The 144,179-nt window shown below is 44.1% G+C and overlaps 3 protein-coding genes across 4 annotated transcripts; all 3 read left to right on the top strand.

The window, feature by feature from the left end:
• Positions 1-34,134: 34,134 nt before the first annotated feature.
• On the top strand, positions 34,135-117,099 carry LOC311149407 (helicase ARIP4-like). The gene is made up of 20 exons (XM_084186591.1): positions 34,135-34,262; positions 55,546-55,736; positions 81,980-82,223; positions 83,702-83,838; positions 90,573-90,710; positions 95,380-95,606; positions 97,488-97,670; positions 98,764-98,897; positions 102,240-102,436; positions 102,861-103,203; positions 103,780-103,957; positions 105,653-105,865; positions 106,106-106,224; positions 106,450-106,565; positions 106,841-106,940; positions 109,168-109,373; positions 110,109-110,284; positions 112,415-112,611; positions 113,061-113,440; positions 113,573-117,099. The coding sequence occupies exons 2-20, from the start codon at positions 55,604-55,606 to the stop codon at positions 114,517-114,519; spliced, it is 4,368 nt and encodes a 1,455-aa protein (XP_084042717.1). The 5' UTR covers positions 34,135-34,262; positions 55,546-55,603; the 3' UTR covers positions 114,520-117,099.
• Positions 117,100-119,133: 2,034 nt separating this feature from the next.
• LOC311149413 (transmembrane protein 115-like) lies at positions 119,134-124,008 on the top strand. Of its 2 annotated transcripts, none has more exons than XM_084186599.1 (2): positions 119,134-121,023; positions 121,342-124,008. In XM_084186599.1, exons 1-2 carry the CDS (start codon positions 120,167-120,169, stop codon positions 121,571-121,573), a joined length of 1,089 nt encoding a protein of 362 aa, XP_084042725.1. In that variant the 5' UTR covers positions 119,134-120,166; the 3' UTR covers positions 121,574-124,008. The 2 variants fall into 2 exon arrangements, with proteins under 2 accessions (XP_084042725.1, XP_084042726.1); XM_084186600.1 differs by lacking the exon at positions 121,342-124,008 and adding an exon at positions 121,163-121,330.
• Positions 124,009-127,478: 3,470 nt separating this feature from the next.
• LOC311149414 (rho-related GTP-binding protein RhoA-B) lies at positions 127,479-131,987 on the top strand. Its single transcript, XM_084186601.1, has 5 exons — positions 127,479-127,580; positions 129,487-129,644; positions 130,528-130,648; positions 130,887-131,017; positions 131,223-131,987. Exons 2-5 carry the CDS (start codon positions 129,489-129,491, stop codon positions 131,394-131,396), a joined length of 582 nt encoding a protein of 193 aa, XP_084042727.1. The 5' UTR covers positions 127,479-127,580; positions 129,487-129,488; the 3' UTR covers positions 131,397-131,987.
• The last annotated feature ends 12,192 nt before the right edge of the window (positions 131,988-144,179 follow it).

The raw sequence follows: 144,179 nt of genomic DNA, 5'->3' as shown, positions 1-144,179 counted from the left end.
TTCTAAAACGATAATTTGTTTTCGTTAAGTGGACCAGTGGATTGCAAGTAGCTTTAACTAGTATGCTGATGGGATAGCACCAACTTATTGTGGGTTCTAGATTTGTTAAACAACACATTTATATTTTAACTAAAATAATCCAATAGGCTACAATTATAGCGTTATCAGGAAAAGGCACAAGCTAATGGGAAACAGCTATTACCTATGTCGTTGATTCAGTAATAGGACCAGGATGATAGTAATAATAGAAATCTAGGTAGGAGAATTTAGGATAGGGACTAGCTGTCTAGATATAGACAAGTAAAAGAGAAAGACAAAAGAGGATGGGTTAGGGAATAAATGCCAAGACGAAGATTAGAACGAGAACCAGCCGCATTTATGTATAGGATAAGTGGAGATAGAATAGTGGATTACACAGTGACGGGAAACATACAAATAATAATGTATGATATAGATATACTGAAAGACAGGAAAATAAGGTATAGGAAGTTAGATACGAAAAACCTAGATTAAAGATAATAGAAACGTGAATATGATTAGGGGTGAATAGGGGGTGGTCTAGCGACCTAGAACCAATAGACTACTGGGAAAATACCTAGGGACAGGAAAGTGAGGGGGCTATTTTATAGGTTTGGGATAAGATAAGGGAACAAAGGAAAATAAGAGTATAGTACGAAAGCACAGGGGAGCGAGTGTCTTATCTTAATGGGGGATGAGATAAGGGAACAAAGGATAAGAAGAATATTAAAAGAAAGGCAAGGGATAAAATCTCATTTTTTGGAAAGAAGAAGAGAGAGAAAGAGAGAAATCTTGAAAATATTCTGGGAGGAAGGAAAGAGTTGGAGGGACAGCATAGCCAAGGCTAGAAGGATAGTAATGGAGAGGGAGAGTGAACTGAAAAAGGCTGGACAGTATGCTGACTGATCAAGAACAGAGTGAGACAGAGGGACGACTATCAGAGCAAGGAGCCACGGGAGGCAAAACTATAGTAACAGAATTAGGTAAGGCACTATACGCTCATCTGGAAAAATCAAATTTAAGAAACAGAAGGACAATAAAAAAGCCAGAAAAATATGGAGCTCAATATCCCATTTTGGTAAAGGGGACACAGGTTCACTATGTGCCATGGGGATCACAGGACCTGGAAGGCCTGGTGACTAGACTGCCTAACCTGCATGAAGGAGCAGGGAAATGGATTAGAACATTTGAAGAACAAACGATGGGGAAGCTACTGGCGGTGGGAGACTTGAAGGCAGTGCTGGCCAGGGTGGTGGGAGTGGCAAAAATGGAGGACCTGTTGCAGGCGGGTGGCCTCATACAGGCGGGCGGAGGACGTTACTGGACGGAGTGACCTTTGACAGTTATAGGACAGGACTATGGCACACTCTGAGAATGGAGTATCCAGCCAAAATATACCCTAAAGCACTGAGGGGGGAGCCATTGGGGGATAAAGAAAACCCGGCATGTGACCTGGAGGATCAGCTCAAGAGATGGCGACAAGAAATAGAAAAAGACCCAGAGGAGGATCCATTGATGACAACACTATTCAAGACATCACTGATGGAGGCAACGCCAACACCTATCAGAAGCAGACTGGAAGTTGTGGTGGGACTAACGTCAGAATCACGCAAGGAATTCTGCGACCATATTATCCACGCAATGGAGAAATACAGGAGGGATGAACGGAAATTGGCGAAGCAGTGGAGAGAGATTCTGAGAAAACTGGGACAGTTGCAGCTGGAAGAGCTGACAAGAAAGGACAAAAAGAAAACACAAGCTCCAGTGATTACTCTGACACCGCCAGAAAAGGGCGCCATGGCACCTGTTCTCCAAGGAGGTCAACAGATACCGCCCCAGCAGCAAGGCCAAAGAGTTCCTGCCTTACTAGTAGTTAACGTGTACACACAACAATCCCCTGAACAGTGGCAAAACAGAGGAAATGGAAACAGACCAAGGAATCAATGGTACCGACCACAGCAGCAGACAAGAAGACCAGGTGTCTGCTGGAGGTGCAATCAATCAGGACATACAAGAAGGAATTGTCCTACCAAGCCCTGGTGGCCTAGGCAACCACAACAGGGTAATTGGCAAGGAAATGGGCCCAGCTTAGCTGAATGGCAGCAGTCTCAGACACAGGCTTCACAGGGTCCAGTGAACCCGTGGGGAGGACCAAATCAGGGATACTAGGGATGCCCAGGGAATCCTAAAGGGGAGGGTCAGCTAGTGGCAGTAACTCTGCAGGCTGATGAAGAACCTATGCTGCAGGTTCAGGGGAATAATAGAGGCACACCCATGATGATAGATACTGGAGCAACTTACTCATGTGTAAGTCCATATTATGCCTCTCACCTCCCCATATCAGGCAAATATGCACAGACAGTATAATTTTCATGACAAATGCAGTTAATACATATGACAGTTCCAGTAAAATAAGAAGCAGGAAAAAGCTACATGTATACCTATATTAGTATCAAAACAAACTCCAGGTAATCTATCAGGAAAAGATGCATTGTGTAGAATGTGGGTCCAAATTAAATGCATATCAGAGGGACTAATAATAGTTCAGGAAGGGGTATGTCCACAGAAGATGATGGACCAGACCATCATCACATTAGTAAACTGGTTTGGTGGAGGGGGCAACAGGGCATGTCAGAATGTGCAACCACCGAGGCAAGAGAGAGCATATTTGGGGATTTGAGTTTACGAATTTCGAATTTAGATTGTTTGGACTGGGTAAGAGGTATCAAAATGGAAACTAAATAAATGTGTACTTTTTCTTCCAGGAAAAAGGGGGGAGTGATTTTCTATTTTCTTTGAAATATTTTCAGAGATTATAAATAAGGCCTGGCTATTTTTTGTTTGTTTGTTGTTTTACTATATGGTTTTCAAATAACCACAAACAACCCACTTAGTATGAAATGTTAGCTGTGTAGGATTTAGATTTTTGATTTTAGGGTTCTTTTCACAGGATAGAAGTGATATGTCTTAAAGGGGCAAACACATGTATTTTGGGCTTTTATTTACTGAGTGATAAGTAAATACGTGTGATTTCTTTTGAAAAGAGCTGTACTAAGGACTTACTGTACACTTGGGATACAACATTTATGAAATGCTTTGACGGTTATTAATGATTAGACCAATATAGAATGAAACATTTCTTTAAAGGGTTTGAACGACCTCTGACCTTTGTCCTGACTTTCTAGTGTGATTTGATCACCCACACTGGAAAACCGAGTGACATAGGATGATGAGTTTAAGGTAATTTATTATACAGAGTTAAGGGTCATTTATAATACTGATAATTATGAAGAAGTTTATAATTTGGCAATAATCCTATATATAATTCCAAACAGGACAAGGATGAAGTGAGAGTGTTAGTCCTGAATGAGGGGTATTCCTTGAATAATGTTATGGGATACAATTAAGTAAAGATATGCTCAAAGGTTGTCATTTTAATTTCATTTATTATTTTGGTTTAACAGGCAATGTTGTTTTGTTTTTGAACGCATGAATCACGATGTGAATCATGTGTCCAAAGGGGGGAATAGTACTGGTCAGAAGTACTGGTCGCAGGGTTTTTTTGTTGAAATATGCAAGTTGTATTAAGGATATGAGCAGTAGTAATAATGTGTTATGGGTTAGGTTAAATGTTTTTTGTTTTTTGTGATAGGAGGTAGGGTGTAGAGGATGTCTGTCTATGAAACAAATGGACTGCAACAAGCTGCAAGAAGGTGTGCTTCATAATCTCAAGGCTTCTCCTGACGGATGAGAGGACATAAGTAGCATACTGTGTCTCACCTAACCTAACAATGAACTACTTTCTTCCCATGGGTGAAGGTAACTCTGCCGAACTGAGCAGGAGAATCTGAGCATTTTCTGTGCCCTGGAGACTATGTGACGGTAAAAGACTACAGAAGAAAGAGCTGGAAAGACCCTATATGGAGGGGCCCGTACCAGATGTTGTTGGCTACCTCAATGATGGTAAAAGTGGCAGAGACAGATACTTAGATCCATGTTTCCCACTATAGGAGTGTTCCAACCCCAGGAGAGGAAGATGGCCCCGCCATTGGGTAGCATTGTTTTCTGTTGTGTCTGTCTGTGTTTGTGTGTCTTTGCAGCAGTAACTCAGAGCTTCCCTATGGGTAGGCTGGTAGAAGGACACTCTTCGCAGACCGATGTCGATGGATTGAGAGGGACTCTGGCTGATCCGGAGACCCTAGTGACGGAAGAAGGTTAACAGCTAAAGTGACCATACATCGTCATCCAGGTTACACCAACGGCTGTACGGATAGAGGGGAGCGCGACCTGGTATCATTTAAACCATTGTACCAGAGTATCATGAGGGAACCAATGACTTAGAGATGAGGGAGCTGAGGATGCTGGAGCTGGCGAGAATCAGGAGATGGGGGAGGATGGCAATTACTGATGAGCTACGTGTTCTTGCTGACTCCCTCGGCGGAGGGGCAGACCTTCGAGACCTTCGAGACCTTCGAAGATCTTCAAGATATTTCAGACATCCAAGATGCACCAGATATCCCCATCATTGATTTCTCTGCCCTTGACTAGTTCCCTAAGAATAAGGGGAAGTGTATACTGACAATAGTAAAGAGCAAAAATAACAAAACAGAGAAGAGAAACAGACAGGATTAAAATGAATATTCCTGCACAAGCAGGAACCATAACTAGAATACAGGAAAGGTTCACTATTAAAGTACGAGGGTTAAATGGTTATTGGTGTGGGAGGAACCAACACAAGGATTATGGGGAAATCACATGGGGTAACTGTGACCTTAAGATAATAAAATACAGATGGATCATAGATATAAGGATAACAGCCCAAGACTTAGATAAACTATTTGATGTAGTACTTAGTGCTACATTTCCAGGGGGAAGTGTTGTTGAAGTAGTTATTCCTTGGGAAAGTGCACTAAACCCTGTATATGTTAGAGCCATACCAAATGCAGGAGAAAGGGAATGGAATGAGCCGTTAAACAATGACTAGTGTAGATGAGTACAATATATTAAATTAAAATTAAATAAAGAAAATAGTCTAATATGCACCACATCTCTGTTAAAAGAATTAACAGTAGTTCCAAATCCCCACAGTTACCAGGTCTGTGCTATGATTCAACCACAACTTCTGTCATCTAAGGAATTCGGAAAGACCATATTGCCCAGCAGAATGTTTGTCATATTTAGGAAATCCTAAACATAAACAATTTTATAATCAACCAGGATGGGGAGGGAAGTGTATGCAATTAGATGTTAGAATAGGAACAAGTAAAAGGGAAAAGCCAGAGTAATATCAAATAGACTATGAGCAATTATAGGAGTGTTAAAATAAAACAATTGGGTTATATAATTTGGGAGAATTCAAGGGAGAATGTGAAACTAAATGGCATTAATACAGATAGCCTTTGGAATGCAGACATCCCTCAAAGAAAAATCTATCAGGCAGCAGGATCAAGTATTAGAAATTGGTATTAAGAATGATTGGTGAAACATAATAATTTGTCATATAGTCAATGCTTATAGGGATGTTTTGGATTGGAAATTAACTCAACTAAACTGTTATGATCTGTCCTTTCTCAAGGTTACTACGGATGGTGTCTTGATGCATAGCAGAGATAATTCGGTCAGGAACGGTGTGAACCTCAATAAAAATCCAAAACCCTCTACCCTGCTGAAGAGGAGCAACAAAGGCGTTGAAGACGTTCCTGTCCAGCACTACCTCTACCAGGACACCTGAATCAGAACCAGCATCCAATCGAAGCAATCAACTGCCTTTTCTCTTATGCCTTTTCATTCAAGAATGTGGCAGGAGTCCATGTGGAGTGGGCAGGAAGAGATATCTATTCAAATACAACATTTCTCATAGTTTGGGTATACTGGTTGGCAAAATGGACAAAACAGAATGGAGGTAGAGGTGGGGCGGCTCAGGTGTGACATTGGAATTGGGACATTGCCATGGGCAATCCAAGTTGAACTATGAAGCTATCTGAAGAACATAATGAAGACACGCCAGAAGATTGAGTGCCGGGGGAGGAAGGGATTGTTATTTGAGGTAGTAAGTTGATTAAAGAGGTATTATACACTGCTAAATTTATAGTAATTTAGACTAGGAATGCATTGAGATACTGATCTGTTGTAATTATCTTTATGAGGAAGCTAATGCTAGAATTATGGATAATATAAATGTACATTCTGCCAGTGTCAGTATGTGCTAAGGTGAGAGTTTAACTTTGAATGATGGAACAAGGGGGCTAACTAAGAATTGTCATTCTAAAATGTGTTTTGGGTAATTCATTTGATTATGATTATGAATTGTAAGCTGACTGATTGATCTGAATGAATTTGAGTGAGTTAAAGATGTTGACACTATTCTTAAATATGTCCTAGGTAGTATGGTTAAAACAACGCTATGTTAGTTTTAATGTGTTAGGATACTAACACTTATATGAGAATTGTTTTGAGTAGAAATATTGATATAGTTCATTGTGAGTATAACCTTGAATGCAAAGAGTGTGATTGATAGCATAAACATAATATACTTTTGTAAATGTATGGGATTAGTAATCCCATATGGGGTGATATGAAGGAGATTTTTTAGTGGACTATGAGATAAAACTGAGTTAATCACAAACATATAGTTAAAATTTTTTGTTGCTAGACAGGAACTTAATTGGGTCATTTCACTGTGTGTGGGTGTGTGTGTGTGTGTGAAGTGGGAATATGACCTAGGGTCGAATTGCTCGCTCTTACTTAAATTCATGGCTGTCCTACCTTATCAGAGACTGAAACCAGACTGTGGCCTTTTGCCCCTCTCCTCAAACAAAGTGGAGGGAGAGCCGGGGTTGAACAAAGTTTAAACTAAACATGAGTGTTTTTGCAAGATAAGGGATTGATTGATTGAATTACTATTGATTCTGAACTGAATGAAAGTCGAATTTAGCCTCCATCATAGACAAAGGAAGTGGGCGGAGCGATAAAGAGCAGGAAACTGAAGAAGGAGGGATTTTGAGCTAGAAGAGATGTGAATGGGACTATATAGCTGGGGGAGAGAGAGAGAGAAAAGGGGGCTACTCTGCAGACCAGCACGTGCTTTGTTGAATTGAAATAAAGTCAAATCTTGATTCTACAGAAACTCTGGAAGAACTTTGATTTTTAATAAAGTATAGTGATTAATTTCCACAACATAATCAACCCACAGTGTGTGGTGGGGAGGAGCACCTGTCCAATAGCATGAATAACATACCTTTATATTATTACTTGCATACCATACAGTTAATATGACATGATCAGATGGGGCTGCTCCATAGAGATATATAGAGGACTCATCTTTCTATCTGTGCCATTATAGCGCCTGTGACAGCATGGGCAGTGCCATAGAGGCAATCTCCATTTCAAAGTAGTCCATTTTCTTCTTCACGACTGCCTGATCCCTCCTGATGACCCGGTTGGACATTACTCCAACAGGGTCACCAGGAGGGATCAGCCAATGGAAGTCCCACCCAGTTGGCTACATTAAAATGGTGGATGCCCTCAATGGCGCTGCCCATGCCTCTATCATTCTCTATGGGCTGCTCTTAGCATAATTCCCATTCCTTTCCCTTAATGCAATTGGATTGGGGTGGCGAAGATAGATGACAAGGTGGAGACCTGGCTGACAGCTGTGGCACACTTTGGGAGCATGGTGTCACGACTTCGGCCGAGGCTGCCTCCCCTCCTTGTTCGGGCAGGCTTCGGCGTTCGTCGTCACTGGAGTACTAACCACTGCCGCCCCAATCATCATCACAATTGTCTTGTCATCACACACACCTGGTTCTAATCCCCTAATTAGTCTGTGTATAAGTGTTCCCTCTGCCCCCTTGTCCTTGTGGGTGATTGTTTATTGTGAAGGTTAATGAAGCTTGTGTATTTTGTTCGAAGGAAGTATTTTCCCGTGTGCCTTGTAATTTCCAGTGCACCTGTTTTGTGCCCTGGAGTGTGTTTGACGCAGTTCTGCGTAAACCTGTATTTTGCGGATTAAAGCAATTTTTTTCTGTGATTTACCCTCCTGCGCCTGACTCCTTCAACATTTACATTTACCTTTTAGTCATTTAGCAGACGCTCATATCCAGAGCGACTTACAGTTAGTGGGTGCCTACATTATTATTATTATTATATATTTTTTTTTCATACTGGCCCCATGTGGGAATCGAACCCACAACCCTGGCGTTGCAAACGCCATGCTCTACCAACTGAGCTACATCCCTGCCGGCCATTCCCTCCCCTACCCTGGACAACGCTGGGCCAATTGTGCGCCGCCCCATGGGTCTCCCGGTCACGGCCAGCTACGACATAGCCTGGATTCGAACCAGGATCTCTAGTGGCACAGCTAGCATAGCGATGCAGTGCCTTAGACCACTGCGCCACCACATCACACATGGAGAGGCCAGAGATAACCAGACTAGTAAATTGGGCTAAGGAACAGAAGGTGGATATTGGAAAAAGGCCATCAGTGCGTGTTCTGCAATCAGTACAGCGAATGAAGGCGCGGCATGAGCGTGGTGAACGGATAGACGTGGTTATGGCCAGTGAGGAAGAAGTAGAAGAGCCGATTGCAGTGGGAAGATGTGTGTTGAGGAAGAATGGCCACAAGTACAAACCTTATTCTGCTGTCACCATATTAGCTAAAGTAACGTCATAGTCATTATAGCTAATAGAACTAACGTGTTAGTAAACCCACTACAATCATGCAGTAACATTAGTGTAGAGTCAGTAAGCAGTTACACCGGCGGGCCTCGGTGGCAATAAATGAATAATGCCAAAAGCTTACCAGTGTTGTGTTGGAAAGTCATAGCCAGCTAGCTAACATAGCTTCCCTCTGTTTGAGCAGGGTGTTTCAGTAGGCTAAACTAGCTAGCTGCATTTGCAAGCTAAGTAAGTGAAACTGAAAGTGAAAAAAAAAGAGGAAATCTCTCTCTCTCTATCTCTCTCTTGCTTCTCCATTTTGGAAGAAATTAATTTGTTCAAAACTGTTCAACTATTGTCTTTCTCTCTCTTTGAGTCAACTACTCACCATATTTTATACACTGCAGTGCTAGCTAGCTGTAGCTTATGCTTTCAGTACTAGATTAATTCTCTGATCATTTGATTGGGTGGACAACATGTCAGTTCATGCTGCAAGATCTCTGATAGGCTGGAGGACGTCCTCCGGAAGTTGTCATAATTACTGTGTAAGTCTATGGAAGGGGGTGAGAACCATGAGCCTCCTAGGTTTTGTATTGAAGTCAATGTACCCAGAGGAGGACGGAAGCTAGCTGTCCTACGGCTACACCATGGTGCTACCCTACAGAGTGCTGTTGAAGCTACCGTAGACCTTCTTTGCATAATACTTTGTTTTAATCAGTTATTTGGTGACATGTGATTATATTTAGTATAGTTTTATCCAAAAAGGATAACTTTTTTTATGTTTTACCATTTTATATTTTATGAAATTCATGGAGGAGGATGGTCCTCCCCTTCCTCCTCTGAGGAGCCTCCACTGGTGGAGGGTTAGTTATGGTCAAAGTAGTGGGATGGGGTGGTATATAAGTGGAGGGTTAGTTAGGGTCAAAGTAGTGGGATGGGGTGGTATATAGGTGGAGGGTTAGTTAGGGTCAAAGTAGTGGGATGGGGTGGTATATAGGTGGAGGGTTAGTTAGGGTCAAAGTAGTGTGATGGGGTGGTATATAAGTGGAGGGTTAGTTTGGGTCAAAGTAGTGGGATGGGGTGGTATATAGGTGGAGGGTTAGTTAGGGTCAAAGTAGTGGGATGGGGTGGTACATAGGTGGAGGGTTAGTTAGGGTCAAAGTAGTGGGATGGGGTGGTATATAAATGGAGGGTTAGTTAGGGTCAAAGTAGTGGGATGGGGTGGTATATAGGTGAAGGGTTAGTTAGAGTCAAAGTAGTGGGATGGGGTGGTATATAGGTGGGGGTTAGTTAGGGTCAAAGTAGTGGGATGGGGTGGTATATAAGTGGAGGGTTAGTTAGGGTCAAAGTAGTGGGATGGGGTGGTATATAGGTGGAGGGATAGTTAGGGTCAAAGTAGTGGGATGGGGTGGTATATAGGTGGAGGGTTAGTTAGGGTCAAAGTAGTGGGATGGGGTGGTATATAAGTGGAGGGTTAGTTAGGGTCAAAGTAGTGGGATGGGGTGGTATATAGGTGGAGGGTTAGTTAGGGTCAAAGTAGTGGGATGGGGTGGTATATAGGTGGAGGGTTAGTTAGGGTCAAAGTAGTGGGATGGGGTGGTATATAGGTGGAGGGTTAGTTAGGGTCAAAGTAGTGGGATGGGGTGGTACATAGGTGGAGGGTTAGTTAGGGTCAAAGTAGTGGGATGGGGTGGTATATAAGTGGAGGGTTAGTTAGGGTCAAAGTAGTGGGATGGGGTGGTATATAGGTGGAGGGTTAGTTAGAGTCAAAGTAGTGGGATTGGGTGGTATATAGGTGGAGGGTTAGTTAGGGTCAAAGTAGTGGGATGGGGTGGTATATAGGTGGAGGGTTAGTTAGGGTCAAAGTAGTGGGATGGGGTGGTATATAGGTGGAGGGTTAGTTAGGGTCAAAGTAGTGGGATGGGGTGGTATATAGGTGGAGGGTTAGTTAGGGTCAAAGTAGTGGGATGGGGTGGTATATAGGTGGAGGGTTAGTTAGGGTCAAAGTAGTGGGATGGGGTGGTATATAAGTGGAGGGTTAGTTAGGGTCAAAGTAGTGGGATGGGGTGGTATATAGGTGGAGGGTTAGTTAGGGTCAAAGTAGTGGGTTGGGGTGGTATATAGGTGGAGGGTTAGTTAGGGTCAAAGTAGTGGGATGGGGTGGTATATAGGTGGAGGGTTAGTTAGGGTCAAAGTAGTGGGATGGGGTGGTATATAGGTGGAGGGTTAGTTAGGGTCAAAGTAGTGGGATGGGGTGGTATATAAGTGGAGGGTTAGTTAGGGTCAAAGTAGTGGGATGGGGTGGTATATAGGTGGAGGGTTAGTTAGGGTCAAAGTAGTGGGATGGGGTGGTATATAGGTGGAGGGTTAGTTAGGGTCAAAGTAGTGGGATGGGGTGGTATATAAGTGGAGGGTTAGTTAGGGTCAAAGTAGTGGGATGGGGTGGTATATAGGTGGAGGGTTAGTTAGGGTCAAAGTAGTGGGATGGGGTGGTATATAGGTGGAGGTTTAGTTAGGGTCAAAGTAGTGGGATGGGGTGGTATATAGGTGGAGGGTTAGTTAGGGTCAAAGTAGTGGGATGGGGTGGTATATAAGTGGAGGGTTAGTTAGGGTCAAAGTAGTGGGATGGGGTGGTATATAAGTGGAGGGTTAGTTAGGGTCAAAGTAGTGGGATGGGGTGGTATATAAGTGGAGGGTTAGTTAGGGTCAAAGTAGTGGGATGGGGTGGTATATAGGTGGAGGGTTAGTTAGGGTCAAAGTAGTGGGATGGGGTGGTATATAGGTGGAGGGTTAGTTAGGGTCAAAGTAGTGGGATGGGGTGGTATATAGGTGGAGGGTTAGTTAGGGTCAAAGTAGTGGGATGGGGTGGTATATAGGTGGAGGGTTAGTTAGGGTCAAAGTAGTGGGATGGGGTGGTATATAGGTGGAGGGTTAGTTATGGTCAAAGTAGTGGGATGGGGTGGTATATAGGTGGAGGGTTAGTTATGGTCAAAGTAGTGGGATGGGGTGGTATATAGGTGGAGGGTTAGTTAGGTCAAAGTAGTGGGATGGGGTGGTATATAAGTGGGGGGTTAGTTAGGGTCAAAGTAGTGGGATGGGGTGGTATATAAGTGGAGGGTTAGTTAGGGTCAAAGTAGTGGGATGGGGTGGTATATAGGTGGAGGGTTAGTTAGGGTCAAAGTAGTGGGATGGGGTGGTATATAGGTGGAGGGTTAGTTAGGGTCAAAGTAGTGGGATGGGGTGGTATATAAGTGGAGGGTTAGTTAGGGTCAAAGTAGTGGGATGGGGTGGTATATAGGTGGAGGGTTAGTTAGGGTCAAAGTAGTGGGATGGGGTGGTATATAAGTGGAGGGTTAGTTAGGGTCAAAGTAGTGGGATGGGGTGGTATATACAGTGGGGGAAAAAAGTATTTAGTCAGCCACCAATTGTGCAAGTTCTCCCACTTTAAAAGATGAGAGAGGCCTGTAATTTTCATCATAGGTACACGTCAACAATGACAGACAAAATGAGAAAAAAAATCCAGAAAATCACATTGTAGGATTTTTTATGAATTTATTTGCAAATTATGGTGGAAAATAAGTATTTGGTGGTCAATAACAAAAGTTTCTCAATACTTTGTTATATACCCTTTGTTGGCAATGACACAGGTCAAACGTTTTCTGTAAGTCTTCACAAGGTTTTCACACACTGTTGCTGTTATTTTGGCCCATTCCTCCATGCAGATCTCATTTTACATTTACATTTTAGTCATTTAGCAGACGCTCTTATCCAGAGCGACTTACAGTTAGTGAATACATATCTTTTTATACTGGCCCCCCGTGGGAAACGAACCCACAACCCTGGCGTTGCAAACGCCATGCTCTATCAACTGAGCTACATCCCTGCCGGCCATTCCCTCCCCTACCCTGGACGACGCTGGGCCAATTGTGCGCCGCCCATGAGTCTCCCGGTCGCGGCCGGCTGCGACAGAGCCTGGATTCGAACCAGGATCTCTAGTGGCACAGTTAGCACTGCGATGCAGTGCCTTAGACCACTGCGCCACTCAGGAGCTCCTCTAGAGCAGTGATGTTTTGGGGCTGTCGCTGGGGCTGTCGCTGGGCAACACGGACTTTCAACTCCCTCCAAAGATTTTCTATGGGGTTGAGATCTGGAGACTAGCTAGGCCACTCCAGGACCTTGAAATGCTTCTTACGAAGCCACTCCTTCGTTGCCCGGGCGGTGTGTTTGGGATCATTGTCATGCTGAAAGACCCAGCCACGTTTCATCTTCAATGCCCTTGCTGATGGAAGGAGGTTTTCACTCAAAATCTCACGATACATGGCCCCATTCATTCTTTCCTTTACACGGATCAGTCGTCCTGGTCCCTTTGCAGAAAAACAGCCCCAAAGCATGATGTTTCCACCCCCATGCTTCACAGTAGGTATGGTGTTCTTTGGATGCAACTCAGCATTCTTTGTCCTCCAAACACGACGAGTTGAGTTTTTACCAAAAAATTATATTTTGGTTTCATCTGACCATATGACATTCTCCCAATCCTCTTCTGGATCATCCAAATGCACTCTAGCAAACTTCAGACGGGCCTGGACACCTTAAGCAGGGGGACACGTCTGGCACTGCAGGATTTGAGTCACTGGCGGCGTAGTGTGTTACTGATGGTAGGCTTTGTTACTTTGGTCCCAGCTCTCTGCATGTCATTCACTAGGTCCCCCCGTGTGGTTCTGGGATTTTTGCTCACCGTTCTTGTGATCATTTTGACCCCACGGGGTGAGATCTTGCGTGGAGCCGCAGATCGAGGGAGATTATCAGTGGTCTTGTATGTCTTCCATTTCCTAATAATTGCTCCCACAGTTGATTTCTTCAAACCAAGCTGCTTACCTATTGCAGATTCAGTCTTCCCAGCCTGGTGCAGGTCTACAATTTTGTTTCTGGTGTCCTTTGACAGCTCTTTGGTCTTGGCCATAGTGGAGTTTGGAGTGTGACTGTTTGAGGTTGTGGACAGGTGTCTTTTATACTGATAACAAGTTCAAACAGGTGCCATTAATACAGGTAACGAGTGGAGGACAGAGGAGCCTCTTAAAAAATAAGTTACAGGTCTGTGAGAGCCAGAAATCTTGCTTGTTTGTAGGTGACCAAATACTTATTTTCCACCATAATTAGCAAATAAATTCATAAAAAATCCTACAATGTGATTTTCTGGATTTTTTTTTCTCATTTTGTCTGTCATAGTTGACGTGTACCTATGATGAAAATTACAGGCCTCTCTCATCTTTTTAAGTGGGAGAACTTGCACAATTGGTGGCTGACTAAATACTTTTTTCCCCCACTGTAGGTGGAGGGTTAGTTAGGGTCAAAGTAGTGGGATGGGGTGGTATATAGGTGGAGGGTTAGTTAGGGTCAAAGTAGTGGGATGGGGTGGTATATAGGTGGAGGGTTAGTTAGGGTCAAAGTAGTGGGATGGGGTGGTATATAAGTGGAGGGTTAGTTAGGGTCAAAGTAGTGGGATGGGGTGGTATATAAGTGGAGTGTTAGTTAGGGTCAAAGTAGTGGGATGGGGTGGTATATAGGTGGAGGGTTAGTTAGGGTCAAAGTAGTGGGATGGGGTGGTATATAGGTGGAGGGTTAGTTAGGGTCAAAGTAGTGGGATGGGGTGGTATATAAGTGGAGGGTTAGTTAGGGTCAAAGTAGTGGGATGGGGTGGTATATAGGTGGAGGGTTAATTAGGGTCAAAGTAGTGGGATGGGGTGGTATATAAGTGGAGGGTTAGTTAGGGTCAAAGTAGTGGGATGGGGTGGTATATAGGTGGAGGGTTAGTTAGGGTCAAAGTAGTGGGATGGGGTGGTATATAAGTGGAGGGTTAGTTAGGGTCAAAGTAGTGGGATGGGGTGGTATATAGGTGGAGGGTTAGTTAGGGTCAAAGTAGTGGGATGGGGTGGTATATAGGTGAAGGGTTAGTTAGGGTCAAAGTAGTGGGATGGGGTGGTATATAGGTGGAGGGTTTGTTAGGGTCAAAGTAGTGTGATGGGGTGGTATATAGGTGGAGGGTTAGTTAGTGGTGCAATTTTTTCCTTTTCCTTTTCCCTTCCTTTTTTATTTTTGTATCACAAAATACAACCATTATCTATTATTAACATATGAATAATATTTAATTCACATCATGTTTTACAGTCCCTAAAATCAATGATCATGAAACAGTATTAAAAAAAGCATATTGATCTTTATTGGATAGAATCTCTCAAATCTGTTTGACAAAAATGTATATGGATATGACACAAATTTGTCTCCATTTCCTGTATGATAGAAACTGTTCTTCACTAAATATCACATCGAGACAGGTGTCGGTCGGACTGCAATCACCACTCTACGCCTCTACATAATTAAATCAACCAGGAAATATTAACTTTGAGATGACGGCTACAAAACAACAGCGGAGCAAAGAAGACACATGTCCTTCTGGCTTAAAATAAAACCTAAATCCTCTCTCTTTGTCCCTCCGACAATAGGCAAGCCTCTCTTATTCTCCAAGGCTCAGAGAAACGCAGAGCAGGAGAGCAGTCCCAGACTTGAGACAAAAGCTTGCCAAAGGATTTGGCTGAGAGTCGGTTTTCCTTCCTTCTCCCATTTAGCCACCCTCTTTAGTTCACTACTTCCAGCCACCCTCTGTGGTGCACTATTACCATCCACCCTCTGTAGTGCACTGCTAACCAGCCACCCTCTGTAGTGCACTGCTAACCAGCCACCCTCTGTAGTGCACTGCTAACCAGCCACCCTCTGTAGTGCACTGCTAACCAGCCACCCTCTGTAGTGCACTGCTAACCAGCCACCCTCTGTAGTGCACTGCTAACCAGCCACCCTCTGTAGTGCACTGCTAACCAGCCACCCTCTGTAGTGCACTACTACCAGCCCAGTAGGAGGCAGCAGCAGCAGAAACAGCATCACACACACCCTACAATCAACCCCCTTGGCAAAAATGGGTTGAATCAATGTTGTTTCCACATCAATTCAACGACAAAATTCACTGTGATAAAGTCATCAACGTAAGGGAATTTCGTATTCTTGTCATCCAAAATGTTTCCTAAATCAAATGACCTGACATTTGTTGTTGATTTCATGTTGAAATCACGTTAGTTGACAATTCAACCAAATGTAAATCAAAACTAGACATTGAAATGACGTCTGTGCCCAGTGGGAAGGACCTGATTCATTCAAATCAGACCACTCATTCACTCCTTCTCTCTGCTCTCGTTGACTAGCCTCCTGAAGACACCAATCGAAATGTGTAGCTATTCTAATTATGCAGAAGATTCTCTCACTGATGTAATTAGTCTAACCAGAGGGATAGAGAAGGTGTTACCATACTGTTTACAACATCTATCTATCCTTTTCAGATCTGAGAGGAAAAAACATCAAGGGGGAGAAAAGGGAAGGAGTCAGAGAATTTGAATCCATCCTTCCCCTTCTACAACGACCCACAGTTCTGGAGTACACAGATGATTTATGGGAGTTGGGGTGAAGGAATCCAGCATGATTTGTGTGACGGAAGAGGGAGCGGTTTAAGCCAATCAAACCAACCAATCAGAAAGCAAACTAGGGCTGTGGCGGTCATGACATTTTGTCAGCCGGTTATTGTCAAGCAAATAACTGCCGGTCTCACAGTAGTTGACCGTTAATTAACATAAACCCGTTTAGCATCTCCTGGCTTCCACGCATAGCCTACAAGCCAGTGATGCAGACCTTGGAACATAAACATTTAAAAAAGTCTAATAAATCAATTTAATATAGCCTACACCATCACAATAAATCCATTATTGAATTTACACAGGTCTAAAGAAACATGATATGAAGAAAATGTAGTCTATTTCAGAAGAACAGAATAGCATACTCTGAGCTGTCCTTATGTTAGGCCCTGATACAGTGCCTTGCAAAAGTATTCAATACAACTGCATCCCTCTTATCGAATTCTGAGGCGCATATTGAAGATGTTAGAAGAACTGTCCACATTTAGCCTACTTTTCGTCAGCCAACAAAATGAGTAGGCGTAACCAACAACAAAAGCTATGTCAATTTACTATCCCCCATAGTACAAAAGTTGACCTATTCTATTCTGTGCGAGAAATAAATATTCCAAACATACAGTGGCTTGCGAAAGTATTCACCCCCCTTGGCATTTTTCCAATTTTTGTTGCCTTACAACCTGGAATTAAAATATATTTTTTGGGGGTTTGTATTATTTGATTTACCACTTTGAAGATGCAAAAGAAAAAAATTTGTGAAGCAAACAAGAAATAAGACAAAAAAACAGAAAACTTGAGCATGCATAACTATTCACCCCCCCAAAGTCAATACTTTGTAGAGCCACCTTTTGCAGCAATTACAGCTGCAAGTCTCTTGGGGTATGTCTCTATAAGCTTGGCACATTCAGCCACTGGGATTTTTGCCCATTCTTCAAGGCAAAACTGCTCTAGCTCCTTCAAGTTGGATGGGTTCCGCTGGTGTACAGCAATCTTTAAGTCATAGCACATATTCTCAATTGGATTGAGGTCTGGGCTTTGACTAGGCCATTCCAAGACATTTAAATGTTTCCCCTTAAACCACTTTTTTTTAACAAGTTATTTTTTTCATTTCACTTCACCAATTTGGACTATTTTGTGTATGTCCATTACCTGAAATCCAAATAAAAATCCAATTAAATTACAGGTTGTAATGCAACAAAATAGGAAAAACGCCAAGGGGGATGAATACTTTTGGAAGGCACTGTACTCTGGGACAGTTGTGGGACGCGATAGATCCCAAATTAATACAATCACTCGCATCAGAAAACATTTTAAAAGCAATGAGGCTGATGCAACAGATCAGAACATTTAGCTTAAAATTTTTATAAACAATTACGCTATTTCTACACACTATATGCGCAGCAATGTGCACACGGCAGTAGGCTATAAGCGCGAATGTTCCAAAATGCAATCAATTAGCGAGAAAAAACTTGTAAGTAATGCTTTATTATAAAGGTGCATTTTTATGGTGAAAATTATCTTCCCCAAACTTGAAACTCACGTGCTGTCTTTGTATGCCAGTTAGGCTCTACGCCGGTTGTAAAGCGGATTTATGTGCCTAATTTTAAGAAGTTTTTTGGACACTTTAGTTGTGATAAAAACCTTAGCAAAACATACAGTGCATTCAGAAAGTATTCAGACCCCTTCACTTTTTCCACATTTTGTTATGTTACAGCCTTATTATAAAACTGATAAATTGTTTTTTTCCCCATCATCAATATACACAAACACAATACCCCATAATGACAAAGCAAAAACAGGTTTTTAGAAATGTTTGCAAATGTATAAATAAAATAAAAAACTGAAATATGACATTTACATCAGTATTCAGACCGTTTACGCAGTACTTTGTTGAAGCACCTTTGGCAGCGAGTACAGCCTCAAGTCTTCTTGGGTATGACGCTACAAGCTTGGCACAACTGTATTTGGGGAGTTTCTCCCATTCTTCTATGCAGATCCTCTCAAGCTCTGTCAGGTTGGATGGGGAGCGTCGCTGCACAGCTATTTTCAGGTCTTTCCAGAGATGTTCGATCAGGTTCAAGATCGAGCTCTGGTTGGGCCACTCAAGGACATTGAGACTTGTCCCGAAGCCACTCTTGCGTTGTCTTGGCTTTGTGCTTAGGGTCGTTGTCCTGTTGGAAGGTGAACCTTCACCCAAGTCTGAGGTCCTGAGCGCTCTGGAGCAAGTTTTCATTAAGGATCTTTCTGTGCTTTGCTCCATTCATCTTTCCCTCGACCCTGACTAGTCTCCCAGTCCCTGTCGCTGAAAAACATCCCCACAGCATGATGCTGCCACCACCATGCTTCACTGTAGAGATGGTATTGGCCAGGTGATGAGGGCTGCCTGGATTGCTCCAAACGTGACACTTGGCATTCAGGCCAAATAGTTCAATCTTGGTTTCATCAGACCAGAGAATCTTGTTGTTTGTTTGTCATGGTCTGAGAGTCCTTTAGGTGCCTTTTGGCAAACTCCAAGCGGGCTGTCATGTGCCTTTTATTAGCTCTAGGAAGAGTCTTGGTGGTTCCAAACTTCTTCCATTTAAGAATGATGGAGGCCACTGTGTTCTTGGGGATCTTCAATGCTGCAGAAATTTGTTGGCACCCTTCCCCAGATCTGTGCCTCGTCACAATCCTGTCTCGGAGCTCTACAGACAATTCCTTCTACCTGGTTTTTGCTCTGACGTGCACTTTCAACTGTGGGACCTTATATAGACAGGTGTGTGCCTTTCCAAATCATGTCCAATCAATTGAATTTACCACAGGTGGACTCCAATCAAGTTGTAGAAACATCTCAAGGATGATCAATGGAAACAGGATGCACTTGAGCTCAATTTTGAGTCTCATAGCAAAGGGTCTGAATACTTTTGTAAATAAGGTATTTTTTAAATATATTTTTTATAAACATGCACAAATTTCTATAAACCTGCTTTCGATTTGTCATTATGGGGTATTGTGCGTAGACTGATGAGGAAATGTTTTTATTTAATCTATTTCAGAAAATAAGGCTGTAACGTGACAAAATTTGGAAAAAGTTAAGAGGTCTGAATACTTTCCGAATGCACTGTTTAGGCCTATGGGCTAGGCTACATCAGGTGTGCGACTATGATTTGAAAAAGTCGCAAAAATAAGACATGCGCTGTTACTTGCCTTACTGCACACGCTGGGCATCATTCACAAGTTATAATACATCATTCACAAGTAATAGGCTAATATTGTCAACTATCAGATTATTCTTAATTTAATGTTGTCTTTATATATACTAAATAATATATGTGTGAAATTAGTTTTGATTAAGAATGGACCATTATCATGCAGCTGTCTTGGAACAGGGGTATGGGATAAAAAAATAAGCTTTTCCCATGGTTCATTTTCATGCCAGCCAGGTAGGCTATACTCCTGTTGTAAAGCGAAGCAATGTGCTTAATATTAGGAAAGTTGATAAATAAATATAGTAGGCCTAGCCTATAAAAAGCTGATGGGATCCTCCTCTTTTTAATAGAGGCCATCAACACTGTTTTCTCACACAATTGCTTTAGGTTATAGCTTTCAGGTTATAGAAATGTTGTGCAACATGAGCTCATGGGCTCTCATGAAGTGATTGATTTGATTTTCGAAAAACTTTTGCATTGATGTACGCAAAAAATATGAAAATGTATAAGAGCGTCTACTAAATGACTAAAATGTACAAATCTAAATGTAATGTCAGAGTGATTAGAGGGAAAATATAGCTCTGAGTACCAGGCAGTTAGGAAGTTTGGTAAGCTACTAATGACCATCAGCAGCATCAGAGCCTGGAGAAGCCTAGTTACCGTGACTAAACGGTCAAGTGGAATTTGACTGCAGTCATGACTGGTGACCGCCGGTGTGGCGGTAATACGGTCACCGTAACAGCCCTAGACCAAACCTTTGGAATCATCAATCAACAGACCTAAATGAAAAATCCAGTTACTTAATTTCATGGTGATAAAACAGTACATTATTTGTGTTTTGCTCAGCAAAACTCTGCAGCTTCTAAATTGCCATGGGTGCAGTGCAGTGCTTAGAAAAAGTAAGCAGAGTGACATATGGGTTGTGAGATCACAGCTTTCACTCATTGTAGATAGAAAGGGTTTGAATAAAAGGCAGAGGCTGTTCTTGGGCAATAAACCACAGTGAAGGAAATAGGACACCACAGTGCCTATGTTTAATGTGCCATAACAAACCAACTGAAAAGGATGGGACTATTGACTGTGAATAATACCCATCTCTGAACAAATCATCACAGCAGGCTACTGTTAACTTAGGAGTCATGTTGAGGAAAATCTGTGGAATTTAAGTGCTGCTGCCCTGACTGGGTCAGAAATGGTAGAGGTTTGCCAGAAATGGTAGAGGTTGGCATGTTCTCTCATCTTCATGTTTGGCAGTCAGAGTATGAGACTGTGACGCATGTGGCCCCTGCAGATGGATACTGGTAGCCAGGTCAGAGCTGAGCAGACAGCCTACATTACAAAAAGTGCCTATAAATCCAATCAAGTCAAGAAGGTACAAATCCCTTTTTAGCTTTGTGGGAACAACCATCCAGGACAAAACTACAGCCATGAGTAGGGTGTCTCTGATCATAGACAATCTGTTAACAGAGACAACCAAGACCATTGAACACTCCATGCAGGTTGCTGTTTCAACGCAGGTAGTTGTCACAGCTGGGTAAGCATTTGAAGGCACTGACACACAGACATACACACGCACACACAAACACAACTATTTAAAAACCCTTTTCAATGACTAAGACAAGGACCAAGCTCAACCACTGTGAGCCACTAGGCCTTTAATAGAGCAGTGGAGGGGATGCTATAGCCTACTACAGTAGCTTAGTATGATGCTATTTTAAGGGAGTGATTTTTTATTGACACACATACACACATTTGATCTATGTGTCAATCATAATGAACATGGAAATTGGGGCCCATGCATGCAAATGTAAGAAACATCTTGTGATTAAAACCTCCAGGGAGTACACACAGGCCTACATCCTTACAAACGCAAATGCACAGTAGCATGATAAGCTGCACACCTCATCTCAACACAGACTGAGTAGGCCTAATTATTACCAAGAACAGCCAGTCACTGTGATTTGTAGTTTGTTTGTAGTCCATTTAATGTCATGATAAGACTAGATGAAGGTGACATAAGGGTGATTTTGAACGAAACTAGAACAAAACAGTACCATGATTTTGGGGATTTTCACGAAATGTAATCTATAGAAGGGTCGTTTGGAGGAAGGATTGTTGACATTCATATCTTAAAGTATAATTGAGAAATAATTAATAAGAGTTGGAACATTTGTGACATTTTGGCCTTACCCAGGCCTCCCTTAAGACTCCATAATGTTTCATCTGTATGGGCTATGAAGGAAAAATGGTTGTCATATGAAGATTTACCGCTAGCTCTGAAATATGAGTAGAATTTTGATTTCAATAACAATTTTCTTACATTAATATCTGAATATTGAAAAATCTAAATATTGCAAATATACCATTTTTGATTTGGCTAATCCAACAATAAAATCACCAAGAGTGATAACATCACCAATAGAGTGATAACATCACCAATAGAGTGATAACATCACCAATAGAGTGATCACATCACCAATAGAGTGATAACATCACCAATAGAGTGATAACATCACCAATAGAGTGATCACATCACCAATAGAGTGATAACATCACCAATAGAGTGATAACATCACCAATAGAGTGATAACATCACCAATAGAGTGATATTCATTCCAATAGTCCAACAATATCTACTGCCTAAAGTAGCAAGACCATTGCCTAGACACATGCATTTCAAATGCCACTCATTATTGGACAGATTAGTAGAGGGAGTTATGATTATAATGTGTATGGCCTATAGGACATGGCTTAGATAAGCCTTGCGTTTCAGAATATCATTTGAGAGAGCTTGAATTCTCAAATAGCTGTCTTTTGAGATCCAGATTGCAGTGAGACCTGCGAGGGGCACGCGCACAGATGCGAGAAACAGCCAGGGCACGAGCGCTGGTGCTGACGCTGAGGTTGCCATGCACGAAAACAAAACAAATGTAAACCCCCTACACCACCCTGGGCCAATCGGCTACATTCAGAGAGAAAGGGGTCCATGGACCACACTTTGAGAACCCCTGCTCTAGCCTGTTAGGCTATATAATGATGGATATGCTGTGTTAGGCTACACATTATCATCATGCCATGAATGTCTGTCTTTCTACAACACAATGTTAAAATCGAAATAATCAAAGGACTGATAATTCAATGTATTTTTATTATTACATGTTTGTTATGCATTGCTTATGAATGTCATTCTGCAAAGCATCCCGACACTGATGCGAGCTGGTACCCACAACATCTGACGATGGGGTCGTTTGCACATCATTATCGAAAGAGTGGCGACACTGACGTGAATGTCTACATGCTGACCACACCAAAATAAATGTACACATACATGTTATTCAATCACTGCATCCACACTGCTCGTGAGCGTCTGCGTAGCCAGGCGCTAAAATAGAACTTGGTTCTCTTGGTGACGCTTGACACGCTGCAAGTCCTGCCCCTCCCATCTCCTAATTGATTTTTAGGAGCTTATTCCCACGTGGGTGATTGAAAGATGAACTGAGGTCCACACTCCAGTCCAGTTGGTCGTGGTAGTGCACCTTAAAGTTGGTTGCCAACCACCATATAAAGTCCAAAGATGAAGAAGAAGCCTGAAGGAGGAGAGATTACTAGAAACGAACTCGGTTTACCCTTTTATCTGTGGCTTAATTGTCGGAGTAGAGGACCTTGTACATTTCAGGTAAAATAACAACCCAATGTTTATATTCCAGGTCAAATTAGCTAGCAACAGCAAGCTAGCTAGCTAAATTGCCATACATATTTAATGCATTTCGACCTGTCCCCAAATTAATATAGTTGGTTCAGAGTTCGTTTTGATATTTCAACCTGCGTGTTCCTGATCGCGTCTGGTGTGGGTGTACAAAATAAACATGCGCGCGATGGCGCACGCGGGTGTACGCGCGCGTGCCGCTCGTCAGACGATAGCCAAACTACTACTAGGCTACACACACATGCGGCAGCAATAGCTTCTCCTCTGCAAACACCAATGCGGAAACGAAGGAGCTCGAGCATCCTTTATGACAACCTCGAAATAAACCACAATTCAGTGGAGGGTCATGTCCTCTAACGCTATAATTGCATGTTTTTACTTTTTACCAATGACATTACACTTGAGGGAGGGGAAATGCTACCCATTTCGCATTATATTATATGAATGACACGTCCAAACAGCAAACCCATGATAGGCAAAAACCAAGTCAATTGTAAAAGCTTGTCAAATCCAACTGCCGAAGCCTGACAGCATTGTTTCACTACACAACGAGCAGATATAAAGCATCGTATGCAATGTCAAGTGTATAAGGATATCAAATCTATAAATATTCAAATACTTGGCATCAACTGCACGGTTGCTTATGACAGGTCTTACCTATTCATCCCCGGTCCGCCACCCATTCCTCCCCCGGCAACAGCACCATTGGCGGGCTTGATGTGCTGTCCAGAGCCCGGTGCTGAAATGGAACCGGGAGCTCCCACCATAGAGATGGAGCCCGGTTCCCCGGGTTGTCCGCTTCCCTCGATGCTTCCTTCGTTGCCCATCGTCTCTGGTTAGGAGACCGAGGAGACTAATTGTATTATTCGACTGTTTTTATAATTATATTAATATAAAACGCTTAACTCAGCGATGCTGCTTATCCACCGCCATCATCACCTACGATCCAGAGACATGCGAGGGGCACGCGCACAGATGCGAGAAACAGCCAGAGCACGAGCGCTGGTGCTGACGCTGAGGTTGCCGTGCGCGTAGATACATCAGACGATTCTCCTGTTTCTTGGAGGAGAGGGAGCGCGCAGAGGAGATCTTGGGATGATGATGATCTGTTTGTTATCTGTTGTAGGCTGCTGATGTTGGCATCATGTGAACGACACATCCACCACATTTTACATTTACATTTTAGTCATTTAGCAGACGCTCTTATCCAGAGCGACTTACAGTTAATGCATACATTATTTATTTTTTCATACCCCCTGTGGGAATTGAACCCACAACCCTGGCGTTGCAAACGCCATGCTCTATCAACTGAGCTACATCCCTGCCGGCCATTCCCTCCCCTACCCTGGACGACGCTGGGCCAATTGCGCGCCGCCCGATTGGTCTCCCGGTCGCGGCCGGCTATGACAGAGCCTGGATTCGAACCAGGATCTCTAGTGGCACAGCTAGCACTGCGATGCAGTGCCTTAGACCACTGCGCCACAAACACCCAAATCAAAAGATCATTTTTAGAAACGCACCCACATGAATTAGTTCATCAAATAATCATTTTAACGCAACTATCATAAAGGGGGGCACTAACAACACCAATGAAGCAAATGCATCCAGTACTATAACATTTTCACATGAAAATAGCACTTGATATTTATGATACTTCTGTAGCCTAGGCCTAGTGCTCAAGGAAGATCACATTCCATAAGAGCAACATTATATATTTTTAAAGCATTTATTTACAAAATATTATATAACAAAAAAAAAAAAAAAATGGGGTATAGACTAATAGGTTCTTAGTTTTCAGTCATGATAAGATAATTCCTCAACACATCTTCAGTATATACAGTATCTCTGATTTGAGTATAGAGGGATCTTTACTTTATTGAGTCTGTCTACAAAGACAGGCACTTTTCCTACGCAAAAAAACAGAGACCTACACTCTTAGAAATATGTGTACGGTTAGGGTACAGTATTGTTCCCAGGGGTACAAAATTATCAAAATACACATAATGTACCTTCAGAGGTACACATATAAGCTTACATGGTACTGTTCGGTACCATTTAGGGTACATGTGCGGATTCAATTTTACACTTTTGTACCGAATATTCTGAATATAAAAGGTACAATCAGTGGCGACCCGTCATTCAGGGCAGGAGGATTGAGCCCCAGGGTTGCCTGTTTTGCATGTAATTTTAGCATTAGTATGTGTCACATATTAGTTTGCAAACAATGTAAAAAAATATATATATATAATAATTGAGTTAATAAAGTCGCATACAAACATGGTCTCTTTTTTGCTTTTTTTTAGATAAGGAGTGTAGGGGTTGGTAATGTTGGCAATGTTCTCTAGTTGCGCCGTGATTGGCTCAGTGTTCTGTCACTCATGGGGGACATTACATCACAGCCAAATCAAATGGTAGAGCTAGAAAATTCAAGCCCATTGGGTGCTGCCATAGAGTTACATTAGAAGTGCCCATCCAAGAAGGCTCAAGGTCATTGGCCACAGATAAAATGACGTCAAATCACATTATATCTACAATAGCTTTAATTGGACTGATCATGTCAACATCATACTTTCAAAATCTTAGCTAGCAGTCATCATCATGAATCAAGTCGACAATCTACTGGTAAATCCTTTTTAATCCTTGTCATTTGAAGATAAATAATGAAGAGAAATTATAGCTAAAACGTATCGGTGCTCATCGGCCATCGGCAATTGGACATAAACATTACACAACAAGTTGGAAATCGCAAATTCAACAATGAGTGGTTTGGAAGGAATCAGTGGCTAACTGCAAGCATTGCAAAGCAATCACTAGCCTGCTATTCAGTGGAGTGGGTGTGTGGTCCCAAATCTGGGTTTAAGGGACTCTTTCGAAGCTTAAAATGATAAACATTCAACATTGGCCATGCTGTCAATCCAGCATGATTTCTGCCGCGCTCAAAACAACTGTTAACTCGGAACTGGGAAATCTAACTTCAGTGAGTTCAACTGTGAACTCGGGAAAAAATTAGCTCCGACTGGGAAAATACGTTTTGAATGGTCATCCAACTCAGAATTGTAAGTCGGGAACTCAGGCCTCTTTCTAGAGCTACGACCTGAAGATCACTGACGTCATTGGGGCGGCAGGTAGCTTAGTGGTTAAGAGCGTTGTGCCAGCAACCGAAAGGTCGCTGGTTCTAATCCCCGAGCCAACTAGGTGAAAAATCTGTCGATGTGCCCTTGAGCAAGGCACTTAACCCTAATTGCTCCTGTAAGTCGCTCTGGATAACAGCGTCTGCTAAATGACTAAAATGTAAATGTAAATCATGATTCAACCTTGTTTTTTTCAGAGTTCCCAGTTGTCTTGAAAGCGCCATAAATCCAGAGAATGCCAGACTTTGATGACAAAATTTGCCCACGAAGGACCACCGCGCCACCTTCCTGTTCAAGTGAGCAAAGCACAACTAGGTGAGTCCAAAAATGTACTGTATGCTACTGCATAAATGATGTAATATGCCAGGAAGTTATGTATACTGTAGCTAAGAAAGTGTATGTTGTGTAGTAAGCTGTTAGTAGCCCATGTGCCTCAACCTAATAATTTTGTATATTTTCCCCTCTTAATTTCGCCTACTGTTCTGACTTGGTGGTGCACATGTAGTCTATAGCCTGTTTTAGAGAAATGTAATCATCGAATATTGTAAGAGCTTTCGTTGTCTGCTTATATGCCCCCTTTATTTATCCTACGGCTCTGACTTGGTGTACAGGGAGAACACTGTAAGAACGGCCCATGTTCTGAATTCTGTCGCTGTACATTTCAAAAGTGCTGAACTAATAGTTATATTGACTACGTCCATCCTAGCTCGCTCATTAAAGTCTTCATCGAAATTACGGATTGCCCTCTTATACGCTTGTCGTCCCTTTATGCTATAGTATGTACATCTCAAATATCAGTAGAAACCACATTTGTTTAAGCAAGTCAGCTATATCGGCTATGTTTTTTAAAAAGGCAGTAAATGTTTCGCTGACAGACAAGGCTCCGCTGATAGCCAGGTGTAGCAGTGGTAAGGTGTTGGGACTGCTGTTGGGACAGCTTTATGTAGGCCCTATCAGTTTGTTGGCACCGTTTGTCACCGTTATAGTGCAATTCATGTATTGTTTAGTGTTGTGTTGTGTAGTGGCTTTGCTGGCATGCATCCCCAAATGTTTTTGTTTTGTTTGCCCAACCAAGATTTACATGCTAAAATCGCCACTGGGTACAATCATCACACATTCTCAACAACCACGCCCATCATTATCATATTTCCCAGAATGCTCTATTGCAGGTTGATTTGTACAATTGTTTCTTTCAATATGTGTGTTTTTGCACGCACATTGATTGATCTTATGTAACACAAAGATAAATATATATTTTTCTAAACTAATCCAATCGGTTGGTAGTTGGACTTATTGCACCCGTTACTGAGATGGTTGTTCCCGATTAGAGGGTTTAGGTAGTCTCATTTATACATTTTTCCCACCTTGCAGTCATTCCAAATGCAGGATGTGGGTGATTATTTTGGGCTATGCTAACTCTGGCTGGTTTCCAATAAGAATTACACATCACTTTGCAAACCAGCATAATGTGACTTGCCAGATGTGGCCTGCAAACCAAGAGTTTCAGACCACTGTGTTCGGGTAAAACTAAGCTGTCAAAGTATGGCCTTATGATATAGTATGTCATGTATTGTCATACAGTGTTTAATTTAAATTATAAAATATTCACTTAGGCACCCACTTGGTAAAGGCTACAGGACTGAAAGCCATTGAATGCAATAACCATGTCTCTGTCACTAGCAAACACAGCCATGGGTGGTACTGGTAACTCTAAAATTCACTTGAAATATGGCTCTGAGAAATATGCAAATAAGGCTTTACACCCTACAGTGTTAAAACAACACACCAAAACCTTTTTAGAGGTACACTTTTGCCACTTAAAGTAACAAATTGCTTTGTCACTGTGGTGGTAGCCTAAAAAAGGCACTTTGTACCTTTTCCAAAAGTACATTTTTGTACCTGTACTATCTTGTTCCCCAATGGTACACTATTGGCTCTTTTATTAAGGCACAAACTGCAAGGGTACAACTACGTACCTATAACTAAAGGTACAAAGGACGTACCTTACAGGGTATCATGACAGCGTTTGTACCCCTTTAAGAAAAAATCTAAACCTTTATTTCTGAGAGTGTCTCAACACTTATGGCAACTTCAATGTCCTCTTTGAGCAGGAAATGAACACAGCTCTCTCAAGCTACTGTAGGACTAGCTCTGGTCCAGGTCATTAGTGCACATTCCTTCAGTACTTCAGGGCCAGGTCTAGAGCAGTATTTCTGTTGTGTCGCTAACACCTTAAGAACCCCAACAATACAGATTAATAAATCACGTCAGGTTACAGCCCCACTTCAAGGTTGATCAAATCTCTTTGAAGCTAAATAAACAAAACTTTGTTCCTAAACTTCCTTCCATCCACCATCAGAGCTGCTATTCTGATGCAAAGCCATCAAATAATCTGCCAATGCCCAGCAATGTGTCTTGGATGGACAGCCTCAGGCGTTATCAGTCACTCCGACAGGCAGCCTTGCCAGTTGCATTGACGATATGGAGGTGGTGGCGTATACTTAAGGAGATAAAAATTAGGCATGTGCCAACACACCACTCCACCTCCGGCGGCACGAATGGGGAAATCCCATTGGCTTGGCTGGGATGATTGATTGGCAGTGGGCCAGCCTTGATCAGCACTTTGGCTGCCCACCTGTTCCCTGGACAACAGAGAAGAGTAGAGGCTGGGCAGTGCCAGTCTGCCAGTCGTTTATCTGATCCCCCTCTCCCCATTCCATCACAGTCAGACTAGAGTACAGCTATAGACAGCTTTGTCTCTCAATGAACAGATCCCTACTGTAATGCCGTAAATGAGCTAAACTCAAGATTTTGTCTCTGTTGGCATTTTCATTTGGACCGCAGTAGGCCTATCACTGGAATCTAAAACTTCATACCTGAAACTCCAAATGACTGGACCACCTTCACTACCGTACAATAAAGCACTTGTGTTGATCAATACACTGCCCCATATTCACGTCAACCACAGAGCAACCGGTCTATATCTGTCATATCAATTTCAACATGATTAGGAAAGCCTGGGCATTGCCAGAAGAGGAGAGTAAATGCGATGCCAGAGGAACACTTAGCACAGAGCCACATATAGAAATACAGTATACTGAATAGAGTTAAATATGGCTCTGAGAACAAGCCCTGTGACAATGCCTGCATATAGGCATTATAGCCATATAGGCTATGGCACATAGCCTAGCCTAATCCACCTGGAATTTACAGGACACAAACCCCTCCCCATCCCTGTCATGAATGGGTTAATTCACTACCTGCCCTACATTGAGGTCTCTCCATCCCTCCCTCCTGCTACCTTTCCCTCTCTTCCCCTGTCCTCCCCGTCTCACCCTCCACCTCTCCCACAGTAGAGTGGATATTTGACAGTCTCTCCCTGCTGTCTGAACAGAACATGTTGCTGGCGTGTCGATGCTGTATAAAGAAACCCATGGGAAATCTGAGAGACAGATGGCTGGGAGAGAGAGAGAGAGAGAGCTCCTGAGCAATGCAGTCAGCACCGCCAAAGGCAAAACATCAAAATGTTCCTTGCTGGGTAATTGAAGGCTTGTTTCTGACAAAAAATATATATACTCGTAACATTGCAGAGGCTTGGTGGGAGCTGTGTTGAAAGACATTTGACATTTGATGATGTTTGTGGCGTGTTGGAGTGTTTTCAGACTTCAGGACACGTAGAGCTGCTACAAGGGTAGTCTGAGGATAGGTTTGGGAGGGAGGAGGGTTTGTGAATATCTCTTAGGTGAGTTTAAGACTCCATATCACCAGGTCCTCATTTCTCAAATTAGTCCAAATGAAACAACGCCAAATTTGGTGTAGAATTGCATAATAAAACAAGCTAATTAGCCCCTCACAGTGATAACGTGGTATCATGCCAACAATGTATAAACAGCCATGTGGTAATTAATATGCCATGTTAGCCCTATAAGCACTCTATAGGACTTGAAACAACTTACAGGCTGTGATGGTATGGCTTGTAATACACATGATGACGTAAGACTCTGATTTTATGTAAAACAGCATATGGCACCACTGAAAAATAAGCAGTGAGGCGGTCATGTTATTCTACAGTACAGAAGACAAGCAGATGGAATTATCAAGGGTAAAATGCTCTGTTTGGTTCCTACAGGTCTATTTATTCCAGCTGTGCTCCAAAATGGATTTGTTATAATGACATAACTTAAAAGCATGGTGCCCTTTAGCTACATGAGAGCATGTTTGGTGGTAACCATGGAACCTAAGTGCTGGTCGGACTGAACTAGGAAAATTACCATGGTGAGTTACCCCATCTACTGGAGGAATACCATCATTGCACTAACAGCTGCAAACAGCATCATCGTCATCATCATCATCAGTAATGTGATAAATTGGTGTAGAAGAACAAGGGTGGCCCACCCTCCTCCTGGAGAGCCACCCTCTTGCAGGATTTTGTTCCAGTCCTAATTTAACACACTTGATCCTGCAATTAGTTGTGTTCGTGTAGGGCTGGAGCAAAATCCTGTACAACCAGTTGACATCTTTCATTATCCTTCTATACAAATACTACAGTAATCAATTGCAGAAACATTATTAAGGGTGTGTATGGTTTGGTTGCATTCTTAAACACAAGTTTAAATATCTGATTCAATAAGTAAGGAAAGGTTACATGGCCCCAGGTGACCCCTGTTTAGGCCTACCAAAATAATAATAATAAAATAATCCTGTAATGGCAGTTGGGTATGATACCTCTCTCTCAGCTCTGGGTTCACTGTCAGAATTGGCCCTGCTTTTCTCTGTCTCACAGCAGAGGATTTAAAAACAAAACATGAAGAGCCACGGACAACTGACAGAGGCTTGAAATGGAAGAACGACTGCATCTCTCCCAGGAGGAGCTAGACTGGGTTGGGCTGGGGTAATTCTAGGCACTGGTGGTGCAATGCTGCTAACTTTACATTGCAGAGCACAATCCAGATTGCCTGACTGACTGACTGCCAGCCAAGGCTCGTTGTGATTGATGCAGGGGATGAGCGGAGCAGTGAGACCCAGGTCTGATAGCTAGTGAAGGTATATGCTGTAGTGTAGGTGTCTGCAACTACAAAAAGTTCCACTCACATACCTCCCGAGTGGCACAGTGGTCTAAGGCACTGCATCGCAGTGCTAGCTGTGCCACTAGAGATCCTGGTTCGTAGCCAGCTGCAACCGGGAGACCAATGGGGCGGCGCACAATTGGCTCAGCATTGTCTAGGGTAGGGGAGGGAATGGCCGGCAGGGAGGTAGCTCAGTTGGTAGAGCATGGCGTTTGCAATGCCAGGGTTGTGGGTTCGATTCCCACGGGGGGCCAGTATGAAAAATAAAAATAATGTATGCACTAACTGTAAGTCGCTCTGGATAAGAGCGTCTGCTAAATGACGTAAATGTAAATGAGTCAAGATCAGTCTTCAGTAGCCTCCTAGCTACAGATTGTTACACCAGATAATGTGATTTAAGCAAAGATTTTTGGTATCCATTACTGTGAGCTACAGGTTAGGTACTGTTTGGTGTAGCACAGAGAATTTTTGACCGACCATAGTGATACTGTCTTTGTCCTCAATTAGTGGAAACAGGAGTCTCATAAAACGTCTGTGTTCAGTTGCAGGGGGTCCGTTTGAATTTAGAAAATGCTCCGTTATTAAAATAAATACTTTTTTTTGCTCCATGAAGTAATCTAACGATGTGTACGCCACCATCTTGTCTATTTCAAGTCTTCTCTCATTGATCGAGACAAGTGTCTGTCATCATGACATATGGAACTTTGGGGTGAACACCAACCTGTCTCGATCAATGTTTGACTGTTCCATTTATTCCATTCCAGCCTTTACAATGAGCCCGTCCTCTTATAGCTCGTCCCATCAGCCTCCACTGGTGTCACCACACCTGCCTCTAGTCTTCATTGGGGTTTTTACCGAGGGGCCAGGGTTCCGGTCTACAGGAGAAGCACTGTTTAGACAGCTCCTACAGTCTTGCTTCGGTACTGCAGTTTGACTGACACCCAGCCCAGAAATACAATTTTCATAGATGGCCACATAGAGAAGTCTGATTAGAAAATTCCTAATAAGACACTTTTGTCATCACCTTTGTGCACAAAACATTAATTTAATTATTCAAATAATTTACACTAAGGCCAAAACATTTTCCATCACTCACAGCCGAAGGTATTAACATTTTATATTCATCCAATGTATGCCATGTTTTTGCATGACTGTCGCTGCTGATGCTGCTCCATGTGTGCACTGATGCCGGGTTCAAAACAACTGGGAACTCGGAACTGGAAAATCTTAGACTTCCGACTTCAGAGCGTTCAAAACAACTGTGAACTCGAAAAACAAATTGCTCCGACTGGGAACATCGATTTGAACGGTCATTCAACTTTCTAGAGCTCCGAATTAACGACCTGAAGATCACTGACGTCATGATTTGACCTCCTATTTGTCCGAGTTCCAAGTAAGTGCTAGTGTGCATGTGAAGTTGGGCTGTTTAAACCGGATGCAAAACTAATATAGATGGTCCATGAATCAGCATATGTGAACGTGAGTAGATTACGTTGAAAACAACGGTCGGACATCTTCTTTATACCTAAAATTGAAGGAGTGTTTTATAGATTTCTAAATGGCCTCCTATGGGTTAAGGGATCAATCACAATGGGAATACAAAACAAAGCATATTGTGATTGGTGAATGAGTATAAAAAATCTGACCAATTGTATTTTAGACATAGACTGACCAATAGATTGTGGTTACATGTTATAGCTTACTGATAGTATATATATTTTTTTAAAGATCACTTTTTTGTTGAATTGCACACAAGGTCCAAATGAAATTTTGACTTCCGGTTTTAACCCAACCCCTCCGAAAGACACACAGGCTTACATATACAGGTTTTTTGGGAGAGGTGCGGGGGGCTGCAACACTGCGGGCCCCGGGGAGTTGTTGTGCGTGGGTTAAGTGCCTTGCTCAAGGGCACAACGACAGGTAATGGCATCTAGGATCTAATACCAGCAACCCTCCAGTTGCCAGCTCACTTCCCACCAGATCTTTCCCATCAGACCTGGGATTCAAACTGGAAACCCTCCGGTTCCTGGCTCGCCTCTCTAACCTCTAGGCTTCTGCCGAGAGTAGAAAATCTTAACTCGGAGTTTTTTTTTTTTGGTTGCTCGAACTAATATGTGAATATGCATAATGTCACACCTGACATTGAAAAAGAAGAAAAACCCTGCGACGAACCAGAAGTGCATGAAAAGCAGGTTCATAACTAAATCAAGGAGCGCTTAACATAATTGGCCAGTAGGGAGCGCCACGAGAATTAGAGAATTTAGAAGTGATGCGGACTGCTTTCTGAAGATAACTCAGTAGACTACTAGCCTACTACAGATGCTGCGTGAAATATATGCCAAAAAACTCAGTTCATTGCCATTCCCTCGATCAATTAACTCAGAAATCAATGTGTTAGGTTACTGTGTAAGAAGAGAGAAAATGTAGACTTGTCAGAATGAACAGCATATATGATCGGAAAAGCTTCCATGTCATTAATTGAAAACTCATCGGAATTGGACAACAATCTAAAATGGGTTCATTTTATGGCTTTGGCCATGCTTCTTGGTTGTTTGATATTCATACCGCATTTAACATATTTCTTTATTTTGGTGGTATAGCAATTTGATTGTCTGTCTAAAGTGCAGTTGAGCTCAATGTGTAGCAAAAACATATGTGAATCAACATAATTAGTTTGCTTGCACCTGTATTGTTGACAGCTTATTTAATTGTATGCATATTAATGTATTACGCACACTCGATCATGTGTCTCAATCAATTTGTTCCCCCTCTTCGCCGAATTTCTAAAGATTTTGCCTGTGCGTTTCCGGAACTCTCGAATTGGTTTTTGTATTCCTGGACGGGACCGACAACATCGTTGCGCCTCAAGAAACTGATGAAAGAAATCTCAACCTGTATGTAACAGAAAATGTATTGACAATTGAATGCAAATTAATTGACCATTGAATGCAAATTATTCAATAAATTTCACGCAGCGAATGCGAAAGGTAAGGATACTTTTTTAGTTTGCATGCCAAATGTAATTGTGGGGGATGTCATTGTTAGAACATTAGTCGTGTTTCGTCTGCCCAGTGTGTCAACTGTGGACAATGGGAGCCTAGTGCACATCATCGGTGCTCAGACTGCATTGCCAATGCAGTGAGTGCATGTTATGAAACGTGTGCTTTTTCATAAATCTTACAGCAAAGCAGTTGAAATTGAAGATGTTTCATTGTTGTCATTCTAGCTAAAACAATAAAATAACAATTCACTTCAGTGGCATTGCTTGCTGAAGTGATGACATAAATTCATACCTAGTTCAACCTTAGCTGACTAAACTCAATTCCATGGTGAAGGACGTTTCTGATGAACTTCACCAACGGAGTTGAGCAGACACCAGGCTTTGTGGAATTCAGCTCCAACTACATTTAGTCGCCCAAGGTCAATACTTCCAAAAAATGTAAATTAAGAAACGCTTGCCTTGTACATATGTTTTCTCCTCTGTAGTAGCGTGCCTTTCTTTGTTTGCTGAAATCAAAACTTTTTAATAAAACATTTTAATGAAATACAACCACCAACTCGTTCCTTGTTGAGATTCAATTGGCACATGCGCATTCACGCTGAGTTGCCGTCTTAGATCAACGAGGAAACAGTTGGTACTAAATACAAGGTAGGCCTAAGCGTTTCATAATGTATATATTTTTTGAAGTATTGACCTTGGGCGAATACAGTAGATGTAGTCGGAGATGAATTCACCATGGAGATTAGTTTAGTCAGCTAGTTCAACCTGTGGTTTTGGCTGTTTTTTTTTTGGTGTGACATAAGAACATGTATGACTTTTGTTATCTTGACATAGTCATATCTGCCTCAACAGCAAGATTTATACCATATTTTTGGGGAATAAGAATCGTGACTTGCCACAGAGATTCAACTTTGTCATATAGAACTGAAGCTTTAATAAACATTTCTAAAGGTGTCTAAACGTGGTGATTTGAGGGTAGAAATGTACAGTATGTTGTGCTGAGGGATTAGGCTCTTTGACCTGGTCCCCTGGATTAACCGACTGGTTCTTTTGTTGAAGGGAATTCAAAGACATTTGCTTAATTTCCCCTCAGATCATGTGTCCAATGACCTCTACCCATTCCCAAACCCAACATGAACTGTTCTGTGAGCACTTGGGGAAGATTAAACTGTCTTTTTAAGATGTCACACCTTGTACTTTTTAGTTTGCTCTTGTAACATTTATTTTTGTTGGCCAATTTGTCTTCAAGCTGCCACATCGGTTCCATGTGAGTCCATTGTCATGGTGAGCAGCCATTATGATTTCTACAGCAGTTAATTTCTTTACCTTTAATCAACCACTCTATTAACGTTGGGGTTAGTGTCTCTTCTTATCCCCTTGGCGCACACTGAAAAGTCATAACCACACAGTACACTTTTGTGCTCAGAGTATGTCTATTCTCTCTGTCTTTTCTCCGGAGGTTGTCACTGAGCCACCTCAGTTCAATGTGAGGAACTCCCTTGCACCCTGCCATCCCGAAATGAGGAGCCGCACTCCTCGGCTTTCCGTCTCCTCTCTCGTGCTTTGAACTCTCCAAACTTTTAACTCTGCCCCCTTCTTCTCTTAATCATGAAGTTCATGCACTTTTTTTCTCTCGCCCACCCAGCAGGCTATGTTCTCACGTCCCTGTAACAGGTGTAAAAAAGCCACATGTAGAGAAATAAATCAATATATATGGCTCTAAAGACCTGGCTCCATTATTTATGGACCCATGGTCTGTATGTACTGGACTAGTCTGAGTGGAGGGGCATTTTTTTTCCTCGTTAAAGGGTGCTCTGAAAAGGATTAGCCTATTAAGTAGAAGTCAAAAGGCGAGCAGAACGTGTGTGTGTGTGTGTATGTATATATGTATGTTTGTGTATATATACAGTGAGGGAAAAAAGTATTTGATCCCCTGCTGATTTTGTTCGTTTGCCCACTGACAAAGACATGATCAGTCTATAATTTTAATGGTAGGTTTATTTGAACAGTGAGAGACAGAATAAATAAATAAAAATCCAGAAAAAACGCATGTCAAAAATTTTAGAAATTGATTTGCATTTTAATGAGGGAAATACGTTTTTGACCCCTCTGCAAAACATGACTTAGTACTTGGTGGCAAAACCCTTGTTGGCAATCACAGAGGTCAGACGTTTCTTGCAGTTGGCCACCAGGTTTGCACACATCTCAGGAGGGATTTTGTTCCACTCCTCTTTGCAGATCTTCTCCAAGTCATTAAAGTTTCGAGGCTGACGTTTGGCAACTTGAACCTTCAGCTCCCTCCACAGATGTTCTATGGGATTAAGGTCTGGAGACTGGCTAGGCCACTCCAGGACCTTAATGTGCTTCTTCTTGAGCCACTCTTTTGTTGCCTTGGCTGTGTGTTTTGGGTCATTGTCATGCTGGAATACCCATCCACGACCCATTTTCAATGCCCTGGCTGAGGGAAGGAGGTTCTCACCCAAGATTTGACGGTACATGGCCCCGTCCATCGTCCCTTTGATGCGGTGAAGATGTCCTGTCCCCTTAGCAGAAAAACACCCCCAAAGCATAATGTTTCCACCTCCATGTTTGACGGTGGGGATGGTGTTCTTGGGGTCATAGGCAGCATTCCTCCTCCTCCAAACACAGCGAGTTGAGTTGATGCCAAAGAGCTCAATTTTGGTCTCATCTGACCACAACACTTTCACCCAGTTCTCCTCTGAATCATTCAGATGTTAATTGGCAAACTTCAGACGGGCCTGTATATGTGCTTTCTTGAGCAGGGGGACCTTGCGGGCGCTGCAGGATTTCAGTCCTTCACGGCGTAGTGTGTTACCAATAGTTTTCTTGGTGACTATGGTCCCAGCTGCCTTGAGATCATTGACAAGATCCTCCCGTGTAGTTCTGGGCTGATTCCTCACCGTTCTCATGATCATTGCAACTCCACGAGGTGAGATCTTGCATGGAGCCCCAGGCCGAGGGAGATGTACAGTTATTTTGTGTTTCTTCCATTTGCGAATAATCGCACCAACTGTTGTCACCTTCTCACCAAGCTGCTTGCCGATGGTCTTGTAGCCCATTCCAGCCTTGTGTATGTCTACAATCTTGTCCCTGACATCCTTGGTGAGCTCTTTGGTCTTGGCCATGGTGGAGAGTTTGGAATCTGATTGATTGCTTCTGTGGACAGGTGTCTTTTATACAGGTAACAAGCTGAGATTAGGAGCACTCCCTTTAAGAGTGTGCTACTAATCTCAGCTCGTTACCTGTATAAAAGACACCTGTGAGCCAGAAATCTTTCTGATTGAGAGGGGGTCAAATACTTATTTCCCTCATTAAAATGCAAATCAATTTATAACATTTTTGACATGGGTTTTTCTGGATTTTTTTGTTGTTATTCTGTCTCTCACTGTTCAAATAAACCTACCATTAAAATTATAGACTGATCATTTCTTTGTCAGTGGGCAAATGTACAAAATCAGCAGGGGTCAAGTAATTTTTTCCCTTACTGTGTGTGTATATATATATATATATATACACACACACACACCCAGTACTAGTCAAAAGTTTGGACGCACCTACTCATTCAAGGGTTTTTCTTTATTTTTACTATTTTCTACATTGTAGTATAATAGTGAAGACATCAAAACTAGGAAATAACACATATGGAATCATGTAGTAACCAAAAAAGTGTTAAACAAATCAAAATATATTTGAGATTCTTCAAATAGCCACCCTTTGCCTTGATGACAGCTTTGTACACTCTTGGCATTCTCTCAATTCCAGTTTCACCTGGAATGCTTTTCCAACAGTCTTGAAGGAGTTCCCACATACGCTTAGCACTTGTTGGCTACTTTTCCTTCACTCTGCCGTCCGACTCATCCCAAACCATCTCAATTGTGTTGAGGTCGGGGGATTGTGGAGGCCAGGTCATCTGATGCAGCACTCCATCACTCTCCTTCTTGGTAAAATAGCCCTTACACAGCCTAGAGGTGTGTTGGGTCATTGTCCTGTTGAAAAACAAATGATAGTCCCACTAAGCCCAAACCAGATGGGATGGCGTATCGCTGCAGAATGCTGTGGTAGCCTTGCTGGTTAAGTGTGCCTTGAATTCTAAATAAATCACAGACAGTGTCACCAGAAAAGCACCCCCACACCATAACACCTCCTACTCCATGCTTTATGGTGTGAACTACACATGCGGAGACAATCCGTTCATCCACACCCCGTCTCACAAAGACACGGCGGTTGGAACCAAAAATCTCCAATTTGGACTCCAGACCAACGGACAAATTTCCACCGGTCTAATGTCCATTGCTCGTGTTTCTTGGCCCAAGCAGGTCTCTTCTTCTTATTGGTGTCCTTTAGTAGTGGTTTATTTGCAGCAATGATGGACTGTTGTTTCTCTTTGCTTATTTGAGCTGTCCTTGCCATAATATGGACTTGTTCTTTTACCAAATAGGGCTATCTTCTGTATACCCCCCCTACCTTGTCACAACACAACTGATTGGCTCAAACGCATTAAGAAGGAAAGAAAATCCACAAATTAACTTTTAAGAAGGGACACCTGTTAATTTAAAAGCATTCCAGGTGACTTTCTCATGAAGCTGATTGAAAGAATGCCAAGAGTGTGCAAAGCTGTCATCAAGGCAAAGGGTGGCTATTTGAAGAATCTCACATACTTTTGAATGTATTATTCTACAATGTAAAAAATAGTAAAAATAAAGAAAAACCCTTAAATGACTAGGTGTGTCCAAACTTTTGACTGGTAGTGTATTTATCACACACAGTGCATTCGGAAAGTATTCAGACCCCTTCACCTTTTCCACATTTTGTTACTTTACAGCCTTATTCTAAAATGGATTAAATAAATAAAAATCCTCATCAATCTACACACAATACCCCATAATGACAAAGCAAAAACAGGTTTAGACATGTTTGCAAATTTATTATGTAAGTATTCAGACCCTTTGCAATGAGACTTGAAATTGAGTTCAGGTGCATCCTGTTTCCGTTGATCATCCTTGAGATGTTTCTACAACTTGATTGGAGTCCACCTGTGGTAAATTCAATTGATTGGACATGATTTGGAAAGGCACACACCTGTCTATATAAGGTCCCACGTTTGACAGTGCACGTCAGAGCAAAAACCAAGCCGTGAGGTCGAAGGAATTGTCCGTAGAGCTCCGAGACAGGATTGTGTAGATGCACAGATCTGGGGAAGGTTAGCAAAAAAGTTCCTGCAGCATTGAAGGTCCACAAGAACACAGTTGCCTCCAAAATTCTTAAATGGAAGAAGTTTGGAACCACCAAGACTCTTCCTATAGCAGGCCGCCCGGCCAAACTGAGCAATCGAGGGAGAAGGGCCTTGGTCAGGGAGGTGACAAAGAACCCGATGGTCACTCTGACAGAGCTCCAGCACTCCACCAATCAGGCCTTTTATGGCTCTCAGGACAGACTGGGGCGAAGGTTCACCTTCCAACAGGACAACGACCCTAAGCACACAGCCAAGACAACGCAGGAGTGGCTTCGGGACAAGTCACTGAATGTCCTTGAGTGGCCCATCCAGAGTCCGTACTTGAACCCGATCAAACATCTCTGGAGAGACCTGAAAATAGCTGTGCAGCGACGCTCCCCATCCAACCTGACAGCTTGAGAGGATCTGCAGAGAAGAATGGGAGAAACTCCCCAAATACAGGTGTGCCAAGCTTGTAGCGTCATACCCAAGAAGACTCGAGGCTGTACTCGCTGCCAAAGGTGCTTCAACAAAGTACTGAATTTTTCTCCCCAATTTCGTGATATCAAATTGTCCCATCGCTGCAACTCCCCTACGGACTCGGGAGAGGCAAAGGTCGAGAGCCATGCATCCTCCAAAACACAACCCTGCCATGCCACACTGCTGCTTGACACACTGCTCGCACCAAAGTGTCGGAGGAAAACTGGCGACCAAAGGACATCACGGCCAGCCAAACCCTCCTCTAACCTGGATGACGCTGGGCCAATTGTGCGCCACCTCATTGGTCTCCCGATCGCGGCCTGGCCGTGACACAGCCTGGGATCGAACCCGGGTCTGTAGTGACGCCTCTAGCGCTGTACATAAATAGAAAAGTATGTGGACAACCCTTCAAATTAGTGGATTCGGCTGTTTCAGTCACACTCGTTGCAGACAGGTGTATTAAATCTAGCACACCGCCATGCAATCTCCATAGACAAACATTGGCAGTAGAATGGCCTTACTGAAGAGCTCAGTGACATTCAACGTGGCACCATCATTGGATGCCACCTTTCCAACAAGTCAGTTCGTCAAATTTCTGCCCTTCTAGAGCTGCCCCGGTCAACTGTAAGTGCTGTTATTGTGAAGTGGAAACCTCTAGGAGCAACAACGGCTCAGCCGCGAATGGTAGGCCACACAAGCTCACAGAACGTGACCGCCGTGTGCTGAAGCGCGTAGCGCGTAAAAATCGTCTGTCCTCAGTTGCAACACTCACTACCGAGTTCCAAACTACCTCTGGAAGCAACGGCAGCGCAAAAACTGTTCGTCTGGAGTTTCATTAAATGGTTTTCCAAGGCAGAGCAGCCGCACACAAGCCTAAGATCACCATGCGCAATGCCAAGTGTCGGCTGGAGTGGTGTAATGCTCGCCGCCATTTGACTCTGGAGCAGTGGAAATGTGTTCTCAGGAGTGATGAATCACACTTCACCATCTGGCGGTCCGACAGACGAATCTGGGTTTGGCAGATGCCAGGAGAAAGCTAACTGTCCGACTGTATAGTGCCAATTGTAAAGTTTGAAGGAGGAGGAATAATGGTCTGGGGCTGTTTTTCATGGTTCGGGCTAGGCCCCTTTAGTTCCAGTGAAGGGAAATCTTAACGCTACAGCATACAATGACATTCTATGCAATTCTGTGCTTCCAACTTTGTGGCAACAGTTTGGCGAAGGCCCTTTCCTGTTGTAGCATGACAATACCCCCGTGCACAAAGCGTGGTCCATACATAAATGGTTTGTCGAGATCGGTGTGGAAGAACTTGACTGGCCTGCACAGAGCCCTGACCTCAACCCCATCGAACACCTTTGGGATGAATTGGAACGCCGACTGTGAGCCAGGCCTAATCGCCCTACATCAGTGCCCGACCTCACTAATGCTCTTGTGGCTGAATGGAAGCAAGACCCCGCAGCAATGTTCCAACATCTAGTGGAAAGCCTTCCCAGAAGAATGGAGGCTGTTATCGCAGCAAAGGGGGGACCAACTCCATATTAATGCCCATGATTTTTGTAATGAGATGTTTGACAAGCAGGTGTCCACATACTTTTGGCAAGGTAGTGTACACACACTGTCTCTGTCTGTCTCTCTCTCTCTCTCTCTCTCTGTGTGTGTGACCAGTTTATTATGAACACCACCCCGTTCACAAAAATGGGTAACGTGGCTTGCTATATAAAGCAGGCATCTAGGCATTCAGTTACTGTTCGTTTGAACGTTAGAATGGGCAAAGCGAGTGACCTAAGTGACTTTGAGCATGGTATGATCATCGGTGCCAGGTAAGCCGGTTCCAGTATCTCAGAAATGGCAGTCCTCCGGATGTGGAGTTCTTTGGCTGGCGTGGTTACACGTGGTCTGCGGTTGTGAGGCCGGTTGGACGTACTGCCACATTCTCTAAAATGACTTTGAAGGAGGCTTATGGTAGAGAAATGAACATTCAATTATCTGGCAAAAGCTCTTGTGGACATTCCTGCGGTCAGCATGCCAATTGCATTCTCCGTCAAAACTTGAGACATCTCTGGCATTGTGTGGTGTGACAAAAACGCACATTTTAGAGTGGCCTTTTATTGTCCCCAGCACAAGGTGCACCTGTGTAATGCTTGTACTGTTTAATCAGTTTCTTGATATGCCACACCTGTCAGGTGGATGGATTATCTTGGCAAAGGAGAAATGCTTACTAACAGATGTAAACAAATTTGTGCACAACATTTGAGAGAAATAAGCTTTTTGTGCATATGGAACATTTCTGGGATCTTTTATTTCAGCTCATGAAACATGGGACCAACACTTTACATGTTGCATTTATATTTTTCTGCAGTATAATTGATTGAGAAGCAGCCAGTAAGACTATGTTTATAACACTGACCTATATTTTGTTGCTGTATATGTTAATCAATGGTCAAATATTGCAGCATTTTCCATTTCCTGAAAAGTTAAACTTTTGGAGAGAAGGTTTTCTTCAGTGACGATTCGGTGATTTTAATAAATTTTCCAACAAATTTATATATATAAATACATTCAGTTACCGTTTAGTTTTCATTTTCAGTTACGAGTCACTAGCTAATTCATATTGTGTAATACATGTTTTAAGTGCGCAATTTCACCATTTGATAGGCTAACTGTGCTAAGATCCACAGTGGTCCTTTATCCACGCAAGTGGAATGCTGAGACCGTTGGAAAGCACCTTTTGGGTTTCGGGGCTGTTTGCTTTCTGTAACCAAATAAATGAGAGCTCTGTTTTTGCCTGTTGGCTGCCTGTTTCTTGATGGAATGTTCCAAAAATGTTTAGAGGCTAATATCATTGTTAATAGCCTAACCCTCTGGCACTTTTCAGGCTGCTGATTTCAATGTTTTAAGGGAGCCTTTTTTCTCCTCCAACACCTCTCACCATTCACAACATAAAAGCAATGGGTGTGGTGTGTCTAAGGTCTATATCTTTGACTTACTACTCTGTAGTGTGTGTGTGCGAAAGCTTGCATGTGGGCAGTGTATGCTCATCTCGGTTTAGGTTTGTGTGGGTCACTGGATATGGAGCAGTGTCTGTCTGCTGTTTTATGTAAGCGGTCTGTCTGGTGAGTGGTGAGGGAAGGTAGGGTGTCTGTCCTTATTTAGGCTACAGCACCACTGTTGTTGATGTTAGCAGGTGATTGTTCAGCAGAAACCCTGTCTGCACACACTAACCCCCACGTAGATATGCGATCCCAGACCACTCATTTTAGATGCCCTTACCTTTCCACACCTGTCTATTAGGGCTGGGACGATACCAGTATTGCCAAACTGAAGCATGCTGATGCCTTAAGAGTTGAATACCTCTGGTCTATTGTGTCCAAATGACCCCAGTGACCCTTCGCTCAAACCTGATTGGACGTATCCCGCAGACTAACTCATGATGTTTTTTCACATCCACTATAGTTTATTGGATTAGGGAATGAGCTAGGTTGTAGGCTCTAACATTGCTGTTTCACCTTTTTGCCTACAATAAGATGGGCTAGTGTGACCTTTTCCCTGGCCTTATGTAGTCCTGGAGTTTGGTGATGTGTGTCTGTCCATCAGGTACGTGGGAGGGGATTACTAGGGAACCTGTGTTAGAGGAGGATTCTGTGTTGACTGGTTTATCTCCTAAAAATACCTTGGTGACCCGGGGTCAGCATTATTCACAGCAGCGAGTGAACAAATGCTGAATTTAGGCAAATGACCCTAGCCGAGGAATGTGTCTTTTGGGAGCGGTTGTTTTTAAAAGCAATTTGCATTATTATGAACCACCAAAGCAAAACAATTGTATTATCACTCGATTGCTTTGTTTTTTTTCTCTGTCTCTAAATAGTACTTTAATCTTACCCAACATGACTTTTGTTATACAAGCAAATTGACCAGCTTAAGTTGAACTAGTCAAATGGAAAATGGCTTTTATGGTTACATAGTGATGAATGAGGTGATGAAATGGGTTACAGATACAAAGATTCTTGCACATTATAGACCTACTGTATGAATGGACTAACTCACATCCATTTTTAGCTAGACATCAGAAGGGCTCCACGGCCCACTATGAGCCCATTTGGATGCCCTTTAGGTCTTCATCAAAGTGCCTGACTGAAGCTCTGGAGACAGGCAGATCTCAGGGCATCACAGAGGGGGGACTTCCCACTGTGCCATGTACTATACTGGACTGTACTGTAGGTCATTTCCATGTAAAGGGACCCATGAGCCCCGGAGAAGATGGCTGCCGTTTTACAGCCCTCTAACCAATTCTACTATTATGTGTGTTTTTTGGCGTTATTTGTAATTTATTCTGTACATAATGTTTCTGCCACCGTCGGTTATGACCAAAAAGAGCTTCTGGATATCAGGACAGCGATTACTCACCTCGTATTGGACGAAGATTTTTTCTTCAACGAGTCGGACGCGAAGGATATCCTACAGACACCCGACAAGGCCCAAATCCCCGTCATTCACATGAGAAAGAGACAGAGATATCGTGGACGTAGGTCAGGGTGCCTTTTAAGGATCCAATGGCGAGCGAGTAAACTGCCTCTTCCATCAATCCTATTAGCCAATCTTCAATCATTTGAAAATAAGGTAGACGACCTAAGATTACGGTTATCCTACCAACGGGACATTAAAAACTGTAATATCTTATGTTTCACCGAGTCATGGCTGAATGACGACATTGATAACATACAGCTGGCGGGATATACGCTACATCGTCAGGATAGAACGGCAGACTCCAGTAAGACGAGGGGTGGCGGTCTGTGTATATTTGGAAAAACAGCTGGTGCAAAAAATAGAATACTAAGGAAGTCTCAAGGGTTTGCTCGCCTGAGGTAGAGTATCTCATGATAAGCTGTAGACCACACTATTTACCAAGACTGCACTCAATGAGCTGTATAAGGCCATAAGTATACAGGAAAACACTCATCCAGAGGCAGCGCTCCTATTGTCCGGGGACTTTAATGCAGGGAAACTTAAATCCGTTCTACCTCATTTCTACCAGCATGTTAAATGTGTAACCAGAGGAAAAAAATTCTAGATCACCTTTACTCCACACACAGAGACGCATACAAAGCTCTCCCTCGCCCTCCATTTGGCAAATCTGACCATAACTCTATCCTCCTGATTCCTGCTTATAAGCAAAAACTAAAGCAGGAAGCACCTGTGACTCGGTTAACAAAAAGTGGTCAGATGACGCAGATGCTAAGCTACAGGACTGTTTTGCTAGCACAGACTGGAATATGTTCCGGGATTCTTCAGAAAGCATTGAGGAGTACGCCACATCAGTCACTGGCTTCATCAATAAGTGCATCGATGACGTCGTCCCCACAGTGACCGTACGTACATACCCCAACCAGAAGCCATGGATTACAGGCAACGTCCGCACTGAGCTAAAGGCTAGAGCTGCCGCTTTCAAGGAGCGGGACTCTAACGCAGAGGCTTATAAGAAATCCCGCTATGCCCTCCGACGAACCATTTAACAGCCAAATAGTCAATACAGGACTGAGATTGAATCGTACAAAGGGAAGCACAGCCGCGAGCTGCCCAGTGACACAAGCCTACCAGACGAGCTAAATTACTTCTATGCTCGCTTCGAGGCAAGCAACACTGAAGCATGCATGAGAGCACCAGCTGTTCCGGATGACTATGTGATCACGCTCTCCGTAGCCGATGTGAGTAAGACTTTTAAGCAGGTCAACATTCACAAGGCCGCAGGGCCAGACGGATTACCAGGACGTGTACTCCGAGCATGTGCTGACCAACTGGCAAGTGTCTTCACTGACATTTTCAACATGTCCCTGACTGAGTCTGTAATACCAACATGTTTCAAGCAGACCACCATAGTCCCCGTGCCCAAGGACTCTAAGATAACCTGCCTAAATGACTACCGACCCGTAGCACTGACGTCTGTAGCCATGAAGTGCTTTGAAAGGCTGGTCATGGCTCACATCAACACCATTATCCCAGAAACCCTAGACCCACTCCAATTTGCATACCGCCCCAACAGATCCACTGATGATGCAATCTCTATTGCACTCCACACTGCCCTTTCCCACCTGGACAAGAGCAACACCTACGTGAGAATGCTATTCATTGACTACAGCTCAGCGTTCAACACCATAGTGCCCTCAAAGCTCATCACTAAGCTAAGGATCCTGGGACTAAACACCTCCCTCTGCAACTGGATCCAGGACTTTCTGACGGGCCGCCCCCAGGTGGTAAGGGTAGGTAACAACACATCTGCCACGCTGATCCTCAACACGGGGGGGCCCCTCAGGGGTGTGTGCTCAGTCCCCTCCTGTACTCCCTGTTCACCGATGACTGCATGGCCAGGCATGATTCCAACATCTTCATTAAGTTTGCCGACGACACAACAGTGGTAGGCCTGATCACCGACAACGATGAGACAGCCTATAGAGAGGAGGTCAGAGACCTGGCCGTGTGGTGCCAGGATGACAACCTCTCCCTCAACGTGATCAAGACAAAGGAGATGATTGTGGACTAAAGGAAAAAAAAGAGGACTGAGCACGCCCCCATTCTCATCGACGGGGCTGTAGTGGAACAGGTTGAGAGCTTCAAGTTCCTTGGTGTCCACATCACCAACAAACTGTCATGGTCCAAACACACCAAGACAGTCGTGAAGAGGGCACGACAAAGCCTATTCCCCCTCAGGAGACTGAAAACATTTGGCATGGGTCCTCAGATCCTCAAAAATGTATACAGCTGCATCATCGAGAGCATCCTGACTGGTTGCATCACCGCCTGGTATGGCAACTGCTCGGCCTCCGACCGCAAGGCACTACAGACGGTAGTGCGTACGGCCCAGTACATCACTGGGGCCAAGCTTCCTGCCATCCAGGACCTCTATACCAGGCGGTGTCAGAGGAAGGCCCTAAAAATTGTCAAAGACTCCAGCCACCCTAATCATTGACTGTTCTCTCTGCTACCGCACGGCAAGCGGAACCGGAGTTCCAAGTCTAGGTCCAAAAGGCTTCTCAACAGCTTCTACCCCCAAGCCATAAGACTCCTGAACAGCTAATCATGGCTACCCGGACAATTTGCACTGCCCCCCTACCCCCACACCGTCCCCCTTTTTTACTTTGCTGCTACTGTTTATTATTTATGGATAGTCACTTTAACTCTACCCACATGTACATATTACCTAAATTACCTCGACTAGCCAGTGCCCCCGCACATTGACTCTGGACCGGTACCCCCCCAGTATATAGCCTCCCTACTGTTATTTTATTTTACTGCTGCTCTTTAGTTATTTGCTTTTATTTTGCATTGTTGGTTAATGGCTTGTAAGTAAGCATTTCACTGTAATGTCTACCTGTTGTATTCAGCGCATGTGGCAAATAAAATTTGATTTGATGAGCACCAACGTGAAGTTCATAGGAGCATATCAAATTGGGTGTCAAATGAAACCTAATAGTCTATATTTTTGGGAAATGAAGGCATAGATGCATTTTCCATCTTAAAACTGTGGCATAAGTAATTGTTTCAATTCTGGTCAAACAGATGGAAAAGGGGTCTTAGAAAATATCTACCAGAAAGTCTTAAAATATATTAGAAATACATCAAAACACAATCATGTTTAAGTAAAGACCCCTGCCAACTAATATCAACACTTTTTTATATTTCGTTTTGGAGAAATGATTTCCTTTCTGTAAGTTTTTAAGAAGAATTGCCTTGTGCTTTGTAATTCCGTTACCAAAAACCCACATCTTAAAGATATTTTCTAATTTCTCTCCCTTATGAGGAGAAGTAACAAGTAAAGGTAGACCTAGTTAGTGTTTTCATTTGGGAAAAAAAGATTGTATTTTTTTGGTACTTTTTACCCCTTTTTCTCCCCCCATTTTGTGAAATCCAATTGGTAGTTAGTCTTGTCCAATCGCTGCAACTCCCGTACGGACTCGGAAGAGGCGAATGTCCAGAGCCATGCATCCTCCGAAACACGACCCCGCCAAGCCGCACTGCTTCTTGACACACTGCTCAATTAACCCGGAAGCCAACCGCATCAGTGTGTCGGAGGAAACACCATACAGCGGACCGAAGTCAGCGTGCATGCACCCGACCGCCACAAGGAGTCGCTAGAATGCGATGGGACAAGGACCTCCCAGCCGTCCAAACCCTCCCCTAACCCGGACGACGCTGGGCCAATTGTGCGCCGCCTCATGGGTGTCCCGGTCGCGGCCGGCTGCGACACAGCCCGGGATCTAACCCGGATCTGTAGTGACGCCTCTAGCACTGCGATGCAGTGCCTTAGAACGCTGTGCCACTTGGGAGGCCACTAGTTAGTGTTTTTACTGATATACATTTTTGTTTATGAATTATGAAGTGATTAAAACTCGTAATTCTGTTACCAAATCGGTAACGGAATTACCAAAATATCTGTAAAGAAATTACTGCAATTAAATTGGCAACAATGGGAAATCATAGTAGTCACAAACCACAGTTGGGTCACCTGATACTGTCCTCTCTTCCGCTGGCATACTGTTTTGTTCAGCTCATAACGGTTTTCTTTCTCTCTCTGTCGTCTTAATGTTTTGTACACTCCGTGTATACAGTGCCTTCAGAAGGTATTCATACCTAGGGCTGTAACGGTGACCGTATTACCGCCACACTGGTGGTCACGAGTCATGACGACAATCAAATTCCAGGTGACCGTTTAGTCACGGTAATTAGGCTTCTCCAAGCTCTGATGCTGCTGCTGGTCATTAGGAGCCTACCAAACTTGCTTAACTGCCTGGTACGCCACACTATTGTCCCTCTAATCACTCTGACATCAATGCAAATGTAATCGAAAATCTAATCAAACACTTCACGAGAGCCCATGAGCTCATGTTGCGCAACATTTCTATACCCTATGCAATTGCGTGAGAACAGAGTGATGGCCTCTACTAAAAAGAGGAGGATCCCATCAGCTTTCTATAGGCTAGGCCTACTATATTTATTTCTCAACTTTCCTAATATTAAGCACATTGCTTCTCTTTAACTGGCTGGCATGAAAATGAACCACGTGAAAAGTGTCTTCCATTCGCTTATTTAAGTGCATAGATGGCATGTATTTTTTTCCCGCTGCCCCTGTTTCGAGACAGGTGCATAATAATGGTCCATTCTAAATCAAAATAAATGTCACGCTTATATTATTTAATATATGTAAAGTAGGGCTGTCCCCGACTAAAAAAAAAATTTTGTCGACTGAAAGTCGCCTGTTCTTTCGACCAATCGATTGCTGGACATGTTTAAACGTGTATTTTTCCATATATAGACAAACCCTATGTGTTTTAATAAAATCAGCTAGATGCATTGAGCTTGTCTGATGCTTTAAGCTTACGGTTTGATGCCTCGAGGGCGCCAGAGATCTAGATAACCAGAATAATAAAATCTTAACCTGACCCAACTGTTCTCCTCCTGCGCCTGCTGGCTTTCGCAGATTCTGCCATTACTCTCCTGAAGTTGCTGGTAATAGGCTACACGAGGAGTCGGCAACCTTTATCATGTGGAATGCCAATTTATCTTACAATTTCTACCGATCTGCATGACAGTTATGCACATTTTCGTGAAACAGTTTCATTTAATTTATAATAACGTCTTCATATCTCAAAATCATTGTCATGTGGTTAATCAAAATTCTATCCAAATCTAAATGAAAATGATACAAACCTAAAAAGTAACTTCTATTGCCATTGCGAACTATGTAAAAATTGCCTACATAAAGCCAACAAATAAAAACATTGCAGCCTGCAAGTAGAAAATATCCTGATTTTAAAAATAAATATACTATAAATCACATTGGCTACACATGGCATGTCTGCAACGAACTTGAAACATTGTATCAACTATTAACTGGGGTCTGGCCCGAAGCTTGCTCTAGCCAACATGCAACATTCTGGGCACAGCTGTAGGCTATTTGTGCAAGGTATAAGAAGCAGTGCTTGACTTGGGCAGGAGATCACCACACCTCAAATGTTCTACTGCTTGAGCTCCTGTTCCTCTAATAGAATATTAGCTGAAAAGTATTGTGGCGCTCCTGCACCTAAATATAAACAGTACCAGCACCCAAAATGAGTACCGGAACCTATTTCAGTCCAAGTCAAGCACTGATAAGAAGCCTATTATGGTTATCGAAGAGAGAGAGCTGGAAAGATTTTTCAAATACTTTGAGGAACTATTGTAATTCTCAATGGATGAAAAAACAGACTTCGCTTGCTTGCTGTTTTGAGGTGAAGAAAACATTACCCGCAGCCTCAGCAATGGATTAGTTCACTGAGATGGGCAAGAATAAGATGGGTGTCTTGTGTGCCATTAAAAAGTATGTGGTTGCTACTACTCGACTAAAATAAATATTGGTCGACCAACAGCCTATTGACCAAACAAGCAACCAGTCGAATAATTGGGATCAGCCCTAGTCTGCAGGTTTGGTCCTGCCAGTAAACACTGTGTCTGCTGGTCTGGTCCTGCCAGTAAATACTGTGTCTGCAGGTTTGGTCCTGCCAGTAAACACTGTGTCTGCAGGTTTGGTCCTGCCAGTAAACACTGTGTCTGCAGGTTTGGTCCTGCCAGTAAACACTGTGTCTGCAGGTTTGGTCCTGCCAGTAAACACTGTGTCTGCAGGTTTGGTCCTGCCAGTAAACACTGTGTCTGCAGGTTTGGTCCTGCCAGTAAACACTGTGTCTGCAGGTTTGGTCCTGCCAGTAAATACTGTGTCTGCAGGTTTGGTCCTGCCAGTAAACACTGTCTGCAGGTCTGGTCCTGCCAGTAAATACTGTGTCTGCAGGTCTGGTCCTGCCAGTAAATACTGTCTACAACCGTGTGTTCTAAAAGTTTTTTTTAGTGAAAGCTTAAGTGACGAACATAGAAGGGTCTGAAATAATTTTCTGTGCCCATAGACAATGTTTTATCGTGCCTAGCGGCCATCCCAATTTTCTGTTTGGCTCGCATGCTACGGGATGAACGAGAGGAATCATAACATTGACAAAATACACTATGTACTCTATATGCAAAAGTATGTGGACACCCCTTCAAATTAGTGGATTCTGCTATTTCAGCCACACCCGTTGCTGACAGGTGTATAAAATCGAGCACACAGCCATGCAATCTCCATAGACAAACATTGGCAATAGAATGGCCTTACTGAAGAGCTCAGTGACTTTCAACGTGGCACCGTCATAGGATGCCACCTTTCCAATAAGTCAGTTCGTCAGAGTTCTGCCCTGCTAGAGCTGCCCCGGTCAACTGTAAGTGCTGTTATTGTGAAATGGAAACGTCTAGGAGCAACAACGGCTCAGCCGCGAAGTGGTAGGCCACAAGTGCTGAAGCGCATAGCGCGTGAAAATCGTCTGTCCTCGGTTGCAAGTCCCCGCAGCAATGTATCAACATCTAGTGGAAAGCCTTCCCAGAAGAGTGGAGGCTGTTATAGCAGCAAAGGGGGGACCACTCCATATTAATGCCACATACTTTTGGTCGTGTAGTGTATACAGTGCCTTCGGGAAGTATTCAGACCCCTTGACTTTTTCCACATTTTGTTACGTTACAGCCTTATTCTAAAATTGATTACATTCGTTTTTTTCCCTCATCAATCTACACACAATACCCCATAATGACAAAACAAAAACAGGTTTTTAGAAATGTTTGCTAATTTATACAAATAAAAAAAACGGAAATATCACATTTACGTAAGTATTCAGACCCTTTACTAAGTACTTTGTTGAAGCACTTTTGGCAGCGATTACAGCATCGAGTCTTCTTGGGGATAACGCTATAAGCTTGGCACACCTGTTATTGGGATGTTTCTCCCATTCTTCTCTGCAGAGCCTCTCAAGCTCTGTCAGGTTGGATGGGGAGCGTTGCTGCACAGCTATTTTCAGGTCTCTTCAGAGATGTTTCTCATGGTCTGAGAGTCTAGGTGCCTTTTGGCAAACTCCAAGCAGGCTGTTGTGCCTTTTATTGAGGAGTGGCTTCCGTCTGGCCACTCTACCATAAAGGCTTGATTGGTGGAGTGCCGCAGAGATGGTTGTCCTTCTGGAAGGTTCTCCCATCTCCACAGAGGAACTCTGGAGCTCTGTCAGAGTGACCATCGGGTTCTTCGTCACCTCCCTGACCAAGGCCCTTCTCCCCTGATTGCTCAGTTTGGCCAGGCGGCCAGCTCTAGGAGGATTCTTGGTGGTTCCAAACTTATTCCATTTTAAGAATGATTTAGGCCACTGTGTTATTAGGGACCTTCAATGCTGCAGATTTTTTTTGCTACCCTTCCCCAGATCTGTGCCTCGACACAATCCTGTCTCAGAGCTCTACGGACAATTCCAACGACCTCATGACTTGGTTTTTGCTCTGACATGCACTGTCAACTTTGGGACCTTATATAGACAGGTGTGTGCCTTTCCAAATCATGTCCAATCAATTGAATTTACCACAGGTGGACTCCAATCAAGTTGTAGAAACATCTCAAGGATGATCAATGGAAACTAAGATGCAACTGAGCTCAATTTCGAGTCTCATAGCAAAGGGTCTGAATACTGTAAATAAGGTGTTTTTTAATAGCCTAGGCTGCTATCAGGTTATCTGTGTGTCTGTGTGTGCCGAAACGCCCAGATGGAACGAGTGACACAGACAATGAGCCTCGCTGGCTGTGCGTCTTGTGATGGGTTGTAAATCATCATGGGCTGCAGAGCAACTCTGCTGTCCTCAGAACTGGACAATTATAAACAGATGTGCATTTTTGCCTCCTCTCATTATTAGGCCCAGGCTACTATATGTGTTGTAGGTAGGTTGCACATTGTTAGAATAGTATGGAAATAAGCCTAGGCCAACTACGCATACTTACTTTCATAAGCTTTGGTCAGCTTTGTCCTGAGTTTTGTTTTGACTTCCTCTTGTTCAATTTAACATCTAATGGCCTAAAATATTTGTCATTCAAAATAAATCTGTGAATGAGAATAGCATAGACTTTCATAATTATTCCAATTTAAAAGCTGCAACTTTATGACATTAAACACTATTAGAATAGTTTGGAAAATACTCTTCATAACTTTAGTTTGTCTTAATGCTTTTATGATATTTCAGTTAGTAGGATTAGGCTTTTGGTCATTTGGTTCACAACGGCCTCGCATGCGTCATTTATGTCTTACAGTTGGGCAAAGCATTAGGTTTGTTCAAAGTTCTTATTTAATTTGTATATATTGCTATTGTTGCTTCTATCTTTCATTATTACCTTAGGCCTCCCATGTTTTGGGGTTATTCAAAAACAACTTAACTTTCTGAGAGAGCCTAGAACTCATTCATTGTTTGATCATGAAGTAGCGCGGCAGGAGAAATATAGCATGCATTAAACTGAAAGAGTGGCTTAATAGGCCAAGTCATATTCATATCAAATGGAGAGAAAATAGAACATTTGGCCTTCTTTAACAATAAGATACCGCCGTGTCTGCTATAAAAATAGACTTCGACTATTGGCCCAGATCATCCGACACTTGAGAGAGAGAGAAAATAATAACAATTCTGACCTGATATTTTGCGCCACTTTGGTAACTAGATTGTTCTCTTGCATTGTGTAAATACAACATTTATTGAAATGGGCTATAGCAAATAGAAATTTAGGAAATTTACTCAGGGTCAACCATGCACTGCCCTGCTGTGCACTGCCTGATCCAATTCTGATCGGAGTAATGTTTTGATATTGTGTTCTTTTTTGGTAAAATCTATAGTAGTTGTCCTCCAATTCTTTTTACTTGCCCCGGACAAGCTTTAATGTAGAGCTCTGTTGTGAGGACATACTTTTTAATACTTTGTGTTCTTATTGAGGTAACCCTGCCAACCAAGAGGTAGAGCTACACATTTCATAACGACATAAGGCTAGGCTAGGTAGGTGAAGAGAGTCTCATGACTACAGAATTGTTCTCAATCTTGAATGCCACCGTCCTTAGCGCTGAATAGGCTATAATTAAGCAATAAGGCCAGAGGGGTTGTGGTATATGGCCAATATACCACTGCTAAGGGCTGTTCTTACACACGACGCAACGCGGATTGCCTGGATACAGCCCTTAGCCGTGGTATGTTGGCCATATACCACAAACCCCCGAGGTGCCTTATTGCTATTATAAACTGGTTACCAACGTAATTAGAGCAGTAAAAATAAATGTTTGTCATACCCATGGTATACGGTCTGATAAACCACAGCTTTCAGCCAATCAGCATTCAGGGCTCGAACCACCCAGTTTATAATGTAGAATAAAGCTCCTTCTCCCTTCCTCTTTTTTACTCAAACAATAACATATAGGCTAGGCACACATATGTGCGTACACACACACCTCCTGAACACTAGGCTATCACACTTCAGGCTGGCTGGGGGCATGTGGCTCATGTCACAGATAGCAAAACAGAACAGAGGCCTTGCAGAGGGAAAACAAAGTTATTCAATAGTCTAATAAAGCAATTTTCAGCAGCACCACAACACCATCCTGCCTGGCTGGCTGTGACTCACTGTACTGAGGCTGAGGGGACAGTGAGAGAGGAGCAGTGTGGCAGAACACGATCTTGGCGTTTGAGGACGTGTGTGTGTACTACATCAGTGGTTCCCAAACTTTTTCACTTGGGCTCCCCTTCCATCATTGAGGAACATCCCACGCCTCTAGGGGATACACCCCACAGTTTGGGAACCACACTGTCTTGAGGGCACGTGTGTACGCAAAGTACTTGTTGAGGGATGAAAGGAGAGAGAGCGGGTGAAAAGAGAGAGAGAGAGAGAGAGAGGGTGAAAAGAGAGAGAGGGTGAAAAGAGAGAGAGGGTGAAAGGAGAGAGGGAGAGGGTGAAAGGAGCAAGAGAGGGGGGGGTGAAAGGGGAGAGAGAGAGAGGGGGGAGTGAAAGGGGAGAGAGAGAGAGGGGGGGGTGAAAGGAGAGGGAGAGGGGGTGGGTGAAAGGAGAGGGAGAGGGGGGGGTGGGGGTGGGTGAAAGGAGAGGGAGAGGGGGGGGTGGGGGGGGTGAAAGGAGAGGAGGGGGGGTGGGGGGGGTGAAAGGAGGGGGGGTGGGGGGGGTGAAAGGAGAGGGAGAGAGGTGGGTGAAAGGGGAGAGGGAGATAATTAAGAAATAAAGGGAGATAGCAACGTTGTGGTGAACATCTATGGAAACAATGCTGTCCTCTCCTTGGGGTATGAATGAACCCCCTGCACCGTACCTCAGATCCACCCTCTTCTTGGCAAGTCCATGTTCCCCTATAAAACCCAGTCAATCCTCAATGACTTGTGTATTGGAAACATTAAGGATGGGAAGGAGATGTTGGTGTGGTTGTTGACATTGGGACGTATGATGATGAAGTCAATGGTTATTGTTACATGGCTTTGAGCAATTATGTGCGTTGTCAGTTATCCCTCTGCAAGGTTTTCAAGTTAACGGTATTGTGTGCGTGTGTTCGTTTATTCAATTGTTTTTTATTTGCACTGTAAGGCCTGGAACAAAGACAAAATAACTGTGTAGGCTACATTTTATGACAAAGCAGTGTCCAAATAAGAAGTGTGTGTGTTGCAGGTGGCCTGTGTGTGTGTGAGGATGCCTAGGTAATGCCTCTGGGTGACAGAGGGACACCATGTCTGACAAGGGGACCTCAGGGAGAGACATGGAGCCCCACCTTCTCAACAGTGAGGAAGAGGAGGACGAGCTGGAAGAAGAGGAGGTGGAGGAAGATGAGAACAACGGAGATGATGAAGAAGATGTCCCTGGTAGGTGGAAACTGAAAGAAGACACACACACACAGATTAATGTTGTCTTAAGAAATGCAATGAATAGAGCTGATATGATTCCATGTGCTACAGTTTCATTATATTATGTCCGGCATGGACAGGGTTAACTAAGAGGCTTATACAACAGGTTTTGATGGGAGGAAAATTACTTGTAATTGAGGAGTTGCAAGTGACCATGAGTGATATTGAACTGATTTTGATAAGTTCTTTTAAAACCACACAGTCATATCTCCTCAGTGGTGTGTGTGTGTTCCCTTTTCTGATTGTGTTTATCTAACAGCATTTACACAGATTTTCGGGGTAGTCTTTGGTAGTATGACTACAATAGATAAATTCTGTCTAAACTCTGTTCCTCTACAAGAGAGGTCGGCTGTTGAAAGTGGAAGAAAAGAGAAAGAAGGAAAGTAAAAAGCAGGAGAGAGATGGTTGAGGAGGAAGAGGGAAAGGGGATGTGTTATTTCCTCTCCCAGCCTCAGCGCTGCTTGCTCTCTGGGTTGTGGTGACATTCACACAGCCGTTTTTGGGTATGTTACTGTGACACTGTGTTACACAAGCGCATTATGAAAGACGGCCCTCAACCCCTCCCCTCCTCCCCTTCTCTTTGTGTCTGCGCAGCTATGCCTCGTTCAGCCCCACAGCACAGCGCTACTGCAGCCTTGCAGCACACACGCACGCACACAGCTACGTTATTAGTCATCAGAGTTAGGTTTTTTTGTGGGAATGAATAATGGAGTTTGAGCCTGAATCTTTGTTCTGTTCTTTTGTTATGTTTTCTACTATAAATAGTTGGTTCACAGTCAGGAAAATGGATGGCCCTCGACATGTAGGCTAGCTACTGTACTTTGACTCTGCTCAGTGTCAGACCTTAATTACTCGCTCACACTCCTACTTACTCTCTCACACACACGCATGCCGACATACACACACACACACACACACACACGGCACATACACGAACACGTCACACATATATGTACACATAACCTAAGCCCAGAACCACGTTGGCGCCTTTTATTCTCAAGATGTGGGTGATGTAACAAACAATAGGAGAGCGCCTCCAACAGTTCCTCATGAAATGACCCGCTGTAAACAAGCAGAACAGAGCAGCTAATTTAACAAACGTTTTTATTGATTAGCATTCGGGATAATGTGTATCCAAGTCTTTACTGTGTTGTGGTGTCAGAAAATGTAATATCTGCTTTCACTGGACGTCTTCACAGGTTTTGAAAACTATCAGAAATAAACAGCACAACACGGTAGTGTCAATTATTACTTAGGCTATGGAGGAGAAGGTGGCGCTCTCGGAACGTTCAGACAGAAACTGCATTTGCCCAACTATATACAGTGCATTCGGAAAGTATTCAAACCCCTTTTACTTTTTTCACATTTTGTTACGTTACAGCTTTATTATAAAATTGATTAAACTTATCAATCTACACACAATACCCCATAATAACAAAGCAGAAATGTTTGCTAATTTATTAAAAATAAGAATTTAGACCCTTTACTCAGTACTTTGTTGAAGCACCTTTGGCAGCGATTACAGCATAGAGTCTTCTTGGGGATGACGCTACAAGCTTGGCACACCTGTATTTGGGGAGTTTCTCCCATTCTTCTCTGCAGAGCCTCTCAAGCTCTGTCAGGTTGGATGGGGAGCATTGCTGCACAGCTATTTTCAGGTCTCTCCAGAGATGTTCGATCGGGTTAAAGTCTGGGCTCTGGCTGGGCCACTCAAGGACATTCAGAGACTTGTCCCGAAGCCACTCCTGCGTTGTCTTGGCTGTTTGCTTAGGGTCGTTGTCCTGTTGGAAGGTGAACCTTAGCCCCAGTCTGTGGTCCAGAGTGGTCTGGAGCAGGTATTCATCAAGGATCTCTCTATACTTTGCTCCGTTCATCTTTCCCTCTATCCTGACTAGTGTCCCAGTCCCTGCCGCTGAAAAACATCCCAACAGCATGATGCTGCCACCACCCATCTCCACAGAGGAAAACAGTCCAATTTGGACCCCAGACCAAAACCCTGGAATGAGTAAGTGTCTAAACTTTTGACTGTGTGCGCGCGTTGGTCCCATGTTTCATGAGCTGAAATCCCAGAAATATTAAAGAAGATTAAACAGCTTGATCATTACACAGGTGCATCTTGTGCTCTAATTAAAGGCCACTCTAAAATGTGCAGTTTTGTCACACAACACTATGCCACAGATGTCTCAAGTTTTGAGGGAGCGTGCAATTGTCATGATGACTGCAGGAATGTCCACCAGAGCTGTTGCCAGAGAATTCAATGTTAATTTCTCTACCATAAGCCACCTCCAACGTCGTTTTAGAGAATTTGGTAGTACGTCCAACCGGCCTCAACCCCAGACCACGTGTATGGCATCGTGTGAGCGAGCGGTTTGCTGACATCAACGTTGTGAACGGTGTCCCATGGTGGCGGTGGGGTTATGGTATTGGCAGGCATAAGCTACGGACAACGAACACAATTGCATTTTATCGATGGCGATTTGAATACACAGAGATACGTGACGAGATCCTGAGGCCCATTGTCGTGCCATTCATCCACCTCCTATGACCTCATGTTTCAGCATGATAATGCACAGCCCCATGTCGCAAGGATCTTTACACAATTCCTGGAAGCTGAAAATGTCCCAGTTCTTCCATGGCCTGCATACTCACCAGACTGGTCACCCATTGTGCATGTTTGGGATGCTCTGGATCAGTGTCTACGACGGCGTGTTCCAGTTCTCGCCAATATCCAGTAACTTCGCACAGCCATTGAAGAGGAGTGGGACAACATTCTACAGTCCACAATCAACAGCCTGATGTGGAGATGTGTCTCTCTTCATGAGGTACACTACTGTTCAAAAGTTTGGTGTCACTTAGAAATGTCTTTGTTTTCGAAAGAAAAGCATGTTTTTTGTCCATTAAAATAACATCAAATTGATCAGAAATACAGTCTAGACATTGTTAATGTTGTAAATGGCTATTGTAGCTGGAAACTACAGAAAACGGCTGATTTTATTATGGAATATCTACATAGGCGTACAGAGGCCCATTATCAGAAACCATCAGTCCTGTGTTCCAATGGCACGTTATGTTTGCTAATCCAAGTTTATCATTTTAAAAGGCTAATTGATCATTAGAAAACCCTTTTGCAATTATGTTAGCAAAGCTGAAAACTGTTGTGCTGATTTAAAGAAGCAATAAAACTGACCTTCTTGAGACTGGTTGAGTATCGGGAGCATCAGCAATTGTGGGTTCGATTACAGGCTCAAAATGGCCAGAAACAAAGAACTTTCTTCTGAAACTCGTCAGTCTATTCTTGTTCTGAGAAATTAAGGCTATTCCAGGCGAGAAATTCCAAGAAACTGAAGATCTCGTACAACGCTGTTTACTACTCCCTTCACAGAACAGCGCAAACTGGCTCTAACCAAAATAGAAAGAGGAGTGGGAGGCCCCGGTGCACAACTGAGCAAGAGGACAAATACATTAGTGTCTAGTTTGAGAAACAGACGTCTCACAGGTCCTCAACTGGCAGCTTCATTAAATAGTACCCGCAAAACACCAGTCTCAACGTCATCAGTGAAGAGGCGACTCCGAGATGCTGACCTTCTAGGCAGAGTTACAAAGAAAAAGCCACATCTCAGACTGGCCAATAAAAAGAAAAGATTAAGATGGGCAGTCTGAGATATGGCTTTTTCTTTGCAACTCTGCCTAGAAGGTCAGCATCCCGGAGTCGCCTCTTCACTGCTGACGTTGAGACTGGTGTTTGCAGGTACTATCTAAGTTAATTTGTATACTAGACTAATATTTAGAGGTAATAACTTGAATAATAATAAAGAAATGCTGCTGATAATAACGCAGTGTAACGGTAATAGGGAAGTATGCACCAATTCCCCCCCACCCCGGAACGGTGACCGTGTACATTGGTCTGGCCAATTACTGTGATCTCAAATTCCAAGACCTTCACAGCCCTACAATCACTGTCACACCATCCTTAGTACTTCACTAACAAGCAGTCCAACATGTGCTGTTGATACAGTATCTATCTGAGGTAACGTGTCTGCCTGAGGCCATGGAAGATAGAGCAGCACACACACAGAGGAAGCTTAATGCATAAGAACATTTGTGTTTGTCATAATTGGGAGAGCAACAGCCTGTATGTTGCCATGTGACTCATGTATGCTGGCCAATTTAACTGTTCTTTCTGGGCTCTGAAGTTTCTTTGGTGCTCTTTCTCTCGCCCTCCCTCTTTTTTTCTCTCTCTCTCGCGGATAATGGTCACAGAGCACCGTCACCTATGCCACCTGCTCTGCACTGTTTCTGTCGCCATAACAACTGGAGCCTGGATGCTCACTCTCTCCCCCTTTCTCTCTCTCTCTCTCAAAGTTGTGAGCATACTTATTTTTGCTTCCTCCTCTCCGTCTTTCGTCTTTTCTCTCCTCTACCAACCCTTTTGCTGTGATACCTTACCAACGCTCCCACAGGAAGTTCAGTTCGCTTCTCTCCTCTATCAAATCAAATCAAATCAAATTGTATTGGTCACATGCGCCGAATACAACAGGTGCAGACATTACAGTGAAATGCTTACTTACAGCCCTTAACCAACAGTGCATTTATTTTTAACAAAAAAAGTAAAAATAAAACAACAACAAAAAAAGTGTTGAGAAAAAAAGAGCAGAAGTAAAATAAAAAACAGTAGGGAGGCTATATATACAGGGGGGTACCGGTGCAGAGTCAATGTGCGGGGGCACCGGCTAGTTGAGATAGTTGAAGTAATATGTACATGTGGGTAGAGTTAAAGTGACTATGCATAAATAATTAACAGAGTAGCAGCAACGTAAAAAGGATGGGGTGGGGGGGGCAGTGCAAATAGTCCGGGTAGCCATGATTAGCTGTTCAGGAGTCTTATGGCTTGGGGGTAGAAGCTGTTGAGAAGTCTTTTGGACCTAGACTTGGCACTCCGGTACCGCTTGCCGTGCGGTAGCAGGGAGAACAGACTATGACTAGGGTGGCTGGAGTCTTTGACAATTTTGAGGGCCTTCCTCTGACACCGCCTGGTATAGAGGTCCTGGATGGCAGGAAGCTTGGCCCCAGTGATGTACTGGGCCATACGCAGTACCCTCTGTAGTGCCTTGCGGTCGGAGGCCAAGCAGTTGCCATACCAGGCAGTGATGCAACCAGTCAGGATGCTCTCGATGGTGCAGCTGTAGACTTTTTTGAGGATCTGAGGACCCATGCCAAATCTTTTCAGTCTCCTGAGGGGGAATAGGCTTTGTCGTGCCCTCTTCACGACTGTCTTGGTGTGTTTGGACCATGATAGTTCGTTGGTGATGTGGACACCAAGGAACTTGAAGCTCTCAACCTGTTCCACTACAGCCCCGTCGATGAGAATGGGGGCGTGCTCAGTCCTCTTTTTTTTTTTCCTGTAGTCCACAATCATCTCCTTTGTCTTGGTCACGTTGAGGGAGAGGTTGTTGTCCTGGCACCACACGGCCAGGTCTCTGACCTCCTCCCTATAGGCTGTCTCATCGTTGTCGGTGATCAGGCCTACCACTGTTGTGTCGTCGGCAAACTTAATGATGGTGTTGGAGTCGTGCCTGGCCATGCAGTCATGGGTGAACAGAGAGTACAGGAGGGGACTGAGCACGCACCCCTGAGGGGCCCCCGTGTTGAGGATCAGTGTGGAAGATGTGTTGTTACCTACCCTTACCACCTGGGGGCGGCCCGTCAGGAAGTCCAGGATCCAGTTGCAGAGGGAGGTGTTTAGTCCCAGGATCCTTAGCTTAGTGATGAGCTTAGAGGGCACTATGGTGTTGAATGCTGAGCTGTAGTCAATGAATAGCATTCTCACGTAGGTGTTCCTCTTGTCCAGGTGGGAAAGGGCAGTGTGGAGTGCAATAGAGATTGCATCATCTGTGGATCTGTTGGGGCGGTATGCAAATTGGAGTGGGTCTAGGGTTTCTGGGATAATGGTGTTGATGTGAGCCATGACCAGCCTTTCAAAGCACTTCATGGCTACAGACGTCAGTGCTACGGGTCGGTAGTCATTTAGGCAGGTTATCTTAGAGTCCTTGGGCACGGGGACTATGGTGGTCTGCTTGAAACATGTTGGTATTACAGACTCAGTCAGGGACATGTTGAAAATGTCAGTGAAGACACTTGCCAGTTGGTCAGCACATGCTCGGAGTACACGTCCTGGTAATCCGTCTGGCCCTGCGGCCTTGTGAATGTTGACCTGCTTAAAAGTCTTACTCACATCGGCTACGGAGAGCGTGATCACATAGTCATCCGGAACAGCTGGTGCTCTCATGCATGCTTCAGTTTTTCTTGCCTCGAAGCGAGCATATAAGTGGTTTAGCTCGTCTGGTAGGCTTGTGTCTCTGGGCAGCTCGCGGCTGTGCTTCCCTTTGTAGTCTGTAATAGTTTTCAAGCCCTGCCACATCCGACGAGCGTCAGAGCCAGTGTAGTACGATTCAATCTTAGCCCTGTATTGACTCTTTGCCTGTTTGATGGTTCGTCGGAGGGCATAGCGGGATTTCTAAAAAAAAAAAAAATCCTTGAAAGCGGAAGCTCTACCCTTTAGCTCAGTGCGGATGTTTCCTGTAATCCATGGCTTCTGGTTGGGGTATGTACGTACGGTCACTGTGGGGACGACATCATCGATGCACTTTATTGATGAAGCCAGTGACTGATGTGGTGTACTCCTCAATGCTGTCTGAAGAATCCCGGAACATGTTCCAGTCTGTGCTAGCAAAACAGTTCTGTAGCTTAGCATCTGCGTCATCTGACCACTTTTTTATTAACCGAGTCACTGGTGCTTCCTGCTTTAGTTTTTGCTTATAAGCAGGAATCAGGAGGATAGAGTTATGGTCAGATTTGCCAAATGGAGGGCGAGGGAGAGCTTTGTATGTGTCTCTGTGTGTGGAGTAAAGGTTGTTTAGAGTTTTTTTTCCTCTGGTTGCACATTTAACATGCTGGTAGAAATTAGGTAGAACGGATTTAAGTTTCCCTGCATTAAAGTCCCCGGCCACTAGGAGCGCTGCATCTGGATGAGCGTTTTCCTGTAGATTTATGGCCTTGTACAACTCATTCAGTGCAATCTTAATGCCAGCATTGGTTTGTGGTGGTAAATAGACAGCTATGAAAAATATAGATGAAAACTCTCTTGGTAAATAGTGTGGTCTACAGCTTATCATAAGATACTCTACCTCAGGCGAGCAAAACCTTGAGACTTCCTTAGTATTTGATTTTGTGCACCAGCTGTTGTTTACAAATATACACAGACCGCCACCCCTTGTGTTACCGGAGTCAGCCGTTCTATCCTGCCGATGTAGCGTATAGCCCGCTAGCTGTATGTTATCATTGTCGTCGTTCAGCCACGACTCGGTGAAAAATAGGATATTACAGTATTTAATGTCCCGTTGGTAGGATAACCGTAATCTTAGGTCATCCAATTTGTTATCCAAAGATTGAAGATTGGCTAATAGGATTGATGGAAGAGGCAGTTTACTCGCTCGCCGTCGGATCCTTACAAGGCACCCCGATCTACGTCCACGATATCTCTGTCTCTTCCTCACGCGAATGACGGGGATTTGGGCCTTGTCGGGTGTCTGTATGATATCCTTCGCGGCCGCCTCGTTGAAGAAAAAATCTTCGTCCAATTCGAGGTGAGTAATCGCTGTCCTGATATCCAGAAGCTCTTTTTGGTTATAAGAGACGATGGCAGAAACATTATGTACAAAATAAATTACAAATAACGCGGAAAAACACACATAATAGTACAAATGGTTAGAGGGCTGTAAAACGGCAGCCATCTTCTCCGGCGCTGTTCACTACCAACCCTTTTGCTGTGATACCTTACCAACGCTCCCACAGGAAGTTCAGTTCGCTTCTCTCCTCTACCAACCCTTTTGCTGTGATACCTTACCAACGCTCCCACAGGAAGTTCAGTTCGCTTCTCTCCTCTACCAATCCTTTTGCTGTGATACCTTACCAACGCTCCCAAAGGAAGTTCAGTTCGCTTCTCTCCTCTTTATTTTCTTCCTCCATCCCTCTCTCCCCGTCTACCTCTGGTTCCCTTGTGCTGGTGTGAGAGCTCAGTCCTGTATGAGGTGCTATGTTAGTGCCCTCCACCTCCCCTCTGTGTGCAGTTCAAAACACCAACAGCCACACATGGAGGCAGTGGAAAAGTATAGGTAGGGTGGCAGCTGAGGTCAGACGGACAGAGCGAGGTCGTGCCATAAACAAAGCATAGAGTGACTGACTGTGTGAAGCGGGAGACAGACATGCTGCAGGCAGGGAGAGAGGCCGACAGGGTGGCAGGCAGGGAGAGAGGCCGGCAGGGTGGCAGGCAGGGAGAGAGGCCGGCAGGGTGGCAGGCAGGGAGAGAGGCAGACAGGGTGGCAGGCAGGGAGAGAGGCCGGCAGGGTGGCAGGCAGGGAGAGAGGCCGGCAGGGTGGCAGGCAGGGAGAGAGGCAGACAGGGTGGCAGGCAGGGAGAGAGGCCGGCAGGGTGGCAGGCAGGGAGAGAGGCCGGCTGGGTGGCAGGCAGGGAGAGAGGCCGGCAGGGTGGCAGGCAGGGAGAGAGGCCGGCAGGGTGGCAGGCAGGGAGAGAGGCAGACAGGGTGGCAGGCAGGGAGAGAGGCCGGCAGGGTGGCAGGCAGGGAGAGAGGCCGGCAGGGTGGCAGGCAGGGAGAGAGGCCGGCAGGGTGGCAGGCAGGGAGAGAGGCAGACAGGGTGGCAGGCAGGGAGAGAGGCCGGCAGGGTGGCAGGCAGGGAGAGAGGCCGGCAGGGTGGCAGGCAGGGAGAGAGGCCGACAGGGTGGCAGGCAGGGAGAGAGGCCGGCAGGGTGGCAGGCAGGGAGAGCGGGAGAGAGGGTGGCAGGCAGGGAGAGAGGCTGACAGGGTGGCAGGCAGGGAGAGAGGGTGGCAGGGTGGCAGGCAGGGAGAGAAGGTGGCAGGGTGGCAGGCAGGGAGAGAGGGTGGCAGGCAGGGAGAGAGGGTGGCAGGCAGGGAGAGAGGCCGGCTGGGTGGCAGGCAGGGAGAGAGGCCGGCTGGGTGGCAGGCAGGGAGAGAGGCCGGCAGGGTGGCAGGCAGGGAGAGTGGCCGACAGGGTGGCAGGCAGGGAGAGAGGCAGACAGGCAGCCATCCCACCCCCTGGTTCCTGTGGAGCTGCTCAGAGCTGCAGCATGTGCGTCACAGTCCAGGGAACAACAGGAGCCGTTAGTCAAAAATGTACTTTGAAAAATAGTCGAGGGGGGCTGAGAGCAGCTAAAAATGCCCTGTAGACAAGACCAGGGGAAGGTTCTGTACAAGGTCAAGGGTGTGTGTGCGAGACCATGGATGTGCAGCCCAAAGTTCTAGTAGTCTGGTTTAAAGCACCATGTTACAGCTCCGAGGGCCCAGGGCTGGTTCCTCTGCCCAGCAGCAGCTCCTGTTTCTGGGTCAAGTTGAGTGTGTGAGCCGTGTTTGTGACCTGGATACTGGGTGAGCAGAGAAGAGCAGAGGGGGAGCAAGGGTGATAGGGAACTAGAGCCACAGCTGGGCCTGGGGAGAACCATCATGAGGGAACAAACTGGGAGGTGAGAGCCGGTACTACAGACTGGGGGAGGTATTACCAAAGGCGGCCGCATGCTTCCCAGACGAAACAGTTGGTAGAGTTGGTGCATATATCATGACAACATTTTGTGACGTTTTGGACTTCGGCTAGGGTTTTGTCGGCTGTTCGAGCACACAAAAAATGTTCTGGAGGCAAGCCGAAGTTCGGACCCGAAGTTTACGCCCCTTCGTCGGTGATTGGTCAGCAGTAGAGATTCTTCAATAAAGTATTTGTTGTCATTCAACGAGAGATGACCGTTTTCATGCACAGTTTTTCATTGAGAAATACTGTACCAAACATCTTAGTTAGATGTCAAATTGCGTAATTTTTTAAACCTTTATTTAACTAGGCAAATAAGTTAAGAACAAATTCTTATTTACGATGACGGCCTACTTGTAAAGCCCCCCCCCCCCCCCGGCCAAACCCTCCACTAACCCGGACGACGCTGGGCTAATTGTGCGCCGCTCTATGGGACTCCCGATCACGGCTGGTTGTGATACAGCCCGGGATCAAACCCGGGTCTGTAGTGACGCCTCTAGCATTGCGAGGATAATTCTGATTAATTCTGACTATTTTGAGGAAGTGAATACTGGCTACGACGTCTCAAAATGGACAAACAGTACTATTTCCATTTTTTTCTTGTTTTTCAAGCGAAGGTCTTTTTAAGGGAGTATGCGAGCACACTCGTTCTGTTCGGCTAGCCAAGTTTGTCTAGGAGCCAGCCAAACTGAAGCATGCTGACGACTTAAGGCTGTCACACTGTCACTCATCAAAGACAACAGCTCTTAAGAGTTTTATGTGTGTGTGTGTGTGTGTGTGTGTGCATGCGTGCGTGCGTGCGTGCGTGCATGCATGTGTGTGCATGTTTTCTTTTTTGTGTGTGTTCTGTGCATGTGTTTGTGCGTCTGTCTGTCTGTTGGTGATAATAGTAGGGAAGTCTGTTTTGTACAGCAGTAAACAAATCCAGCACATTGTTTTGTCCCTGCTTCCCTTTTGCTGTGTCACTCAACCGGAACATTCTGACTTGGATTTGAATGTTGTTTATCAGTGTCAATTACCCAGTCCATGCCCCCTTTCATTTGCTGAGCCTGTTTATGTAAACAGAGCGAAATGTGAGCTAAGAGACTTGAGCGAAGTAAAGGCGTGTCTATGGAGATGTGTGGCAAAGTTGAGCATGGGGGAAACAGCCTACTCTTTGGGATGAGAGGAGACTTCAGAAATCTTTATAGGGCTGGTTCTATCTCTTCTTTCCCCTCCTCCTCCTATCTCTTCTTTCCCCTCCTCCTGCTTCCTCTCACCCTCTCTTGTTTCTAGCTCTTTCCTTCACAAGGGGAGGCGGGGGAGGGGAGTGTAAAGATGTGGGTTAGTGTGTGCAGCCTCTGCGTGAGTGTGTTTGTAAAGTGATCCGGGTAAGCTGGATGTGTGTGTGTTTGCAAGGGTCCCGGGATCTGGCTCCACCACATTGTTTTGAGCGCCCCCTCCTCTATTTCTTTTTCCTCATTCCATCTGTTCCATCTGTCCGATTGAACTCTCTCACCTCCATTACCTAAGGCAGCCTCACTGAGGAGGAGGGGCCTGCTGACATCATGCCAACATGGGTGTCAGTTGGTGGGGCAACTCTCCCGTTGGAAGGGGTGTTTGTGACGGCCAGACAGGGCTGGGCTGCTTTCAGCGTCTCATTGTTTTATAATTGTCGCAAAGGCCTTCTGTACCTTATGGCTGTGGCTCTGCTTACAGAACCATGCTCTCAATACTCTGGAAGTCTGGGGCAGAATGGCAGAGTGGAGCTGACACAGATACTCTGGTTTGGCAAGAGGACAGAGATGAGACTCATTCTAGAGTAGGAGTATATCATTGCTCATACAGAGTTCATGGGTAAATGTCTAAACCTGTTTTGGGGGTTTGAGTTCTACTGATGTCTTGAATAGGAGGAGGTGGAATCCTGAGTAAGGGGGATCTCGCTTTAGCAGTAGCTGAATGGCCGTGGAGAGAGGTTTTATTGTATTGTCAAGTTTTGGGATACTTTTTTTATTTGTATTACTTAGTCTTTGAGAGTTTCTCTCAGCTTGAGCATCTTTGGACGTCTTCTCCATCCTTCAAGAGTCCATACAGTATGTTTAGACCTGACATGTCATTTAGCCACATCAACTACCTAAATAGATGATTTGAAGTTCGTAATTCTTACATGATCAAGATGCAGACACTTGAAATATTTCCATTGCTACTCTCTTTTGAGCGCCTGTCTACAGTCCCTCCCCTATTTTACATGACACACATGCTGCTCCTTCTGCCCAGCCGGCATCTCTGCTCTTTCCCTCCCTCTCTTCCGTAACATAGGGTAGCGGCGTGCGTACTGCGTAAGTAGACCGCCCCCCTGACGAGGTCCCCAGCTTCAGCGTGCGAGGTTATGTAATGACTTTTTAGTAGAGTTTCCTGGTTGTCAAGAGCCTGACTCGACTCATATTGCCGCTTAGGACAGGGATGAGATAGCGTACTGTCACTCACGCATCCAGTCAATCAGTCAGTAAGTTAGTAGGAAATCAACTCAGATAAACAGATAGCACCAAAGACCAAAAGGAGAACAAGAAGCCAGGTTCTGCCTTACAGCTTTGAGGCAAAAATGTTCAACTGGAGGAAGTAAGTTAGTGAGTTTCGGAGCAGACGGCGGTAGTGAGGCCACCTGTTCCCCCAGCCTCAGAGCAGGGTAACAGAGAGAGCGAGAGAGACTACACAGAGAGAAGGGCCAAGTGGGGGGTACCATCACCACCGCACACGCTCTACAAGCTTTGGGGACTCTCCACACACCCCTCACTGAGATTCTAAGCATGCTGCTGCTGGAAGAGTCGGAGACCTTTGCAGGTAGGTGACCCCGTGACCCCCGCTGGCACCCTGACCCTCCTTGGTGGGAGGGGAGCGTCACTGACTCTTAGGACCACAGCAGGTGGGGGTGATGTGATGACTGAGGAGGACACTTTGAGACTGAATCAATGATAACCGGAGAAAGATGTGTGGATGAATAATTTGTTGTTAGTGAGAAATCTGGATGATGATGAAGATGAAGAACCAGGGTGTTTTACATTGTAGTTGATAACCAGGGTGTTTTACATTGTAGTTGATAACCAGGGTGTTTTACATTGTAGTTGATAACCAGGGTGCTTTACATTGTACTTACTGTCTGTGAATTGGAGTTGTTTTGTAACGGTGTGCAACAGCGTTGTATAACGCTCCCTACTTATGCATCCGTTTGACACCAGCCATCCTTTCATTCAATCTCTTTTCTCTCTCATTCGTTCTTTCTCTCTTTCATGATGTTCTCTGTTGGGAGCGCTCAGATGTTTTGTTTGATGTGGGGGCTCTTTGACCGTTTCTACGGTAACCTAAACAGGTGGCAGTGGGTGGATTAGTGTTGGATTGAACGGTACTAGTCAGTCTGAATGGTTGCAGCACGAGGAACAACATATGGTCAACTACAGCAACAAACATGTATTTATATACTACAGACACATTATTTTTGTATAAGATTGTGATTACTGGTATCCTACGTTTCTCCTCCTCTTCTTTCTTATTGTGTCTGTACATTCCTCTGGTTGTGGTAGTTGATTGGGTTGAGTTTTGTTGTGATCAGTGTGGCCACCACTAATGGTCATGGGAGTTGTCTATGTCGAGCACATTACGTTTTTACATTTTAGTCATTTAGCACAGGGTTTCCCAAACTCTGTCCTGGGGGAGGGGGGGGGGGGGGGGGCAGGACCGAGTTTGGGAAACCCTGATTTAGCAGACCTCTTATCCAGAGCTACTTACAGGAGCAATTAGGGTTAAGTGCCTTGCTCAAGCACAATGACAGATTTTTCACCTAGTAGGCTCTGAGATTCGATCCAGCGACCTTTTGGTTACTGGCCCAACGCTCTTAACCGCTAGGCTACCAGCTGCCTGGTTAACAACTCTGTCATGATCACACTTTGTAGAACCGGTCAGGTCAGAGTGGGGTGTTAGTCACACAATGTGAGTTGCTATGGTTATAGAAGCACCCACCCTGCCTTCTGCTCACCCGGGCCATGCTAATCTTTCCAGTCTGAGCGATACTGGCCTAGTAAAGCGCTAGCTCAGCCTCCGAGCACTGGGAATCGCACAGCCACGCTGCCAGTGTCAGAGAGGCACGCTGTGTTTCATAACACCCCCCTCAACACTCCACTAACACTCCTCCTGTCCCTGTCCAACGGGGCTGTCAGGCTATTTATGCAAGGTGTGTCCTCCTCTCATATCCTCTCATCTGCAAGGTGTGTCCTCCTCTCATATCCGCTCGTCTGCAAGGTGTGTCCTCCTCTCATATCCTCTCATCTGCAAGGTGTGTCCTCCTCTCATATCCTCTCATCTGCAAGGTGTGTCCTCCTCTCATATCCGCTCGTCTGCAAGGTGTGTCCTCCTCTCATATCCTCTCATCTGCAAGGTGTGTCCTCCTCTCATATCCGCTCGTCTGCAAGGTGTGTCCTCCTCTCATATCCGCTCGTCTGCAAGGTGTGTCCTCCTCTCATATCCGCTCGTCTGCAAGGTGTGTCCTCCTCTCATATCCGCTCGTCTGCAAGGTGTGTCCTCCTCTCTTATACAACGGGTGGGTCTAATTCTGAATGCTGATTGGTTAAAACCGCATTCCAGCCGGTGTCTATTCCACAAGTTGCCACCGGCTAAATCTATGACGTTAAAATGCCTATTTACTCTGTTCCATCTGACTGTGCAATCCACTGTCTCATCAGTCCAGCCAGGCAACTTATAAACTTGATCTCCACTATAAAAAGCATCTAGACATTATCTCACATTTCTTTTAGACTAACATTTTGTTTTCAACAGCAGAGATTTGTATAAACCTTGCTGTCTGTCTCTCCGACATTTGCAACATTGTTTCAATATTCAAATTCGATCTGCTGTCCCATAGTAATGAACGTGTTGGGACGAGACTGACAGGAAGACAGCTTTTCTCAGCCAGTCCAAATCATGAATCAGCTGGCATCATTTTTATGGATATATACAAAAAAAAGTCCATTGAAAAAAGGTAAAACGAAACGCAGCTAATTTGTGATCTTTCCAGGTTCAGTTTGAAGTGATTGTGTTACTGTAGCTGTGTTGTTGTCTAGCTCCTCTGAACAACAGTGTCCTGATGACTGAGCACATTTAATATTTTAGGCGAAATCGCACCTCATTAGCTCATTGTTATGGATTTATCCAAATAAATGTCACTAGAAAACAGCTTGAACAAATGCAAATGCAGCTACATTGCTGTTATTCTGGCTGCAATTTTTGACGTGACTGTAAGTTAGACGTAGTTGGCTAGCTAGCAAGCAAGGGATAAGATCGTTGCTAGCCAGTATGGCAATGGAACATTTAGAACAAACAACGTTCATAGATACAGAACAAAAAGACTGAACGACTGGGTCGCGTCTGTAGCAACCCTAGATTTGTGTCGGGACTATATCTTGTGGAAGGATGAAATAGTATCAATAAATTAATAAAAATAACATTTTTAATGAAAATATGTCAATCATTATTTGAATATGTTGGTAACCCCATTGTATAAAAGTGATAATGCCCTCGAAGCCGGTGTTTGGAGGATATATTGGCACGGTTTGCCGGCCCTCGACTTCGTCTTGGGCCTAACAACACCCGTGCCAATATATCCTCCAAACACTGGCTTCTCAGGCATTATCACTTAAATATCCTCCTCTGCAAGGTGTGCTAACACCCCCCACCCTTTTTGTTTTACAGTATTTCTTCTAGAATTTGTTGGTTGTTTTCTGATTTGCTTTGTCTGTTTCTAGATCAGAAGGATGTTTAGATTTTGAACCGTTGTTGTGTTTTTTGTGTGTTTTTTTTTTGGGACTGACCAAGTTGCCTGAGGTGTTTACATGGAAACTGATGAGCAGCTGTCTGCCTCCAAGGTTGTTTCCTGTGTAATCCATTGTAAAACACAACAGCTGGCAAACACACAAGAACAACTTGTTTGGGGTTGTTGAAAATTTGGCAACTCGGAAAAACACACACACACATGCACTCACAAAAACGTTGAATACCCTGTTCTAGGGGAAGGGCAGCCATACATTGTTGATGGGAACAAAATATATGGTTTTATTTGTGAATGTACATTGTAGGAATGTCTGTTTTGTGATTGGGCGTGTACATGATTAGGTGTGTGTGTGTACGGGACGTGCGGTTCTTGGGGTTGTGTAACAGCCAGAGGCTGCCGTTACATAAGCGTCCCTCTGCCTGAGTCATGCTCATCGCGCTGGTGGCCTGGGTGTGTGTGTGTGTGTCAACAGGGGGTAAGGAATAGAGGCAAAAAACGTGTCATCTTATTGTGCTAATTTGCCACGGGGGGTAGGAGTGGTGAAAGTGGGAGCTACCCATTGAGCTCATAGATTTCACTACAGCCTAGTGACCCCCTTAGCCATCCTTTATTCATGGCGGCAGCACTAAGAGTTCTTCGGGTTGCCACATATTGACCTCTCGCACATTGAATTTACACAGGAACCCTAATAATAGGTTGACAAGTGCTGATTGTGTCTTTCTTTGTGAATAATCTCCTCTGGCTCACATGGTCTGTGTGTAATGTATACCCACTTCTGGAGGGTTAATCAACCTTATTACAACTCCTGGTCAATGCCTGCTAGGGCCTAACTGGTAAATATTTTGTCCTGAGGTGAACCTCTGTGAAAGGTGGCCCTGTATTGGAGCTTCCAACAGTTTCCCCGCTCCGTGACCTGTAGTCGCCTAGTGAACATGTGTTGCTGCTGTGATGCTGAGCGTAGGGGCTTCTCTGTTTTTTTTGTAGTAAAACTCACTCGTACACTGCACTGAGAGTAATCTATAATCTCCTTACTGACGTAGATGGAAAGAGGGAGACCGCTTTAGTAGTGTTCTTTTTTTTTTCTCCTTTTTTAGTGGGTCAGTGGTTCACTCACTCTTTTTGGACGTCTTCTTTTGGGCTCCTAGTGGTTCAAATGCCCTCCTCAATCAGAAGCACTGAGTTTGTTTCTCTGATTCTGGCTCGGTGGTTTGTGGGATTTGTAGAATTAGTCATACTAATTAAGCGGTTTGATTTCCCACCTCGCTCTGGTAAACGTTCTGGTATGGCTGCCTGGTAGCTGGTGTGACAGAGGCCCAGCCTGGAGAATGGAAGCTGTTGAACAGCTGTGGAGGTGTTGTGTCTAAACCTGTATGTTCTAGGCTTCTGGAACTGGAGTGGGCTGTTTGCCACTGAAACAACATGCTACTAGCATCCCTACCCACCACAGCCCCCTCAATCACCTTAGCCCCATTTTACCTGGCTTGAGGTCTCTCACCCTCGCCCTCGCAGGCCCACAGAGGCACTGTCCTTGACGTCGGCCCATCCCTGTCCCGCACCTGCATGCAGACCTGTTGTGTAACTCCGTGGTTCAGAGCGAGCTTCAGCAGCACTGTATGAAGGAGGAACATGACATACACATACAGTTGAAGTCGGAAGTTTACATACACCTTATCCAAATACATTAAACTCAGTTTTTCACAATTCCTGACATTTAATCCCAGTAAAGATTCCCTGTCTTAGGTCAGTTAGGATCACCACTTTATTTTAAGAATGTGAAATGTCTGTCACGCCCTGACTCAGGGGACGTTGATTTGTTGAGTCAGGGTGTGTATATTCCGTGTTATGTTGTGTTTTTCTATGTTTAGTTCTAGATAGTTTAGATCTATGTTGGCCAGGGTGGTTCCCAATCAGAGGCAGCTGTAGCTCGTTGTCTCTGATTGGGGACCATACTTAGGCAGCCTGTTGGCACCAGTTAGTTTGTGGGATCTTGTTCTGTATAGGTTTGTTTGGTGTAACCTTAAGACTTCACGTTTCGTTTGTTTGTTGTTTTGTCGTGTGTTCAGTACTTTAATAAAATGTACGCTTATCACGCTGCGCCTTGGTTCAACCAATCCTTAAACGATCGTGACAGAAGATTCCACCAAATGAGGACCAAGCAGCGTGTCCAGGAACATTCTTGTACGTCCTGTGCGAGCACCACGCACGTGTCGTGCGAAGATGGGCATTCAGCCAGGACGGGGTGTGCCGGCTCAACGCTCGTGGTCTCCAGTATGCCTCCTCGGTCCCGTATATCCTGCACCGGTGCTACGTGCTGTATCGCCAGTACGAGTGCACAGCCCCGTACGTCCTGTGCTAATGCCTCACACATATTGGGTGGAAGTAGGCATTCAGCCAGGACGGGTTGTGTCAGCTCTCCGCTCCAGACCTCCAGTCCGCCTCCACAGTCCGGTACGGCCCGTTCCTGCTCCCCGCACCAAGCCAGTGGTGCGCGTCGTCAGCCATGTCCGGCCCGTTCCTGCTCCCCGCACCAAGCCAGTGGTGCGCGTCGTCAGCCCGGTCCGGCCCGTTCCTGCTCCCCGCACCAAGCCAGTGGTGCGCGTCGTCAGCCTGGTCCGGCCCGTTCCTGCTCCCCGCACCATGTCAGTGGTGCGCGTTGTCAGCCCGGTCCGGCCCGTTCCTGCTCCCCGCACCAAGCCAGTGGTGCGTGTGTCCAGTCCGGCACGGCCCGTGCCTGTTTCACCAGTGCCTGGTCCGGCACCGGTCAGCTGCTCCACTCCGGAGCCAGAGCAATCCGCTCCATCGGGGTCCGGTCCAACTCCAGTCAGCGGATCCACTCCGGAGCCAGAGAAATCCGCTCCACCGGGGTCCAGTCCAGCTCCGGTCAGCTGCTCCACTCCGGAGCCAGAGCAATACGCTCCACCGGGGTCCGGTCCAACTCCTGTCAGCGGATCCACTCCGGAGCCAGCGCAATCCGATCCACCGTCGTCGGGTCCAGCTCCAGTCAGCGGTGCCAGTCCAGACCCAGACGTCAGCCCCTCTCCAGGTTCGGGGTCTCCCACACCAGGGTCCAGACAGGGCTTGGTACTTCGTGGGAGGAAGGAGAGGGGAAGCAGCGCGCCGACGTCCAGACCAGACCAGGGGCGCAACAGGGAGGTGGAGAGAAAGTGGTGGTCACGCCCGGAGCCGGATCCGCCGCCGAGGCGGAATGCCCACCCGGCCCCTACCCTGTTATGTTTTTGTGGCGCGGTCGGAGTCCGCACCTTTGGGGGGGGGGTACTGTCACGCCCTGACTCAGGGGACGTTGATTTGTTGAGTCAGGGTGTGTATATTCCGTGTTATGTTGTGTTTTTCTATGTTTAGTTCTAGATCGTTTAAATCTATGTTGGCCAGGGTGGTTCCCAATCAGAGGCAGCTGTAGCTCGTTGTCTCTGATTGGGGACCATACTTAGGCAGCCTGTTGGCACCAATTAGTTTGTGGGATCTTGTTCTGTATAGGTTTGTTTGGTGTAACCTTAAGACTTCACGTTTCGTTTGTTTGTTGTTTTGTCGTGTGTTCAGTACTTTAATAAAATGTACGCTTATCACGCTGCGCCTTGGTTCACCCAATCCTTAAACGATCGTGACAATGTCAGAATATAATAATAATAATAATAATATGCCATTTAGCAGACGCTTTTATCCAAAGCGACTTACAGTCATGTGTGCATACATTTTTACGTATGGGTGGTCCCGGGGATCGAACCCACTACCCTGGCGTTACAAGCGCCATGCTCTACCAGCTGAGCTACAGAGGACCACTAGAATAATAGTAGAGTGATTTTTTTTCAGCTTTTATTTCTTTCATCACATTCCCAGTGGGTCAGAAGTTTACATACACTCAATTAGTATTTGGTAGCATTGCCTTTAAATTGTTTAACTTGAGTCAAACGTTTCGGGTAGCCTTCCAAAAGCTACCCACAATAAGTTGGGTGAATTTTGGCCCATTTCTCCTGACAGAGTAGGCCTCCTTGCTTGCACACGCTTTTTCAGTTCTGCACACACATTTTCTATAGGATTGAGGTCAGGGCTTTGTGATGGCCACTCCAATACCTTGACTTTGTTGTCCTTAAGCAATTTTGCCACAACTTTGGAAGCATGCTTGGGGTCATTGTCTATTTGGAAGACCCATTTGCGACCAAGCTTTAACTTCCTGACTGATGTCTTGAGATGTACCAGACTTGTGGAGGTCTACACATTTTTTTCTGAGGTCTTGGCTGATTTTCTTTTGATTTTCCCATGATGTCAAGCAAAGAGGCACTGAGTTTGAAGGTAGGCCTTGAAATACATCCACAGGTAGACCTCCAATTGACTCAAATGATGTCAATTAGCCTATCAGAAGCTTCTAAAGCCATGACATCACTTTCTGGAATTTTCCAAGCTGTTTAAAGGCACAGTCAATTTAGTGTATGTAAACTTCTGACCCACTGGAATTGTGATGCAGTGAATTATTAGTGAAATAATCTGTCTGTAAATAATGGTTGGAAAAATTACTTGTGTCATGCACCGATTTGCCAAAACAATAGTTTGTTAACAATAAATGTGTGGAGTGGTTGAAAAATGAGTTTTAATGACTCCAACCTAAGTGTATGTAAACTTCTGACTTCAACTGTATAGGACAGGCAGCCAGGAAACGGGTTCTCTGAAACTTGCACTCATGCGATTCATGGACCTGGATCAGACTTGGTACCAGTGTTGCATGTCCACTCCACTCAGATTACATGGATTCTGAGAGCTTTGAACAGTGTTTCACAACTGAGTCCTCACATATTTGATCTATACCAACACCAACATTCAGTGGCTTGGTGACGAGTTGAATCAGGTGTGCTGGTGGTGGAATAGATCAAGTAGGCAATGTGAAACGACTGGGTTAAGGAACACTGGGTTTGAAAGTGCATTGGAGAAGAGAAAGTGAATTAACTCTTTCCAGATAAGTCATTGTCTGAGTGGAACAGGGAGACCATGATGACCTCAAACCATAGTTGTCGTTTACCAGTCAGTTCCTCTTCCTCTTGTTGTCATGGCGCCCCCGGTATTCATCAGGGCACACTGCCTCTCTCCCCAGACCTGTACCCACCAGCCTGTCCCGGCCAAATTGGTAATTGTCTGCCTTTGGTACTCAGTACTACGCACATGCTGATTCTCTGTCGTAGGAATGGCATGACACTAGCTAGCGCTGCCTGTAAAGCAGCGTTACATAAACAACCAGGCTAGCATATCACGGTTGTGGAACCCTGTGGCTTTCTGAAGGCGCCCCCCCCCAGCCCCAGCCCCTACCCTACACCCCTCCCATCCCATATACCCCAGAAGAAGCAGTCAGTCTGCCACAGAGAGAGGGAGGAGAGGAGAGGAGAGGAGAGGAGAGGAGAGGAGAGGAGAGGAGAGGAGAGGAGAGGAGAGGAGAGGAGAGGAGAGGAGAGGAGAGGAGAGGAGGAGTGGGCCAGTGGAGGACTGCTGCTTATGTAAATGTCAGGCTCCTTCAGGAAGCACAGTATGCATACAAGTCATGATTGTGAAAGAGCAGGAAGTGAAAACATGGACTGCAGTCTCCATGCTTCTGGAAATAATTAGGACAGGAAGTTGATGGGTAGTCAGTGTGTCGTCGCTGTGGTGGCCTTTGTGTGTTTCCCAGGCTTATGTAATATAGTCTTTGTTGTGAGTATTGCTACAGTGTCGCGCAGATGCCACCTCCCCTTTATCTCACTGGCTATTATGATTGGACGACTGCCAAGGCTTGCTGTTTTGTAAAGTGTCGTTGTCACAGAGCTAGTCCACTCCCTCTCTGCCTGCCAGAAACCAGGGGAGTGTGTGTGTGTGTGTGTGTGTGTGTGTGTGTGTGTGTTTTTTTTGTTCACTACCATTCGGGAAGGAGTTTTTGGTTTCCGGGGTCTTGGCTTTGGGGAATGGAACCTTCTTTTGGTTATGTAACAGTGGGTTGTGTAACATAATCGTGTCCCCACTGTCTAGTGGTATGGTGCTGACGTTCTCCTCAACTCTCCTGGTCCTAGGCACCTATAACAGTAGAAATCCATGATCGCTTGACGATATACATTCAGTTTATTAGGTACACCAATCTAGTACTGGGTCGGACCTTCCTTTGCCTCCAGAACAGCCTGAATTCTTTGGGGCATGGATTTTACAAGGTTTCGGAAACATTCCACAGGGATGTTGGTCCATGCTGATGCGATGGCATCATGCAGTTGCTGCAGATTGGACGGCGGTACATTCATACTGCGAACAGCTGTTCTATCTCATCCCGAAGATGCTCTATTGGGTTTGGCCAGCAACAATGTTCAGATGTGCTGTGGCGTTCAATCGTTGCTCAGTTGGTATAAAGGGACCTAACTTGTGCCAGAAAAACATTCCTCACACCAGTTCACCGCCACCAGCCTGTACCGTTGACACCAGGCAGGATGGGTCCATGGGCTCATGCTACTTATGTAAAATCCTGACTCTGCCATCAGCATGACGCAGCAGGAACCGGGATTCGTCGCACCAGGCAATGTTTTTCCACTCCTCAATTGTCCAGTGTTGGTGATCGCGTGCCCACTGGAGCCGGTTCTTGAGGATCTTGATAATCAAAGCTGACCTAGCTATTAATAGGCTTAGTGCCTGCTGTTGCATAAGGGTCAGAGTTTTTTTCACTAGTAAGGGAGTTATTTCTGGAACTAAAACCAGGAGGACAAGCTAATGAATTACCCTTTCGTCCCATACATAGCGATGTGTGACTGTGTGTTCGAATCCCCCCCACTTCCTAGAAGTGCATTCTGATCCTTCCCTCTCTATCACTGAAGAACATTCTCTCTCTCTTACCCCCCTGTTCAAGTCAATCCCCCCTTTCTCTCTGAGTGTACTGTAAACTGTGCTCTGTCTGTGCTGCATGGGTGTGAATCATCAGAAGGAATTGTGCATTTCAGGAATCTGTTATGTAACTGTGCTTTAAGGTAGTGGGGACTGGGAGGGAGGGAGAGCAAGACTGGGAAGGGGAGGAGTGGGGGCGACCCTGGGACGAGTTGGTAGAGCATGGCGCTTGCAACGCCAGGGTTGTGAGTTCGATTCCCACTGGGGACCAGTATGAAAAAGTATGACTGATGAACTGCCTGGCAATTAGCAAAGGGTTTGCTTCCTACAGAAAGATCACTTTAGGCTATGTTGCGTCCCAGAGAGAAAAATGATGTCTGGAATTGTACCGCAGCTGTAACGGAGGGACAAAGTCCAGAAATACAACATATACACAGCCTTTCGACAACCTTCTGGATTACATCATGTATCCCTTTTAAAATGTGTTGAATACCTACTTCATATAAGGGTTTTGTGCCCAACCTTTCAATAACCTCTGTATTATATATCTTGTTAAATTGGTTTGTATAACCAATATGACAGAGGTCACAATGGGATATAAAAGCTAATGGAACTAAATTCAGAGCAAAATAGGTCATTTTGTAGATTAGGTTAGTCGAAGAGAGGGCGTTTTATGTCATTTGCTTTTCAACTCTCACCAGCAGCCTCTGTCTGCATTATATAAATTACTTTTCTTCCTGTTTTGCCTATTCTCATTTTTTATTGTATTTTTATTTTTTTTACGTTAGCCTGTTTTAGTCGGAGGCTTTCCTGGCTGGGTTTTCCTGAAGGTGTCACCTTGTTCCCTATATAGTGCACTACTTCAAAAGCATATAGGGAACAAGGTGCCATTTTGGACACACCCTCAGTGAAATGTAACAAGCTCCAGGTGTTCCTGCCTCACCACTCTGCCCTTGGAGTCTGGTTCTGAGATAGAGTAGTCTGGCTGGACTGGACCAAACTTGGCCCAGGATGGATGTTCTGTCCTGACTGATGTGCTGTTGGGTCAGTCTGGGTTCAAAGGGTTGGCTATGCTAATGGCTGTCAGTGTGGAGCAGTGATGTTTTCCTGGTTGAGAAGAATTGTGTATGTGGATCTGAGCAGGTCAGGACAATACAGGACTGGGTCAGGCTTGGGTGACAAGCTGGGCTTATAGGTAAAAGAGCCATATACAGTCATGGTCAAAAGTTTTGAGAATGACAAGTATTGGTCTTCACAAAGTTTGCTGCTTCAGTGTTATAAGATATTTCTGTCAGATGTTACTATGGTATACTGAAGTATAATTACAAGCATTCCATAACTGTCAAAGGCTTTTATTGACAATTACATTAAGTTTATGCAAAGAGTCAATATTTGCTGATTCAAATGATTTTTTTTCTCACCCATTTACACACACAATACCCCATAATGACAAAGTGAAAACATGTTTTTAGAAATGACCAAAAAAATGAAATACAGAGATATCTCATTTACATAAATATTCACACCCCTTTGCTAGAACACTCCAAATTGAGCTCCGGTGCATCCAATTTCCTTTGATCATCATTGATGTAACTACAACATGATTGGAGTGCGCCTGTGGCCAATTAAATTGTTTGGACATTATTTAAAAATTAACACACCTGTCTATAGAAGGTCCCACAATTGACAGTGCATGTCAGAGCAGAAACTATACCATGAAGTCCAAGGAACTGTTCCTAGTTCTCCGAGAATTGTGATGAGGCATACAGTACCAGTCAAAAGTTTGGACACACCTACTCATTCAAGGGTTTTTCTTTATTTTTACTATTTTCTACATTGTAGAATAATAGTGAAGACATCAACACTATGAAATAACACACATGGAATCATGTTGTAACCAAAAAAGTGTTAAACAAATCAAAATAGATTTGAGATTCTTCAAAGTAGCCACCCTTTGCCTTAATGTCAGCTTTGCACACTCTTGGCATTCTCTCAACCAGCTTTATGAGGTAGTCACCTGGAATGCATTTCAATTAACAGGTGTGCCTTGTTAAAAGTTAATTTGTGGAATTTCTTTCCTTCTTAATGCGTTTGAGCCAATCAGTTGTGTTGTGACAAGGTAGGGGTGGTATACAGAAGATAGCCCTATTTGGTAAAAGACCAATTCCATTTTATGGCAAGAACAGCTCAAATAAGCAAAGAGAAATGACAGTCCATCATTACTTTAAGACATGAAGGTCAGTCAATCTGGATAATTTGGACTTTGAAGAGTTTATTCAAGTGCAGTCGCAAAAACCATCAACCGCTATGATGAAACTGGCTCTCATGAGGACCGCCACAGGAAACGAAGACCCAGAGTTACCTCTGCTGCAGAGGATAAGTTCATTAGAGTTAACTGCACCTCAGATTGCAGCCCAAATAAATGCTTCACAGAGTTCAAGTAACAGACACATCTCAACATCAACTGTTCAGAGGAGACTGCGTGAATCAAAACATACCTCCAGGCTGTGTAAGGGCTATTCTACCAAGAAGGAGAGTGATGGTGCTGCATCAGATGACCTGGCCTCCACAATCACCCAACCTCAACCCAATTGAGATGGTTTGGGATGAGTTGGACCGCAGAGTGAAGGAAAAGCAGCCAACAAGTGCTAAGCATATGTGGGAACTCCTTCAAGACTGTTGGAAAAGCATTCCTCATGAAGCTGGTTGAGAGAATGCCAAGAGTGTGCAAAGCTGTCATCAAGGCAAAGGGTGGCTACTTTGAATAATTTCAAATATAAAATATATTTTGATTTGTTGAACACTTTTTTGGTTACTACATGACTCCCTATGTGTTATTTCATAGTTTTGATGTCTTCACTATTATTCTACAATGTAAAAAACTAACAAAAATAAAACGAATGAGTAGGTGTCTAAACTTTTGACTGGTAATGTATGTCTGGGGAAGGGTATAAAACAATTTCTGGAGTGTTGAAGGTTTCCGAGATGTGCTAAACTGATACGGACATTCTCAAAGCTGTAATTGCCGCCAAATATGCTTTTACAAAATATGGACTCGGGTGTGAATACTTATGTAAAACATTTGCTAAAATATATTTCATCCATTTTTTATTCAGGCTGTAACAAAACTAAATGTGGAACAAGTCAAGGGGTATGAATATATGACTTTGGGTTAGGTGGGGCTGGGTTGAGCTGTATTGGGTTTGATTGATTATGTCAGTGTTGGCTACAATGTGACAGTGGAGATGTATGTGGATCATACTGAGAGGGCTGTTTATGTGGGCCGTAACCTTGGTTTCCTCCTCAACCTTGTTAGTCACTCTGTCCAGCCGCATGGAGCGCCAGAAACACCTGCCCATAGCCTCTTAACTTAGCCCCTTCACGTAGCCACTGTGGTCATGGTTTCAGAAGCTTTCCATATTTATTAGCACTTACATAAGCACCCCAGTCCAGTGTGTCTCCAGTCTGGAGGCAGGGAAGAAGGCAGGGCCAGACAGGTTTGTATCCAACTCTGGCCCAGTCACTCCCTCTTAACTACAAAAAATGTGTGTCTCAATGGCTCTTTTATATCAATACCTCTGGGTCTGTTTTTTTTTTACTGTTCTCGAATCAGGCTTTACCCCTCCTTCAGTGATGGTGCAATCCATGCCTGTTATATACAACTCCAGTCCTCGAGTACCCACAACAGTACACATTTTTATTGTAGCCCTGGACATGCACACCTGATTCAACTTGTCAAGTAATCATCAGCTCCTCATTGAGTTGAATCGGGTATTTTTTGTCCAGGGCTACAACAAAAATGTGTGCTGTTGGGCGTACTCAAGGACTGGAGTTGGGAACCACTGATATACAGCATACCTTTATAGGTATTTAATCAACATTTATTTTAATTGATTTATGTTTTGTATACCAATAATAACAACCTCCCCTCCCTCCCTCCCTCTCTCTCTCTACAGACCAGCCTCATAGCGCTCCCTTCAGCTCGGAGAATGAAGCGCAGGGAGGGGACTCAGCGGGATGGCAGTGCACCCCCCCATCTACCTCAGACTCGGGGGAGACGCCGTCCCACCCCTCAACGCAGCTCCACTCTCGACCGTCCTCACGGCCTGAGAGCCAAATCCCCTCGCGGTCCCTGAGTGGAACCAAGAAGAGGTCCCACTCCCACTCCAACAAACCCGCACACATGAGGAGGAACATCCGGTATGACCCCTGACCTCTAACAACAACCAAACTCACAGATATAGAGAACATCTAATATAGGCCCTTAACCAGCTTCAAAGATGCAATGAATGGTGATATTTAACCATTAATTCCCTAACTCTTTATCATCTATCCATACAGCACACGTAGTGTATCTTCATCTGTGTTCTCTAGCATTATCTAGCGTTCTGTCTTGCGCGGTCCTCTGTAGCTCAATTGGTAGAGCACGTCGCTTGTAACGCCAGGGTAGTGGGTTCGATCCCCGGGACCACCCATACGTAAAAATGTATGCGCACATGACTGTAAGTCGCTTTGGATAAAAGCGTCTGCTAAATGGCATATTATTATTATATTATTGATTTTCCCTAGGAAGGGCTCACTATGAATGCTCTGTATTACTCAACCTTGCTGCCCTGAGTTGGATTATTTCCCCAGTGTTTATTACAGTATTACACTTCTCACTCACACACACACACACACACACACGCGCGCGCGCGCGCAGAGAAGCATACACTATGTGGACACCCCTTCAAATTAGTGGATTTGGCTATTTCAGCCGTTGCTGACAAGTGTATAAAATGGAGCACACCGCCATGCAATCTCCATAGACAAACATTGGAAGTTGAATGGCCCCTTCTGAAGAGCTCAGTGACTTTCAACATGGCACCATCATAGGATGCCACCTTTCCAACAAGTCAGTTTGTCAAAATAAAGCTGCCCCGGTCAACTCTAAGTGCTGTTATTGTGAAGTGGAAACATCTATGAGCAACAACATCTAGGAGCAACACTCACTACCAAGTTCGAAACTGCTGCTGGAAGCCACGTCAACTCAAGAACTGTTCGTCGGGAGCTTCATGAAACGGCTTTCCATGGCCGAGCAGCTGCACACAAGCCTAAGATCACCATGCGCAATGCCAAGCGTCGGCTGGAGTGGTATAAAGCTCGCCGCCTTTGGACTCTGGAGCAGTGGAAACACGTTCTCTGGAGTGATGAATCACACTTCACCATCTGGCAGTCCGACACATGGATCTGGGTTTGGTGGATGCCAGGAGAACGCTACCTGCCCGAATGCATAGTGCCAACTGTAAATTTTGGTGGAGGAGGAAAAATGGTCTGGGGCTGTTTTTCATGGTTCGGGCTGTTTCAACATCTAGTGGAAAGTCTTCCCAGAAGAGTGGAGACTGTTATAGCAGCAAAGGGGGGACCAACTCCATATTAATGCCCATAATTTTGGAATGAGATGTTCGACGAGCAGGTGTCCACATACATTTGGCCATGTAGTGTATTACACACATACATACACACACACATACAGAGATACATAGACACACACACAAATGAACACATACAGCATTAGTAATGTATATCCCCATGCGATCTGGCTCGGTCTAGTCAGTCTGTTGGCCCTATAACAGAGATGGATGCCTGGTGCCTATTCTGAGCTCTCTCTTCTCCCTCTATCCCTCTCTGTGATGTAGAAAGCTACTGAGGGAGCACCAGTTAGAGGTGGTGACCAAAGCTGCCAAGCAGGAGGAGCTGGAGAGGCTGCGGAGGCTGGAACAGCAGAGGAAGGAAGGGCACTTCCCTGTGCCCCTGCTACCCGAGTACACACCAGGTGAGGATATACACAAACACACACGTAATTGATAGCTGGAGTGTCTAATCAGAAATATTTTTGTCTTGAAATACTATTCTCTTGAAATATAATATTATCTTAGGATCATTATAGAAGATACAAGGCCTGGCATTTGATAAAGTACGACTAGAATGTATACAGTGGGGAGAACAAGTATTTGATACACTGCCGATTTTGCAGGTTTTCCTACTTACAAAGCATGTAGAGGTCTGTAAAATCCAGAAAATCACATTGTATGATTTTTAAGTAATTAATTTGCATTTTATTGCATGACATAAGTATTTGATCGCCTACCAACCAGTAAGAATTCCAACTCTCACAGACCTGTTAGTTTTTCTTTAAGAACCCTCCTGTTCTCCACTCATTACCTGTATTAACTGCACCTGCTTGAACTCGTTACCTGTATAAAAGACACCTGTCCACACACTCAATCAAACAGACTCCAACCTCTCCACAATGGCCAAGACCAGAGAGCTGTGTAAGGACATCAGGGATAAAATTGTAGACCTGCACAAGGCTGGGATGGGCTACAGGACAATAGGCAAGCAGCTTGGTGAGAAGGAAACAACTGTTGGCGCAATTATTAGAAAATGGAAGAAGTTCAAGATGACGGTCAATCACCCTCGGTCTGGGGCTCCATGCAAGATCTCACCTCGTGGGGCATCAATGATCATGAGGAAGGTGAGGGATCAGCCCAGAACTACACGGCAGGACCTGGTCAATGACCTGAAGAGAGCTGGGACCACAGTCTCAAAGAAAACCATTAGTAACACACTACGCCGTCATGGATTAAAATCCTGCAGCGCACGCAAGGTCCCCCTGCTCAAGCCAGCGCATGTCCAGGCCCGTCTGAAGTTTGCCAATGACCATCTGGATGATCCAGAGGAGGAATGGGAGAAGGTCATGTGGTCTGATGAGACAAAAATAGAGCTTTTTGGTCTAAACTCCACTCGCTGTGTTTGGAGGAAGAAGAAGGATGAGTACAACCCCAAGAACACCATCCCAACCGTGAAGCATGGAGGTGGAAACATCATTCTTTGAGGATGCTTTTCTGCAAAGGGGACAGGACGACTGCACCGTATTGAGGGGAGGATGGATGGGGCCATGTATCGCGAGATCTTGGCCAACAACCTCCTTCCCTCAGTAAGAGCATTGAAGATGGGTCCTGGCTGGGTCTTCCAGCATGACAACGACCCGAAACACACAGCCAGGGCAACAAAGTAGTGGCTCCGTAAGAAGCATCTCAAGGTCCTGGAGTGGCCTAGCCAGTCTCCAGACCTGAACCCAATAGAAAATCTTTGGAGGGAGCTGAAAGTACGTATTGCCCAGCGACAGCCCCGAAACCTGAAGGATCTGGAGAAGGTCTGTATGGAGGAGTGGGCCAAAATCCCTGCTGCAGTGTGTGCAAACCTGGTCAAGACCTACAGGAAACATATGATCTCTGTAATTGCAAACAAAGGTTTCTGTACCAAATATTAAGTTCAGATTTTCTGATGTATCAAATACTTATGTCATGCAATAAAATGCAAATGAATTACTTAAAAATCATACAATGTGATTTTCTGGATTTTTGTTTTAGATTCCGTCTCTCACAGTTGAAGTGTACCTATGATAAAAATTACAGACCTCTACATGCTTTGTAAGTAGGAAAACCTGCAAAATCGGCAGTGTATCAAATACTTGTTCTCCCCACTGTATATAAATGCCTGGATTACTTTAATTTCGGCGAATCTCTTATACAATGGGTTAAAGTTATGTACAGCAACCCCAGGTGTAAAATAGTAAATAATGGTTACTTCTCAAAGTATTGAGCTTTTAAGAGGAGTAAAACAAGGCTGTCGTTTGTCTCCATATCTATTTATTATGGCCATTGAAATGTTAGCTATTAAAATTAGATCCAACAAGAACATCAAGAGGTTAGAAATCCAGGGGATAAAAACAAACGTGTCAATGTATGCCGATGACTCAAGTTCTTTTCTTAAGTCCGCAATCTGGATCCCTGCACAGTCTAATTGAAGACCTTGATCACTTTTCTTGCCTCTCTGGACTAAAACCTAATTATGACAAGTGTGCCATATTACATATTGGGTCGTTAAAAGACAGTGTTTACACTACCTTGTAGTTTACCAATAAAATGGGCGGATGGTGAAGTTGACATACTTGTTATTCATATCTCAAAAAATATAAATGAATTTACCGCAATCAATTTCAATAGAAAGTTTGCAAAAAATAGATAAGATTCTGCAACCATGGAGAGGAAATACTTGTCTATTTATGGCAAAATCACATTGATTAACTCTTTGGTCCTATCACAGTTTACTTGCTTACTAATGGCGCTGCCTACTCCAGACAACTAGTTTTTTTTAAATCATATGAGCAAAAAATATTTCATTTTATTTGGAATGCTAAGCCAGACAAAATTAAATGTGCCTATTTATATAATGAATATGAGTTTGAGGGGCTAAAATTATTAAATATTAAAGCAGGTCTCTTATTAAATAAAATCGTCACTCATACATCAATTATACTTAAACCCATAATGGTTCTCCAGTAGATTATTAAGAAAGGCTCATCCTTTGTTTATAAATGGCCTTTCTGCCTTTATACAGATTACAACTTCTCATTTCCGACTAATTGAAAATACGATTTTGCTTAAAGTATGGCCCTTTCTTAAACAAGCCATACAAAGCTGGTTACAATTTCACTTTTATCCTCCAGAAAATAAATAATAAATATTACAACAAATATTATAGTTAAACTCAAATATACGCCTTAATTTAAAAAATGTTATTTATGGAAAAAATGTTTTATTATATTTATTAATGATATTATGAATAGAAACGGTGGAGTTATGTCACATATGCAGCTATCGAAAATATATGGGAATGTCTGCTCAATCCAAATTTATAACCAACTGATTGCAGCATTAGGCAAGTGTAAAAGTGAGAAGGTAGGGAACTTGTTTGTCTGCCATATATTAAAGATACAAATTGGGTGAAAAGAATGGGCATAAATAGAAAACTATACCAGTTTCATTTGAGGACAAAAATGTTGACAGCTGCGCCAGACAGGTTGCAAAATAAATGTGAAGAGATTTTCGATGTACCGATTCCATGGCACATGGTTTATGAACTGATACAAAAAACAACACTTGATTCAACACTTGAAGTTTTTCAATTTTTCAAATTATTATACAAAATTATTGCCACCAACAGAATGCTATATATATTAGGCATACAACAATCTCAGCTCTGTAAATTTTGCTGCGAAGAGACAGACTCACTAGATCATTTATTCTGGTATTGCCGCTATGTAGCTTGTTTCTGGTCACAGGTTCAGGAATGGTTAAAAAAATCACAACATTCACTTAAAATGTACCTTACAAATAGCAGTGTTGGGTGATTTGGAAAGACATAGTCAATAAATAATATAATAATACTTGTAGGAAAGGTTTTCATCTTTAGCTCACAATCTGTGGATACTATACGATTAGAAAGGTTCAAAATGTATGTAAAACATCACAGTACAATTGAAAAATACACTACCAGTCAAAGGTTTGGACACACCTACTCGTTCAAGGGTTTTTCTTTATTTTTACAATTTTTTATATTGTAGAATAATAGTGAAGACATCAGAACTATGAAATAACACATATGGAATCATGTAGTAAACAAAAAAGTGTTAAACAAATCAAAATATATTTTGTATTTGAGATTCTTCAAATAGCTACCCTTTGCCTTGATGACAGCTTTGCACACTCTTGGCATTCTCTCAACCAGCTTCACCTGGAATGCTTTTCCAAAAGTCTTGAAGTTCCCACATATGCTGACCACTTGTTGGCTGCTTTTCCTTCACACTGCGGTCCGACTCATCCCAAACCATCTCAATTGGGTTGAGGTCGGGGGATTGTGGAGGCCAGGTCATCTGATGCAGCACTCCATCACTCTCCTTATTGGTCAAATAGCCCTTACACAGCCTGGAGGTGTGTTGGGTCATTGTACTGTTGAAAAACAAATGATAGTCCCACTAAGCCCAAACCAGATGGGATGGCGTATCGCTGCAGAATGCTGTGGTAGCCATGCTGGTTAAGTGTGCCTTGAATTCTAAATCAATCACAGACAGTGTCACCAGCAAAGCACCCCCACACCATAGCACCTCCATGCTTTACGGTGGTAACCACACATGCGGAGATCATCCGTTCACCCACACCGCGTCTCACAAAGACACGGCGGTTGGAACCAAAAATCTCCAATTTGTACTCCAGACCAAAGGACACATTTCCACCGGTCTAATGTCTATTGCTCGTGTTTCTTGGACCAAGCAGGTCTCTTCTTCTTATTGGTGTCCTTTAGTAGTGGTTTCTTCGCAGCAATTCGACCATGAAGGCCTGATTCACACAGTCCCCTCTGAACAGTTGATGTTGAGTTACTTGAACTCTGAAGCGTTTATTTGGGAAGCAATTTCTGAGGCTGGTAACTCTAATGAACTTATCTTCTGCAGCAGAGGTAACTATGGGTCTTCCATTCCTGTGGCGGTCCTCATGAGAGCCAGTTTCATCATAGCGATTTATGGTTTTTGTGACTGCACTTGAAGAAACTTTCAAAGTTCTTGACATTTTCCGTATTGACTGACCTTCATGTCTTAAAGTAATGATGGACTGTCGTTTCTCTTTGCTTATTTGAGTTGTTCTTGCCATAATATGGACTTTTACCAAATAGGGCTATCTTCTGTGTCCAAACTTTTGACTGGTAGTGTATATGGCACATGGAAACCAAACGAGGGTGGTCTATGGTTATAGGTGGGATGGGCTGAGAGTGGCTGAGGGGTGGGATTAAAGACCTTATGTTCAGTAATGTATAATTGTTATGTGATTGCTGTATATAAAAGTACAATGTATATGTAAAATGTATTTGTGGCAGAAAAGCTGTAAAAATAAATGTATGTATGTATATGTGTATATACACTGCTCAAAAAAATAAAGGGAACACTAAAATAACACATCCTAGATCTGAATGAATAAAATAATCTTATTAAATACTTTTTTCTTTACATAGTTGAATGTGCTGACAACAAAATCAAACAAAAATGATCAATGGAAATCAAATTTATAAACCTATGGAGGTCTGGATTTGGAGTCGCACTCAAAATTAAAGTGGAAAACCACACTACAGGCTGATCCAACTTTGATGTAATGTCCTTAAAACAAGTCAAAATGAGGCTCAGTAGTGTGTGTGGCCTCCACGTGCCTGTATGACCTCCCTACAACGCCTAGGCATGCTCCTGATGAGGTGGCGGATGGTCTCCTGAGGGATCTCCTCCCAGACCTGGACTAAAGCATCCGCCAACTCCTGGACGGTCTGTGGTGCAACGTGGCATTGGTGGATGGAGCAAGACATGATGTCCCAGATGTGCTCAATTGGATTCAGGTCTGGGGAACGGGCGGGCCAGTCCATAGTATCAATGCCTTCCTCTTGCAGGAACTGCTGACACACTCCAGCCACATGAGGTCTAGCATTGTCTTGCATTAGGAGGAACCCAGGGCCAACCGCACCAGCATATGGTCTCACAAGGGGTCTGAGGATCTCATCTCTGTACCTAATGGCAGTCAGGCTACCTCTGGCGAGCACATGGAGGGCTGTGCGGCCCCCCAAAGAAATGCCACCCCACACCATGACTGACCCACCGCCAAACCGGTCATGCTGGAGGATGTTGCAGGCAGCAGAACGTTCTCCACGGCGTCTCCAGACTCTGTCACGTCTGTTACGTGCTCAGTGTGAACCTGCTTTCATCTGTGAAGAGCACAGGGCGCCAGTGGCGAATTTTCCAATCTTGGTGTTCTCTGGCAAATGCCAAACGTCCTGCACGGTGTTGGCCTGTAAGCACAACCCCCACCTGTGGACGTCGGGCCCTCATACCACCCTCGTGGAGTCTGTTTCTGACCGTTTGAGCAGACACATGCACATTTGTGGCCTGCTGGAGGTCATTTTGCAGGGCTCTGGCAGTGCTCCTCCTGCTCCTCCTTGCACAAAGGCGGAGGTAGCGGTCCTGCTGCTGGGTTGTTGCCCTCCTACGGCCTCCTCCACGTCTCCTGATGTACTGGCCTGTCTCCTGGTAGCGCCTCCATGCTCTGGACACTACGCTGACAGACACAGCAAACCTTCTTGCCACAGCTCGCATTGATGTGCCATCCTGGATGAGCTGCACTACCTGAGCCACTTGTGTGGGTTGTAGACTCCGTCTCATGCTACCACTAGAGTGAAAACACCGCCAGCATTCAAAAGTGACCAAAACATCAGCCAGGAAGCATAGGAACTGAGAAGTGGTCTGTGGTCACCACCTGCAGAACCACTCCTTTATTGGGGGTGTCTTGCTAATTGCCTATAATTTCCACCTGTTGTCTATTCCATTTGCACAACAGCATGTGAAATGTATTGTCAATCAGTGTTGCTTCCTAAGTGGACAGTTTGATTTCACAGAAGTGTGATTGACTTGGAGTTACATTGTGTTGTTTAAGTGTTCCCTTAATTCTTTTGAGCAGTGTGTGTGTATATATATATATATGTGTGTGTCCTCCGAAGAGGGGGTTGGTTGATGGGTTAATACATTTAAGAAATCACACACCAAAAAATATATCATAATAGAATGAATTCACTCGTTGATACTTAACACACTCAGGTGATTAACTACTGCGTCTCTCCCTCTGTCCCCTCCAGGAGATCTGTCTCAGAGTGTGTCTGCTAGTGTGGCCAAACAGGACCATGTGATCTGCCTGGACACCAGTAACAGCAGCACTAACATCAGAGAAGATGACTCCAAAGCTCTGGTCCCAGAAGCACACGCCCCCAAAGAAGGTGAGACTCCAGTCACTATGAGACGCTGTTTAGTATCCCTCATCAAGCTAGAGAAGCCCCAGGGTCTGTCACACATTACATATTATTATACATTATATTACACATGTTAACTGAGACTGATTGTGGTCCTCCTGTGCTGATCTAGGATCAGGTCCCCTGTCCATTTTATCTTATTCATTATGATCTAAAAGGCCAAAATGATCCTAGATCAGAACTCCTACGCTTTTAATACCTGCCCTGGTTGTGCAATACTGAGGAACTCTGCTCCAGTCATTCTTAGATGTCCATCAACAACATTCGGCCAGTGATCTTTATGAATTTGGCATGTTATCAGATGACTCTGAGAGACTCCCTTAGAATAGCCAAGTCACACTGTAGTTAATAGAACATAAAAATATTTCTATTGAAATCAAGGGTCCCACACCAAACATGGATCCTGAACCACTGATGGATTTAGAACGTCAAGACTGCCATGCTTTATATGCTTGGTGATGTTATGACCTATTTCTCTGTTCCAATGTCAGTCTCATATTACCTTTGAACACCAGGTGTTGTAAATGGGATCAAATGTGGGTCAGATACTTACTGTAGGTCAAGTAAGGGGAATGGTCTCGCTGCAGTGTACTTTATGAAAGTATTTCATGAAAAGTTATCCAAATTACATCATGGGGTACGTACGGACTGGGGTGTGCTGTATAGGGCTGTTGCGGTGAACGTATTACCACCACACCGGCGGTCACGAGTCATGAAGGCAGTCAAATTCCACTTTTTTTTACATTTTAGTCATTTTAGCAGACGCTCTTATCCAGAGCGACTTAGTTAGTGAGTGCATACATTTTCATACTGGCCCCCCGTGGGAAACGAACCCACAACCCTGGCGTTGCAAGCGCCATGCTCTACCAACTGAGCTACAGTTTAGTCACGGTAATTAGGCTTCTCCACACTCTGATGCTGCTGCTGGTCATTAGTAGCCTACCAAACTTGCTAACTGCCTGGTACTCAGTGCTCTATTGTCCCTCTAATCACTCTGACATCAGTGCAAATGTATTCGAAAATCTAATCAAACACTTAATGAGAGCCCATGAGCTCATGTTGCGCAACATTTCTATAGGCTATGGAATTGCGGGAGAAAACAGAGTGATGGCGGCTAATAAAAAGAAGAGGATCCCATCATCTTTCTATAGGCTAGGCCTACTATATTTATTTCTCAACTTTCCTAATATTAAACACATTGCTTATATTTACAACAGGAGTATAGCCTACCTGGCTGGCATGAAAATAAACCACGGGGAAAAGTGTCCTCCATTCGCTATTTAAGTGCGTAGATAACATGTATTTTTTCCACTGTCCCTGTTTCAATACAGTTGCATAATAATGGTCCATTCTAAATCAAAACAAATGTCACACATATATTATTTTGTGTAAAGACAAGATTAAATCAAGAATAGTCTGATGGGTGACAGTATTAGCCTATCACTTGTGAATTATATATTATCACTTGTGAATGATGCCCAGCATAAGAAACAATGCCTTTTTTTTGCGACTTGTTCGAATCATAGTCGCACACCTCATGTAGCCTAGCCCATAGGCCTATATGTTTTAATAAGGTTTGTATCACAACTAAAGTGGCCAAATAACGTCTTAAAATTAAGCACATGAATCTGCCTTAAAAGGGGTGTAGGGCCTAACTGGCATATATAAGCAGCGCGTGAGTTTCAAGTTTGGGGAAGATAATTTTCACCATAAAAATACACCTTTATAATAAAAGCATTACATGCATAATTGCATTTGCGGTCACTTTAGATAATGGTGTTTTCCTCTAATGGAACATTCGCGCTTATAGCCTACTACCATGTGCGCATTGCAGCGCTTATAATGTGAAGAAATAGCCTAATAGTGTATCAGCATTTTAAGCTAAACGTTCTGATCTGTTGCGTCAGCCACATTGCATAAAACATGTTTTTTGATGCTAGTGGTTGTATTAATTTGGTATCTATCGCATCCCACAACTGTCCCAGACTATGTTTTGAATATTTATTTCTCGCACAGAATAGAATAGATCGACTTTTGTACTATGGGGGATAATAGATTGACATAGGCTAGTGCTTTTGCTGTTCGTTAGGCGCAGTTACGTCCCGGATATGTCTGTAGCCATTAAACCCCTACAACTCATCCAGAATGCCGCAGCCCGTCTGGTGTTCAACCTTCCCAAGTTCTCTCACGTCACCCCGCTCCTCCGCACACTCCACTGGCTTCCAGTTGAAGCTCGCATCTGTTACAAGACCATGGTGCTTGCCTATGGAGCTGTGAGGGGATCGGCACCTCTGTACCTTCAGGCTCTGATCAGTCCCTACATCCAAACGAGGGCATTGCGTTCATCCACCTCTGGCCTGCTGGCTCCCCTTCCTCTGCGGAAGCATAGTTCCCGCTCAGCCCAGTCAAAACTGTTCGCTGCTCTGGCACCCCAATGGTGGAACAAGCTCCCTCACGACGCCAGGACAGCGGAGTCACTCACCACCTTCCGGAGACATTTGAAACCCCACCTCTTTAAGGAATACCTGGGATAGGATAAAGTAATCCTTCTATCCCCCTCCCCCTTAAAAAAAGAAAAAAAAAAGAAGATATTGTAAAGTGGTTATCCCACTGGCTATAGGGTGAATGCACCTATTTGTAAGTCGCTTTGGATAAGAGCGTCTGCTAAATGACGTAAATGTAAATGTAGCCTGTGAGAAAGACCCGATCACGTGACAGAGCTGTGTGAGTGAGAGAGGCTTTGGATTGCGCAGCACACTCAGGGAGAAGGGCACAACGCAGCACTCATGGCCACAAAAGGCATGGATTTTTTTAGGGTGCATTACGGCCACAAAGGGGATGCCGCGGTGAAATTCGAGGCATTATCAAGTGCTTGTCAAATTGTGAATGAGAGACTATTGGAGTGTGTACAGCCTGTGCAAAAAACAAAGCAGAGCTCATGCCTTTCAAGCGACTTTTTTCAAATCATCATTAGTCTCATCATGCAGCCTTACAATGTATTAAAAATCAAAACATATAGCCCAACGTTTGTAGAACAACTACAGTTACATTAATAACTCTAAATTAAGCATATAGGGGTACCTATTTCTTTGTTAACCGCTCAACACAGAATAGCCGCATGTGTGCACTCCCTCAAATCGTTTGGAGAAAATATTTATACTTTATTCAGCTTTGTTCAATTGTATTCTTCATACTATAAAATAATGCCACGGAATTATAAGCAAATCTTGTCTGCTAAATGAACTAGTGTAGCCCACAGCCATTTGGCATAGCCACATCAGGACCTAACGTAAGGACAACTCAGAGTATGCTATTCTGTCCTTCTGAAATAGACTACATTTTCATCATATTATGCTTCTTCAGACCTGTCTAAAATAAATAATGGATTCATTGTGAAGGTTTAGACTATATTACATGGATTTATTAGACTTTTTTAAATGTCTTGTAGGCTATGTGTGGAAGCCAGGAGATGCTAAATGTGTTTATGTTAATTAACGGTCAATTGCCGTGAGACTGGCAGTTATTTGCTTGACAATCACCGGCTGACGAAATTTCGTGACCTCCACAGCCCTTGTGCTGTACCCGACTGGCTCTGAGCAGTTGTCTGAGCTAGATCGGCTGTGCTAGAGCAGGAGAGTGGCTACAGTATAGAACTAAGCTCTGGTGGGTACATCATGTGTTTTTCCTCCACTGGTCATGACTCCCACAAACACACACACACACACACACACAAACAAACTCTCTCTGTGTGTGTCACTTACTCACACATGTATGCACCCATACGCGCGTGCGCACACACTCTCATTTATTCACACATACACACACCTGTCTGTTTGTGGGCATAGATCCACACTGAACAGATCCATTCCCAGTTAAACCCCCTTCCAACCCACCTGGCGTTTTTGGGTCCTGGGTGAGAGGGTAGGCAATTAAGGCGACAATGTCTGGAATGGAAGTGGGTCTATGGAGAAAATGGCTGGTTAATGCCAGCCCCAGCCTCAGCCAGCTTCCAGCCTAGGCAGTGTGGTGACATTTCTGCCCAGGGTTATGTAAACCCATCTCCCACCACTATAATCCATCTTGCATAAGCACCCATTCACTAGACTTACATAAGCCCGCTCTCTATCGCCCTCTCCTCCCCTCCTCCCCTCCTCTAGGCCACATCTGTAGTTCAAAAAACGGCACAAGTTTATTGAACTTATCACTTAATTTAGATGACGTGGGGACCCATTTAGATGTTTTTTTGCTATTTGAAACCAGTCCAGGGAGGAACTTTTTTGAAGATTTGTTTGCCTGAAGATACTAAGACAAACATGACGCCAGAAAAAAATTACATTCATTTTATAGAATTTGTGAAAACACATGTCCTCATTTAGAGATAAATTGTGTTATTGAAACACTTATTATTGAGTTATTGAAACTAATGAAATGTATGATATTGTATTTGTTTAGGCAATATTGTGTAACATAATGGTAGAAAATGATTGTTTTGATCAACAGGCAGCCACACAATGCAATTGAAACATATTGGTATTACGTAGATATATTAAATGTTTCTCCATTTCCATCTACATCCATCTAGCTCTTCTAACATAAACACCTTGTCCTCCTTTCCTTTTTCCTTTCTCAACCATAGACGTGATCGAGCTGAGCTCAGGCGAGGAGGACGCCCTCCAGATCAGAGGCAAGTCCACCAATGAGGAGGAGGAGGAGCGGTCGGAGGAGGCCAGCGGCGCCCACGTCAACGACGCTGTGAACCAACCGGACGCCCTGGGGCGTGTCTTGGTCAACCTGAACCACCCTGCTGAGGAGGCAGACCTGTTCCTCTCCCCTCAACTGGCCCGGGCCGTCAAACCTCACCAGGTATGGATTCCCTCAGTAGAATATCAAGTAGGCTTGGGCGGTATATACCGTATACCGGGGTATTTAGAAATAGCCACGGGATGGTTTTTCCAATACCGTTGAAACTATTTTTTTTGACGTTTTTCCAATACATTTTAATATTTGTAACAATTTTGTAAGTAAATACCTGCAGTCAACTTGTGCAATGAGTTAGGGGATGAAGCATATCGCGTTCTTATTTCACCTGTCACATTATTGTACAACGGGGGAAAGCAGGGGCAGGTGTGTCCAGCTGTGTATTGACAGGGGTCACGTTTTATATTGAGTCAACAGTGTTTTTTTGCTTCAATAGAGTGACCAGGGATGTGCAACTATAGTTTTCCTTCACAGAAAATACATTAGTGCAACACATTCAGCATTAAATAGCTTAATTTTGATTAGATGACAACAGAAGTGCAACGCTATTTGGCTGGCAACCACACAAGTAAATTAGCTTAAAATGAATAAGCAAAGTATTTTTTGCAAAAACTATGCATGGCCATCATATTTCTAATGTTTAGGGCTATCATATAAAAAATTTTGCCAGCTACATTTCCTAATGTTTTGCTTAAAGTTAATCTTTCATTTTACTGGAGAAAAGTTTGCTGGCTACACCGAGAGAAGTACCGGAGAAAAGTAGCTACATCAGTCAGAGGGCTGTCAGCTGATAGAACGCATACAACGGTCGCCAGGTGTACGGTGTTTCCTCCGACACATTGGTGCGGCTGGCTTCCGGGTTAAGCGGGCAGTGTGTCAAGAAGCAGTGCGGCTTGGCAGGGTCGTGTTTCGGAGGACGCATGGCTCTCGACCTTCGCCTCTCCCGAGTCCGTACGGGAGTTGCAGCGATGGGACAAGACTGTAACTACCAATTGTATATCATGAAAAAGGGGTAAAAAGTGTACAAGAAATAAAGACATGCTGCTGGAGAGCCAGTACTGCATGTGTCAAAACTTTGTTCATTTGCACAATGTCTCTCTTTCACATTTGTTTGTAAATTTCCAAACTCACCAAAAATGACATTCGGTAGCTCCTACCTATATATGCATAACTTTATGAGCTGGATTGCCTGTCTTTGCAATTTGTTTATTTTCATTTGCGCTCGTTAGCATATTTAGCTACCAGCCTCCATGGAAATGTGCTATTACTTGTGCAAATTTTATTACCATCATGATAATAGACTCCCAATGGGCTTTTTTGTGTTTTTTGGCACCCCCTTGTATACTAAGCCGGTAATACCGTAAATCCCAGGGTGAGAAAAGGACGGTATGACGATATGAAAGTCGGGATACCGCCCAGCCCTAATATCAAGCCTATCAAACAGTTTTCTCTTCATACGTAATCAATCTACCAACCATGAGTTAAACATTTTACATTACATTTTTTACATTTTAGTCATTTAGCAGACGCTCTTATCCAGAGCGACTTACAGGAGCAATTAGGGTTAAGTGCCTTGCTCTAGGGCACATCAACAGATTTTTCACCTAGTCGGCTCAGGGATTAGAACCAGCGACTTCGGTTACTGGCACAACGCTCTTAACCACTAAGCTACCTGCCGCCCCTCACCAGGTACCACTGACTCAATAGGGACATGGATTCTCTTGTTAGCACAGGCAGCCTAGCAGTTAATATAGGGCCAGTTTCCCAGATCCGTATTAAGCCTAAAAAGCACTTTAAATTAAGATTTTCTGTCTCTGCCAAACCCCATAGAGCCCATGGAGACAGCCATGGTATACAATGCAGTCAAACAAATATAACAATTAACAGCCTTATCAATCTGCTAAGGATCTCACTACTTCTGTCTCTCTCTCCCTCCCTTCCTCATTTCTTTTCTCTTCCTTTTCTCCCCCTCTCTATCTCTGTCAGATCGGTGGGATCCGGTTCCTGTATGATAACCTGGTGGAGTCTCTGGAGAGGTTTAAGCGCAGCAGTGGCTTCGGCTGTATCCTTGCCCACAGCATGGGCCTGGGCAAGACCCTGCAGGTCATCTCCTTTATAGACATCCTGCTTAAACACACGCAGGCCCACACCGTGCTCGCCATCGTTCCTGTAAGTGTCTGTGTGTACTCTGTTCTCTCTTTATAATAATAATATAATAATAATAATAATAATAATATGCCATTTAGCAGACACTTTTATCCAAAGCGACTTACAGTCATGTGTGCATACATTTTTACGTATGGGTGGTCCCGGGGATCGAACCCACTACCCTGGCGTTACAAGCGCCATGCTCTACCAATTGAGCTACATTCTCTATTCTGTTTGTACATACTGGACGTGTACATACTGGACGTAACGCAATGGGGGTGTGTGAATCTAGCTTGTAATCTCTTGACTGAGGTAATTTACTTTCTCTCTCTCTCTCTCTACCTCTACCTGTCTCTCTACCCCTCTCTCGCTTTCTCTCTCTACCTCGCGCGCTCTCTCTACCTCGCGCTCGCTCCCTCTACCTCACGCTCGCTCTCTCTACCTCGCGCTCGCTCCCTCTACCTCGCGCTCGCTCTCTCTACCTCGCGCTCGCTCTCTCTACCTCGCGCTCGCTCTCTCTACCTCGCGCTCGCTCTCTCTACCTCGCGCTCGCTCTCTCTACCTCGCGCTCGCTCTCTCTACCTCGCGCTCGCTCTCTCTACCTCGCGCTCGCTCTCTCTACCTCGCGCTCGCTCTCTCTACCTCGCTCTCTCTACCTCGCGCTCGCTCTCTCTACCTCGCGCTCGCTCTCTCTACCTCGCGCTCGCTCTCTCTACCTCGCGCTCACTCTCTCTACCTTGCGCGCTCTCTACCTCGCACGCTCTACCTCTCTCTCACTTCCCCTCTCTCTACCTCTTACTCACGACCCCTCTCTCTACGCCTCTTTACCGCTACCTCTCTCTACTTCTACCTCTCTCTCACTACCCCTTCTCTCTCTTCTCTCTCTACCTCTCTCTCTCACTACCTCGCGCTCTCTACCTCACTCTCTCTCTACCTCGCTCTCTACCTCACTCTCTCTACCTCTCTCATTCTGCTATTTCTCTGTTTCTCTCTGTGTTCTCTCTCTGTGTTCTCTCTACCTCTATACCTCTTTCTCTCTCTACCTTGCTCTACCTCTGTACCTCTTTCTCTCTCTCTACCCCTCTCTCTCTCGCTCTCTACCCTCTCGCTACAGGTCAACACGTTACAGAACTGGCTGGCTGAGTTTAACCTCTGGGTCCCTTCCTCTGAGGCATTACCTGCGGACATCAACCCCGCCCACTTCTCCCCGCGCAGCTTCAAGGTCCACATCCTGAATGACGAGCACAAGTGAGTTTCCCGTCCTCTCTGGGAACAGGGATATCCCACTCCCTCCCCTTTAAAAGCTGAAGCCTTTTAGCCTTGATCATGGTTTGTGTTTGTGAGTGACTAGAGATGACTCACTCCCACTCTGAGATATTCATCACAGCTCTTTCTCGCTCTGCTTCTATCACACAACTGCCAGGATCTGTCTCTAAAAATAAATATATGGACACTACCAGTCAAAAGTTTGGACACACCTGCTGATTCAAGTGTTTTTTTTTTTTTTTTTGACTATTTTTTACATTGTAGAATAATAGTGAAAACATCAAAACTATGAAATAACACAAATGGAATCATGTAGTCACCAAAAAAGTTTTAAACAAATCTAAATATATTTGAGATTCTTCAAAGTAGCCACCCTTTTCCTTGATGACAGCTTTGCACACTCTTGGCATTCTCTCAACTAGCTTCATGAAGTAGTCACCTGGATTACATTTCAATTAACAGGTGTGCCTTCTTAAAAGTTAATTTGTGGAATTTATTCCTTCTTAATGCGTTTGAGCCAATCAGTTGTGTTGTGACAAGGTAGGGGGCTATACAGAAGATGGCCCTATTTGGTAAAAGACCAAGTCCATATTATGGCAAGAACAGCTCAAATAAGCAAAGAGAAACGACAGTCCATCATTACTTTTAAGACATGAAGGTCAGTCAATCCGGAAAATGTGAAGAACTTAGAAAGTTTCTTCAAGTGCAGTCACAAAAACCATCAAGCGCTATGATGAAACTGGCTCTCATGAGGACCACGACAGGAAAGGAAGACCCAGAGTTACCTCTGCTGCAGAGAATAAGTTCATTAGAGTTACAGTTGAAGTCGTAAGTTTACATACACCTTAGCCAAATACATTTCAACTCAGTTTTTCACAATTCCTGACATTTAATCCTAGTAAAAATGCCCTGTCTTAGGTCAGTTAGATCACCACTTTATTTTAAGAATGTGAAATGTCAGAATAATAGTAGAGAGAGAAGGCCTCCTTGCTCGCACACGCCTTTTCAGTTCTGCCCACACATTTTCTATAGGATTGAGGTCAGGGCTTTGTGATGGCCACTCCAATACCTTGACTTTGTTGTCCTTAAGCCATTTTGCCACAACTTTGGAAGTATGCTTGGGGTCATTGTCCATTTGGAAGACCCATTTGCGACCAAGCTTTAACTTCCTGACTGATGTCTTGAGATGTTGCTTCAATATATCCACATAATATTCCTTCCTCATGATGCCATCTATTTTGTGAAGTGCACCAGTCCCTCCTGCAGCAAAGCACCCCCACAGCAAGATGCTGCCACCCCTTGCTTTACAGTTGGGATGGTGTTCTTCGGCTTGCAAGCGACCCCCTTTTTCCTCCAAACATAACGATGGTCATTATGGCCAAACAGTTCTATATTTGTTTCATCAGACCAGAGGACATTTCTCCAAAAAGTACGATCTTTGTCCCCATGTGCAGTGGCAAACCGTAGTCTGGCTTTTTTATGGCGGTTTTGGAGCAGTGGCTTCTTCCTTGCTGAGCGGCCTTTCAGGTTATGTCGATATAGGACTCGTTTTACTGTGGATATAGATACTTTTGTACCTGTTTCCTCCAGCATCTTCACAAGGTCCTTTGCTGCTGTTCTGGGATTGATTTGCACTTTTCGCACCAAAGTACGTTCATCTCTAGTAGACAGAACGTGTCTCCTTCCTGAGCGGTATGACATCTGTGTGGTCCCATGGTGTTGCGTACTATTGTTTGTACAGATGAACGTGGTACCTTCAGGCGTTTGGAAATTGCTCCCAAGGATGAACCAGACTTGTGGAGGGCTACAATTTGTTTTATGAGGTCTTGGCTGATTTCTTTTGATTTTCCCATGATGTCAAGCAAAGAGGCACTGAATTTGAAGGTAGGCCTTGAAATACATCCACAGGTACACCTCCAATTGACTCAAATGATGTCAATTAGCCTATCAGAACCTTCTAAAGCCAAGACATCGTTTTCTGGAATTTTCCAAGCTGTTTAAAGGCACAGTCAACTTAGTGTTTGGAAACTTCTGACCCACTGGAATTGTGATACAGTGAATTATAAGTGAAATAATCTGTCTGTAAACAATTGTTGGAAAAAATGACTTGTGTCATGCACAAAGTAGATGTCCTAACCGTCTTGCCAAAACTTTGTTAACAATACATTTGTGGAGTGGTTGAAAAACAAGTTTTAATGACTCCAACCTAAGTGTATGTAAACTTCCGACTTCAACTGTACCTTTGTTCTTCACAGAGTTCAAGTCACCGATACATCTCAACATCAACTGTTCAGAGGGGACTGTGTGAATCAGGCCTTCATGGTCGAATTGCTACAAAGAAACCACTACTAAAGGACACCAATAATAAGAAGAGACCTTCTTGGGCCAAGAAACACAAGTAATGGACATTACACCGGTGGAAATGTGTCCTTTGGTCTGGAGTCCAAATTTGAGATTTTTGGTTCCAGCCGCCGTGTCTTTGTGAGACGCGGTGTGGGAGAACATATGATCTCCTCATGTGTATTTCCCACCGTAAAGCATGGAGGAGGTGGTGTTATGGTGTGGGGGTGCTTTGCTGGTGACACTGTCTGTGATTTATTTAGAATTCAAGGCACACTTAACCAGCATGGCTACCACATCATTCTACAGCGATACGCCATCCCATCTGGTTTGGGTTTAGTGGGACTATCATTTGTTTTTCAACAGTACAATGACCCAACACACCTCCAGGCTATGTAAGGGCTATTTGACCAAGAAGGAGAGTGATGGAGTGCTGCATCAGATGACATGGCCTCCACAATCCCCTGACCTCAACCCAATTGAGATGGTTTGGGATGAGTCGGACCACAGAGGGAAGGAAAAGCAGCCAACAAGTGCTCAGCATATGTGGGAACTCCTTCAAGACGGTTGGAAAAGCATTCCAGGTGAAGCTAGTTGAGCGAATGCCAAGAGTGTGCAAAGTTGTCATCAAGGCAAAGGGTGGCTATTTGAAGAATCTCAAATATAAAATTCTACAATGTAGAAAATAGTAAAAATAAAGAAAAACCCTTGAATGAGTAGGTGTGTCCAAACTTTTGACCGGTACTGTATGTACAAATATGACTCGCCCAGGTGTGTAACTACTTGAAGTACTTAAGGTATTTAAAGTACATCAAGTATCAAGACCTTTAGCACGAAGGTTTCATTATATCTTAATCAAACCTTCTTGCTAAAGGTCTTGATACTTGATGTACTTTAAATGCCTGTACTATTATGCGTGTAACATTGTCACTGATGTGCCATCTCTCTTTCCCTCTCGTCGCTCTCTTCCCTCATCTCTTTCAGAACCACTGCCACCAGAGCGAAGGTGATCTATGACTGGTCGCGGGATGGCGGCGTGCTCCTGATGGGTTATGAGATGTACCGCCTGCTGTCCCTGAAGAAGAGCTTTGTGGCGGGCCGGAAGAAGAAGTCCAAGAAGCCCCAAGGACCAGTGGTCATTGACCTGGACAAAGAGGACCGGCAGCAGGAGCTCCTCAAAGGTCAGTAGGTCAAAAAGGTCACCTCAGAGTGACACCTGTCAATCGACACTGTTATGTCAGTCATGGCCTGAACTTTTCAGAGTTTTCAAACCAGACGCTTATGGCGTGAAACCAAGGTCATCTGCACATATGGATTTTGAGAGCTCTAATGTTTAACCTTTTGTTAGAACCCATGTTAGATAACACTTTGTTAGATATTTTTCATGTGCTCCAGGATGTGTGCATGAGTGCATGGGTTTCCAGTTACCCAGTCACGACATCACTTTAGTATGACTCCATCATGAGTGACTCCGATAACATGAGTCACTTAGATTAATGGAACATAAAGTAAATGCTTGGATCAGTCCTACATACACATCTTACCTTCAGGGCTACCATTGTTCCTGAAATAACTCTAACTTGACATCCCTCTACCCTCCTGAAGACATAGAGAAGGCCCTGTCTCTCCCCGGCCCGGACGTGGTGATCTGTGACGAGGGCCACCGCATTAAGAACTGCCACGCCAGCACCTCGCAGGCCCTGAAGAACATCCGTACACGGAGACGCGTGGTCCTCACAGGATACCCACTCCAGAACAACCTGATAGAGTACTGGTGCATGGTGGACTTTGTCAGGCCTGATTTCCTGGGTACCAGGCAGGAGTTTAGTAACATGTTTGAGAGGCCCATTCTGAACGGGCAGTGTGTGGACAGCACGCCTCAGGACGTCCGGTTGATGAGATACCGAAGTCATGTCCTTCATAGCCTGCTGGAAGGCTTCGTCCAGAGGTGAGAATGAGAGCTGGTTATAACCCACATGAACTGTTGCTACTACAGTATTCTCTGTATACTTTATAGGCCAGTTTCCCTCTCTCAGATTAAGTCTTAAGCTTACTTTATTGGTCAATTGCAAACAAGGTCCAACCGAAATTTGACTTCTGCTTTTACCCAACCCCTCCGTAAACACACATGCATAAATACACATACAGGTTTTTTTGTAGAGGTGCGGGGGGGCTGCCACACTCGGTGCCTGCGGAGCTGTTGTTGTGGGGGGTTAAGTGCCTTGCTCAAGGACACAACGGCAGGCAATGGGATCTAGGATTTTGATACCAGCAACCCTCTGGTTGCCAGCTCACTACCTGCCAGATTATTCCCGTCTGACCCGGAATTTGAACTGTCAACCATCCAGTTGCTGGCTCGCCTCCATAACCGCTAGCCTACCTGCTGCCCCAGTTGAATTCCTGGACTAAAAAGTACTTTAAATGGAGATTCTAGTTTTGTTTGTTCATGAATGTAGAAGAGATCTGTATGGAAAAGATATTTGTGGTCTAACTCTGGTTGTGTTGTGGTTGTGTTTGTTCCCAGGCGTGGCCATGACGTGCTGAAAGACCAGCTCCCCTCCAAGGACGAGCATGTGATCATGGTGCGCCTGTCGCCCCTGCAGAGGGCCCTCTACACAGAGTTCATGAACCGCTTCAGAGAGGCAGGCAACAGCGGCTGGCTCAGCCTCAACCCACTCAAGGCCTTCTGCGTCTGCTGCAAGGTATGCATGCCTGCCTGTCTGTGTCTGTTTTGGCATACACAGGAGTAAAATAAATGTGTGCAATTGGAAAGTGTTCAGACCCCTTGACTCTTTCCACATTTTGTTTTACGTTACAGCCTTATTCTAAAATCTACACACAATACCCTATAATGACAAAGAAAAAAACAGGTTTCTAGAAATGTTTGCAAATGTATTACAAATAAAAAACAGATACAGTATTCAGACCCTTTGCTATGAGACTCGAGATTAAGCTCAGGTGCATCCTGTTTCCATTGATCATCCTTGAGATGTTTCTACAACTTGATTGGTGTCCACCTGTGGTAAATTCAATTGATTGGACATGATTTGGAAAGGCACACACCTGTCTATATAAGGTCCCACAGTTGACAGTGCATGTCAGAGCAACAAACCAAGACATGAGGTCGAAGGAATTGTCCGTACGTAGAGCTCCGAGACAGGATTGTGTCGAGGCACAGATCTGGGGAAGGGTAGCAAAAAATGTCTAAAGCTTTGAAGGTCCCCAAGAACACAGTGGCCTCCGTCATTCTTAAATGGAAGAAGTTTGTAAGCACCAAGACTCTTCCTAGAGCTGGCCGCCCGGCCAAACTGAGCAATCGGGGGAGAAGGGCTGTGGTCAGGGAGGTGACCAATAACCCAATGGTCACTCTGACAGAGCTCCAGAGTTCCTCTGTGGAGATGGGAGAACCTTCCAGAAGGACAACCATCTCTGCAGCACTCCAACAATCAGGCCTTTATGGTAGAGTGGCCAGACGGAAGCCACTCCTCAGTAAAACAGCCCGCTTGGAGTTTGCCAAAAGGCACCTAAAGGACTCTCAGACCATGAGAAACAAGATTATCTGGTCTGATCAAACCAAGATTGAACTCTTTGGCCTGAATGCCAAGCGTCATGTCTGGAGGAAACCTGGCACCATCCCTACGGTGAAGCATGGTGGTGGCAGCATCATGCTGTGGGGATGTTTTTCAGCAGCAGGGACTGGGAGACTAGTCAGGATAGAGGGAAGAATGAGCGGAGCAAAGTACAGAGAGATCCTTGATGAAAACCTGCTCCAGAGTGCTCAGGACCTCAGACTAGGGCGAAGGTTCACCTTCCAACAGGACAACGACCCTAAGCAAACAGCCAAGACAACGCAGGAGTGGCTTCGGGACAAGTCTCTGAATGTCCTTGAGTGGCCCAGCCAGAGCCCGGACATGAACCCGATCGAATATCTCTGGAGAGACCTGAAAATAGCTGTGCAGCGACGCTCCCCATCCAACCTGACAGAGCTTGAGAGGATCTGCAGAGAAGAATGGGAGAAACTCCCCAAATACAGGTGTGCCACGCTTGTAGCGTCATACCCAAGAAGACTCGAGGCCGTAATCGCTGCCAAAGGTGCTTCAACAAAGTACTGAGTAAAGGATCTGAATACTTATGTAAATGTAATATTTCAGTTTGAAATTTTTAATACATTTGCAAAAAAATTAAAAACCTGTTTTTGCTTTGTCATTATGGGGTATTGTGTATAGATTGATGAGGGGGAAATTTCCATTTTAGAATAAGGCTGTAACGTAACAAAATGTGGAAAAAGTCAAGTGGTCTGAATACTTTCCGAATGCACTGTATATCACATGCTGTGTACATGTCCACATTTCATTCAGACGTCATCCTAATGTTGTAAAAATGTCTTCCTCTACCAGATCTGGAACCACCCAGACGTGCTGTACGAGGCGCTGCAGAAGGAGAATCTGGCCAATGAGCAGGACCTGGACCTGGATGACATCACCAACGGCCACGCCCGCTACCCCGCCCCCAACCAGAAGGGCAAGACCCCGGAGGACCCCAACAGCATCGGAGGGCTGAGTCTCAACGCTCTGCAGGAGAAGGCCAACCAGGTCATCACCTACGAATGGGTACACAACCACACTTCACTACCATGTTTTTTGGTTTTCCATTCAGTTTAAGTGGCAGGGGGTTGAGTCATCATGGATATATGACGGTTGGAAAACAATTTGAGGACTGCTCATTTAGAACGGATACTGTCATAGGTTTCAGTGAAAACAGGTTATTAGCCTAAACTGTGCACTACAATTACACTACTGTTCTGACTGTTATCTCATCGCCTCCTCTCTCTCTCTCTCGCTCGCTCTCAGGCGAAGGAGATCATGTCTGACTATAAACCCGGGCTCTTGGAGAACTCTGCTAAGATGGTCCTGCTGTTCCACCTAATCGACCAGAGTGTGAGGAAGGGAGACAAGATCCTGGTCTTCAGGTAGAAACAGGAACAGGCCCTCACAGTTCACTGTTTTGATCTTACATTTTTACAAGTTTTCTTTTCAGTTCCTTTAAAACAATTGTTGCAACGCAACATATTCTCGAAGACTATGGCTCGAAGCACAGATAGACAGACAAACTTCTGAAATGGTTGAATTAGTTTGACTGTAATTTCCAAGGACCCCTCCTCACCGTATCCCTCCCTCCACTGTCTCTCGTGCAGCCAGAGTTTGTCCACCCTGTCGGTCATTGAGGAGTTCCTGGCCAAGAGGGCCATACCGGCGGGCAGCGCCAGAGAGGGCCACAACCAAAACTGGGTCCGCAACCACAACTACTACAGTAAGTGTCCCTGTTCCCATGACAACCACCGCTGTCACCACGTCGCTGTGACTCCGTTTGTCCTGTGGTGTCTTTTACTGAAGCTATACAAACTTATTCAGCCTCCCCAATCCCATGCTGCCACTTTTCCCATTGACTTACATTGACTATCGCCACCTGCTGGGGATATTGATATCTCTCCATCATTCTGCGTATGAAGCCTGTGGGTAAAAAATGGTTGTTCCTGTGTGTTGGAGAAAGGGATTTAATCTTTTGTTTATTGTTCCTCTCCTTAGGACTGGATGGGAGCACATCTGCTTCAGAGAGGGAGAAACTCATCAACCAGTTCAACGACCCGTCCAACACCTCCGTCTTGATCTTTCTGCTGTCCACCAGGTAAAAGACCTTCACAGGATCACACTGGTAGAATCATTATAATTTGTATGTAATCATACTTATGTATAGCCACACTAGTAACCACACTAGTTACAATAAAAATTAAATAAAAAAATAAAAAAAATACATACATACAGTTGAAGTCGGAAATGTACATACACTTACGTTGGCGTCATTAAAACTCGTTTTTCAACCACTCCACAAATTTCTTGTTAACAAACTGTAGTTTTGGCAAGTCGGTTAGGACATCTACTTTGTGCATACACAAGTAATTTTTCCAACATTTGTTTACAGACAGATTATTTCACTTATAATTCACTGTATCACAATTCCAGTGTGTCAGAAGTTTACATACACTAAGTTGACTGTGCCTTTAAACAGCTTGGAAAATTCCAGAAAATGATGTCATGGCTTTAGAAGCTTCAGATAGGCTAAATGACATCCTTTCAGTCAATTGGAAGTGTACCCGTGGATGTATTTCAAGGCTTACCTTCAAACTGTACATACAGTTGAAGTCGGAAGTTTACATTCACCTTAGACAAATACATTTAAACTCAGTTTTTCACAATTCCTGACATTTAATCCTAGTAAAAATTCCCTGTCTTAGGTCAGTTAGGATCACCACTTTATTTTAAGAATGTGAAATGTCAGAATAATAGTAGAGAGAATGATTTATTTCAGCTTTTATTTCTTTAATCACATTCCCAGTGGGTCAGAAGTTTACATGCACTCAATTAGTATTTGGTAGCATTGCCTTTTAAATTGTTTAACTTGGGTCAAACGTGTCGGGTAGCCTTCCACAAGCTTCCCACAATAAGTTGGGTGAATTTTGGCCCATTCCTGCTGACAGAGCTGGTATAACTGAGTCAGGTTTGTAGGCCTCCTTGCTCGCACACGCTTTTTCAGTTCTCCCCACACATTTTCTATAGGATTGAGGTCAGGGCTTTGTGATGGCCACTCCAATACCTTGACTTTGTTGTCCTTAAGCCATTTTGCCACAACTTTGGAAGTATGCTTGGGGTCATTGTCCATTTGGAAGACCCATTTGTGACCAAGCTTTAACTTCCTGACTGATGTCTTGAGATGTTGCTTCAATATATCCACATAATTTTCCTTCCTCATGATGCCATCTATTTTGTGAAGTGCACCAGTCCCTCCTGCAGCAAAGCACCCCCACAGCATGATGCTGCCACCCCCGTGCTTCACGGTTGGGATGGTGTTCTTCGGCTTGCAAGCAACCACCTTTTTCCTCCAAACATAAAGATGGTCATTATGGCCAAACAGTTCTATTTTTGTTTCATCAGACCAGAGGACATTTCTCCAAAAAGTAAGATCTTTTTTTTCTCCATGTGCAGTTGCAAACCGTAGTCTGGCTTATTTATGGCGGTTTTGGAGCAGTGGCTTCTTCCTTGCTGAGTGGCCTTTCAGGTTATGTCGATATAGGCCTCGTTTTACAGTGGATATAGATACTTTTGTACCTGTTTCCTCCAGCATCTTCACAGGGTCTTTTGCTGTTGTTCTGAGATTGATTTACACTTTTCGCACCAAAGTACGTTCATCTCTAGGAGACAGAACGCGTCTCCTTCCTGAGCGGTATGACGGCTGTGTGGTCCCATGGTGTTGCGTACTATTGTTTGTACAGATGAACGTGGTACCTTCAGGCGTTTGGAAATTGCTCCCAAGGATGAACCAGACTTGTGGAGGGCTACAATTTGTTTGCTGAGGTCTTGGCTGATTTCTTTTGATTTTCCCATGATGTCATGCAAAGAGGCACTGAGTTTGAAGGTAGGCCTTGAAATACATCCACAGGTACCCCTCCAATTGACTCAAATGATGTCAATTAGCCTATCAGAAACTTCTAAAGCCAAGACATCATTTTCTGGAATTGTACAAGCTGTTTAAAGGCACAGTCAACTTAGTGTATGTAAACTTCTGACCCACTGGAATTGTGATACAGTGAATTATAAGTGAAATAATCTGTCTGTAAACAATTGTTGGAAAAATTACTTGTGTCATGCACAAAGTAGATGTCCTAACCGACTTACCAAAACTATAGTTTGTTAACAAGAAATGTGTGGAGTGGTTGAAAAACGAGTTTTAATGACTCCAACCTAAGTGTATGTAAAATTCAGACTTAACTGTACATACATACATACATACATACACACACCACACACACACACACACACATATCAGGTCAGTGACGTGTGCTTCTCCCCATCCTCAGGGCTGGCTGTCTGGGGGTGAACCTGATAGGGGCTAACCGCGTGGTGGTGTTCGATGCCTCCTGGAACCCTTGTCACGACGCCCAGGCCGTATGTCGAGTGTACCGCTACGGCCAGAAGAAACCCTGCCACATCTACCGCCTGGTCTGTGACTTCACCCTGGAGAAGAAGATCTACGACCGACAGATCTCCAAGCAGGGCATGTCCGGTGAGTAACCAGCTAACCAAACAAACACAGAATAGGATGAAATAAAATAGAATGGATACTGACTACATACAGACTACACTCCGGCCTACCAAGACACCTCTGCTTCCTCCAGCCATGTCTACTAGGCCTACTATTACATGTACATCTGCTATTAGTATTTTGAATCTACTCTTACCACAAGCCTACCCTGTTAAGTGCACTTCATCCGGCCCAGTCCACTTCACTAGAATGCAAAACAGTGTGTGTGCTGTGAAGTGCAGCAGTCCTCTGAACGGTCAGACCCTGTGAAGTCAGACTAAGTGCATTCCTACTCCTACTTCATGTGCACCACGGCCAAAGTGCTTTGACATAGTTTGCCGTTGTTTGGCTCAGTTGCTAGAGCATGGCGCTTGCAACGTCAAGGTTGTGGGTTTGATTCACACGGGGGACCAGTACGAAAAAAGCAGGTATATGTATTTGTAAGTCGCTCTGGATAAAAGCGTCTGCTAAATGACTAAAATGTAAAAATGTAAATGTCACACATATTGGTCCGCTCCAATTTCAGCTATGCTGTATACACAAAAAGGGAAGGCCCACACTCTTAGAATTGAGTTGAAAAATCAAATAGACATGGCCAGGGTATGCTGTATGCCACGTTTCATGTCACACGCAGAGACCTTTTCATGTAGCTGTTGATGGCCCTAGACACACAGTGTAACCCCCTCTCTTCACACCATCCCTCTCTCTTTTCTGAAGACCGAGTGGTGGATGACCTGAACCCGGTGCTGTCGTTCACGCGGAGGGAGGTGGAGTCTCTGCTGCACTTTGTGGAGGAGGAGCCTGACGTGTCACAGGTGCAACTACAGCCCCACCAGGAGATGGAGACGGGCATCAGACAGGCCTGCCAGCTCTACCCTCACCTCGTCACCAAGGTAACCACACACCTATATACACATCTATAAACACACACTACATCACAGGCCTGTCAGCTCTACCCTCACCTCGTCACCAAGGTAACCACACACCTATATACACATCTATAAACACACACTACATCACAGGCCTGTCAGCTCTACCCTCACCTCGTCACCAAGGTAACCACACACCTATATACACACACTACATCACAGGCCTGTCAGCTCTACCCTCACCTCGTCACCAAGGTATATACAGTACCAGTCAAAAGTTTGGACACCTACTCATTCCAGGGTTTTTCTTTATTTTTACTATTTTCTACATTGTATTTTCTACAAACTATGAAATAACACATATGGAATCATGTAGTAACCAAAAAAGTGTTAAACAAATGAAAATATATTTTATATTTGAGATTCTTCAAATAGCCACCCTTTGCCTTGATGACAGCTTTGCACACTCTTGGCATTCTCTCAACCAGCTTCACCTGGAATGCTTTTCCAACAGTCTTGAAGGAGTTCCCACATATACTGAGCACTTGTTGGCTGCTTTTCCTTCCCTCTGTGATCCAACTCATCCCAAACCATCTCAATTGGGTTGAGGTCAGGGGATTGTGGAGGCCAGGTCATCTGATGCAGCACTCCATCACCCTCCTTCTTGGTAAAATAGCCTTACACAGCCTGGAGGTGTGTTGGGTCATTGTACTGTTGAAAAACAAATGATAGTCCCACTAAGCCCAAACCAGATAGGATGGCGTATCGCTGCAGAATGCTGTGGTAGCCATCCTGGTTAAGTTGACTTCTAAATAAATCATAGACAGTGTCACCAGCAAAGCACCCCCACACCATAACACCTCCTCCTCCATGCTTTACGGTGGGAAATACACATGCGGAGATCATCCGTTCACCCACACCGTGTCTCACAAAGACACAGCGGAATGTAAAATCTCAAATTTGGAATCCAGATCAAAGGACTAATGTCCATTGCTCGTGTTTCTTGGCCCAAGTAAGTCTCTTCTTCTTATTGGTGTCCTTTAGTAGTGGTTTCTTTGCAGCAATTCGACCATGGAGGCCTGATTCACACAGTCTCCTCTGACCAGTTGATTTGAGATGTGTCTGTTACTTCAACTCTGTGAAGCATTTATTTGGGCTGCAATTTCTTAGGCTGGTAACTCTAATGAACTTATCCTCTGCAGCAGAGGTAACTCTGGGTCTTCCTTTCCTGTGGCGGTCCTCATGAGAGCCAGTTTCATCATAGCACTTGATGGTTTTTGTGACTGCACTTGAAGAAACAAAGTTCTTGAAATGTTCTGTATTGACTGACCTTCATGTCATAAAGTAATGATGGACTGTTGTTTCTCTTTGCTTATTTGAGCTGTCCTTGCCATAATATGGACTTGGTCTTTTACCAAATAGGGTTATCTTCTCTATACCCCCCCTACCTTGTCACAACACAACTGTTTGGCTCAAACGCATTAAGAAGGAAAGAAATTCCACAAATTAACTTTTAAGAAGGCACACCTGTTAATTGAAATGCATTCCAGGTGACTACCTCATGAAGCTGGTTGAGAGAATGCCAAGAGTGTGCAAAGCTGTCATCAAGGCAAAGGGTGGCTATTTGAAGAATCTCAAATATAAAATATATTTTGATTTGTTTAACACTTTTTTGGTTACTACATCATTCCGTATGTATTATTTCATAGTTTTGATGTCTTCACTATTATTCTACAATGTAAAAAATAGTGAAAATAAAGAAAAACTCTTGAATGAGTAGGTGTGTCCAAACGTTTGACTGGTAGAGTACATGTCTATATGCACACCATACTGTATTATACACTCTACCCACACCTGGTTACCAAGGTTAGACCTATACTAGATGTACAGTATGATGTGTGTATATAGATATGTACATCTATACTGTCTACTCCTTGGCTGTATGAAAGTTGATACTCATCCACATGATACATACACCTAGCTCACTGAATCATGGACAGACTCTGTTTCAACCCATCATTTCCACATTGAACTCTCACTCTCATCAACATGCCACTTTATTAACAGTTCTATCCAGAATTATAACCTACATGACGGCATATTATACTTGGAGAGTAGTTTGAGTGAAATTGCTCTCTATGTCTGTCTCTCCAGCAACCCTTTCACCACGAGTCTCTCCTGGTGGACCGACGGGAGATGAAACTCACCAAAGCCGAGAAGAAGGCCGCCAAGAAGAGCTACGAGGATGAGAAGCGTGCGTCGGTGCCCTACACACGCCCCTCTTACGCCCACTATTACCCCGCCAGCGACCAGAGCCTTACAAACATCCCTGCCTTCAGCCAGCGCAACTGGTGAGATGGTCCCCAAAGACAGACACGATTTTAGTTCCTGTTTTCACCAGATCAGTAAATTTTCTCAGTAACAATACTACAATTGCAAACAGTCAATCAATCAAATGTGTTTTGTAAAGCCCCTTTTACATCAGATACCCAGACTAGCAAGCAATGCAGAAGCAAAGTGGCTAGGAAAAACTCCCTAAAAGGAAGAAACCTAGAACAACAGGTTCGGGACAAGGTAGCACTCCCGGTTGAATCATTCGGTTCCACAGCTGAAGGCAGAACAGCACGACCAGGTGGGCTGGGGACTGCCAGGAATCGTCATGTCAGGGTGTCTCGAGGCATGGTCCTAGGGAGACATACAGAGAGATGCCTAATGTGACACCAAGTTTTGAATTCCAAAGTTTAAACTGTTGATAAAATATTTAACCCTCTCATCTTTCCTCTCCCTTGCCCCCCTTCAGGCGCCCACCCCCTCGGCAAGATGAGAAGCCGGTGGCCAGCGTCCGCCCCGTTCAGTCGACTCCAATTCCCATGATGCCTCGCCAGGCATCTCACAGCTCTGCCCCCATAGCAGACTCAGACTCCAGCTCGGGCTTTCCCGTCAACTACCTGCAGAAGGCGGGCGTCTTCGTCCAGAAGATCGTCACCACCACAGATATCGTGATACCTGAAACCAACAGTTCAACTGATGTCAAGGCCAGGATCAGTGCAGGAGAGAGCATCCACATCATCAGAGGAACCAAAGGGACCTACATCAGGACTTGTGATGGGAGGATATTTGCCATCCGCGCTGCAAGCAAGCCCAAGGCAGGGGAGGAGAACTCAGCCGCTGCACCCAAAGGTAGCAACTCAACCTTTAGTCAGTATAGATTCTACTCATTTGGTCCATATAGATCTGTTTTTATCCAGTGCTGATGGTTTCTGTTAGCGTAGAGAAGTATCTGACCCGTCTGTCTTACCTTCCCTACCTCAGACACCCAGAAGGCATCGGACGAGGCCTCCACCAACGGCTGTGTGACTCGCCCGCTCTCCCCCGACAGCCCTGAGATCCTGAGTGAGCTCCAGAGGTACGCGGCTGCAACCAGAACCAAGGCCCAGCATCAGCAGGGCTCCAAGGCTTTGTCTGCAGGTGCAGCGGCTCCACAGGAGAAGGCGCCGGCGGAGAGCACCAATGGCAGCAGGATGACCAGCCATGCCAAGCCCTGGAGCGATGCCTCCGCCACGGCCCAGCGCAGCACAGATGCCATTGCTGCCCTGGACCTGAGGGGCACCAAGCGCAAGGCCTCCACCCTGTCCACCGTCGAACGGGCCAATAAAAAGCAGCCGGCCCCCAGCAAGCGCACCTCGGCCCAGGCTTTTCCCTTCACGACGGGTTATGACCTCCCACCCATGGGCCTCAACCAAGCCATGCTGGGCTCCGTGGGGCACCCCATATTCTTGGGGGCCGGCTCTCCCTACTTCCAGCCCCACAGCCAGCGGAGTGACCACAGTCTCATGTTCCCCATGACTCCCGACCCCTTCGGCTTGGGGGGCGGCACCCTTTCTAGCTCCTCCTCCAGGTCTTCCTCCTCCACCACCACCTCCTCCTCCTCAGCTGCCTCTGACTCGGCCTCCCTAGCTCCCTTCATGCTGGGTGCTGGTATGGCTGGCATGCTGCCCCCAGGCTTCCCCATGTCCTACGGCCAGTCCCTGGGCATGTACCCTAGCTTGCTGCTCCCCGGGGGGCTACCGGCGGCCACCCCAGGCCCCACTGGCTCCAGCTTCTTCTCCCACTTCCCCTCCTCCTCCGGCCTGATGGGGGCGGGGCTGGGTCGCTCTGATGCCCACGGCTCGGCAGAGAACGCCGGTGGTAGCAGCTCAGACAGCAACAACGACGATGATGATGATGATGATGATGTTATTGAGGTGATGGGACAATGAGAGCCTCCAACCGTAGGGAAGAGGCATGTGGGTTGTAGGGGACAGTTAGTGGGTTTTCTGGGGCTAGGAGAGCTGGAGAGAAAGGGAAAGGACAACCAATCCCCATCCACCTCCACTAGCCCTATTCCCCATCCCAAGTGCAACATGCACGCCTTTCAGAAAAGGAGAATCTGTATTGGGATATAACAGACTGGACAAAGCAACAAATCCTTATGCTGAATATCTTATTTAAAAAGGGGAAAAAAAGAAAAAACTGAGTGTATATGATAAAGAAAACGAACTTGGGGCTTCCAAAATGTTGTCCTATACTGGCTTTTACAAATCACTGAAGCGAGCAACTGCTGGGTTTGGAACTGCAAAGACCCTGATTCGCCACTGGGATGTGCTGTTTTGTCTTCTATTTAAAAAAAATCATTTTTCCAACAGTTGATGACAGACTAGGTTAATAACTAACTGACAATAGACTAGAGTTAATAAGTCAATTTCATATACATAGTTGGTAGTAATTATTGTATGGCGCAACATATCAGTTACATAATATTGTTCTTGATTGTCATTATTTGCTACTGAATATTATTTTACATAGTAGTCGTGCTCTAAACATGTCACAACTGTTTTCAAAATCGATTTGATTTGCCCTTGAATTTACTGCCAGCCAGGAGTGCTGTGTTTCGTTTTTTGAGAAATGTTATCATAATCAGAAAATGGACTACTTGAGACTGAATTCAAAGAAACAGTTAGGCTCTTTGTTGGGTGAAAAACGAAAAGTCAAAAACCTTAAACTCAAAGAATGTACGCTTATTTACGCCTTTAACGCAGACCTTGGGGACAGGCATCACACTTGGGAAGATCTGATTTCCATTTTTGATATCTTCTACATTTTTCAAATTGATTGCCTGTCTATAGGTGACGATGTGAAAATGATGTTCTTGCTAAGCTCCAACTGTCCAAAGGGAGCTGAATTGAAAATGCCTTGCCTCTGTCTCTCTGAATGTTACCTAGTGGGTGTAGAGAAACAGCGAGACGGGCAATCCTAGGACCTGGATCTCACCCATAGTCTTACTGTAGCTTTGCTAAGTGATGCAAATATAACCCATGACCCCTCTAGTGGTCAGGTGGGTCACCTGTCTACTTCCCTTTCTGTGTTGTGTACCCATGGGTTCTAGAGTAGAGAACTTCTGTCATAATGACTCACTCTGCCTTGTGGATAGCATGAACACTTGTTTTCTGTTCCCTTTTCTCATCTCTGGCATATGTGATTTCAACGGAAAAACAAACAAAAGGTCATTGTCAAACCAAAATAATTTGAGGGAAGTCAATAATAGCTGTGCCAAAAAAAGTACAACTTAAAGTACTCTCCAGAGAGGATCATTCTCTAATGCGACCAAACATCACCGTCAACTGCTATTGGCCTAGAGAAGAGGGTGTCTTTCCCTAATTTGGTCACAGTTTGTCATTATAGACTTAGTGAGCTCATTGTAAAGATGATACTGGCTTAAGACTTCACTGAATAACAAAGTTTATAGTATTCAAAGTACCGGTACATTGATTTACTGAGGGGGGAGTCAGGTATGTGACCTGGTTCTGTTTAATAAACAACATAACTTTTAATTTCTGTTACTGCTGACTGTGTTACTGCCCCCCTCATTACATACGTAGGCTGCCTACTGTCTCATGCCGCGTTCACGTGCTAGTCGGAACTAGGAAGCTCAGAAATGTCCAACTTGCTAACTGGTTGAACGGTGTATAACTACAACCAATTAGCAAGTTGGAAATGTCTGACTTTCTTAGTTCCGACTAGCATGTGAACGCGGCAACTACCCAACACTTTGGGAAGAGGGAAGCCCAGCCCACCTCCTCCACCAAGTCCCCAGCCTTGAGTCTCTTCAGTAAGAGCTTTAAACTCCAGTTCTTGCATTTTATTATGAGACCCTTACATCATCAGACTTGTTCATCTTTTCATACCATACTTAAGTTGTTAGTTGACCTGTTATTTTATTTTTTCAATGTTTGAATTTACCACTTTTATTTATAACAGTACATATTTATTCATTTGTATTTTTTATTTTTGTACTTTTTTGTTCTGTTTTTGTAAGGGGGATTTTTATGTTTGTTTACTAGAACACGGCGATTCTTGTGTTACATGACTTGAGAAATTTGATATTAATAGACATGTGTGAATTTCAGGACCAACCAGTCAAGGTGGTGAAACCACTCATTAGCTGAGAGAAAATGTCATCCAGTGCTTTTGTTTTTGTTTATGTTCATATCATCTAGATGTTCATGTGAATCTATCTATCCTAATGGCAAATTAAAGGTAGTTCCCTCAGTAGTCATTAGTCTTCGGTTGTTGTACCAACTGCTTTTTTCCCATAGATTTCTACTTGAATTTAAGTATTTATTTATAAGTCAATTCAGTCGGCAACCAACTGACTGTCTTAATTCCATTTAGTAAACTCAAGCTGATGTCTTGAGGAGAATGGCTAGAAAAGCCTGTATGTAGTTAGTGAATGGACATGTAACAATGGATGGCTTTTAGATATATTTTTTGAAGTTTCTAAATAAAATAAACAAATCCTGTTTTGAATGGCATTTCAATTTCATTTACTTTAATACAAACAGTAACTCTAATTTATCACACAGATTCTCAAGCACTAGTTGAACATAAGTAACTATTTCACTAAACTGATGTCCTTTTCAACTTGGTTGGGGGGGAATAGACACTGTGTCTGAAACTGAACATATGGTCTAGAGACATGTCCATCAGATGACATTCGCTAAAATCAGATGAAGAGGGCAAAATTGAGTTAGCTGTCAGCAACTCAATCTCCTGTCCTAGACGACAATCCATAGCAACAAACAGGTTCAAACAGAACTGATATCATTACACAGAGACTGGTTTACTGTTCTGTATTTAGAATGAATACATAGTTGTCTATTGCATGCTTTTAGTGTTTACATTAGCTTTGGTGAAATGAGCTGTCTGCAAGCCTTCAAGTTGATGATTACATGTTTTGACTATGAAACTGAAATGATTTACATAGACTTTACCAATTGTATCTTAAAGTAACTGTCCAGTGTTTCCAGATTTTAAACTGTTTGTTTGAGATACAAGTTTGAGGTGGGGTTTTAAGTGTTGTTTTTTTCCTCCAATGTATGTTTTGGACATGTGTATGAGTTAACAGAATATGAACTTTTAAAAGTGAGATTTTCACTGGACAGTTGCTTTAATTACTTACAAGCCTTAGATTTCATCATTAGCTATGCAAGCAGAGTCTGTTCAATTGTATTTGGAAACAAGTGCTTTTATCTACTCATTATGATACTTATTTGAAAAATAAATACGAATTTTAAATGGACTCAACATACAGTATCTTAACATGTAAAAGGAATTCCATGATGGCTGCTTATTCCATGAAACTTGGCCATAGCGGACTGGATGTCCCTTGACTTGTTTACCGCTCTTTGGTGTTGTAGCTCTGTGTTGCCCTCTGATCTATATTGTAATGTTTTAACGCCTTGGGAATGTTAGATGCAGGCAGAGATGCAGGACTATCTACGTTACACTACCCTGGTTATCTGGGCCAGTTTGTGTCCTCTTACATGTCATAGTAGCTTGGATATTCATGTTTGCATTTTTGATTGAAGGCTTTCAGTGTTTGAGTTGCCTACCCTTGGCCTTTACATAAGTCAAGCATTCACATGTATTTGGTTCAGACAAATTGTCCCCCTCACCACCATTTGCATGCTCATGGTTTAACCTCACTGTATCAGGGGTTTGTCTTTGATTCTGTAGAAGCAGAACTGTTATTCAGAGAGAATTTTATCAATATTCTAAAATGATGACATTGACATTTGAAACACAAACATCAGAGCAGTACAATTGTATCCAGCGTGTGGCTAGCACGCTTGTTCTCCATAAGCATAATTCCACTGAGGCATCCCAGATCCTTGCATGTCTCATCTGGATCTCAATAGAATTTTAGTCTCATGTTTTCATCACTAAGTGGACATGGTCATTTTAATAGTGTTTACTTTGCACATGATTGTGTTGTTTGAGGGTGTGTTACATTTGTATGGATATCTTCACAGAGGACAGTTTGAAGTTTGTTTCAAGTTTTATTAGTCGTATGTACAGGATACACATAGTATACATCGTCCAACGAAATGCTTACTTGCATATGCACCATTGTTCTTAGCCAGTCAAAGGTCACTCACTTGGGCTTCTGCGGTAGCCAACCATTACCCACTTTGCATTTTCTGCCAGTGAGCTATTAACGTTATTTTAGTTTGATTTCAGATCAGATTTTGCTGTGCTCTATGTCTGTGAAGTTTGATTCTTGTAGCATTCTGATGTCAGGTTTTTTTTTCTTTTTTTCACGCCTGATAAATGTGAATTATTTGTTATCTTTTTTATGGCAATTAATTACTGAATAAAATTAATGTTGAAAATAATTGTTTTGTCTCTTGAATCGATGCTTGAGGAGATTTTGAAAACATAAAAAAAAGTTATCCATGACCCATAGGCTGCCCTACCACATGGAGCTCGGGGATCTAGCAACAACAAAAAAACTATGTTTCCCATAATCATCCAGTGCACCAAGCTGGCGTGACTTGACGCTTCGTGTGTGTTGGTGACGGTGGCACTGGCAGCGCACGCGTTGTTGGTCAGTATGAAATGCTGGGAGTGCCTCACAAGAGAACAAATATTCGCGAATACATCTGTTGCTTTATATCGGAATAACGTTTAAGTAACCCAAGAGACTTTCTTACATTTCTGAAACCGTGAAGACTTAATTAATTAAGCGTGAATCTCCAATTGTTGTTTGCCTCGACAACATTGTTTTGACGGCCTGTTGCTAGCTAACGCAGGGTATCCTCTAACGTTAGCTAGCTGGTGGACTAATTTAGTCTGTGTGCCGAGGCGAGAAAAAAAGAGGCGCTGGTACTGATTTTTTTTATAGTTTCTCTAGTTATACAACTCAAACCCATTTATCAAATGGAGACTGATCATCTCATGAATTCCAATGGTGGATTTAAAACGTCGTAGCAATCGGACTTCTTCCCTAACTAGTTAGCATTAACTAGCTAGCTAGGCTAACTACTTACTCCACAGTGCTTTCTAGCCAGCAAGCTGATGACGTTTATTAGCTAGCTAGCGTTAGCTGGTTGACGTTCTGGGTATTTTTGGTATGATTTCGAAAGACAAGTAGCTATTTAATATTTGGGAAGTTAAATTGTATGTAAACTTCGAGTATGACACCGTTCATTGTCAATTGAGAGTAATTGGCATGTTGCTAAATGTGTCAGCTAGCAACTTATCTAACGTTCGTTAGGTACGTTAACCCAACTACTCTTATCTAATCACTAACAAGATAACTTCAGCAAAGGTCATAGGAAAGTTGCTCCAGCAAGTGTTTTGAACAGTGAGACCATAAAAGGTTAATTTAAACCATTAATTAGCATTGATTAATCAGATTATTTCCCGGATGAATCCTCACTGTAGAGCGTGGATGTTGTCTGGATCTGCTGATTTCGTGTGTTCTTCTTGGCACTGCTGATTTAAAAAAAAAAGGCCAGCACGTGAGCAGCTGCAGGTCATACAAATTTACTCATCGGCTCTTGCGGAAGACTGACAAACGGCACAATGAATCGCTATCTGCCAGTTGCACGACAGCACTTCTTGGGCGCATTAGCCAATACGAGCGTTGTGGTGAAGTCCATAAGTGCCATAGTGCTCCTTCTGTACCTGCTCTCATGGGCAGTTGACACTCCATATGCCCTGGGCGTGACGCCTGGCTACCTCTTCCCCCCTAACTTCTGGATCTGGACCCTGGTGACCCATGCCGTGGTGGAGCAGCATGTGTGGGGAGTGGCAGCCAACGTAGGGACTGTTATGGCCTGTGGCCGGCTGTTGGAGCCTCTATGGGGCGCCTTGGAGCTGCTCATCTTTTTTACTGTGGTCAACATCTCTGCAGGCCTCCTGGCTGGCCTCTCCTACTTGCTCACGTATGTCGTCACCTTCGACCTGGACTACCTATTTGCGGTGCGTGTCCATGGGGCACCAGCCTTCCTCGGGGGGGTGTTGGTGGCCCTTAAGCAGACCATGGGGGATACGACGGTGCTGCGGGTTCCGCAGGTGAGGCTCAAAGCTGCCCCGGCACTGGTCCTCCTCTGCCTGTCCCTACTCCGCCTCTCAGGCCTGCTGGAGAGTGCCGCCTCACTGGCGGCCTACAGCTTTGGTGCCCTGGCAGGCTGGGTCTACCTGCGCTTCTACCAGAGGCACAGCCGGGGCCGCGGGGACATGTCAGACCACTTTGCCTTTGCCTCCTTCTTCCCTGAAGTGGTACAGCCGGTGGTGGGGCTGCTGGCTGGCCTGGTGCACGCAGCCCTGGTGAAGATCAAGGTGTGCAGGAAAATGGTGAAGCGCTACGACGTAGGTGCACCTTCTTCCATCACCATCAGTCTGCCAGGGACGGACCCCCAGGACGCAGAGAGGAGGAGGTGAGTGCTCGAGAGGCCCAAATAAACACACAAACACACAGGCATCCATTTACCAAGATTTGTTTACCTCATACTTCATTTTGTGGTTGACACACTTGCAAGCTGTCATGCATACACTCGTATGTCCTCGTTTACATAGACGGCAGTTAGGCCTACATACTGTATCGTCACCTGGAGAGGATCAGTGGCTGTATGAAAGGGACTCCAAAACACTTACTATACAATGATGTAATGCAAACATTTGCTCAGCCTTGCCCTTGCTTGGGAATGGGCAGACACTGTTTATTTTATAACTCACTCTTTCTGATTGTCTTACAGGCAGTTGGCGCTGAAGGCCCTAAACGAGCGACTGAAGAAGGTGGAGGACCAGTCGACCTGGCCAAGCATGGACGACGAAGAGGAAGACAATGAGGATGAAGTTCGGACCGACACCCCGCTGCTCTCGGGACAGGAGAGAACGTCGCCAGCAGGGGGGTCTAGCGGCTCCCAGAACACCACAGGACAGGAGTCCAGCATCATCAGCTTTGAAGACGCCCCCTCCCGCTCATAACAGATACACTGATATACACTCAGTCATACTTAGTTTTGACTAGCATACACTACAGTGACTACACACATACATTAGCAGTAGCAGTTTGACACTATCAACATTGTCATGCCTATCAGTTTTACGGTCTCGGACTCCCCGAAGTTGTACACAGATACCATCACGGACCCATCGCTCCCCCGGCCCCGCCCGCATATGTCCATTGAAACGTTAATGCAATGTACAAACACATTGGACTCTCCCTACCACTTCGCGTCTCTCCTGAATAAAGTATTGAATGGGTGTACACAGTGTTTCGTAAAGCTCTTTTGCCCCTAAAGACATCTACTCCACACCTGCTGCTCATCTGGCTCCCAGATTTTGTGACTGAGACACTTAGACTGGAGCAGAGACTCTTGGCAAACTCCCCATCTGTTGCTGTGTGTTACTATTGTCCCAGAGTAAGCTTTCAGCAGACAGACTCAGATTCTCAGTGGTTTTCTAGGTCATCCTTTTGTCCTGATGGGTGTTTAATTTTCAAGGTCCTCTACATCTTTCTCTTCATCACTGAAAAACTGAAATGGGTCTAGGTTTACCCCATAGCTGTTTTACCACTGTTAGATCTGTTTTCAAATGTTTCCTACATTTGTGGGAAACCTGATAATTTGACAAGTTGCTCTGTGGATGATGATGCGTTTCCTGTACCTGTTTTGAGGGGTTTACTTTTGCTCTGAATTCTTGAGGTGATTTTCAGATAATCTCAACTACTCTGAGTCAGAGTTGGATTACTAGAGGGGAACCATAGCCATAATAGAATAAAGGTGATGTGGGTGTGTCTTCCTCTTTGTTCATTCTGTTAATTTGAGTTCTGTCAGAATATTGTTTTTCTGGCCAGCAAGTTTTATTGTGTGTGTTAGGATTTAGGTGAATGAGTGTGTAACAGGGAGAGGGAGAGCACTAGATGGTTTACACTGTGGTTTCCTGTCATTTCTCACTGGTTTGGCCTGAAAATTCAGGAGCTTTTGACAATGACAGCAATACAGTCTTGACAGGCTCTCTTCTCCCCAAGGAACATTTTGTCAATCTCTTCTTTGTTTCTTTGGCTATGTTCCCACAGGCAGCCCAATTCAGATATTTTTTCCCACTAATTGGTCTTTTAACCAATCACATCAGATATTTTTCAGATCTGATTGGTCAAAACGCAGCCTTAGACAGGCATCCCAATTCTAAACTTTTTTTCACTAATTGGTCTTTCGACCAATCAGATCAGCTCTGAAAAAGCGCTGATGTGATTGGTCAAAAGACCAATTAGTGGAAAAAAGATCAGAATTGGGATGCCTGTCTAAATGCTTGTTTTCCCCCTATTAATCTGTCGTGTTGGTTAAGATAATGTTGGTTAAGATAAGAACTGCACTCTTAATCTAATGCATGTACTGTATTTATGAGGTTTGTTAACGCTTGTGGACAGTACCTGTTTGTGTGGATCGACCGGAAATGTTTAGGTGTGGTGAATGATGCCAATACTGATGCAGTTCTGTTTAATTTGTTGGTGGTGACTCAAGGCTTGGTTTTCACAGATTGTCCGTACACAGGACAGTTTCCCCGGATTTCCACTAATGGTGTTTCTCTTTCTACTGTGGCCATTGCAGTTTCCTCTTTAGTTGCAGATATATTTGTTTATCTCTATATTAAATAAAAAACGATTATATGAAATGTAACAATAAATTGTCTTTTTGCAACACTGGGTAGTACTAGTAGAGTACATTTCAGCTGATATTTATTTAGGGTGCTGCTTGCTTGCCCCTCAAGTGTGCCGCTAGATGGAGCAGTTAGCACAGTCTGTGATAATCTACTGCTGTTTCATTGTATGGCATGAAGGGCTTTGAACTGACAAACTTTTCCCAGGGGTACTCCACATTGCCTTATTTAGGTAACTGTGACTAATGCCTATTAGAAATATTAATTATTGATCTAGCTTGACTTCTGATATTTGTGGTAAGGCTAGTTCAAATTGGTTGTTCTAGGATTTTTTTTTTTTATCAGCCTACTTAACTGTTACCTGACTATGTTTCTTTTTTTAACAAATCAACATGACAGGGTACTGTATTTTTATATATTTTACATTTTAAAAAATGCTTATGCAGCCTTTTTTAAACTGGTGTTACCTATATTTTAGATGACAATTCAGGCTTTCTGGAATGTAATTTGACTTTAATTTGCATATATAATGAAAGACAAAGGTTAATTATAATATATTTTTTTAGTGATTAGTAATTTACTTTAAACAGGTATGTGTAAAGTTATATTGTGTAACGCCAGTGACCTGTAACACTATTAAAACTCTTCTAACACCAGCAGGAACAGTAACACCAGTGACATCTGCAGATGGCATAGCTAAAATGGGGGCCACAGTCTCTCAAACCACACTTCCTAAATTCAAAATAAATCACTTGAACATGTGATTTGATCAATTATTTTAATAAAATGTCCTTTCCCCTTACTATAAACTGTAACACCAGTGAAATTACCAAATTAATCATGAAATTGCTAACATGTGAAGAGATAGTGCAAATGCAACATCTGCTTTTCAAGACAGCCCTGGCTCCAATTACAGTGGGGAGAAAAAGTATTTAGTCAGCCACCAATTGTGCAAGTTCTCCCACTTAAAAAGATGAGAGAGGCCTGTAATTTTCATCATAGGTAAACGTCAACTATGACAGACAAATTGAGGGAAAAAAATCCAGAAAATCACATTGTAGGATTTTTTATGAATTTATTTGCAAATTATGGTGGAAAATAAGTATTTGGTCACCTACAAACAAGCAAAATTTCTGGCTCTCACAGACCTGTAACTTCTTCTTTAAGAGGCTCCTCTGTCCTCCACTTGTTACCTGTATTAATGGCACCTGTTTGAACTTGTTATCAGTATAAAAGACACCTGTCCACAACCTCAAACAGTCACACTCCAAACTCCACTATGGCCAAGACCAAAGAGCTGTCAAAGGACACCAGAAACAAAATTGTAGACCTGCACCAGGCTTGGAAGACTGAATCTGCAATAGGTAAGCAGCTTGGTTTGAAGAAATCAACTGTGGGATCAATTATTAGGAAATGGAAGACATACAAGACCACTGATAATCTCCCTCGATCTGGGGCTCCACGCAAGATCTCACCCCGTGGGGTCAAAATGATCACAAGAACGGTGAGCAAAAATCCCAGAACCACACAGGGGGACCTAGTGAATGACCTGCAGAGAGCTGGGACCAAAGTAACAAACACACTACGCCGCCAGGGACTCAAATCCTGCAGTGCCAGACGTGTCCCCCTGCTTAAGCCAGTACATGTCCAGGCCCGTCTGAAGTTTGCTAGAGTGCATTTGGATGATCCAGAAGAGGATTGGGAGAATGTCATATGGTCAGATGAAACCAAAATATAACTTTTTGGTAAAAACTCAACTTGTCGTGTTTGGAGGACAAAGAATTCTGAGTTGCATCCAAGGAACACCATACCTACTGTGAAGCATGGGGGTGGAAACATCATTGGTGCATTCACCTTATAGCCAGTGGGATAACCACTTTACAATATGTATTTTTTTTTTCTTCTTTGGGGTGGGGTAAGGGGGGGTAGAAGGATTACTTTATCCTATCCCAGGTATTCCTTAAAGAGGTGGGGTTTCAAGTGTCTCCGGAAGGTGGTGAGTGACTCCGCTGTCCTGGCGTCGTGAGGGAGCTTGTTCCACCATTGGGGTGCCAGAGCAGTGAACAGTTTTGACTGGGCTGAGCGGGAACTGTGCTTCCGCAGAGGTAGGGGGGCCAGCAGGCCAGAGGTGGATGAACACAGCAGGCCAGAGGTGGAACCTCCCTCCTACACACTGCTGCCACATGCCCATAATCTTGACACCTGTAACAACGTAATGTATTCGGCACAAAAGCTTGTACCAGATAACTTATATATCCTAACATGACTTTGTCGGGCAAAGACTCAACCTCAAAACTCAAAAGAACAGACTATGACTCTTCTGTTTCTCCACTCATGCCCCCCTGTCTGTATCGAACCAAACGACGAGCATCACAAACACCGGGAATCTTCCCCTTCAGTTGGTCAGCTTTCACATTTACCGCTACCCCAGTAATCACGCCTTTCAATGGCGCACTTTTCTTGAGAGCAAAACAATTCACATTTCTTGCCCCCATTTGTTTAACACGGAGCGCCTGCTCCCTCTGACTAGCAGAAACACAAACAATTATCACTAGACCACTTCTGGTTACCCTCACCGATTCCACAGCACCCAACTCTGTTTACACCCACCCTGAAACCACAAATGGATCAGCCAAAAGGCAAGGGTCCACTTTTTCCAAAAACGTCACTCCTGTTGTCACAGACTCCTCTTTATCCTGACCCTCGGTGCAAACCTCGGGCTCTGAGAACTTCACCACACCTACCACCTCCGATACCTCGCCCTCATTCACTTCCATTTCTCCTCCTGTCAACTCACTCTGCTTACACTTTCTACCATTCTTCTTTAACAAACCATCTCCCTTTTTCCTGCCATTTTTTTACTGACTCAAGCTCACCCTCTTCCTCCCTCTCTCTCTTAGACCTCCTCTGCCTCTCTTCTTCCCTCCATTCGTCCTCCGTATTCCAAGTATAACTCTCCTTATGATAGTACTGCACTTCTCCAGACATACATCTAGTTCTTGCTTTGTCTAGGGACGCAATTTCTCCTCCTACTTAACTCGGGCCGAATGCCAATCCACCTTCGTTTGTCAACATTACTGGCTGTCTGCGCCCATCATGTCGCAATCTGATCTGCAGAGACTTTGTTTATTTGACCCCTTTCCAACTACACTTTGAATTTCAGCGGGTCTCTGGACGTGCGTCAGTGGTGGGTCCTCAGTAAACTCTCTGCCTCCCAACCTCTCTTCTCTCTCCCTTCCTGCATGCACATCAAACTCTCTCTCTCTCTCTGCACTCTAAGCCCCAGGAAGAACTTGCCAAACAGAGTGCTTTTCAAAACAGCCCTGGCTCCAATGAACCTTTGACCCAGGAAGAAGTTGCCAAACAGTTGCATTTTTTCAAAGTGTTTTTTTAAATAAAGGGTAACACCCCTCAGTGGTAACACCAGTGACATGGAATTGAGGGACAGCTATTAAGTAAATTATTTTGAATATTGAGTTGATATTTGATATTTTAGTTTTTTAACTAGGCCCCAACATAAAGCGAAGGATCGTGAGGCCTCGCTTTCACGGTCTGTATTCATACTGAAAATCAAGATCAAGCGAGCTTTTGCCCTTCTGCTCCACGGGAGGTTTCTGTCCTCCCTGAGCTTGCCTTAGGACACCTGCGTTACCATTTACATTTACGTCATTTTAGCAGACGCTCTTATCCAGAGCGACTTACAGTTAGTGAGTGCATACATTTTTCATACTGGCCTCCCGTGGGAAACGAACCCACAACCCTGGCGTTGCAAGCTAAACCTCGGCAAGACGGAGCTGCTCTTCCTCCCGGGGAAGGACTGCCCGTTCCATGATCTCGCCATCACGGTTGACAACTCCGTTGTGTCCTCCTCCCAGAGTGCAAAGAGCCTTGGCGTGAAAAAAAAAATTAAAATGGTTAAGTGGTTGTTCCACTGGCTATCATAAGGTGAATGCACCAATTTGTAAGTCGCTCTGGATAAGAGCGTCTGCTAAATGACGAACATTTAAATGTGTATGCAAGCGCCATGCTCTACCAACTGAGCACCTGTCCACTCCTTGGGTCCTTTCTTGCATTTTTTTTGTTTGGAAAAAGTTTTTTAATGCAACTATTATGTAAAAACAACATCAAAACGGTTTGGATGCTCATCGAAACCGACTCTCAAACCGAGAGACATACTCATGTAACGTGCACGCGCAGGCGTGGCTCACGCTCGTCCCCGCCACCCCTCCCCCCAGCGCGCACACGCGAAGTAATTCAACATTGTATCGAAAGGAGGGTTATCGGCGAAGCGACACAGCCCTGGGAAAACGACTGCAAGCCATCTAAACAACAGGTACAAATACTTTTGAAAAACTTTTATCGAAATATGGTAACATTGGTGGAGTGTAATGATAGGATAAATTGTTAGAAAGTTGTCTGGCCGTACGTTATCGTCGTCGGTCGCGCTTTTCTAAACGAGCCGAAGAGGACAACCTCAATAGTATACCGCGGCCGCACTGACTCAAGCAACTGGCTAACTAGCAGCAATAACCGTTGGAAAAGGAGCTCCATTGTTTTATCACAGTTTTTATCCTCTAAAAGAAATCGCAGAATCACGCCCCTGTAACTAGCTACCTAACGTATCCCCACCAGCTAACTTGCTTAGTTAGTTAGCTAGTTAACGTCCGCAGAAGCAAGTCAGTATTTGAAACAAACCGGCGTGTCCGTTTGTTGCTGTTAGCAAGTTAGCCAACAACTAGCGTTATCGGTTAGCCACCATAATTCTGACCAGTTGGCTTGCTAGCTACGTTAACTAACGTTACTGTGTTTTGTCAAGTAGCTAACGTAAGCTAGCTACTGTAGCTTCTTAGTAGTAACGTTACTGTTTTTTACTTTTACGTGCAATCCTATAAACAAATGTTCTACATTAATTTTCTAGCTAATAGCTAACTATATAAAAAAAACTTTGTTTAAATCTGATTGGGTGGTTTAGCTCGGCCCAGCCATAGATGACAAGTATCAGTGTCTTTATTTTAGGTAACGTTCGTTAAGTAGTTAGACAAGTTGCGTTCTAAGTTTGACCATTTTTATTTCACTTCAGTGACCAGACCCTGTTTTGCTATTGCACAGATACCGTTTTGCTGGTGGAGAGCTAGCGAAGTGAGTTTGTTTGGAATGGGGCCGCCCTTACTGCGGACAACAGCCATCTGTTGATGCTTTGACGCCATCTTGCCTAAACATTTGAATGCACTTAGCTACGGTTGCTACTTTAATGCCTGCCTATCCTAAGCAGTGTTATAGTAGTAATTAATGTAATGTCAGCCAAGAAACTAAAAGCTGCTTGCCGTACATGACAGTCTGATTATGTCCTGTATGTGACTGCTTAAGACTCAGAGAACCCATCTTATGTGACGTTTGACTAATGGGAACATCACACCAATGATCACTAGGATACAGCTTTGACACATAATGCGCTTCTACCACCGCATGGTGTCCACAGGATCAGTGTGCTGGTAGTTAAATAACCAGTCAAATGTATCATGGTTATACATGGCAATACTAGCTAAATGTTGTCAAGACCTATTCTGGAAGTAGTCTAAACATAACAGAGTAGGGGACTGTACATCAGAGTTGGCGCGGTCACACATGTCCCTCAGTCTAAAAATACATGGGGTATGTTTTCCACCTTGAATGCACCATTCATTGTTGGTCCTGACTTGTGATCCTAACATTCAGCAACTAGTTTAACCTGAGCAGCAATACAATCACTGAATGGATGGAATAATTATCTTTCCCTCTGCTGTCAATTTCCTTGCACACATATTTACATGAGGCATTTACTCAAAGGTTATTAGTGGGGATTACCTGTGCCAGGTGTAGAATATACACCACACCTGCAGTTTCTTCTGGATCATGCCGGTTTTGCTAGAGCCTGGTTAACATTGGTTGTTGATGTCTTCGAAGACATGGATGGGTAGGACACATACAGACTTTAACCAGCTAGTTAAAAGTAAATTATCCCTTTAACCTCTGCTGGTGTTGAAGGCAAGTGTTTTCCCCCAATAAGCCCCACTGGGGGAAATCATTTGAGGATACAAGTGTGGCTGTTAGCTTTGCGTATCTCCACAATAGTGTTGAAGTGTCCAGTCGATCCACTACACTGATCCTATTTGAGGCCACAGCAGTTATAAAACCTGTTTAATATAAGGCTGTTGTCTTGCTTGTGTGTTTCTAAATGCATTTTACTTCTCTCTTCTCAGGCATGGCGGCGATTCGTAAGAAGCTGGTGATCGTGGGAGATGGTGCTTGTGGGAAGACCTGTCTGTTGATAGTCTTCAGTAAAGACCAGTTCCCTGAGGTCTACGTTCCCACTGTCTTTGAGAACTATGTGGCTGACATTGAGGTGGACAGCAAACAGGTAATGGATACAGACTCAACCACACACTTTTATTTCTCAGTTGAAGGTGTAAATCAGGTTAGGTGAAATATGTAGCCCAAATTGCTAGCTGGTTTTCAAGGTCGCGTCACTGTTGGTGTGTTCAATAGTGCTGGTCTTGGCTATCATGGTATCGGCTGGTTGGGATTGGGCTATGTTTATCTGTACCTATAGGGGCAGACGGGTATAATGGTATGGCACATGTTTGTTCAGTTAACCAAGTATATAAATGTATTAGGTGCAGCATATGCTTCTGAATGATGTAAGGAATATGTAATCTAAAATTGTAATGTAAGACCCTATGACACTTCATTAGATAGCGGCCTGTGTGAGTTATAAACCCAGGTGTCCTGGCCTCAATGTGGCTCGACTAGAAATCTGGGACATCTAGATTTGATTGGCTGATGTATTCTGCTTACTTCATGTGTCATGCTTGTAGAAGTGTCTTGCTCTAATTTGCTTTTCTCATTTAAGCCACTTGCCCTTCTCGAAAATGTCCAGTTATCCATTTTCAAAGAGTGACTCATTTATCAGAGATGCAATTTTTCCTGATTTGTTGGGAGTTAGTGTTTTTCTGACATTGTCCTCTATCCATTCCTCATTGAAAATGACCTACACCTAAAACTACTATCCAATTATCCTGATTTTCTAAACGAAGTCCTGTGTGCTCATGAAAGTCTGCGGTAGGCAGACTTAATTATTGTACAATGTATATTTTACTGAATCAATATGTTTACAAGATGGTCTATGGTTTATTTCTGTTGCCAGGGGTTTGCTGATAAACCCAGTCACAGCTGACATACACTTGCCACTTCAAGCATATCTGTATGTGGGTTAACAGTGGTGGTTGTCTACTCTGTACTAGGTGGAGCTGGCTCTGTGGGATACAGCTGGCCAAGAGGACTACGACAGGCTTCGCCCACTCTCCTACCCCGACACTGACGTAATCCTCATGTGTTTCTCCATTGACAGCCCTGACAGCTTGGGTGAGCTTACACACTCACTCTCTTGCTATTATCCGCACATGGTTTCCTTTTATAGGTGGGTTGTTCAGCCCATTCTGACTAGTGAAGTACTCACTCACACATCCAATACGCATAGGACAGCAATAGCTCTTCTCCACCTCCTCCCTCCGGTACACTACACACTACCCCATATCTTGCCAAATGTACTGAGCGTTTGTGTGTGTGCTTGTCTGACCCTTGACCCTTTGGTTCTGTACAGAGAACATTCCAGAGAAGTGGACTCCAGAGGTCAAACACTTCTGTCCCAACGTTCCCATCATCCTCGTAGGCAATAAGAAGGACCTGCGCAACGATGAACACACACGCCGGGAGCTGGCCAAGATGAAACAGGTACGTAGAAAGGACAGGCAAATATTTTCCCACTCTCTACAAACTAATGGGATTATAAACAAACTGGGATGAGAGAAAAATGGCCACGTTGGCTAAAAGCTTTCGGAAAACTCACCCTAAACCACACCAACTATCTGTCACTCTTTCCGCATGATATGGTCAGTGTTTTTTGGATGTCCTGACAGTGCTTCTTAACTCTCTGTAGGAGCCAGTGAAGCCAGAGGAGGCCCGTGACATGGCCAACAGGATCGGAGCGTTCGGCTACATGGAGTGCTCGGCGAAGACGAAGGATGGCGTGCGGGAGGTGTTTGAGATGGCCACCAGGGCGGCACTACAGGCCCGGAGGGGCAAGAAGAGCAATAAATGTCTCCTTCTGTAGACTGCATGACAGGACTCAGTCCCTGTACCAGGGGCTCTGGCAAGTGTGTGGATGGACGAAGGGGGTTGGATAAGCACCCGTTTACATCTCACCCGACCCCTCCCACCGCTCCCCTCACACTTGCCGACCGACCGTTGGAGCTTGTCTCTTTGCTTTGGGAGATGATCTCAGATTTTTGTTGTTTGGTTTTTACTCATCTTATTTTTTTAAAGTCATGGTAAACATTTATCAGTATTTACATTTCACCTGCCAAATGCTGTTTTTGGGGCGGTCGGGAGAAGGGCTGGCCTCTGGACTGCCAGTCAAGTTCTCTGTCTGCCTGGACTCTGTGGGCTGGCTGCCGTTTCTTTGTTTGGAACACAAACATGGCTGATAACTCCTTTAAATCGTAGTCTCTTATGTACAAATCATTAGTTTCTGGATGTGAAACCGGAAAGTAAGTGTTGAAACAAATAAACAGGAAAACATGTTGTATGCAAATCTGTAAATATAAGACGTGGGTATATTCATATGTATACACATACATGACTGGAACTGTATTTGTAAACTAGCCTTGGTTACATTGTGTAATAAATTACTTTCTATAACACATTTCCTTTTTTGTTGTGGGAATTTAAGGGCTACAATTTGCTTTGTGAAGCAAGGATGTTTTTGAGAGATGTTAAGGTCCAATGCAGCCGTTTTTATCTATATATCAAATCATTTCAAAAGTACCTTAGTGATCTCAATTAAAAAAGTAAAAAAGAAACAATTTCTCAAGCAAGAATTTAGCTTGGACTGTCTGGGAGTGGTCTGAGTGGGGAGGGGGAAATGAGCTGTTATTGGCAAAGAGGATTTGGACTCTTATTGGTCTATTAACTATTCTACTGCATGTTGATGTCACCATGGAAGGCCAAAAGTCAATGGGCGTGTTTGAGTGGATCATTTTGTCAAGTTGGTGATCATCGTTGGTCACCGCCTTTCAAAGTGTTGAATTATGGGGATAAAAATTGTCCGGCTTGCGGCTACATGTTGACATGAACTTTACAAAAATCTTGATCATAGGTCATGAAGTTTTGACTGCACGTTTCTGCAATTGCTCTTCAACTTCATCCTGCATTGTGGGAGGCTCTATTGTCAACCAATCATTAGGGTGTTCTTGTTTGACACACCTGAACGTGACCAAAGATGTGATTGAAACCGGAACTAACTTTGCTGCAATTCATTTATACAGTGGAAATGTTCAAATTAATGTGATATGAGGCTTGTTCTCTAACCAATTGATTGTACAATGTACACTTATTTTCAGTTTGTGATTGTGTGGTATGGGGGTTGGAGACTTATTTTGACATTATAAAGAAAAACTTTTGTAAACAATGGCAACACTGCCATGTTGCACTGAGCCTTGCTTTTGGAAAACCACATCAGTGTCTGACTTTCGGCTGTCGCAGAGTGCACCTCCCCCAACTTCACTCCTCGACTTTGGTCTACGGTGGCAGGTAGTTTAGTGGTTAAGAGCGTTGTGCCAGTAACCGAAAGGTCACTGGTTCTAATCCCCGAGCCGACTAGGTGAAAAATCTGTCGATGTGCCCTTGAGCAAGGCACTTAACCCTAATTGCTCCTGTAAGTCGCTCTGGATAAGAGCGTCTGCTAAATGACGTAAATGTCTACAGTCGGGTGCTTTCGCCTTACCACTCAAACAAGCCCAAAGGGCGTGTTCGACATTGCAGCTGACTTTAAATGCGAGTTGAGACTGACTACAAATCACCTTGCATCCTAAATAACTACTCAATATTATCAGTAGGTCTCAATTTACCAACGATACATCACGGTTTTGATGCTCTCAAACACGGCCCTACCCACCAAAACAGGCTGAAATTTCAGGTGATCTTTTCAAACAGCTCTTACACTAAAAGGGATTATGATTTTCACAATTTCACAGTATTATTCCAACCTCGAGTGGAAATATAAAACAGGAAAATCTATTTTCTGACCTTTAAAGTAACTGTCCAGTGAAATCTCACTTTTAAATGTTCATATTTTGTTAACTCATACCCAAATAATTTAGTTGACTCGTCCTGTACTTGAATTAGTGGCCAAAGCATAAATTGGAGAAAAACCACTTGTATCTCAAACAGACCGTTTTTCCTCATAGAACATGGTGTCATATTGTCTGAGCTGGCCAGTCAGTTGTCTACTTGCATGAATATTTTATGCCCACACCATTCCAACACAGAAAAGCTGTACATTGTAAATACTTACAGTGGGGGAAAAAAGTATTTAATCAGCCACCAATTGTGCAAGTTCTCCCACTTAAAAAGATGAGAGAGGCCTGTAATTTTCATCATAGGTAAACGTCAACTATGACAGACAAATTGAGAATTTTTTTCTCCAGACAATCACATTGTAGGATTTTTAATGAATTTATTTGCAAATTATGGTGGAAAATAAGTATTTGGTCACCTACAAACAAGCAAGATTTCTGGCTCTCACAGACCTGTAACTTCTTCTTTAAGAGGCTCCTCTGTCCTCCACTCGTTACCTGTATTAATGGCACCTGTTTGAACTTGTTATCAGTATAAAAGACACCTGTCCACAACCTCAAACAGTCACACTCCAAACTCCACTATGGCCAAGACCAAAGAGCTGTCAAAGGACACTAGAAAAAAAATTGTAGACCTGCACCAGGCTGGGAAGACTGAATCTGCAATAGGTAAGCAGCTTGGTTTGAAGAAATCAACTGTGGGAGCAATTATTAGGAAATGGAAGACATACAAGACCACTGATAATCTCCCTCGATCTGGGGCTCCACGCAAGATCTCACCCCGTGGGGTCAAAATGATCACAAGAACGGTGAGCAAAAATCCCAGAACCACACGGGGGGACCTAGTGAATGACCTGCAGAGAGCTGGGACCAAAGTAACAAAGCCTACCATCCGTAACACACTACGCCGCCAGGGACTCAAATCCTGCAGTGCCAGACGTGTCCCCCTGCTTAAGCCAGTACATGTCCAGGCTCGTCTGAAGTTTGCTAGAGTGCATTTGGATGATCCAGAATAGGATTGGGAGAATGTCATATGGTCAGATGAAACCAAAATATAACTTTTTGGTAAAAACTCAACTCGTTGTGTTTGGAGGACAAAGAATGCTGAGTTGCATCCAAAGAACACCATACCTACTGTGAAGCATGGGGGTGGAAACATCATGCTTTGGGGCTGTTTTTCTGCAAAGGGACCAGGACGACTGATCCGTGTAAAGGAAAGAATGAATGGGGCCATGTATCGTGAGATTTTGAGTGAAAACCTCCTTCCATCAGCAAGGGCATTGAAGATGAAACGTGGCTGGGTCTTTCAGCATGACAATGATCCCAAACACACTGCCCGGGCAACGAAGGAGTGGCTTCGTAAGAAGCATTTCAAGGTCCTGGAGTGGCCTAGCCAGTCTCCAGATCTCAACCCCATAGAAAATCTTTGGAGGGAGTTGAAAGTCTGTGTTGCCCAGCGACAGCCCCAAAACATCACTGCTCTAGAGGAGATCTGCATGGAGGAATGGGCCAAAATACCAGCAACAGTGTGTGAAAACCTTGTGAAGACTTACAGAAAACGTTTGACCTGTGTCATTGCCAACAAAGGGTATATAACAAAGTATTGAGAAACTTTTGTTATTGACCAAATACTTATTTTCCACCATCATTTGCAAATAAATTCATTAAAAATCCTACAATGTGATTTTCTGGATTTTTTTTCTCATTTTGTCTGTCATAGTTGACGTGTACCTATGATGAAAATTACAGGCCTCTCTATCGTCTTTTTAAGTGGGAGAACTTGCTCAATTGGTGGCTGACTAAATACTTTTTTCCCCCACTGTATAGGTCATATTTCATAGAAATCTAGAAACACTAGACCGTTACTTTAAAGGTTGAGAACCACATAGGTGCTGAAGGAAAGCGTCACCTGGCAATCAATGAATCTAATTTATTTTACAAAGACCTTTTTAGATCAGCAGATGTTACAAAATGCTTTACAGATACAGTGAGCTACAAAAGTATTGGGACGGTTAAAATGTTTTTGTTTTGGCTCTGTACTCCAGCACTTTGGATTTAAAATGATACAATGTCTATGAGGTTAAAGTGCAGTCAGCTTTAATTTGAGGGTATTTTCAACCATATCAGGTGAAACGTTTAGAAATTACAGCACTTTTTATACATAGTCCCCCCATTTGAGGGGACCAAAAGTATTGGGACAAATTCAGTTATATGTTTATTAAAGTAGTAAAAAGTGAAGTACTGTGCATTCGGAAAGTATTCAGACCCCTTCCCTTTTTCCACATTTTGTTACGTTACAGCCTTATTCTTAATCTACACACAATACCCTATGATGACAGTAAAAACAGGTCTTTAGAAATCTTTGCAAATGTATTAAAAATAAAAAGTACCTTATTTACATAAGTATTCAGACCCTTTGCTATGAGACTCGTAATTGAGCTTAGGTGCATCCTGTTTCCATTGATCATCCTTGAGATGTTTCTACAGCTTGATTGGAGTCCACCTGTGGTAAATTCAATTGATTGGACATGATTTGGAAAGGCACACACCTGTCTATATAAGGTCCCACAGTTGACAGTGCATGTCAGCAAAAACCAAGCCATGAGGTTGAAGGAATTGTCCGTAGAGCTCCGAGACAGGATTGTGTCGAGCCACAGATCTGGGGAAGGGTACAAAAAAATGTCTGCAGCATTGAAGGTCCCCAAGAACACAGTGGCCTCCGTCATTCTTAAATGGAAGAAGTTTGTAAGCACCAAGACTCTTCCTAGAGCTGGCCGCCCGGCCAAACTGAGCAATCTTGGGAGAAGGGCCTTGGTCAGGGAGGTGACCAAGAACCTGATTGTCACTCTGACAGAGCTCCAGAGTTCCTCTGTGGAGATGGGAGAACCTTCCAGAAGGACAACCATCTCTGCAGCACTCCACCAATCAGGCCTTTATGGTAGAGTGGCCAGACGGAAGCCACTCCTCACATGACATCCCGCTTGGAGTTTGCCAAAAGGCACCTAAAGACTCTCAGACCTTGATGAAACCAAGATTGAACTCTTTGGCCTGAATGCCAAGCGTCACGTCTGGAGGAAACCTGGCACCATCCCTACAGTGAAGCATGGTGGTGGGGATGTTTTTCAGCAGCAGGGACTGGGAGACTAGTCAGGATCGAGGGAAAGATGAACGGAGCACAGTACAGAGAGATCCTTGATGAAAACCTGCTGCAGAGCGCTCAGGACCTCAGACTGGGGCGAAGGTTCACCTTCCAACAGGACAACGACCCTAAGCACACAGCCAAGACAACGCAGGAGTGGCTTCGGGACAAAATTCTGAATGTTCTTGAGTGGCCCAGCCAGAGCCAGGACTTGAACCTGATCGAACATCTCTGGAAAGACCTGAAAATAGCTGTGCAGCGACGCTCCACGTCCAACCTGACAGAGCTTGAGAGGATCTGCAGAGAAGAATGGGAGAAACTCCCCAAATACAGGTGTGCCAAGCTTGTAGCGACATACCCAAGAAGACTCAAGGCTTTAATCGCTGCCCAGGGTGCTTTAACAAAGTACTGAATAAAGGGTCTGAATACTTATGTAAATGTGATATTTCAGATGTTTTTTTTTGGGGGGGGGGGGGGGGAGACATTTCAAAAAACTTGTTTTAGCTTTGTCATTATTGGGTATTGTGTGTAGATTGATGAGGAGGAAAAACTACGTAACAAACTGTGGAAAAAGCCAAGGGGTCTGAATACTTTCCAAATGCACTGTATTTGGTTCCATAATCATAGCACACAATGACTGCATCATGCTTGTGGCTCTACACATTTCTTGGATGCATGTTCTGTTTGTTTTGGTTGTGTTTCAGATTATTTTGTGCCCAATAGAAATGAATGGTACATAACGTATTGTGTAATTTTGGGAGTCACTTTTATTGTAAATAAGAATAGCATATGTTTCTAAACAATTCTACATTAATGTTGATGCTACCATGATTACGGATAATCCTGAATGAATAATGAATAATGATGAGTGAGAAAGTTACAGATGCACAAATATCATACCACCAAGGCATGCTAACTAACCTCTCACCGCTAGGGGAGACTGGGGATGGTTGTAACACTTTTCACCTTTTCGTCAGTTTCTCAGAGATCATTTATGGTAGTGTAGTCAAAACTTGATACAAACAACCTACATCCGTCCTTTACAAATTGGTGTGGTTATTATATATGTAAATCACACTGCAAATGCATGGTGTTGTCTTAAATACAAGGACTGAAGTGTTACATTTTACCCCATTGTCTGGGTTAGTTATAACAGTACTTGGGGTGAATTGTAACATTTACATTACATTTTAGTCATTTAGCAGACGCTCTTATCCAGAGCAACTTACAGTTTTTTAGTGAGTGCATACATTTTCATACTGGCCCCCCGTGGGAATCAAACCCACAACCCTGGCGTTGCAAACACCATGCTCTACCAACTGAGCTACACGGGACTGTAACAGAATGAAAAAGTGCTTAAATCATTACATGCAACACATTATTGAACGCCTTTATCAAGACCATGAGAGCAACATTGCCATGTTTAACATTTTGTTTGGCAGAAATAATAATAAATATAAATAATAAAATGTTTCTTATTTTACCTTCCACTAAATGGTATTTCTCAAACAACTAGGCTAAACTAAACACCTGAACGTTTGTGGTGTGTCTGTGTGTGTGACTGAATGTTGGACATTTTCACCTAATCAGAGTCACAGTTGTGGCAGTGGTATGGCTGTCCTGGGGTACAGGCTTGGTGGGCCCATAATTAGCATTCCCAGCACTGCACCCAGACCTCCTTGGACTTGGAATTGTTAAAGTGCTCCATGCACACAATGCAGTAGTTTTCCCTCATTGGAGGGATCTGAATCTTCTGGTTCAATGTGCTTTGTTTTGGCTTATTTGTTGTTGTTGTCCTCTGAGTGCTTGACTTTTTATGCTCTTCTTCCAGTGACTGCTTGGCGGATATATCCGTAAAAATCGCAGTTTTCCTCCTCTTCCTACCCCTTGTTGTAATTTTCCTGCACCCTACTTTTGGGAAGGGGTGTAAATCAACTGGGTTGAAATCAGAAGAGTAATCAGGTGTTTCCCAGCCACAGCCTGATATGTGGGGAGGTGTCCTGTGAAGTGGCTGGAGAGGTGGCCTGGAAGGCAGTTGGAGAGATGGCCTGGAAGGCAGCTGGAGAGGTGGGCTGGATAGCAGTGGGCACAGTGGCCTGAGTGGTGGCTGAAGAGGTGACCTGGGAAGCAGCTGGCAAGGCCAGTGTGTCAGCTGGAACAGGACAATCAGTGAAAAGTGAGGGTGCAAAGTCACATTCCTGAAATATATCAAGGTTGTATGGCCAAATGCCGGTGCAGCTGAACCCAGCCTGTACATTGATGGGTGTTGTGGCACCTGAAAGTGCTGTTTTGACAAGGCCTGGAATGTCATATAAGGTAATGGTCTTTCCGGGCTTCATCCTCATCCAGGCATCACTGGCAGAGTTCACCATTTTCTTCAATAGCCCGTACACACTCGTTTCCAGGAGCTGGAGCTTGTGTGAACAGTGTGGGGGGAAAGAAAGCAAGACTATGCCAGCGCGCCTACAGAAATCAATGGCCCTTACAGACAGGTGTGAGTTATGGTTGTCAAGGAGAAGGGCCACCTTCCTTTCCAGGCTGACCTTGGTATGTTTGGTGAAGTGTTCAAGGAAAATTAGGAAGTCATCCTCCTGCATCCAGCCGGATCCATTTCCACTTCCAAAACATCCAATTCGTCCATCCCATACAAAGTGGTCGTGATATATTTTGCGTGGGAAAACAAAAGTTGGGGGGGATTGAGTTTCCTATTGCATTTATAGCACATGCCATTGACACTAGTGTACCCCTTTCTGCTGAGGTGATTGCTCCAACCTGTTTGGTGCCACGTTTCGTGACCACTCTATCAGGTGTTTGTACTGTGGTTAGTCCTGTCTTGTCAACATTCCATATGTCATTGCCATCAAAGCTGTATTTATTTATCACCTCTCCTAGTTTGCTGAAAAACTCTGCCACATTTGTCCTGTTGAAACTTGTGGCCCGCAACAGACCAGTTGCTTCAGCACTCTTAATGGAGAGAGTAGGGTGCCGCTTTAGGTAAGACGAGAACCAGTCTGCTCCCGCCATAGAGGTCTCATCCCATGACTGAGGATGCTTGCAACCATACTATACAGCGAGTTGGTAGGCAAATTTCCTGACCTGTAACAATAGAATAAAATATGTTCAATACTTCCCCCAATTAATACTTTACATTAATCATTTAGTACTCCCTTCCTTGACCTTAATTGCCACCAACATCAACTGCTAGCTTTGCCCTGACTTACTAATTCCTATCAAGTGCTTACCTCACAGGGAGACAATACATAATATAAATCAGCTGCCCTCAAAAGATACTCTGACAACTTCTGCTCCTGCTCATGCACGAAGACCCTGTTTCCACTATGGTAGCCTACATGAGGAAGCTCTCTCGACCCCTTCTCCAGTAGCTTCTTTCTTTCTTTGCAGAATCTGTACAGCGTCACATGACATATGCCATACAACTTTGCAACCGTCCTGATTGACTTCCCCTGCTCTGCTACATCATTTGACGCTCTTTTCAAAGTGTGGAGATGTACTCCCGTCTGTCTTTCTTTTCCATGAGCTTGACATAATGAAAGTTAAAGAAAACATGCACCCAAAAACATTCCGTTTTACTCGGGTTAGTTGTAAAATTTCCTCACAAGTTGACCCTTGAAGCCATTAGCTAGCTTCCATTTTAGCTAAATGTTACAACTTTAGCATTGCTAACTTGCATCAAATATCTCTACACAGACTTGTAATAAACCTGATATAAGTTTGGTGAATGGAACTACAAAGCAGTTGATGCCATCACAAAAACTAATTTGGTCAAAATAATTACTTTGTTACCTCAAAATCTGATTTCTGTCAATAGAATCTGCAGTTTATCACAGGGACTTGCTTTTTCACATGAGGGTTCAGGACTAAACTGAGCATGTGCACAGTGAATTACATTATTCTATCTTGCTCCTGATTGGAGGAATTGCAAGTGTTACAACTATTCGATGTTACAACCATCCCGAGTCTCCCCTACAATAACAGGTGGGTATGATATTTGTTGCGGATAAAAGCCTGTGCGTTATGATTAAGTGCACATAAAAATTACTTTTGCGATTAAATTCCCATGTACCGAATACAAAATACAAGTTAAATAGGTTTCCATCTCATTTTCAACTCTACTGATGGTTTTGCCACTAAACATTTTGCTTATATATCGAATGTGCCCACTCTGATATCGGCACGTGCCCTCGCAGATACAGTACGGGTATAGCCTACATGATGAGATTACTATGGACAAAATAGCAATATTATTTTAATGTTTCAAATGTCAGCCAAGCATCGATCATCATGTCACCAGAATAATTTCCTCCATATTTATTGGAAAGGGTCCTCAAACTCATCACACTTTCACCACCCAGTGAAGTTCATCATAACTTATTTTATCTGTAACCTATTAAACTGCATACTTTCCGAGTCATAGTGTGAGGACCACAACATGTCAACATGTAATCGCGTGACTCCAAGTTTACTTTAATATGATCATGGTTATTATATCAATAGTTGCACATAAAAGCGTTTCCACCGCAATTTTTCGCATAATTAATTTTACCGACATAAAAAGATCCCACCTTGTGTAGCCTATTTTATTTTGTCGACATTTGGTAAGTTTACCAAAACATTTTGTTTCCATCAGGCCTGTCATTATCACAGGGACGTGCTTTTTCACATGAGGGTTCAGGACATGTAGTCTACTTTACTCGCATAAAAGGGTTGGATGGAAACCTAGTTATCCTAATGTTGAGACAAGTCAATCTGCGTCAAGTTTCAATATAAATCTGCTTTCAAGGCTGCAACTGAAAAGTTCAGAAAATATACAACAGACAACCATTGAAGCAGAAAAATCTGACACAGTTGCTAAAAAGGAAGAAAACCCGTCACCGAGCCCCCACCCCCTTAGCCAGTCACACCCAAACACCCATCTCGTGAAAGGCCGATGTATTGCACAGCTTCGCTCTTTCTTGCGCAAGGCTGGAAAAACCTGCGCCTCCGCCGCCTTTTAATTCTCGGACAGTTCTCTCCCAGCCTCCACCCACCGAGGCCAGTTTAGTAGCGCGCTGTGCAGTGGAACGGCTGGTTTATATACCAGGCTATTTTTAGCCTTAACGAGTGAAACTATATGAGCTCATCTTTCACTGAGCCGCCCAATGAGGGAGAGAGGGGGTTTGGAGGCGGGTAACACAACGAGTATCTGCAGTGAGTGACTGGCTGGGAAGACTCAGACTGATTTTAATTTCTGCGTTTAATTTCATTCCGAAACGACACGGATTGCCTTGATTCCCCGGCGCCCAAAATTATTGGACTCCCACAGATGAAAAACACCACGCCCATGGTCAGGTTTTCTGTCTGAACTATTTTTCTGACATTTTGTTGCTTCTGGAAAGTGAAGACGATGGTCCATTCCCAATGGGAACTGAAGTCACATATGTCAATCCACAAATGACTCACTCAGGCAATAAAAAAAACGACAAAGTAAAAGCATCCGAATGTCTAGACCTATTTTTGCCTAGTACTCTCTAATATATAAACCGTATTGAATATTATATAATATAACCAAGAAAATAGATTAGACATTAATAGTAATTCCATGCAGGACTGGCTTTTAGGAACTCAGTTCGGGGGGCTCAATTTACTGTTGAAGGTTAGAATAGTAGAATAGTAGAAAGTTCGAAATTTGGTAGTGCATCAGCAATTTTGCTCTTATTATGTCAGCCACTGACAGTCATTCAATTAGCTATGCCAGCTAACAATTTTTAGATTGGTAAATTAGTCTAGCCAGCTATCTATACTTGTAGTAATCATGGCCGAATACTGACCAAGCACGCAGGGTATTCTCACTCAGATATCATTAACATGGCATAAATCATGGCAAAATGCGTAGAATTTCAGGAAATTAGCTTTAAAACTGAAAAAATGTCTCTCCACCCCATGGCAAAATGGGTAAAATTGCAGGAAATTAGCTCTAAAACTGCAATTAAAAAAGTAACATTTTCTCTCTTCCATCAAGAGGGTAGGCCACTAAACCAAATCTTGCTTAAGGGGACACTTTTTGGCAGGGGGACACTATTTGGCATGACAGGCCCCCAGAAGGCCAGAGCCGGCCCTGATTCCATGCCTGTTCTTCCAACACTTATTCGAATTTATCAAATAAAACATCAAATTAAGCATCCTAGACAATATATATATATATATATATCTCTCTCTCTCTCTCTCTCTCTCTCTCTCTCTCTTTCACACCCACAAACAGCTGCCGAAGAGCGCGCACTCGAGCGTCGTTCTATGGTCCTACCGTCCCTCCTCTCTGCATGTTCCATCTCCCATTCCTAGACTGTATTAGGCCTAGCCTTATAACATCTGCTTCCTACAAGTCTGATAACAAGTGTCACCCATATCCCATTCCAAAGGGCTGTAAAATGGTGCGTAAAATAGCTCAGATATGACTTCGCGTAAAGACCTGGCCTTGGTGTGCGACTTTCTTGTCCGACCCCGACCTGTCCTTCGTCCACCGGCGCAGGTGACAAGAGACCTACATGTTGATAATGAATCCTATACGCGAAAATGCTTCAAAATGAAGTTGAACACAGTATATAATTATCGTGGCGATCAGTAGGCCCATTAATGGTTTATTATCGATTAGCAGGCTATTATGGTCGGACGGTAGTTGGATAGTTGTATAAATGGTGAGTGACAGACAGTGGAGAGTGTGATCCCTTATTGTCACCTAACTATTGTAGGCCTATACAATCTCATGCAACGAAACCAAGATAATGCAAATCCTGTGCCCAGTCCCAAGACAATTTAGTTACCCAGTTCTTTATATACCAGTGCCTTGTATAGCGGTCGTTTTTGGGACATGAGCTGCAACGTTTTTCTTATTTTCCAGTCTTGCAGCGACGCACTTCGGTAAGTTAATGTAGATGCACTTTGGCTCAAATGGTATTGGCCACTGAGTGGTCTGAGCCACATGGGGGCGCCAAGGCCCTATGATTATCAAAAGGACATCGAGTAGTAGACCCAAAATTTGAGCACTGAAGTGGTCTGGAGTTTAATTCCTAAAAGAGTCTCCTAGCACACCAAAAGTTAAAATATACAAGGACAACAGGAGGTCAGGAAAGGGTAAAGGAGTATTAGCCTAGTTAAAGCAAAATATCACTTGTCATCTTTGGGTCACACTTAACATTACAAGTGATGTACATCCCACAGAAAACTTTGACCATGATAAAACATTTTTTTTACCTTCTTTCCCCGTTTTACTCTTTCCCATGTCCTTTCAGCTCAGCTCAATATTTACCCAGGCCATTTTCAATGTTGTGATGTTTTCTCTAGAATTGGAACCTTCCTTCTCTCTCTTTTTGAGCTTCTTGGCCTCTTCATCTGTTCCCTCTCCTCCCACTCTGTCCAGCGGTCCTCCAGCTTCTGCTTCTTCTATTCGGCCTTCAGCAGCTTTGCCCGGTTCCTTTGATTCTGCTCCACGCGGGTGATGTCATATGCCCCCCTGTACATCATTCTGTCACCTATGTGCTCCTCGTTGTAATAGGTTATCTTAATCCTCTTCTGGTAGCGATCTTTAACCTTTTCGTTCACCCAGCGAATCACCTTCCTTCGCTTG

The sequence above is a fragment of the Coregonus lavaretus genome (assembly GCF_964263955.1).
Source record: "Coregonus lavaretus genome assembly, chromosome: 22".
In the NCBI taxonomy this organism is placed as follows: Eukaryota; Metazoa; Chordata; class Actinopteri; order Salmoniformes; family Salmonidae; genus Coregonus; species Coregonus lavaretus.
This window is presented reverse-complemented; position numbering and strand designations above follow the sequence as displayed.

Excerpts from the sequence above, each read along its gene's own strand:
- LOC311149407 (XM_084186591.1), top strand. The coding sequence starts at position 55,604 with ATGTCTGACAAGGGGACCTCAGGGAGAGACATGGAGCCCCACCTTCTC. Across the intron at positions 55,737-81,979 it reads TGATGAAGAAGATGTCCCTG|ACCAGCCTCATAGCGCTCCC; the intron begins GTAGGTGGAAAC and ends CTCTCTCTACAG. Across the intron at positions 105,866-106,105 it reads AGGTCATCACCTACGAATGG|GCGAAGGAGATCATGTCTGA; the intron begins GTACACAACCAC and ends GCTCGCTCTCAG.
- LOC311149413 (XM_084186599.1), top strand. The coding sequence starts at position 120,167 with ATGAATCGCTATCTGCCAGTTGCACGACAGCACTTCTTGGGCGCATTA. Across the intron at positions 121,024-121,341 it reads CAGGACGCAGAGAGGAGGAG|GCAGTTGGCGCTGAAGGCCC; the intron begins GTGAGTGCTCGA and ends ATTGTCTTACAG.
- LOC311149414 (XM_084186601.1), top strand. The coding sequence starts at position 129,489 with ATGGCGGCGATTCGTAAGAAGCTGGTGATCGTGGGAGATGGTGCTTGT. Across the intron at positions 129,645-130,527 it reads TTGAGGTGGACAGCAAACAG|GTGGAGCTGGCTCTGTGGGA; the intron begins GTAATGGATACA and ends ACTCTGTACTAG. Across the intron at positions 131,018-131,222 it reads AGCTGGCCAAGATGAAACAG|GAGCCAGTGAAGCCAGAGGA; the intron begins GTACGTAGAAAG and ends AACTCTCTGTAG.